This window comes from Mixophyes fleayi, chromosome 7 (genome assembly GCF_038048845.1).
Source record: "Mixophyes fleayi isolate aMixFle1 chromosome 7, aMixFle1.hap1, whole genome shotgun sequence".
In the NCBI taxonomy this organism is placed as follows: domain Eukaryota; kingdom Metazoa; phylum Chordata; class Amphibia; order Anura; family Limnodynastidae; genus Mixophyes; species Mixophyes fleayi.
The window spans coordinates 125,253,972-125,398,150 of NC_134408.1; the positions used below are offsets into that span (position 1 = coordinate 125,253,972).

General features: G+C 40.7%; 2 protein-coding genes across 8 annotated transcripts in view; one reads left to right on the forward strand and one right to left on the reverse strand.

Annotated features, from left to right (window-relative positions):
* Positions 1-13,266: 13,266 nt before the first annotated feature.
* On the forward strand, positions 13,267-112,651 carry SLC25A12 (solute carrier family 25 member 12). Its single transcript, XM_075180643.1, has 18 exons — positions 13,267-13,437; positions 14,172-14,219; positions 38,322-38,464; positions 41,278-41,393; positions 46,437-46,576; positions 50,201-50,347; positions 52,702-52,840; positions 53,083-53,176; positions 54,396-54,480; positions 71,652-71,736; positions 75,126-75,278; positions 90,333-90,385; positions 93,359-93,439; positions 103,824-103,964; positions 105,182-105,320; positions 107,623-107,781; positions 109,850-109,940; positions 111,982-112,651. The coding sequence occupies exons 1-18, from the start codon at positions 13,426-13,428 to the stop codon at positions 112,166-112,168; spliced, it is 2,013 nt and encodes a 670-aa protein (XP_075036744.1). The 5' UTR covers positions 13,267-13,425; the 3' UTR covers positions 112,169-112,651.
* A 22,931-nt stretch (positions 112,652-135,582) lies between these two features.
* Positions 135,583-144,179, reverse strand: part of DYNC1I2 (dynein cytoplasmic 1 intermediate chain 2) — a 64,531-nt gene continuing 55,934 nt past the window's right edge. For all 7 annotated transcript variants that reach the window (XM_075180646.1, XM_075180644.1, XM_075180648.1 and 4 more), the window contains 5 exons: positions 143,859-143,992; positions 142,745-142,889; positions 137,354-137,494; positions 136,607-136,732; positions 135,583-136,163 (listed from right to left, as the gene is read on the reverse strand). In XM_075180646.1, the coding sequence (XP_075036747.1) occupies positions 136,050-136,163; positions 136,607-136,732; positions 137,354-137,494; positions 142,745-142,889; positions 143,859-143,992 (660 nt within the window). In that variant the 3' untranslated portion in view covers positions 135,583-136,049. The remainder of the gene's footprint in view (positions 136,164-136,606; positions 136,733-137,353; positions 137,495-142,744; positions 142,890-143,858; positions 143,993-144,179) is intronic.

Genomic DNA, 144,179 nt, shown 5'->3' on the forward strand with positions numbered 1-144,179 from the left:
CCTCATCCATGTAAAACACAGAATTACACTATGTTTTTGCATCTGGCGTTTCCAATCTAGTGTAGATTAAACCCTCAAGGGCAACTTTCCATGAGAAAGTCATACTTACCAAATGTGACAGCTCAATGTTTTTAAAGATTTGTCCCTGGAAATGTCCTTATTTTTCAATACTAATAAATTGTACAATACAATTTCTCCATCTGCATGTTGGATGTCATTCTCACTATCTATTCCTCTTCCTTTCCTTTAGAAATGAATAACTACTTAAGAGGAGCATTTAAAATGCAAAATTGACATTATAGTCAAATTTAATATACATGTTGTTATGTGAATAGTAGTTCACCAAGGGTTCCCTAAACAATTATTGGGTAGCAGGGGCCTGCAGACAGCCAGCAGCACTTTCACTTGTGGTCCCACCTTCATATGCACTTGGCTTAGGTTAGTGGATCCCAAACTTTTTCAGTTCAAGGCACCCTTAGGGTCTCCATAATTTTTTGAAAGCACTCCTAAGTCACAATAATTACCAATTAATCCCCCACCTTGCTTACCACTGGCCATGGCCGAGGCACCCTTGTAAGATCACCAAGGCACCCCAGGGAGCCTTGGCACACAGTTTGGGAACCACTGGTTTAGGTAATGGTGCCAGTCATTACCATCATTAGTGTGCATTTGAACCAGCCCTGTAGCAGGTGTAAAAGATATGTCTCCTAACAGGTGTTTATGCATACGTGTCCGTGCTGGTCTCCGCCTATGTCAGACCACCTATTCCTACCCCCATTCTCCCTCTCCCGTCGTAGTGAGGTGCAAGTGCCAGATACACACAAGTCTGCATTGGTGCAGATGTGTGTGTTCTCTTTGAGGGCATGCACAGTGCAAATTTGTGCAATTTACACTAAGTTCAATTCAGTTTCTGGCCCACAATTTATAAATTGTGCACGAAACTTCTTTTCTCCACATACAGTATACAGGGGAGGGCTGGCAAGTTTCAGCCCAGAGGGCATGACCTGACACAGCAGCCTATTTTAATGGAAAAAAATGAAGATGGTCCAGTGACCCAGCCCAAGGTAGCCCACTATGGGACTGCCCTGGGGGGTAGATGCCCCCCAGCCCAGCCTGCCCTGTGGGGTAGATGCCCCCCAGCCCAGCCTGCCCCGGGGGGTAGATGCCCCCCAGCCCAGCCTGCCCCGGGGGTAGATGCCCCCCAGCCCAGCCTGCCCCGGGGGGTAGATGCCCCCCAGCCCAGCCTGCCCCGGGGGGTAGATGCCCCCCAGCCCAGCCTGCCCCGGGGGGTAGATGCCCCCCAGCCCAGCCTGCCCCTGACAGTGTAAGCACTTGTACTTGCTATATATTATATAAAAATATGTATTTTTCATACACTGCAAATTAATAGTGCCATCCAGTGATCAAATTATAATATACAATAGAACCATCCTTGTATTTCGAAGCAGAAGCCATAGAACCTAGCTCCAAGAGACTGAGTAACATGTTTCACTCTGCAAGCGGTATAAAACAACTTGTTTTCTAAATAATTATAGACAGAGTTTGCGTCAGAATGTTTGAGTACTATTGAGTGTTTTATATTTTATTTACACGTCTATGGAAAGTTCCTATAATTTCTTGAAGGTGAACCCTACATAAATCTTAAGAGTTTATTGTGCTGTGAGCAGGTTTTTTTTTCACACTCCATCTGTGGAGTACATTCCACTTGTTCAGTAAAGTTCTTATGATTAATGTAACTAACCTGATTGAAATAATATAGATTTGCAAGATTGGCTAAGACACATGTGGGGATCAGTACAAATTACGGAGATAGCTGTGAGTGACTAGGCCCTTTTAAGGACATGTTTTTCAAGTCTGCCAAGTAGATTGCATCTGCTGTAGTCATTAAGAGAATAATACAATCAGCAGTACAGAGCCTTACGCCTTTATTTTGCAATGAAAATGTTTCAGCAGAGTTCTGAATAAAATCAAAATACAATGAAGTGGTGATTGTTATATTTGTTTTTCATTAAACCTATGTGCTGTGGGGGGGGGAGAAAAATATTTTTTTTATTTTGCTACACTTTATTTTCTAGAGTTACATTAGCACACTGTGGCAAGGAAGGCTTAAAGTGGGTTTCTACTTTTAAATAAGCACAATACAAAATCCTCTGACCTTCTCAATATTAGTACTTAAGTGATGGTCCATCTCCCAGGACCCCATTATTTGCTGTATGTAGCAGGATTTCGGCACTCACATATATCCTATACCTCTGGTAATTAAATTGCTTCAGTGCCGACATTTATGCTTGGGCCTGCAAAGTCAGTTTGTGCTTAGTTTTGCAGATCAATCTAAAAAGAGCATGGTTCAAAGACTGAAAACATCTCCTCAAAGTTCAACCCAATAACAATGTAGGATCACCACCTTCATTTCAATGTTTATGTTTTTCTACTTAAATACTTTAGTTTATTCATGTCTTAATCATAGAGTGAGGGGACATTGTCTTAATTACTTGTGTATTTAATGTAATAAATGGGGCAGCACAGTGGCCTAGTGGTTAGCACTTCTGCCTCACAGCACTGGGGTCTTGAGTTCCATTCCCGACCATGGCCTTATCTGTGTGGAGTTTGTATGTTCTCCCTGTGTTTGCGTGGGTTTCCTCCCACACTCCAAAAACATACTGGTAGGTTAATTGGCTGCTATAAAAAAAAATTGACCCTAGTCTCTCCCTCTCTGTCTGTCTGTGTTTGAGTGTGTGTCTATATTAGGGAATTTAGACTGTAAGCTCCAATGGGGCAGGGACTGATGTGAACAAGTTCTCTGTACAGCGCTGCGGAATTAGTGCCGCTATATAAATAAATGATGATGATGATGATGATAATGATAATAAATATTTTCAATCAACATAAACCTAGAAATGTAACGGCACGGTCAAAATGTATCCCTTTGAAAGTATGGATGAAGCCAATCCCTACCACCTCAGAGATGGTGGAAAAACAAGTCCTTTGGCGAGGTGAAATAAAGGTGTGCACCTGCCAGCAGAGAACACCCCCTCTAAATGCACCTTCCACACACCTGTCAGGCGCCGTCTCCGCCCCTCCGATGGGTGCCGGAGATGGATGCCCTCTGGCCGCAGTTCACGTCCTTTTGCTAGGCAACGGGACACGGTCACATGATCGTGGCACACGCGCCGCCTGGTTGCCTAGGCAACGGAGATGCTACCCGGCGATCAGCTGAGTCTGATCGCCGGAAATCCTCCTCCTGCCCATTTCCTGCTGCTCTCTATTTAAACCACACTCTGGCACAATTAGGGTGCCAGAGTATTAGTTCTACCCTGCTCCAGCGTTATCCTTGTTCCTGATTGTCTCCTGTGTTCTGATTACCTTGGCTTGTCTGACTACTCTTACGGATCTCCCTTTGTACTTCGTTGCCCGTACTGATACTGACCCTTGGACCGTTCCTGATTACTCTTTGTCTTCTCTCCGTGGTACTGCGCTTCTCTGGTTTCAACTCGGCCTGACTATGCTCCATTCATTGCACTGGTGACTATCTGGGAGAACCGCAACCTGTGCATCACACGCAGCAAAGCCCATAGCTCCTTGCGGGGGTCCCTGGTGAACACCGGTGGTGCGTTAGACTCCGCGCCTCCCAGCTTAGTAGCGCCAATACCAGTCAGTGATATCTCTAGTGAAAGACGTGACAACACCTTTATCTCATTTCAGTAATCTCGTCCTGCAAGATGAAATCTCGTTTATGCATGTGGGTGCAAAAGAAGACGCATTCTTTCACCTAATCTGCACCTACAAAGAAATGTCCCCAATCCGCCCAACTCCTCTCATCAGACAGTGAAATCAGCAGATGTAACCATCTTGGCATGCAAATCCATGCGGTTATCTGTAATTAACCTGGGAAGGGTAATTAATTAGTGTCCATGTGACTGCCTTAAGTTTCAGCCATTGTTGGGAGGGGGGTGATTGCTAGGATGCCATTAGCATTTAAAGTACAGTTTTCTTTGAAGTGTACACTATTATGTAAGTTATATAAGAGTTGAAGAAGGGAGATGGGGAACATAGATTATATGACACATAAAAATGATGCATCAAAAGTACATTCGTGTTTGTGTGTTGCTTATAAATATGTGTTAAGATTTATACAGAGTAGTTACGAGTTATACAGGAGGTGAACAATCTAAATACTTGGAAACACTGCTACAAGAGGACAAAATCCAACAGTCTCCTGTGAATTCCTTGTCCTCATCTTGTTTTGTGTACCCCCTATTGGACTATTTGTTATCCATGCTTCCTAAAACTGCTTATTGAAAAATGTTCTTACTTTTATTTTATATGTTTTTTTGTGACCTCATGTTCATCCTATTATCAATCCCCGCTAATCATCCATGCTCCTCTTTCCACCCCCCAAAAATCTCCCTATCCTTTTTCTGTGCTCTCTTTAACACTAGAACTCACATCCATCTCTGATTCCTTCAGCTTCTTTGCCATTATTGAAACTTGTCTATCTATCTCTTATACTACTTCCCCCACAGCTCTCTCCTATGGAGGTCTCTCCTTCCTCGACCCAGTGTCCACCAAGGTGGTGGAGAAAGCTGTAGGCTTCCTACTCTTAGTCTAAGGGGATTTAGCTGTACACTAGGTTGTGGACAATCCTCGCTGGTCACAATAACAGATTTATGTGTCCAGTTCTGAGGGGGTGCTTCTCTTCAACATATACAAGTACATATATAAACAAAGAAAAAGGTTGAATAGCAAAGTACTCCTGTCCTTAGTCCAACAGATGTATACAGATTAAAACCAATATAACAGCAGAACAATGGGTCCAGTGGTGAAACTACCATTGATGCAGCAGGTGCCGTGCACTGGGGCCCATTGAGATAATGGGGCCCGCTGCATGGCAGATGCAGAGGGTCAAGGCCCCGGTTCCCTCCTCCCTGCGCCAGGGCCCACAGCTCACTAGTTCCGCTTTGTCGAAGTCGTATAATTGGATGAACGAAATATATTGGTTAATATTGTTTTATCGTGCGATTGCGATCAGTATGCCACGTAACACGTCGCGTAGCGCGATCGCACGGTAAAATGCACACGCACACACACGCACTCTAACATTTCATTATTTATATATTTCATATTTATATTGATTCCATTCCACAGTGATTTATGAGCAGATAGTATTTAGTTTATTATTAGTTTATATATTATGATTATATATACACTTTAGTGTTATTTAAGGTTCAGGTTATAGGAAATGTGTCATGTCTGGAATCATTTTAATCCACTATTCATCAGCAGTTGTCCGGTTTATTCGCCAAAGAGATCGCTCATTGCATACTCTAGTTAGTGATGTTAGGGAATAAATACTTAAAGCGATACTGACTATAAAATGCTAATACACTAGTTGAAACTTGAGTCTTGGCGGGAAAAGTCAGAGCACAACCCCTGGAGAGATGAACCCCACCTTTTGATGTTTTGGTTTGAACTGGCCTATGACCTGCAGCACTCTGGACCTTCCTGTTACCTGGACCAATAGAAGCAAGCCACACCATCTGCATTGTTCTCACTGTAACACTGAGTGTATATAATAACAGCTCTCATTGGCACTGGCCTCAGTCTACTCTGACCACAGTATTCTGGAGTGAAATACTGTCTGTTGGTACCAGTGGGAGCGCAGTATGTATTTATCTTTTGGTATTGGCTGTACTGTATTATAATCATGTATTGAATTGTTAAATTTTACATCTGCTAAAAATAAATTTAGGAAACACAATACAATCGCTTATGCAATGCTTATTTGAAAACAATATAATTACTTTAATAGCCTCTAAATGGTCAAAACTGTATATGCAAATCAACTTACAACAAAAACAGGCATGATGAAAGATAACTGGAACCATGTCAATGCAACAGGGACATTAAATTGACCAGTTTTTTTTTAAGGGGTACAAGCTAAAAATATATATAAAAAGCAAAAAAAGAGAGGGTGTGTGTGGAGTGAACGTGGAAAGAAGGATTATGCGGGAGGGGGTGATACAGGACTAGTTGTGAGGAAGCGATAACCGTAATGTTACCATTAAGGTGCTGGTAATAGATATGGTGTCTCATATTGCCAAGGCTGGAAACGTATAAGCTTCTTGGTGCCAGGGAGAAAGGCGTGGATATAGAGTCTTTTCTCCATTGCAGCTATCTGCCTAATCTGTCTTTGAGTGCTGAGAGGCATGAGGTTTACGCATGCCACGACCAACAGTGAATCACATCATTATGGCCCCCACCCTCTTCCCCAGTAAAGTAAGAGGGATGTGGGAGGGCGACCTTCCCTCCTGGCAGTCTGGGAGGACTCCCCGAAATTTGGGAGACTCACAGATCTTCCATAAGATTAGGCCACTATGCTCTAAACATGGCATATAAAATTTGGCATTGGTTAAAAAGTTAAAGCATCGTCAACATTTCTGGCTTCTCATTAAGTTTTCACTAAACAGCTTCTCCCCCTTAGTGGAGCCTCGGGAACTGTCTGCTGAAACAGTGTTTCCTGGGGCACCTCAGTTTCGGTAGTACAGCAGTGCAAAGCACGGCGCTTCAGCTTCTTACTGGTCCTCCAGCTCACATCCATCTCAGTATCCGCTGAGGGGGATGAAAATGTATTAACTGGAAAAGCTACTTTAAGTAATATGTCAAGCAAAGCAAAAAAGTTAGTTGCGGACTATGCTGGCACTATATATACACGTTGATAGTATTATAATTTAAAAAAAAACAATAACTGCAGCTCTGTATACTGGTTTCAGTTTGGTAAAAACCTGTTTTTTACATTTGCAACGAGTGCAAATCTCATCTGCCAATGGGCAAAGGCTAAGAATTCAGCAGCGAGTGTTTTTTATAAATGGATATAAAACCATGCAAAAAAATAATAACAGAAATAGTCCTATACGTATGGCATGCAGCAGAATGTGGCTAAGAGACAGAAATATTGCTAGTAAATCATGGCTAAGGCAGCTGGATTATCAAGGGAAGCATTTGAAGACCAGGGATGAGATGTAAGAAGGGGCAACATGATTAAATGATATATGTGTGACGGCAAGGATTTGGGATTTGATTTGGGAGGAAATGAGAAGCAGACGGGGATTTGGATAGTGAAGTACCAGGTGAAATGTGGAGACATAAGTGACTGAGTTTGGCAGTCGTGTTTGGTAAAAGATGAAGTGGATAATATCTGTCAAGGAAATACCACCTGGAGTTTGCAAAATCCATAGAATTCACCATGGGAAATATTCACTAGTTTCAGGAACTTGCAGCTAGTGCAGGCTGGAAACAACTATTACTACCCTGGGTCCTACCTTACACAAGAAGATAGCAAACGTTACTTTAATTTACCATACAGGTATAATTCCACATTTAGCTCTATATTACCTTTCACTCTGTACCCCGAGTAAAAAATGTTCTTGCCACATAGGAAATAACATTTGTAATCAGTGTATTTCCTGGTGGGCACTACATAGTCCATGCATTGTAACCTCTGTGACTAAATGCTACATAGCCCAACAATACTTTCTATATATAAAATAACATAAAACTATTTAAACCCTCTAATTTCAGTTGATATCTTTAAAAGTAGGCCACACGGTTGTACTTGGTTCAGGGGAAGGTTATAAGGGAAAGGAGGTTTCCAAGGTACTAAGGGGCCTATTGATGTAGCACCACATTTTATGAAAGATACTTTTCAATCTTCATCGCATAGATGAGGATTAAAAAGTATCTCATATTTATTAAAAAATCAACACAGGAACAGCCGTTCTGAAAAACGGCTGTTCCTGTGAAGTCTTACACTTACCTTTCACGGGCTCTTCGTTTACGGTCCTATGCGATGTGGCTTCCGGCTTGCTTTGAATCCCTGTGCGCATGACCCGACCGAAAAGCTGGGGCATGCGCACAGAGATCTGGACTGCAAGATAGTGGGTCATGTGACAGGGAGGGATCACATGATCCCTCACACATGCACTGTCCAGCTCTGCTCTTCAGCAGATTGAACATGATTGAAAAGTTAATTTCGTACATTGTTAAATAGCGATACTGAGCACTCCCCATGCACTGTTATGTAAAACGACAAGAGATGCAAAGCAGCAGATATCTGAGATATCTGCTGCGATGCTACAATCATAAATAGCAATTTAGAGGTTAATCCCTGAAAACTGTTGTCTTCGGGGATTTAACAGGAGGGAACGCTTTGATAAATAGGCCCCATAGAAACTAAAGTACAAATACTTAAGGACACGTATCAAGTGCAAAATAAACCTTATCCCCATTCCACCCACAAATGGACATATTTGGGCAAAATGACACCCACTTTCCGGTTAAGCCTCGTCTCTTTGTGATCCCCAAATCGGGACAGTTGGGAGGTATGTGAACCAAAATTTATAATCTACATCTTATCAATTGATTATGAACCAGTAACATCACTGAGGCACTTCTTCATGGCCAAATTATTCATGAGATTCCGCTGGTTCCTAGTGAAATGAAAAGCTGCATTGTCATAAATACTGGTCCAGCCCACAAACTGTCAGCCTTCACTGTGTGCGTGACAGTGGTACTTTTATCAGGAAATAAGTCTTAAAAGCATTGTAACCTTATTGCACAAATCCAATGTAATTGAAAACAAAGTGCAAATGTGTATGAAAGCCAGCAGATTAAATGGATTTAGAACTGACTATAAAGCGCAGAATTATTTGTCTGATTTCAAGGACAGCTCCTCCTGCAGTCTCCAACCTGTTTTGAAAACATTTTAGCATCCTTAACTAACTTATTTAAATCCTCAGCCAGGGGTGTGGCCACGTCACGAAGGGCTTGGGCGTGTCAAGTGCTAGGCTGCTCTCCAAAAACACCTTTTTTATTACCACACACACGTGTGCCCTGCACCCGCTTACCATGGTGAACAGAGACAAACATGCAACAACTTGAAAGCTTATTTGTACACTGAAATTTAAAGTTGATATTTGTGTGCTACATGAAAAAACAGTCAGTATTTAACTTGTTGCAGAACAGAAAACTAGTTTGCACCCCTTGCATTGTAACATGGTTTTGTCCAGGAGACTAAAATAAGATACCTCTTCATTTAAGATCCTTAATGAATCAGGCCCCTAGTTATCATTTATTTAGTACATTCTACACAATGACAGCTAGAATCTGATTGGTTGCTATAGGCAACATCTCCACTTTTTCAAACCTGCAGTTTAGTAAATATACCCCTAAAACTTAAAAGTGGAACTAAACTAAAAGGAATAAAAATGCCACACATGAAAGTGACAAATTGGTATTTTATTTTTACATGAATTCTTCAATCTCTGGACCTTATTTATAAAGCAAACTGGATGCACACAACAAAACACTTCTGCTGGTCATGTGTGCAGTCACTTACTTCTGGTGCCCTGTTATCATGTGGTATGCCATCTGCTGCTGTCCTCCTCTTCTGCTCCAGCTTTGGCGTGGCCTCCTCGAACAGAGGGTCCCCTGAATACTCAGTGTTCAAAACACAATTATCACGGGGTGGACACTAGCAGTGTGCAGTGCAACGTCAAAGAACTGTTCAACAACAGACCATCTCTTTGCAAAATAACACTTGTTTTATTACTAACGCCTTCTCCTCCCCGTCCAAGGGTTTCTCTCTCCATATATGCCTCACTTCCAAGCAGTCATCCAAAGGCTCTCCTTCTTTCTGAGTCTATTGCTGCTGGGGACTCTTCCCCATTTGTCCACTCTCATCCAGGTGCAACTCCAAGGCTGTCTTTCCCATTGGGCATGCAGGGCAACTGCCCGGGGGCCTCACAGGCAAGGGGGCCCCATAGGAAGGGCTCTGAAGTAATTTAGGAAAAAAAACAAAAAAAAGTACAATTTTGCGGTCACATGGTGGCGATCCGGCTCCCTCCCTGTTCCCCTCCTCCGCGCCGCACTCGCACTGTATGTCGGGTGTGACGTTTTCAGTGAGGAGTGCACCAAGAGGAGCTAGGACGTGACGGAGAAGCAAGCGAGGAGGAAAGAAAAAAGAAAAGAAGATACAAGAAGAGAAGAAGGTGGTAGAAAGGTAAGTGAAGGGGGAGAAATAGAAGAATAATAAAGGGCATAGTATCTGATACAGGGGGAGACCAGAAGCATGATGAACGGGGACAAATGCAGCTGATGTGGATGTATGGGTCATATGGAGAGATCTGATGGGCATTTAGTTAGGTTTGATGGCCATTTATGACTTCTTTTTATTCCCACTTCAACAGTTCTCACCACAGTGATTGTGAAGTACTGTGCAGAGACTATATGTAGCTCTTTGAAACCTCCTCCCCTGGATACAGCAACAAGGTAAGAATTGTACTGATTTGGTGATTATTGTGAACATTTTAGCATTGTTGGATATTTTGTTTTTCACTTAACAAGATATTGTAAATTATGTTATAGTTTCCTATATATCTGTGTATGGTATGTACGTATGTGTGTGTTTATACTGTGTATACACACATATATTATTATTATTATATAATGTTGTTTACAATAAAAAAGTTTATGTGGATTAATCTCTGTAGTACAGCTTGTTTTTTTAATGTTTAAACTTTTTTTGCAGGTAACAATAAATATTAACTTAATTTTATCAATAATTTACATTTTTATTCCTGTGAGAGGTTGTATAGGTAGGGGCCCCAGTGCATTGCTTTGCCTGAGGGCCCATAATGTTGTTAAGATGGCCCTGTGCAGCTCCCTGCACTCCTGAATCCACACCCTGTCACTGGTGACTCTTCTGGGGTACCCCTGAAGGTGGAGCTCCACCTCTGCAAGTCACTTCTCTTCATGGACTCTCATTAGCTTGGGGGCAGTATATTCCCCCATATGTGGTCATTTCTGGTGTCCTTGCAGCATCTACCGCGCACCCCCCTCAATAAGTTGGGGTCCCTCCTATTTCACTAAGGTCTTCAAAATGCGCCATGCAGCACCTGCCATGCACCATCCTCACCAGAGATCACCCTCCTCCTTCCTGGGTACTGGCTTCTAAAATAGCTGCCAACCTCAAGGGTAGGAAGCCAATGCCCTGACAATTTTGCACTGCCCAGTTGGCCATGACCCCACCTCAACCATCCACATCTCTGGTGTCCATCCGACGCTGTGAGGCACTCAACTCCCTCTAACTGAACAGCTGGCTATCTGGTGCTTTGATGATCCACACAGCAAGATACCCATCAATAGTCCACTCTTTGGAGACACCACCACAAATTAGAAGCGAACTTAGGTATATGGAGATATGACAAATCTGAAGAAGCGCACTGTACAAAAGAATAAGTGTTGCATCAACGTTCAACCTCCTACCAGTTAAGAACTACTCCTTTCATTGAATCAAACTTTATAGTTTTTTATAATAAACTCCTTATTAGTTCAGCCTCATTTATGGCTTAAATTAAACAATCGTGAGGGGATATTGGGACTGTTTTTGTAACATGTTGCACTTTTTGACTCCATCGGTTTACACAATAGTACTACACCCTTTCAAGTAAAAAATTGCAGGCTTGTGCAAAACTTTGAATATGTGACAAAATATGTATATACTTGGCAGTATACATATAGTCTTTTAATTGACATTTTCTTTAGAACAGAGTCATTGCTGGGACAGTCTATTGGATGCACTGTCATTGCTTCAATGATAGATGTTGCCTAACAGAGCAAAAATGTGAATAAATCATAAATAGGCCTCCATATGCATTATCCAGTATTGTTTCCATTACTTTTTTCCAAACTGTAAAGCGCTAATGCTATAATAAATAAATGTTGAGATACATATATATATATATATATATATATATATATATACATACATATATATATATGTGTGTGTTTAATATCCATTAGATTGTAAGCTCTCATGAGCAGGGCCCTCCTTCCCCATCTTCTTGTCTGTTCCCAACTCGTCCACCTGTGCATCCTTGTTTCTTGCATCCTGCATATTGTTTACTATACTTCCTATGTACCTTACTTATTATCTTATGCACGGGATTATGCTTCTTGAGTGTCCAGTACTTTGCCTTGTGGTCTAAGTCTTTGTTATATGCTCTACTTGCCCACTGTAAGCAGGGGCAAACGCAGGTTTAGTAGAGAGGGGTTTCTATGCCACACTGCCAGTGAGCGTGGCCAGCATGCTTTGGGGCGTGGCTATAATATTAGACAGTGCTTGGCTGCTCTCCACCTCTTCTTATCCCCATCATATAAACGGGCAATGCTGCGTGCACTGCTGTTAGGGGCACATAGCTCTCCCTTTTTGAGCAGAGCCGTGTGAAGCAGGACATACCTTCCAACTGTCCCTACAATCAGGACAGAGTCCTGACTGAGTGTGTCAGAACAGTTGACAGACTGTCCTGCTCTCTCCTACCTGTCCTTACTGCTTTCAATACTTGTTGGGGAGAGATGGCTGTGAACAGTGCAGACAGAAACAATCTGCACACAATCTGCAAAGTGGCTGGTCCTGGGGCAGGGTTCAGCTACCTCAAGCGTACAGTACCCCAGGCTGGGAGGGGGGTTTCCAGGCACTAGGAGACCTTCCCTCGGTATGCCTATGGTACGGTACTGTGGAATTTTATTGTGCCTTATAAAGGATAATAATAATATAGGCAAAATGCTCAATCAGCTGCTGACTACAATATTGCTCTATTTATCAAGCTCCGAAATTAGGAGCTTGACCCCCTGTAGCTAATGCCATCAGAAGATGGGGTTAAACGCTATAACCTATAGGGAGAGCATTGCAGGTGAGGGATTCTAGGTAGGTTTCGTGCTCCCCCATCCAAAATTCAGCCAGGCCTTTAAGAACTTAACTATACTTTACTAACTTTACTGCATTCACAATCACTTTACTATACATTATTTGCTGGGACAGGCTGCTATAGGAGTCGCTCTCCCAGCTAATCAATTTTAATATATTGGCAGGTTAATTCCTTTCTTATCATTCTGATAAGAAATTAATATTAAAGTGAGAAATTTGGGATTGGTCATCATAAATAGACCCCGAAATCTTTTTTAATTCAGAAACTTAAGTGACTACAGAGTCTAGTACTACCACTTAGTTCTAGAACGTTGCTGCAGTGCGTTTAACATCCTGTGACTGCAGTTTACAGAATATGAAACTCTAGACCTGAAGTTGTCTTATGTTTCCAAGTGACTCAATCAGTAGGCTCACTACTATAGGCAAATATAAATAAACTGCTTATTCTGGCTTGGCTATGAAGGGAGGGGAGAGTTTATAGACAACCCACCTTCCTGAGCCAAGCAAGCACTGTAGATGAGCCGGTGATGTGACGGTACCAGTTAGCAGGACAAGAGGAGGGAGAACCCACAGCCTCTCCTATCTCATTATCATACAACGCGCGTAACCGAGAGAGACAGAGAGCGCGTCTGCACCCAGCTCTGACATCATACAGCCTCAGCATGGCGGTCAAGGTGACTCTACTACCAGCGCCTGTTATTGCATAATACCTTCTCCATGCTTTGCATTTGCTTTCACTAACCCAGCTGCTCTCAGTTGGAGCCTCTCTCAGCTTGGAAGTGCAATGCATGCAGTGTCTTGTGTTGGAAAAAACTGGGGGGTGGAGTTGCTGGTTGCAGATTACTGCACTGCCTGCATTTTTCATACAGTGTGTGCATTACAAGGGGCCCTGCTACATTGCTGCTTTACTGCTGTCATGATCCAGTTGCCAAGATCAATTAATGAGACCATCCTTTACTGTTGTTGCCATGCCATAATTTGTGTCATGTTTGCCCTCACCATAATACCATCATGCACACAGTTCGTTTGCATAGGTGTGCGTTATCAGTGTGACAGCAGATAAATGACCATACTGATCGCTATGACAGGGTAAATATGTGATATCTGCTTAAAACGTGTGTGCACTATTTGTCCTCTTATCTGGAGCATGTATGTAATCTGGTATAAGTGTGAGTTATGCGATCTGTAAACATCTCTGAGTACATTAATTTGCTGTTCCCATTTAAAATCGCAGCCCTGCACTGCTTCTCTGATTACATCGGTGTCTACTGTATATAGTGCTATGTGGAAAAGCTGCCTGACAATTAAAGGAAGTGAAGGCTTTGTGGGCAGCATGACTAAACACCTGATTGTTCCCCTATTATTGTTTATTAATCCTAAAATTATTGTTTATTAATTTTTATTACAGCTCACGAAAAGAGCTGATCCTAATGAGTTGAAGGCTATATTTCTGCAGGTAAGGGAAAATACATGTTTGCTTGTTACCTGAGTGCAAATGGTAGATCACATTTGATACATTTTTCTTTTTAATAAGTTTTGCATTTCTTTTGTTCTTCGCTGTCATAATAAACTAAATATTTAAACTGGAGGATTTGTTCTAACTGAGGAAAAGTTTGGCACTAAACTTCAATAGACAAAAACATGTGGTTGTAAAATATGATTTTAGTGCCTTTTAATTGTTTTTGCAAATTTTATTTTATTGATGTGAAGCTTTATAAGTACATTTTAAAGGTAATCATTTAGTGTAATAAACTTTTCTAACACCATTGGCTGCAAAGATACAATGGATAATGTACATCAGCCTTCTATTTCCTCCAGGGTATTGGGATTATTTATGACTCTAACATTCATGCTGTATAACTTTATAATTCAAAACGAAAACTCCACAAAAAAAATTAAGAGCCTCCACTGCTTTTGTGTATTTTTTTCTGAATAGGTAACTATTGTTCCCCTAGTATCCCAATTTATTGTGACAAGGCTCTTTGTACTGGATTTCGAGAACTATAACCCCTACTATGCCAAGATAGTTCAAAACTCTAATACATTGGAGACCAAATGCTTTGTTTATAGTGTAAAAGCACCAGTTTGGTAGCATGATATTGGGTAAAACCGCATTTGTAAGAGACTTTACAGTGATTAATATATCCTCTTTCCTACACTCAGAATAGTCTCATGGAGTACTTTGTACAGTGTAGATATCACAATCCACCTGATATATTATTTTCAATTAGCAGCCACTGGTCATTATAGTGCGGTATTTGCTTAAGAGACAACTCCAAATTTTAGTCTTCATCAGACTTTCCTTACTGATTATAATTGCAATTTGGCTACATGAGTAACCAAAGGTATTGTGTTTACAGCTGTAACAAGTGAGACCGTTCTTTATGGCATTAGACTGATGGAAGCAACTATGAGTGGTTGCTATGGCAACATCACATTGTGCTATACCTTTAAGCCACCCATTTGGCTTCTGTGTTTAGTTGGCCATAATACCTTCTTGAAATATATTTTAGTGACTTAAGATAGAGTACAAACTTATTTAAAGAGAACCCAACACCTGCACACAATAGAGGCAGCCATTGTGTGGGTTGAACCAAGGCTAAGCTTGCCAATTCACTAGGAACTAGTGACAACAGTGAGGCATGTGGCACAGCCTACCTCATACCTTAGTGATTTCATTAGTTGATAGACTGCGTGCATACAGTTGACATAGTTGATTTCCACAGTGGTAACGTCCACCTTGTTTTCTACCCTAAGTGTGTGTGTGTGTGTATATGTATGTATGTATGCATGTGTGTGTGTGTGTGTGTATATATATATATATATATATATATATATATATATATATATATATATATATATATATATATATTTAATTAGAATTTCCTTGAATTTGTTTGATCATTTACATCTACATCAATAGTTAACTTCCAGTCATTTCTATTGCATCAGTCTCCAATGTATGTTACCGTGTACTCATGTTTTGCAACTGGTTTCACTACTTGTAGTATGATGCTGGCCCACATACGTTGGAGATCTTGAGCAACTTGACTCCCTTTTTCATTGATCTATTCACTCTCTTTGAAATTCTACCAGTATAAAAAAAGCTACTGCTGTATCGACCACATCAAACAAGGGATTATTTAGAGAAAACAATAGATTCCATATTATAATTTAAAATAGGTTAGATCTTGTTTCATACTTAAAATCATATCCATTTTTTTTTATTTTACTAATATCATTGACATCAGATGGAATATTACAATATCTGGCTTTGACCTTATAGTATACATATTGAGTATTTGCTCATATATTTCCATCTCAATCCTTTTCAACTTTGCAAAAATAAAAAAAACCCTCACAGAAAATGCTGGGAGTGCAGAGATAAATCCTTTATAATGTTTTTGGGCCACAACTCACCTTTGCACCCAGTATGCAAAGGAATGATCCAAAATCTATACATTTCCCTTCTTTTGTCCTGTAATGAAAATAGTCAAATTTAGTTGATGCTTAAATCAGGTCAAATGTCCAACTTGACTCTCTGAATCCAATCTCCGTAATCTGATAATTCTGAATTTGATATTAATTTAGCTGCTTCTGTTGCAGCTCTGATTCTAAAGAACTGTGATGACATTTTGTATCCTACTACTATGACTCAGAATTTTTAGTAATGCGATTAGGCCTCTGTGTAAAAGAAAAGGCCCGAGCCCAGTGGTTCTTAATAAGAAATAGTTTTTGACTTTCTCCACAAGGAAAATGACTGGACATACAAACTTGTTCAATCTAATTCAAGTCCCTTTTCCCAGTGCATCTGTTTTTAAGTTACACAGAATCCTCTCAGACTATTATCTGAAACACCAAGGGCTAGATTTACTAAACTGTGGGTTTGAAAAAGTGGAGATGTTGCCTATAGCAACCATTCAGATTCTAGCTTTCATTTATTTAGTGCAATCTACAAAATGAAAGCTAGAATCTGATTGGTTGCTATAGGCAACATTTCCACTTTTTCAAACCCGCAGTTTAGTAAATATACCCCCTAAGACCTGTTCGACACATTTTATTCTAAAAGACTAACTTGTTAATTCTAAATGCTGCAAAGCTTGGAGCCCTGAAAACAACACTAAATAGGTGCGGTCTGTGTGTGTGTGTGGGGGGGATTCAGTTAGTCGCGATATCCGGCTACGCACATTGCTGGCTAATCGGTACAGAAATCTCTGCTCATTTTCTCTCGAGTTCCATGGAGATGTAATTATCTCACCAAGAACACAACTTTTCAGAGCTGGCCTATTGTTCAACTTGAGAAAAAAATGAGCTTTCAGCTATCGGTCTCACATCAAGATCCCCCTATATTCCAGGCACCTAGGATGTGGTGATAAGTATCAAAATCTCCACTAAGATCTATAGGCAGCAGTGTTTTTCCTGCCAATATTCGTTTCCCTTATATAAATTTTTAGCTTTTTTGTAACCGCAAAGATAAAAACCTAAACCACTAAAACAGATCTAGTTATGTGAATGAATACTTGTCCTTTTGCTTTTAAAATGCAAGCCACAAATACTAATTGCCGCATCCACAGTAAAGTTTTATAGCGAAACAATATTTTTTACATCTTCACATTATTCTGGACTAAGGACTAATGCCAGTGACTGGTGCATTTGTTTATAAATATTCCCAAATCCCAGACATAAACAAACTATGCACTGGTGATCAAATATCACTGAAACTGTAAGCTGCGGGAAAAATATTTATATAAGCAATTTAATACAACTGACATATAAACCCTCATATGAGATTAAAATCACAAGCAATACAAAATAATATAAAATATGAATATTAAAAATAATATAAAAACAATAAATGAAATATCCAATCCCAAGTGGGGAGTATTAGATGGCATGCAAATGATCCGACCTTAGAGACGAAATAGACTCTCAGTAATAATTATCACAAATTGCAGAGTAAACTAGACTATCTCAATTCACGAGTATAAAAGGTGATGGTACAGATGCAAATATAATGTCTGAGAACTGGTGAAGCAGACACTGTAGCTAGCCAGGAAACTCACATATTATAATAAGTAGGAGCAATAATGTTTCATTCAAACCACAAGAAGTACTCGGGCAATAATGAATTCACGGGTCCTATGAAATATCCAGCTTCGTGGGAGAATGTTGAAAACGATCTTACCGGACCACTGTAGAATCCTACCCGAAATATCGTTCAGCTCCTTAAATTGTTGTATCGACTTGCAACAAAATCATATTGACAAATTGTATTACCATTAAATGTCTCTAAAACCTCATTCCATACCATTACATCCTCTTTTATGTGGCAGTAAGGAGATATCCTGCCTTAGGATGACATAGATGACGTTGAAAAATATGTTGCCACAGGCATACTATTATCAGTAAGCATGATTGGCTAAAAGTGACATCAGCTCACATAACATAGGTTATACTTTATGTAGCGTACTAAGATTCTTAGGAACTCATCTAAGTGTCGCCTAAACTCCATTCAAATAGTTTCAATCACAATGTGCAAAAATTCCATATAAGAGGCAGGTAAAAGTGTCACTAATTGAGATTAGCATACGGAGAGAACTATATAACTCTTGCTTGTCAATGTCACCAGAGGCGGAACAGCACATCACTGGAACTCATAGCAAGATTTGGGTAGGGGATCTGCTATGACACTCTAGGGTCCTGGGCGCATGTTTACAGGCAGCATTCGCTCTTTTGAGAACAGGTGCCGTCGCCACCCTCTCTGGATGTCATTATTATTGTCCTTTTATCAAAGGATAATAAAAAAAACAAAAAACAAAAAAAAAAAACATCTTCAAGGGGTCTGTACTTTTCAGAACGTACTATCTTGTAGCCGTTTTCTCTAGGCTCCTCTGGTTTTCATATGCCGTCCAGCCATGCATTATTTTTTATTGCATAATAAATGAAGCGTTGATTCACACTGTCGCTTCCCGCGCTATGAACACTCCTTGCTTTGTTTTTAATGCATTAAGCGTCTGGAAAACAGGACCTGATTCATTAAGGCACGAAAAATTAACTTCATGATCATGAACTCGGGAACCCGGTCTATGGAATGCGCAAAGATACATCTCTTAAAAGACATGCAAGACAAATAGGACACGTCTCTAAAGGTCGTGGTTGACTCGTGACTGTGCCCCCACTGTATTCAACTTGAACAACCTCTAGTAAGGGCAAGAAAAAGATACTCAATTCAGAGTACGGCTGCAAGTGTTGCACATATGCAATGAGACATATTTTTACACAACTTGAATTTTTATATGGTGCAAATAGACTTGCGTCTAAATCTGGCCCATTGCGCAATTAAGTAGCCAGTCAGCCATGTTTAGTATATGTCTCTATCTAAGACGCCTTGCCTAGCCAGAGGTTGCTCCATGCAGACATTTTTCCAGAGGATCCTCTTACACCCGCTCGAAAAAAAAATTGAGAAATTGCAGCTTATGATTGGTCCCCTTCGCCACTTGCAGTTGAGCGGCTTAATTGATTTGCTGGTTCTGTCTTGCAAGGCTGGAAGAGAGACAGGTAAACGTGTGGGCTCCTGCGAAGGGGAAGGTGCACCTTACTATAATCTTATTACCAAGCTAGTACAGTTTTAAATAAAGTCCTGCAATGAGTGAAAATAGTTGACATTTCAGTTAATGGTTGTTAAATTACATTACCTCCATACTTGCATTTTAGTGGTTTAAAGTCTTTACAGTTTTTATGCCATAGTTAATAATGTTTATAGAGCATACAACATTCCTGCTTACATCAGTGGCCTGCTTATCAGGTAAAGCAGTATCCGTTCCAAATAATGTCCATGCGATTTGGGTTAATTAGAAGAAATAAAATCAGGATATCAATAATGGGAACAGAGCTGCTTATTTTTAGCAATGACATTTTTTGAAAGCCCTACCCCCATGCAGCAGTTTGGTTTGCCCCCTCCCCCCCTATTGCCCCTCCCCCCGGGAGACAATGGCACCAGGACACGTTTTCTGCAGGGCAGGGGAACATTACTCTTCTGTTCTGGGACTGTGTCGTCTGGGAGACAACAGCGTCTATGGACAGGACATGTGTCAATGAATGTGACTCCAGATTTGATCACTGCTTCTCCTGTCCAATCAGTTTCCACCTGCATTTCCATGTTCCCGTCTAAAGAATACCTGCAATATCTTTATTTGTAGTAAACACTAGAATAGAAATGTTACATTAGAACTAAACAAAACATAAAACGCATCTGTTGGAGTTCTTGTAAGATAGATCTATAGTTGTCCCTTTAAATGTACACTGGAATGTACCACATTACATTCGTTCCACGGTGCCGTCCTTTGCTGCACGCACTTTGCCATCAGTAAACCTGCACAGTACTGTATATAAAGTTACATGTTTTCCTGAGCAAACAGCTGTTCAGACCAACGGACAAATTCACTGTCACCTTTAACAAATCTTTTTTACTTTAAACCATTCAGAATTTTCCTTTTTACTCCATAAACCAAAGTAAGGAAGGGTATTTATACAGAGGAAGAAGTATTTTTTGACACAAATGATATAGCAGTAGTTTTGATGCACTGACAACAATATTTTATGATGACTGTTGCAAATTTAGTTATATCCCTTTCTCATCAAAATTCGGGTCAGACACAGGATAATGAATACGGTTTCAACCCATGTTGCAGCCCTTCACACCGCCCTTTGGTCCCGGGTATATCCCAGGTCACCGCCTTTCACACTGGACCCGTGTCTGCCCTGTATTATCAAGTTGAGTCATTAAAAGGGGAGAACAGAGGTTCATATAGATGATGTAGCAGAGGCCAATGAGCTGCTTTTAACAGAACCCAGGTAGAATAACTTGGGAACACCTTTCACACCGCAGTGTATCTGGCTCCAATGTGGGAATAACCCTATTCGCTACCAGGGTCACTTTACCTGGGTTGACCCTTTCACACTGACACACTACCTGGGTTATTCCCAGGTCCATGCCTCGGTGTGAAAGGGGTAATACAGTGACATATTTTACTAGTGTGTTGGAATAAGTAAGAAGACAATATAATGCTTGCCCCACGGGGGCATTTGCCTGTTGGTATGCACATAACTCGTTTTGAAAATAATGAGTGTTGTTCAATTGAGGCAAAACACACCGAGATATGAGAAATTAAATCATGTAAACAATTTGTTATTATGTTTAAGATTGACTCTATGTACAACAAAATAATTATTATGTTCATTGTTACACCCTTCTTCCCAATGACTAGGGCTTGTATATTTTTAAAACCGAAAACTGGCACACCCCTGCAATATGAAGTTTGTTCGTCCTCTAAAAGACACCCAACTTATTTTTAGCTTCCAAATGTAGTCATACGGTTGAAAGAATAATGTGGAAATATACATCCCAAACTAATTTCCTTTTCAAAACAATTGGGAGCCCTACCTATAGCTTATATTATTGAGGATGTTTTATTCTTCAATGCAGGATATACATAATTATATAAATACTAAAAGTCACCTGAGGTTTTCCATGACCATGTAAAAGCACAAAGCTTGTAGGCCAAGGACTTCTATACGGGTCATGTAAATCTGCATGAAAATTACATCACATTTTGGTAACATTGTCACCGTTTTCTCAAACTTTCTTTGCATTTTCAAGGAACATTTTGCTTTGCATTTTCGTTAGTGTGTTATTTTGGATTAAATCCTATATGATTTGATAGACTGAGAATATGTGCCCTTGGCTGTGTGAACATTTTCAAAATGTTATTTCAAAGATTTATATTGTGCTATCTCCTGTCTGTGGTGTATATGTTAAGAAGCAGCTAAACCCCAAAAAATAATTTTTCATAGATGAGTTATGAGCATTATGCAAGCTAATTACTTGACATATAAAACTGCAAATATGTGTTTGTGAATTAATTTATAGTCATAGCTTGATGTGGCTCAGAGGACCTCTGTCCAGCCATGGGTTAAAACCTTAAATCCTGAATCTTAATTAGTGTATCGCTTTGATTGTTTATAAACTTTTTTGTTCTACCCAGGGGGTAGTTATGGATAGAAAACTCCCAAAACGCGGTCACAGACTTGTGTCCCTTACCAATTTATTCCACGGGTAATAAATTCTGAGGCCTTTGAAATCCCTTTTTAATGACAGTGATATGCAACAAACAGACCCCAACTGCGGGGACAGAGCAGCTGGGATAAGTGTGAATGAATTTAATAAAAAGACACAGGAAATGTCATATTAATAACTTACCAAATATCATACTTACAGGAGTCATTTAGGTATGCAAATTAAGGGAAACTTATGACCTGTTGTGTGGAGGTAAAATCATCTTTGTTAGACATTCTGGCAAGAAGTTGTGCTAGCGTAAAGAAAATGTGACAACAAAAGTTGTTTGAACAGAGGTCATAAATAACTAATTTGCATTTGCACAGACTTTTTAGTTCTAACATCACATGGGAAGGGGGCTGTGGGTACCTGCAACTTGTTAAAATGTCCTGTAACCCTGTCACTTTTTGGGAGGCAATTTCATATTGAGGAGTATCCTTTTAGTTCTGCTTCTCCCAGCAAAACAGAAAATGGATTATTCGTAAGTTTATAATATCTGTTGTTTTATCTCTTTTTATTTTACAAGTAACTATTGTATTATATCTTTGTATGTCACTTTGTTAATTGTTTTTATCTTAAGCATTGTGGATTTATTTTTCCCATATTAAATTACACTTAATACGTTCAGGTCTCTGTGTTCTTATGAATTCACATGTCGGACAGCTTGGTTTTAAAATGTTACATATTTCAAACAGAGGAGATCATTTGGTTTATGATAACTGTGGGTCAGGGGAGATCATTTGGTTTATGATAACTGTGAGTCAGGGGAGATCATTTGGTTTATGATAACTCTAATGAAAGTAAATTGTGATAGCTTAGTGTTAAGGAAGAACGGAAGGCTTCCTAAGTAAGTGTCAGCTCTTGGTGGTTGCATAATTGGCAAAGTTAGTGTGTGGCATAGATAGGGAAAGTCTTAATCATTTTATACAGAACAGGTGGCTGTGTTTGGTTAATCCTTTGTTACACACATGTCACACAGGCTCAGGTGAGTGCTGGGTCGTGACAAACATGAAATACCTTGGGCTCTGTAACATACACCTACACTCTGTGCTGCTGCAGGCCTCTGAGTTTGGTGGTGCTATTGTAAGAATTGATGTGGTAGAGGAAGTTGGCGCACAGAGAAGAGGAGGGAGTGGCACACACATGGCATGGTAATGATAAAACTGATTATCAATCTCATGCATACACGTATGCCCCAAACTGCTTCGATACACTCTCCCCTTCCCTTAGTGGAATCCAGCGCAATGTGAGGGAGAGGAGGCAAAGCATTAAAATGCACCAATCTTTCTGGACGGAACGTTTTTGTTACTTAGGAGGCTAGAAAGCCTCTGATGAAAGCTCTGGTTCCTTTCCGATTGCCTGCAAATAGCGATTCACACGCAAGTCCTGTTTTCTAGAGTGGGTCAACTTATAGCCTCCTAGTCCTCTATTTAAATACAGGCTTTCTATCATTTCTTTTTAAATATGTGACCAGATCTACAAATAATTAGTTTTAATCTACACGCAGCTTTTCCCATTAAAGACTTAAATGGCTCTGCTGTTGTCCTAAGTTCGGACAGCTTTGCTGTACATTAGTCACGTCATCGTATGTCACTGACTGCTTTCCAGGATCAACCTGGAATCTGAACAAAAGTAAAACTTTCTTGGTAACTGATGTCATCTGCTATGCTCATATTTGTAAGCTAACTAGAATGTAATCTGACTGTGTATTTTTGCATTCTAAAATGACACACTATTTATTCTTTTCTATTAATATTTCTCTGGAAGGTTCTTGATGTTGGTTTGTTGAGATCTATTGTTGTGTGTCCATAGTTGCACCCAGACAATTGTACTCAGTCGTCAGCAAGCGGACCTAAACCTACATATAAGAAAGAAAACACATGCAAAGTTGTGCACAAAAGAAAGCTGCAGCTGAAACTGTACATTTTGTACAATAAACCAGCAGCTGTTCTTTTACAGACAAAGGAAATTGTTTTAAACCCTGAGCAAGTTACTCTTTCAGTCCGCGCAGTCTGCTGGAACCTGAGGGTTCTCCAGTACGTTTCTGCTGCAAATATATAGCTGTATGTGTGTCTAAGGACAAAGGGCACATGAGAAAATTAACATTTGGCCAGACTGTTACAATTAAGCATTTACACCAATTATACCCTTATTTACATGCAGAATAAAACTGCCCACAGAAACTAAGAATCTGTTATTAAGCTAATGATGATCGTTCTATTCTTTCCTTTGTTTTAAAGGAATGTCATCATAAACATTCTGTGTAATGCATAGTGTAAGTTTAAATGATTTAAGATGAATATAGGTCTTCTTCTTTGTAGAGATAACATTATCCACAACTGAGTAACGTTTTACTGTTTTATTTGTAAATGTTAGAACTGCATTTATTACCTATGTAGCCGTTCACCTTTGTCTCTAGGCTACTTTAGTGATGACAGATTTCTATCAGGCCAGTCCTGTGGGCTGCAATTAAATGTCTCATAGAGGAGCAGCTACCATTGTGCCTGTAGGTCAGACTGTCCTCAGTCAGTGGATGCAGGTTATGTTGGTAATCCAGGCAGGCAACAAGTGTCGTATAGGAGGCCTTTCAATACAGACCATGGAACTGCTGTGATGCAATAGTGCTGTGCAATCATGGGGACCATAATCCTACAACATGTCATACATTTATTATTCTTCATTTCTTTGTTATGCTATGCTACACATACAATGGGGTATATTTACTAAACTGCGGGTTTGAAAAAGTGAAGATGTTGCCTATAGCAACCAATCAGATTCTAGCTGTCATTTTGTAGAATGTACTAAATAAATGATAGCTATAATCTGATTGGTTGCTATAGGCAACATCTCCACTCTGTATCTGTATTATATTCCTATGTAGCTGCTAGTACTCCCTATAACCTAGTGACTGGATAATAGAGTGATTTAATAGAGTGATCTTCTGGTGATTTAAATCACCAGAAGAGACCGGACTGTTATATATATATATATATATATATATATATATATATATATATATATATATATATATATATATATATATATATATAAAAAGACTCTTGTAGAGCACAGTAGTTCTACATACATCAATAAAACATTCCTACTGTGTATTTTACTATTCATTACATAGCAAAACAGTATGATTTAGATTATATTTTTTGTTGTTAAATAGACAGACTGTCTTCCTGTATCTATACAAGATCCATCCAAGTATCCATTTTTTCCCTCAGACCATCTGTTGTTTTGTTCAGTTCTAATAACCCTAGCAAAGCATCCAGGTTGTTGATTTAATTCTTCTAAATCCAATCTGAAATACCAGTTTAAATAAGAATTTCACCCACAATGTAGAATTATGTACATTAAGGTTAAAACCAGCTTTTTACTGACCTATGCCATCCGCTGATCTGCCATGAAGCCTGCCAACCTGTACGTTATTCCTGCTCACCTGATTTAAACTGTTTAAGTCATGGACCCAGTAGATTGGGCAGGATAAGCTTCCAAGGTAAGTAAATCGCTAGACTGATTGCTAACCTTGTGACATCTACCTTAGATTTCATTTTTGAGTGGAGTTCTTTAATACCTCTGTAACATTGTTAAATGTTTTTATTTCAGGCATATTGTAAAGTTTGTCCCATAGGTTGTAAGCTTGCGAGCAGGGCCCTCTTACCACTGTCTATCTGTATTATCCAGTATTGTTTTATTAACGGAATTTTCTAGCGCTATATAAAGGATGAGGATGATAAAAGGCTGTCTTTAGGCCACACAGGTTGAACGTTGACTACGCCTCTAAACAGATATATTACTGCTATGATATGACTACTGGTCATTTGCAAAATATATTTTTATTTATTTAATGCCTCTATTGAACATACAACATAGAGAAAAAGAACAGGTATAGGAAATTAGTGTACGGTTAGCATAACAGATAGGAAACCTCATACATCTAGATCTTTAAACTCTGGAAATGTCCTTGTAAATCAGCTTACTCCGTTTCCCATTTTTACAAATTACCTCCATTCAATGACTAACGGAGAAAAGACTCTAGTGGGAGAGGTCCAGTCCTCCAGGAATGTAGGTCAGAGGTCGGCACCTGGCAAAGGTCAATGATTCTGTGCTAAGTTTAGAAACACATCAGAATAACTGAACGTGGAAACTGTGTGTTCTGTTTCATTACTAGTTAGCAGTTGTGTAATCTAGGTCTGCGTGCTGCCTTTTATCTTCTGCAGAGACATGGCATAACATATATACATAACATATAAGAAGTACCACTTTTCGATATAGGGTTTATTTGTAAAAAAATATCTAGAAATTTGCTCCACATTTCAGTTTGTTCTTTGGTCTTGTTGTACATTTCGTTTAATGTAAATGTGCCTAATTGTCAGGGCACCCATAGAAAGCAGGACATTGGAGAAAGATGGCTAGAAGTTAGCTCAGGAACGACCTCCAAAACACACACACTCTGCCACCGGACGCTCATTCAAATTTTTCATCCCGCGACAACACATATTGTTTACAAATGAGTGCTGTACGTGGCATGAGTAACCCGCATCTAGATATGGACACCGCTATCTAACCTGCATCTAGATATGGACACCGCTATCTAACCCGCATCTAGATATGGACACCGCTATCGAACGTGCATCTAGATATGGACACCGCTATCGAACATGCATCTAGATATGGACACCGCTATCTAACCCACATCTAGCTATGGACAGCGCTATCTAACCCGCATCTAGCTATGGACAGCGCTATCTAACCTGCATCTAGATATGGACACCGCTATCTAACCTGCATCTAGATATGGACACCGCTATCTAACCTGCGTCTAGATATGGACACCGCTATCTAACCTGCGTCTAGATATGGACACCGCTATCTAACCTGCGTCTAGATATGGACACCGCTATCTAACCTGCGTCTAGATATGGACACCGCTATCTAACCTGCGTCTAGATATGGACACCGCTATCGAACGTGCGTCTAGATATGGACACCGCTATCGAACGTGCATCTAGATATGGACACCGCTATCTAACCTGCGTCTAGATATGGACACCGCTATCTAACCTGCATCTAGATATGGACACCGCTATCTAACCTGCATCTAGATATGGACACCTCTATCTAACCTGCATCTAGATATGGACACCTCTATCTAACCTGCATCTAGATATGGACACCTCTATCTAACCCGCATCTAGATATGGACACCTCTATCTAACCCGCATCTAGCTATGGACACCGCTGTCTAACCCGCATCTAGCTATGGACACCGCTGTCTAACCCGCATCTAGCTATGGACACCGCTGTCTAACCCGCATCTAGCTATGGACACCGCTGTCTAACCCGCATCTAGCTATGGACACCGCTGTCTAACCCGCATCTAGCTATGGACACCGCTGTCTAACCCGCATCTAGCTATGGACACCGCTGTCTAACCCGCATCTAGCTATGGACACCGCTGTCTAACCCGCATCTAGCTATGGACACCGCTGTCTAACCCGCGTCTAGCTATGGACACCGCTGTCTAACCCGCGTCTAGCTATGGACACCGCTGTCTAACCCGCGTCTAGCTATGGACACCGCTATCTAACCCGCGTCTAGATATGGACACCGCTATCTAACCCGCGTCTAGATATGGACACCGCTATCTAACCTGCATCTAGATATGGACACCGCTATCTAACCTGCGTCTAGATATGGACACCGCTATCTAACCTGCGTCTAGATATGGACACCGCTATCTAACCTGCGTCTAGATATGGACACCGCTATCTAACCCGCGTCTAGATATGGACACCGCTATCTAACCCGCATCTAGCTAGGGACACCGCTATCTAACCTGCGTCTAGATATGGACACCGCTATCTAACCTGCGTCTAGATATGGACACCGCTATCTAACCTGCGTCTAGATATGGACACCGCTATCTAACCTGCCTCTAGATATGGACACCTCTATATAACCTGCCTCTAGATATGGACACCTCTATATAACCTGCCTCTAGATATGGACACCTCTATATAACCTGCATCTAGATATGGACACCTCTATATAACCTGCATCTAGATATGGACACCTCTATATAACCTGCATCTAGATATGGACACTGCTGTCTAACCCGCATCTAGCTATGGACACTGCTGTCTTACCCGCATCTAGCTATGGACACTGCTGTCTAACCCGCATGTAGCTATGGACACTGCTGTCTAACCCGCATGTAGCTATGGACACTGCTGTCTAACCCGCATGTAGCTATGGACACCGCTGTCTAACCCGCATCTAGCTATGGACACCGCTGTCTTACCCGCATCTAGCTAGGGACACCGCTGTCTTACCCGCATCTAGCTAGGGACACCGCTGTCTAACCCGCATCTAGCTATGGACACCGCTGTGTAACCCGCATCTAGCTATGGACACCGCTGTGTAACCCGCATCTAGCTATGGACACCGCTGTGTAACCCGCATCTAGCTATGGACACCGCTGTGTAACCCGCATCTAGCTATGGACACCGCTGTGTAACCCGCATCTAGCTATGGACACCGATGTGTAACCCGCATCTAGCTATGGACACCGCTGTCTAACCCGCATCTAGCTATGGACACCGCTGTCTAACCCGCATCTAGATATGGACACCGCTATCTGCCCGTTTTCCATCAGCAGCAACTATTGCTACTTGTACTACTAATAATGCCAAGTCTCAATTTTGCTTTGTAAATAACCTTTTCGCCTTTCACTACTATTTTTTTTTTTTTGTATGAGTGAATTTAACACATAATTCAGACTAAGATACTTGCACATTAAGTATTTAAAGTGCCACAGACCTTATGAACCATAATTGAAACTACAGTGCTACTTGCGGAAAATCGCATTTGTGAATGAGCCTTCATATTCACCTAACACGTTATTTCATTTGACATGTATTGTATTTGCAGAAGAATTGATAATATCAGATCATATAATTATGATCCAGGAGCCGGCTGCAGAGAAGGTCACATGAGTCTGTGTGTCGGCATGTCATGTTCATACTCTTAAAGGCCACACATTCCGGACTAAATTTGGCTCCCCTTCTTGAAGGAGTTCTGTATAGAAAAGACATGCGTCCTCTGACTGGTACACTTTGTCCTTTTATATAGCTGGCATTCTTTTTTTAAAAAACAGATTTTTGCCTACGTCACTGTGACAAACCTACATATAAAAATATATTACAAAACACAAAACATCTTGTAAAAAATGATGCTAATGTCACAACATTCTCCTGCTTTAACTTTGTATGTTACCATGTCTATTGCTGCAGAAAACGGACAGAGCAGAGAGAACATACTGTATGTGTGGTTTTATTTAAACACAGGATATATGATAGCAAGGCCCTTGCAGATCTGTCCCTACTGACCTTGGTTTACAGGCAGATGGAAATCTCTGAGGCCTTTAGAGTCACTGACAGTTGACTTTCACGTATTGGTTTGTACAGGCCCCCATGCAACTTTTACTACTTACTTTGTTTTATCTCTTTGGCAAAGTGTTTTTTGTGGTTACCTGCTTTTCTCTCTGCATTGGTTATGGTTGAATCCAGGGAATAGCTTTCTCTTATATCCTATGGCAACTAAATAACTTGTGTGTGTATATATAAACACGCAAGGAAGATAAGAAAAAACAACACATATTTACAAATTCCTAATGGACTGATTAAAATCTGTGGTGGACAACATGATATTTTTTCTGGGCGCACATACATTTTTGGAGCTGTATTGCTTTTGTCAAGAACCGGCTACTGCAACAGTATTACACCTATCTACTCAAGTACACCGATTTTCAGATTAATCAATAACTGGATACTCATCTTGGTCAACATTCAATGGTACATGGTTTGTGTACCGACTTTGTGATCATACCATGCTCACTTTGTGACGCCTTAATGAATATAAAAGTTATTAGGGCGATATTTGAACGTTCTATGTGCATAAATCTCCATGCAGGCTATGAAGCTATGTAGTTGAAATGTTGACCGTGAAATTGTCTACACCATAATGTTGACAGTCATAAGGTCGACACAGTTATAATGTCGGCAGTCATAATGTGTACATGTTCATAATGTGGACAGTGAAAATATTGATATAAATGACTAGATTTAAAACGGCAATACATGTAAAAAAAAAAAATGTGCCCCCCTTCCTTCCCAAACAGCTTAAACAACCCTAGTGCTGCCAGCCTAAGCTGGTGCCAGCAAAATCGGGAGGACAAAAAAGTGTGGAGCACTCCCCCCCCTGATTTCACTATTACCAGCACTAGGCTGTTGATATTTTGGTGTACACATTTTAATGGTTGACTTTTCATACCCATTCCAACTTTGAGCTAACTGAGGGGGTTGTGATTGTTGCCTCTGTGCCTGCATTCTGTCTTTGTTTCAGTCCTTTTTGGACAAGACAATGCCCCCATTGACATGACAAATATTCCTTGTCGGTATACTATTGTTTTAGCAAAATATTATTATACCTCAAAACATTAAAAAGAGTCTTTACTCTCAGCTATCCCCTGCTATGCCTCAACAGAAGAATTAATTTGTAACTTACTCTCCAGAGATGATCTCCCTTAGCTCTCCTACCAAGTCCGTAGAACATCTTAAAAGCTACTGTAAATTTCCACAGATGAGAGAGCCCAAGTTATCGAAGACCAAATGTCAAGTGAATCCAAAGGCCCCAATAGTTTTTTCAGCAGTCTATTAAAAAACATTTATTTTCCTGATAGCCTACTTCTACTCCATATTTAATTCTGCACTTCAGGGAGATATCTTCTTGAAATACTGTCACGAATAGCGAATCAGATGGTGCCACTTGCTGGTATTAACACAATCGATCAAGGGGGCACAGAGTCTAACGCACCCCTGCGTATTCACAGAAACCCTGCAAGGGAATATGGGCTTAGCTCCAGAGGGTGTGCAGATTGCGGTTCTCCGAGACAGTTACCAGTGAAGTGACAGGTGAAGACAGGAGTAGTCATATGATCTGGGTCAGAACCAGCTGGGATGCGAGATACACAAGGATGGTCAGAGCAAGCCAGGAGTCAAAACCAGAACGATCGATTAGAAGGCTAAACGGAATTCAAAAGGAAGGTCTGGAGAACAAGTCTGGTCAGGATCCAATAACACAAGGAGTAGGGAACAGAAAGCAGATAAGTGAACACTAGCAGGGAGAACACTGGAGCAGGTAGTGGCCCAGTACTCTGGCACCCTAGTGGTGAGTGAGCATTCTATTTATGGAGCTGAGTGAGCCCTGATAGGGCAAGAGGAAATTCAGTGGTCAGAACGTCACTGACTGCTGATTATTGAGCTAGAGAGCATTCCGTTGCTTAGCATTGGGTTGCAGCTTCTAAGGCGCAATGCGCACACAGATCGTTGGTCGGAAGAATAGGAACCGCCTAGCAATGGGACGCGACCAAACTGAGGAGACAGGTAGCCATTCTCGGCACTCAGCCGAAGTGCGAGGACGGCACCTGATAAATACATGCTTGAATTCCAAATTATGTAACGCAGAAAGAAGGGACAGATATTCATCAGACCCATCGCACTTCTGAACCATTATATCATGCTTTATGCCAGAATTTTGGCAAATTGATTGAACCAGGTTCTCCCTGCACTTGTGTTCTATGATCAAGTGGGATTCATCCTGAGTCACCAAACCAGAGGCCACAAGAAGATGACTATTGTTCTGATCACAATTTCCAAGATTAGAAGGAGTCCAACAGCAATTCCTTCTCTTGAAGTGTTTTATTGGATAACCTGGCGATATATGGTCCAAACTTTGAATCTTTGGGGTTTGCTAGAGATTTCCCGACAGGCATACAAACTCTGTAGTCTTCCCCATCCGCTACAGTCCTGGTCAGCAGTCCCCCCTCAGAACTAGTTTGAATTGCAGGGGCACAAGGTAAGGATTCCCTTTGTTTCCTCCCTGATACTCACCCTTGTGATTGATCCCCTAGCATATATCATCAGGACCATTTATAGATGTTCATGGAGTCGAGGTGAGCGACACTAGCTTCAAGATATCACTATTCACCTACGACATCCTATTGACCCTTACACAGCCCCGAATACATCCCTCTTCAAAGTATATAAAGTTATGGAGGATTATGGTAGTATCTCCAGCTTTAAGATTATTTTTTTTCTAAATCAAAGTCCATGTTGTTATATTTGTCTCAAGAAAAGGAAGCTCTTAAGTATAGCTGCAAACTTAAGTAGCCAACTAGGATAATACTTAAGAACATTACAATTTTCTACATAATTCAATACCAAGAAATATGCACCCCATTTCTACCAAAGATTCAAATTGACCTCTCCTCCTGAATGCAGCTTATATTTCCGTGACTTGACAGGTTGATTGTGATAAAAAAGATCCTCAAACTGCTATACCACCTTCAGACTATTCCAAAACAGGTTCTATTCTCTGTCTTTTAACAGCATCCATAGTACTTTCTCTAAGTTTGTGGGAAATGGGAGGCCCTATATATATAAAAAGCAGTACTTATAAAGCCAACAAATATAGAAGGTTGAGGCTTCCCAAACTACTGGGCACCCTTCTTTGTTCAGGTGACCACAAGCTTTGTCCAAACCAGTTCTCATGGCTAGATATCACAACCAAATTCCTTGTACTAATCTCTCTCGTCAGTCTGGGGTCTCCCCAAGACTTGGAGACCAACACAATTGAATCTCCACTTGACTCTCAAATTCTCCTTGAAACAATGGGATTCATGCTCTAAAAGTTTTAGCCTCTCATGTATATAATCCCCAGTATTCCCTATGGGATTACCGAAGCTTCCCTACTGGCCTTACCTCCAAGTTCTCAGGACCCTAGTTCCAAGTTGAAATCCGATATGCTGAGGATGTTACAGAAGAGAAACACTGTACCACCCTGTCCTCATTCAGCAGGGCATTAGGGGGTATATGCAGATCAGATGTTTTCTCTTCTTGTTTAACACCCCCCCCCCATCCTGAAGCTCTCAGTGCTCCTTCCCCCTTTAAAATAATGTGCCTCAATTTTCCCTTTTGCGAGGTATGATTTTGACAATATGCAATATGACAATCTATTCCAAGGAAGGCACGAACGTGATTAGGAAGGAAAGAAACTTAGGTCCTCCCCTGGAAGAGGATTATTGGGAGGAGGTGACGGACAGATAAGCGTGCTGCTCAATACCTATTTTAATTAGAGATCGTTTACAGGCTGTTATTACAGGGGGTTCTATACAAAAGAAAAAAGAGCAGGGACCAAATATCTAACTCCAGATGCTGGAGGAACTGTGGCCATCGGGGACCACTTTATTACATACCCAAATATTTTCATCTTTTGGTATAAGATAGACAACCTCTTTGACTCCATCCTTAAAAATATCTTTCTCCTATGCAGCCTGCATCAGAACCTTAATAAATATAAAGTTGACACTCCATATTCTAAGATCTACGTAAAGCTTAATAGTTGGAATCCGGTAGGACCTTCCTTCGTTTTTTCACTTAAAAGTTTGTCGTGTTGCATGCAGACGTATTCACTTTAATTTGGTCCTTTTGGTTCTTAAGAGAAAGATGTAAATTTCTAAAAGGTTAATAAGCTCTCATTGATTTCTTTGACTTGGGCTAAACCCCCTCTACTTACATCATCCCACGATTATAAATTGCTTGCACAAACTAGCTTTCTTTCTGTACCTCTTGTCCCTCATTCCTTCCCCATTCTCTATTTTAATCCTTGTAGTTTGTATTACAGTTGATATACTGTTGCAAACAAATAAGTTATTGTGAACTACCAGTCAATCTGGGAATACATCTATATATACAGAGAGAGATGTTTGAATGACACAGTTTACCATAGTGTTAACCATAGTTCCCTATGCTGTGAAAGGACTTCTGTGACAGAAATCTCTGCTACTGGTTTTGTCACATTTTACGTTAGTCTGAAAATGAAAGATAAAATGTTTGTATTTGAAATAGCGTGTAACCTGAGTTTCCCCTGGTGTATTGTGAATTCACTAAAAAACGTCAATCCAAACGTGGAGAGGTTCGTCTACAGCTGCCTATTGCAATCACTGAGTTCCATTTCTAGAATCTTACAAAGATTCTGTTTTGAGAAGTGAGAAAGAGACGCTGTCCTTGGAGATATGAATTATTTATGCCCAGGTTGTACAGTGAGCTTTATATAAACCAAGAGCGGATCAGAACTTATCAGATTGCATTTCTCAACAATGCGAACCAATGACCCCTTGGAACAGAAGTTGTTTTACGTTTAGAATACAGCAAAGAAAATGCTTTATTTTGCTCATGCTTGTCACTCAGCGAGTCTTGTGACTTCTGTTCCACAGATCATGCTGCTGACATACATCAAACAGAACAGAAGGTGCTTTGAGAGAGGAAAAAGTTTGTTGTTTTGTGTTCCCCCTGGATGAATAGATATTGAAATATATGTTGTTCTTGTTCATAGAAAGGATAATCGCAAATCCTAACCTACAATCTAGACTAAGGAGCATATTTATTAATTAACAGGGTTTTGCCCCATTAATTGTCATCTATCGTTGCAACGATGACAGATGATTTTTTAGGCCTCACTTAGGGGCACATTTATCAATATTCATATAAAGTGAAAAATAGTTTTCAATCCTTATCGTAATGAAAAGGATTGAACTATTTCTCAAATTTATGTACAACCCAGCACAGAAACAGCAGTTCCGATAAACTGCTGTTTCTGTGATAAAAAAATCACACTTGCCCCCCTCTTCCGAACGCAATGTCCACGGATCTCCTCCTGGTCCTCTTCATTTTTGTTTACACTTCAATTGCGCATGTGCAGTTGCGCACAGACATATTCGCTGTCTCTGCAACTATAGTTGCAGAGAGCGAGCGGTGAGTGACAGGGAGGGATCATGTGATCCCTCCACACAAGCGCTGCCCAGCTCTGCTCTTCGGAACAGAGCTGGCAGCACTGAAATCCTTCAATTATGATAATGTACATCAGCTTCAGCTTGTGTACATTATCAAAACAAGTTACCGAAAAAAACTTTTTTTCGGAATTTGTTAGATTGCGGTTGTGAGCAGTCACCATACTGTAGAATGGTGACTGCTCCCAAAAACGAAAAGGAATACAAAGCAGCAGAGATGCACCCTTCTTAAATATGCGCAGGACACAGAGGGACCTGAATTTCACAGTAAGTGCACGATAGTTATTTGTTAAATATGCCCCTTAATAAAAACAAAATCATCCCGGGACAGCGCATCCGACTGGAGGCAATCTCAGCAATGATTTCACTTACCTTAAAGCTCCCAGTCTCTCCGGCCACTACAGCAACGTTCCTGTGGGCGTGCGCATGTTCAACTATTTGAATTCAGGATTTGCAAGAGCACTGACTCCCCTCATTGTGCTAGACAACGCGTGTGGGCTTGCAGATAATCTCTCCCTTATATGTTAAAAGTGAACGATTGCCAAATCACTGTGGAGGCAGCCATTTTGTGGGCTGAACCATTGTTTATTAGAATGCAGCCTATTAAATCACTAGGAACCAATGACATTGGAGGAATAAAGCACTTTGGGCCTCATGTCTCAGTAGTGTTGCCTGTGAATTGATTGAGGCTCCTCTGTGTGTAGATGACAGTTACACTTTAACTACCACGTCCTTTTAGGATGCAAATATTTACGATATTTTTAATATATGTCCTGACTGACTGAATGAAGGAAGAACATTGTGCAAGTAATTATTAACTGGTGTCCTGACTTGCCCTAGCATGTTCATGGGTACTGGTGAATGCAATGTGTAGCGTGTCTGAGCAGCAATGCTGAACATTGGCACAGCCAGCAGATTATCACAAAGCTCAGGCTCCCTTTGTTTATACAGAAGTATACAGATCCATAAGTCATTACATCCAAATTCCTGCTATTCAGAGGTGACCCTCCCCACTCTATGAGCAGTTAGAGAACAGGTGCATAACGTCTCTGCACAGGCCGGCAGCCGCATTACAGAAAACTGAGTCATGCTTACTGGGATCAAAACGTGTTCTGTCCGTGACACAGAAATCTTCTGACTGACATTGTGGCAGCAAATTGCAGTCTGTTATACATAACCCCGTATTTGATATCTCTGCCACGATTGTTGACCATCTTTTTATATGAAGCTATCACCTACACGCAGGGGGAGGAAGCCATTTTGTGGGCTGTACCAGTATGTCTACGAATATTGGTTCAGCACGTAAAATGGCTGCTTCCGCTGGGTGTAGATGATTTGCCCACTTTGTTGTTTTATTTTCATTTTTAAATGACCATTTTATTAAAGTTGGCTTTTAATATTTAACCAGACAATCAAAGGACATATTTACTTGGTGTAGTGCAGACAATGCTTGTGTTTGTCCTACAAATATATAAACTCCGCTTACTATAGAACAGTGTTTCTCATATTGGGCCTGATTCAGAGTGAGATGAACGTCCGTTTGCGTAGCGTATATTTGTGTTTTTCGCACTGCACATGCTGAGAAAATGAACGTACACAACTGCGACAACTCAGATTTGTTGCCACCTACGACTCCTTACGTCTGAAGAGACGTGACATGGGAGGTAAGTGGGGTTCTAGTGTAGACAGTGTAGAGTAAGGAGTGTTGGAGCAATTTGCGTACGGATTTAGACTGGGACGTAGTAGCAGATACAACTAAAAAACAAGTTTATTTACGGGTGGTCAGGGTACAGGTGTAAGTATAGTTGATGATGATGATGGCAAACTAGCTTGTAACTGCCTGTAATTAGAGGTTTGCTAATGATTTGAAGATGTTTATTGAGACTTCAGTAGTTGGTCAGCCATAGATTAGGATTTGTTGACCGTGTTGTAGCAAAGATAAAAACATTATTTTTATTTTAAGTCTGGAAGTTGGTCCCGTTGTTGTATTAACTAGGTTTTCCAAGTTTAAATGATGCTTCATAGCATTTGCGTTCGTAACATATAAATCATACTTGCCAACATAGGCATGAAGCTGTCCGGGAGGGGGCTCAGTCCTCTGTCAAAAGGTGTCAATTTCGGCCTATCACAGCAAGGGGCAAGGCCAGGATGGCACTTTAGCCCCACCCACTTCACCAACGAACAGGGCATGATCTGGGAGGTTGCCCGGCTCTCTCAGGAGTCCTGGAGAGCTCACAAAAACCCCGGACATTCCAGAAGAGTAGGCAACTGTGATATAAACTAAAAGGTTTTTGTACATGTTCGGAAGTTGGGCGGAAGTGTCTGAGGGGTGTGTCTGGTGTCAAGCGGGCGCATCTGCTACTCACTGAGACCTGAACACCTTACAGCACCTTACATAGGCACCTTACATAGGCACCTTACATAGGCACCTTACATAGGCATACACTTGCGTGCAAGTTTTTCATTTGCAAGTTACGCTTACACTTGGGTTTCACTGTGAATCAAGTCCATTATGTGAGTGAGAGAGTCCCAACACCTGGGGGAAAAGACCGTATAGTTCTCATACAGAATATGTTGTAGAGTGCTGCCAGTAGTGTAAACAAGTTATATGGCTATTTATTGTCCATGGCATTTATAATCTTCTTTTCAACAGCAAATACAAATGATTGAAAGAAACTTGTGTCTGTTAACTCTGTATAACCCAACCCTTGGCAGAGGATGCAAAACAGATATGTCGTCCTAAAGATGGACATTATGGAAGGGTTAGAAGCCAGTGAAATAAAACCATAAGCCAATTTGACCTATTCAGGAGCAGGGAAAGGGATGCATTCATCCTTGGAAATAAAGTTAGACATCGCAGCTACTTAGCCGTTGTGGTACCATTATGTTTCTTCTTAATGTCTGTAGACCTCTGTGCCTGAAGTCACCAGTGACAGTATGCATTGCATCGCTAGTGAAATAATGTGTTTATTTACCAGCATATTATATGTGCACTACATAGCTGCCAACAGTCCCAGGTGCTAAATGTTTGTACCTGCAAATGTCCCTTTTTTTAATATTGATAAACTTCACAATACAATTCCTATTTTACTGCATGTTAAATGCAATTCTTACCATCTGTTCATATTCCTTGGGCTTGGGAAGTTAACATTTATTGAAAATAAGTATTTTAAATTCAGAAAAGCACACTGTTATCACATTCAGCAAACACGGCATGATGGGTATTGTAGTGCCCCCAGGCCTGCGGAGAGTATTGCAATGCTGGGAACCTTAGTCTCAACGGCAAGGCTATGGAAAATATTGTAAAATGTTGGCAACCATGCTGCTAAATATTCATAATTATATTTATACAATGACCTTTTCTACAGATAATTGCATTTTTAATGTCCTAGTAAAATGTTTTTATTGACGTATTTCATCTCTTTAATGGCTGCACCGAGAAAGCTCATAATCTCCGTAATGTGTTCTTGTTTGGTGTTCTGTGGTTCTTCATACTGATTTCAGCTCTATCTTCCTGTTACTTTCAGTATGCCAGCACCGAGCAAGATGGGGAACAGTACATGACTCCATCTGACTTTGTGCAGAAATACCTCGGACTGCACAATGATGCACACTTCAATCCCAAGACTGTGGAGCTGCTAGGCGGAGTCGCTGACCAGACCAAAGATGGGTGAGATTAATACCTTGTTTCATTTTTTATTTATTTATTATTATTAAAAAAAATTTGGAGGGTAAAATAACAAACAAAACCGATATGCAGTGTCAGCAAGAAAAAAAAAACCACATCACATAAAACATGATATAAAATCAACAGAATATCCTTGTTTCTTTTTTAATGGTGATCATTCTGCCATAACATTTATATATATATATATAACTTTTGTACATTTTTTTTATTTTGCTTGCAAACAGTACTAAAGGGGTTGTCCACTTCATGGTGGGCAAGATAAGAAAAATATCAGTGTGGACACACTGCCTGATGCAGAGTGGGATGTTCTCCAGTTTTCACAGCGCCTCTTGCGTGAAGTCGCTGTGCGCTTGCTCAGAAAGCGGGTGCACAGATATGCTCCTATGTAGACATCAGACTTGCAGGGATTCTGGTACTTACGCCCCTCTGCGACTAGAGAGACAGCACCGAGGATAGGGTTGGCAACGCAGGCTGAGCATACTAAAGACGTGTACATACGAATGTGGCTCATGCATATGCGCTTAGGAGGCGTGTGTCGGGCAGGTGCAAATGCACACTGGTGATGATGATTTATGGCATCTCCACATGTGTACATCTCTACATGCTAGTGGGAATACGCTTCTTTACCGTGTTTCTCTCTTCTTTTCTTTTTTTTTTTTTTAATAATTTACTCCAGTTTTGCGTCCAACTCAGCCCCATATTGTAATCAGGTCTTTACCTGTCTTGTATAGCTTTTTGAAACCTAATAAACTGCATCTAAAGCCCTTCTCTGTAGACTTTAATGGAAATGAAAAGGCAAATTTGCTGAAACATATGTATTAAGATTTCCTTGTTTCTCTGTAACTCTAAAATCTAATCTATATATGATGACCTCTACGCCATTGCTCGCCGCTCCATTGTTGCTCATGTGAAGGCCATTGCTATATAAATTCTTCAATATTTATTTGGTTTAAACTTCCACCGCTTGTAACCCTTCTTCATCCCCTTTCCCTTGTCATTATCCATCCTGTTCCTTTTTCTGTTCCATTTAAAGACTGCTCTTGTTTACAAATGCCTTGCAAAAAATTCCATAAAATGTATTGGGGGAGATTCAGTTCGGCTTGAGGTGTGTCCACGGACGTTTCGGAGACACCTCGCACCAAATTAAAACCACCCCAATACATTTTTTTAAAATTTTTGGCAAAACATTTTTAAACCAGAGCAAATGTTATAGCTGGAACATTTTGTTTTTTCCTCACACCCCACTAAGCTGCGAGGAAAAAATTAGCAGAGATTCCTACCGTAATTGCCGGTAATGTGCACAGTCGGACATCGCAGTGATGTTCACGCTCCACATCACCGGCAACTGAATCTGCCCCGTTGAGTTAAAATTTCACCACTTGAGGGTGGGCTTGTTTCCATTCTTTAGAAATCATCATCATCTATTTATTTATATAGCGCCACTAATTCCGCAGCGCTGTACAGAGAACTTACTCACATCAGTCCCTGCCCCATTGGGGCTTACAATCTAAATCCCCTAAAATACACACACACACTGAGAGAGACTAAGGACAATTTGTTAGCAGCCAATTAACCTACCAGTATGTTTTTGGAGTGTGGGAGGAAACCGGAGCACCCGGAGGAAACCCACGCAAACATGGGGAGAACATACAAACTCCACACAGATAAGGCCATGGTCGGGAATTGAACTCATGACCCCAGTGCTGTGAGGCAGAAGTGCTAACCACTAAGCCACCATGCTGCCCAGAGCCAGAAATAAATACGTATGGGGTAGATGCAGTGAAGCACCACTTTCTGTCGGAAACTGGTATGATGAATCTCTGACGGATATTGGGGTACTAAAACATATAGAGGTGCGTGGAATGTTTTATGTGCCTTAATACACGGAAATGCTCATCACCCCAGCTCCAACTGTACCTTGCGCTTATTTGAATCTGCCACACAGCGTTTGGCTTTTGCTTCAATGTAAAATTTTTAGTACAGATTGCTACAGTACCAAAGATCCTCATGCAACGGTAGTAAAATAATGAAGCGTATAAAGAAGAAAAAAGTGTATGGGAAGATGAACGTAAAGAGCTATGTATAGTAATGTAGCTATCATGTCCTTTGTATAAAATAAGTTGTTTGTATTTAAACATAAAGAAAATATAAAAAGCCTCAGTGAAATTTGGCAGTGGTATTGAGAAAATTGTATTTGCTGTCAGAATGATCTTGACATGAATATATACATTTTTGCAACTATTCAAACAATGGCTGGTTTATGGAAATAATTGACATACAGTGACAACCTCTTTTTACTCATTGGCCTAAGAATTAAATCACCTCTGCTAAAATGTAGCCCAGTTACATGGATTTTACAGCTCCTGTTCTTACTTTCATATGGGTGAAATATTTCCAGGATCGACGCACCTGAAATCAGTCCACACTTTTGAAGCACAGTCACAAAGCCATCAATGTTTCAAGTTGCAATCCTCGCCATCAGTTAGACCTGCGAGCATAATGTAAACGGAAATAGGAAAACTATGTTATCTGAGCAGTACATTAGCCTTTCAGCCCCTCTGCTTCCCCTGCTCGCAACTCAATCTGCTTAAATCTCCGTCAACACATGCAGGGTTCGACACAAGATAACACACTACAGTATGCATTAAGCAAAATGTGAACAAGTACAGAGATTGCTGGCTAGATAATAACACAGTAAATGTTTACAGAATGTACCGTTTTGTTAACTCGAGACCTCTGCTGCCTATGCAATCTCCCGTTTCTCTGGCAAAGTGTATTTATTTTCTTATCCACAGGTTGATCTCCTTCCAAGAGTTCCTGGCATTCGAGTCAGTGTTGTGTGCCCCAGATGCTATGTTCATTGTGGCTTATCAGTTATTCGATAAGAGCGGCACTGCGGAGGTAACATTTGGTAAGTATTTAGGAATGGTTAAGTAATAAAGCAGAAGGAAACTGGCTTTTAAGTGTAGTGTGGAAAGTAGATTTCACGTAGCAGAGAAAATAGCTTTACAAAGTAGACAAACTCTCATTTTGTTAGTTGAAGGACCAGTATGGATAAATTGTTGACTGGCGTGCAGAGGGAGCGGAAGTGGAGGAGAAACATCTCTACGTGAGATCTGCTTCTACCAGGAACAGCGTGTGCAGCCAACTGGGTGCTGTGTAATAACAGAGCTGTAGGCAGCACAGAAATACCCATAGGCACATCACTGCCAAGCCAGTGATTTCACTCCGTATGTCGTTCTGCCAGTGCCACTTTCAATGCCACCTGGTGCCCACGTGGCAAATTGAAGTACCATTAACAGTGAGGGACCTTGTGTGCATTTTTTTTTTTTTCCCATTAATCGTTTTTATTGAGATTTGTTAGGTTAACGGGGGATACAAAAAGAAAGAAGGAGAGAGGGGGGGGAGGGGATATGAACACACCAATACAGCGTATGCAGGTTACAGACATTATACAGTATACATTCTACATTCTACTGTGGCTATTTCACCTAACCCACCAGACTTGGTCTAAGTCTTTGACGGCCCAATTTAAACACTCCATCCAGGCACACCTATTGGCGTAGGACCTCCATTAGTAGGGGGAAAGGAAGAAGGGTTATCAACCGGAGCACCACCTCCATCAGTCACATAGACGTGCCATTCAAACCATTTCCACTGTGGGGAGGATGGTCTTGTAGAGTAGGGTGCATTTTTTTTATATTTATTTTAACAGAGCTTTCTGCTTCCAGCTAAAGTGGCATATTGTGATTTTCAGAAATATTTGTTAAAGTTTTAGGAGCTTAATAGACTTCAAGTTATTTTCGGTAAGGGAGTTAATTGTGCCAGAAAGATTTCCTATATGAATATAACCGGATTGAAGAACAGAAAAGAGCCATTTTGAGTCTAACATGCCAAATGACATTATCTTACAGTAGCTTACCTTTAGCTAGATAGTGGGACTACGGGCAATTTTACTTAGGTCTGTTTGCGCAGTATATCTTGCATGAAATAGCTCTGCGTAGGCCCAGACACAGACATTAAACCAATGGACACAATTACATGGAATTCAGGTCCACACACAACTGACACTTAGGACTGTCTACGACTTGAGAGCTGGAACGGGGGAGGAAAGGTGCGGACTGTACAGTAAGCGCGTTTCAATAGAGATGCTATGTTTGTTGTAAGTTCGCTTGTTTCAGGAGTATCTTTTACATACACTCTGTGCCGGATTAACCCGAGGCCTAACTGGGCTACAGCCCAGGGGCCTCGGGCATCCAGGGGGCCCTTGAAAGTGCTCACCAGCATTATTGATCGGTGCGGCCCGATCAATGCTGCTGAGCACTGTCACTATAGTCCTTCCGCTGCGTCCAGTAATCCTTACTGAGGAGATCTCATGAGAGTCTCACGAGATCTCATCAGTAAGGAGCTTAGAGGCGTGCCGCGGAAGGACTATAGTGACAGGAGAAGGAGGTAAGCGCTTGGGGGGGGGAGGGGCGGCGGCCGGCTGATGGGGGACCTCACGGGGTTGCCGCTAACAGGGGGGACCTCGGGGGAGGGCTCACTGGGGAATGGCAGCCTCGTTAGCCCAGGGACCTCCATTCCCTTAATCCGGCCCTGCATACACTATAAGGCAGGTGTTAGTGATGACTGATGCGGCATAGTCTTTCAATTAAAAAGTATGTATGTGTACCACTAGATAGCACAGAACGACTGCATGCAACTAAGATATACTATTAAATCGCATTGTATGTACAGTACACATTGAAATCCTCTCCATGTAATTAATGTAAAAAAAAAATATTTAATTTGAAAATAAATATTTATATAAATGTTTATACTGTTAATCGTTATTTTAAATTTTTAGGAAATAAAAGTTTTATGCGTTCTGATGTGATTTTTTTTTTTTTATTGTACATATGTGTATGCTGCAGTCTGTTCTCTGTGTCTACGTACGGCTAGTACTCTATAGGTAGAGCGTGCTTACACCCAGATTCACATCGAAGCGTATCTCCACTACGCTCAGGTTGCTCTTTTTAAAAACGCAACTTACTACAAGCTGCGTTCAGACATGAATCGGGCCCCTGAGGTTTTGTCATACTGTGATTACTAAGAGTTGCCGCTCCTTGACAATATTTTAGTACAGATTAGCTGGCAGTAAGTAGTTTTACTGAGTGTTTAACTAAAGAGTTTACAACACTACCCAGTCTGAAAATCATTCTCGCTCTTGTGTGTATTGAACCAACAGGTTCTTAGTGATAGGTAAAATGTAAGTTTTTTGTTTTTTTTTCATATAATATAAGTAAATTTATGGACGGTCGACAATCCTCTGTGGGAGCTACAAGATGCCTCTTTTATATTGCTTACAGATTTTTTTTGTAGTTTAGAAGGCCTCTAGTCTCGTAGGTAAGCTTTTAATTGGTGCCAGATTTCTAACATTTTTTAACTTTTAAATTTAGGATTTACTTGCTTTATAAATTATGCCTTTTCTTTTTGTTATGTGTGTGTGTGTGCGCAGTTATTTTTAACACTTAATTTTTAAGTGGCGAAACACAAGGCCTCCAAACATTTTGTCACAACGGGGCTCACAAACCTTTTGGAGTTGTCTATACCCTTAAAGCACAATATGTTTATCGGTAAGTTGGCACAGATTGCAGTATGGATAACTGCACCCAGGTATCAGCAGGAAGTACTAGGACGCCATGCTGGCTCTTCTGTAGACAGATTTTGACTAATATAACGCACTGCAGAGATACACACCTACGTAGGTGTCTTCAGGTATGGCTGTATGCATTGACAAGTTCATGCTGCACAGTACTTCCAGACATCCACATACTCACTATAGGTGCCTAGGACCGTAATCCGAAACGATACACGTGAGCATGCAGTTATGTTGTATGTGTTATATGTTTTTATGTCCACTTAACTCCCTTTGTGTTTTGCTGCATTTCTGTATAATATCTCTATAACTGCACAGCATAGAACATAATGTGATAAATCTACTTTTCATATACGTAGACAGGTCTTTCTTTTTATTTGTAAGGTCAATAGTGACAGACAACAATATTTATTTCATTATTATTACTGTATTTTTGTTTTTTGTCTGTTTGGTTCAGAGCATCCGAACGGCACTTCCTGGCCTTGCACACTGCGACCGTTGCACTAATATATTTACCTGTGATTGTGAATGTGACCTTCACTGAGCGTGGTAGGCAAAGCGGCTCTTATACCTCCGGATATAAACATGATATGTAATGTCCTAATACATTCTACAGGGAAGACAGTTTTTCCATAACTTAATTAATACCTACAATTAAAAATGAAATCTGTTCTGCAGAATCATTCCATAATTAAATTTAAATTTACATTTCTGAACTAAAGAATCTGTTGTACTTTGTCTCCTATCTCTTTGCTAATTTATTCACAATCCTTTTTTTTTTTTTCTAAGCTAACATATGGAGAGTAACTTGGAATTCCCAATGACAAATTAAAAAAGCAAATCGATGAACTTGGCCAGTGTTACACAGTAATGCATTTTTACATGTCCGCAAATCTAAAGAAAAATAATGATATTTTTTTCTTCTTCTAAACATGCACTTAATTTAAGTGAACAATGCATGATTCAGTTGTCTTGCAAATAAACATTTTAGATTAAAAAAAAATATTGCTAATTAATAGCTTTCATTATACACACTGCATGACATTTTCAGTAGCACAGATACGTGATTTATAATTAACTCATTGGTCTATAGGTACTGAGATTCTGTTGGGAAGGTCAGAGGGCAGAATTCATCATCATCATCATCTATTTATATAGCACAACTAATTCCGCAGCGCTGTACAGAGAACTCATTCACATCAGTCCCTGCCCCATTGGAGCTTACAGTATAAATTTTCTAACATACATACATACACACACACACACACACACACACGACACCAGTGCTGTGAGTCAGAAGTGCTGACCACTAAGCTACTGTGCTGCCCCAATTTGTAAACCGTTGTTAGAAGTGATGGCTTAAATGGATGTTCCTAGACTGTAATACAGTACACTGTAATTTGTAGTTACTGCCCTTCATCATCGCTATCAGATGTCAGATGGTTTAGGGCTCTTTTGCCTTCAAAATAGTATCTAAAAACATTTATTTTAAAAACTATTATTCCATTAAAGTGCACCCTCTTTATACCACCCAATGTAATAACGCCATCCTCGAGCCCAACCACTTTTATTGTTGGCACAAAGGGAAAATGATATGAAGTAATGGGTAGAGGATATAAATAGGAATGAACTTTAGGACAGGGGGGGGGAAAAACTATGATATTTAAGTCCTCATTTTGGTTAATCAAGCTGTGTATCATTTCACGTCTGTTCTCTATTAGTCAGTGACTCCCAATATGTTCCAAAATCATAAGGTTGTTTTACGGGTTTCATATGATGACCTGGCTGAGAGGACTGAAACATATTCTGGCCATTCCCATGTTTACAAAATGCTTGGCATAATTTGTGCTATTACTATATGCACATATTAAGACATGCTGCTTTTTGACTTTGCATACAACCTACAAATCAGCCATAGGGGTATATTTACTAAACTGTGGGTTTGACAAAGTGGAGATGTGGTCTATAGCAACCAATCAGATTCTAGTTATCATTTATTTAGTACATTCTAGAAAATGACAGCTATAATCTGATTGGTTGCTATAGGCAACATCTCCACTTTTTCAATCCCGCAGTTTAGTAAATATAGTAAATATTCCCCTTAGTGTGAGACTAGACAGGGGAATCTGTATACTTAAAAACACAGATGCAAGACCTGAATCCGGCAGTGTTGATATAATGCAATGGAAATGGTGGAGTTTGGTTGTATAATTGCTGGAGATCATGTTTAATCTTTACATTGAGTATGTATTTGACAACCTTTCAGCTGAGAAGCCAAATTTTGATTTTGTGTATGATTTTATTTTTCCTTCTAAGAGAACGTTAAGGAAATATTCGGACAGACCATGATTCACCACCATATCCCTTTCAACTGGGATTGTGAATTTATCCGACTTCACTTTGGGCACAACCGGAAAAAACATCTTTCCTACCTGGAATTTACAGAGTTTTTACAGGTCAGATATGTGGTTGCTCATAAATAACTGGAAAGAGAAAATAAAATGGAAAAAAACATGCACAACCCTTTACAGTTACAGATGTGCAATGTTCTGTAAGAAAATTATCCTGTAAGAAAATTACCAGCTTATAGATGCCCCTTGCTGACAGCAGGTGTTAGTTTTGTTTTAAATTTCTGATCTATAGTTGTAAATTGCAGGAATACTACAATAGCTATTGCACTGCTTTGTCCTATCTCTAAATATATGTGCACTACAACAGGCTACACCAATTTACACGACTTATAGCTCTTTCATGCCTTTCCGCTTGTATTGTGATTTTCACATGTTAATAAATACAGTCATGGCCAAAAGTTTTGAGAATGACACAAATATTATTTTTCACAAAGTCTGCCGACTCAATTTTCACGATGGCAATTTGCATATACTCCAGAATGTCATGAAGAGTGATCAGATGAATTGCAATTAATTTCAAAGTCCCTCTTTGCCATGCATTTCAGCCCTGCCACAAAAGGACCGGCTGACATCAGGTCAGTAATTCTCTCGTTAACACAGGTGAGAGAGTTGACAAGGCTGGAGATCACTCAATCATGCGGATTGAGTTAGAATAACAGACTGGAAGCTTTAAAAGGACGGTGGTGTTTGAAATCATTGTTCTTCCTCTGTTAACTATGGTTATCTGCAAGGAAATCCGTGCAGCCATTATTGCTTTACACAAAAAGGGCTTCATAGGCAAGGATACTGCTGCTAGTAAGATTGCACCTAAATCAACCATTTATCAGCTCATCAAGAACTTCAAGGAGAGAGGTTCAATAGTTGTGAAGAAGGCTTCAGGGCACCCAAGAACGTTCAGCAATTGCCAGGACCTAAAGTTGATTCAGCTGTGGGATCGGGGCAACACCAGTGCAGAGCTTGCTCATGAATGGCAGCAGGCAGGTGTGAGGACTTTTGGAGGATGACCTGGTGTCAAAAAGGCTAGCAAAGAAGCCACTTCTCTCCAGGAAAAACATAAGGGACAGACTGACACTCTGCAAAAGGTACAGGGCTTGGACCGCTGAGGACTAGGGTAAAGTCATTTTCTCTGATGAATGCCTTTTCAGATTGTTTGGGACATCTGGAAAAATGCTTGTCCGGAGAAGGAAAGGTGAGCGCTACCATCAGTTCTGTGTCATGCCAACAGTAAAGCATTCTGAAACCATTCATGTGTGGGGTTGCTTCTCAGCCAAGGCAGTGGGCTCAGTCACAATTTTGCCTAAGAACACAGTCATGAATAAAGAATGGTGCCAAAACATCCTCCAAGAGCAACTTCTCCAACCATTCAAGAACAGTTTGCTTACACACAATGCCTTTTCCAGCATGATTGAGCACCTTGCACCTTGCGATAAGGCAAAAGTGATTTCAAAGTGGTAACTAACATCGAAATTTTGGGGTCCATGGCCAGGAAATTCCCCAGACCTTAATCCCATTGAGATCTTGTGGTCAATCCTCAAGAGGCAGATGGACAAGCAAAACCCACAAATTCTGACAAACTCCAAGCATTGATTAGGCAAGAATGGGCGAATTGCAGAGGTCTTCAATAATAATGGTCAACACTGCAAATATTGACTCTTTGCATAAACTTTAATGTAATTGTCAATAAAAGCCTTTGACACTTATGAAATGCTTGTAATTTTACTTCAGTATACCATAGTAACATCTGACAAAAAGGTCTAAAAACACTGAAGCAGCAACTTTGTGAAAACCAATATTTGTGTTACTCTCAAAACTTTTGGCCATGACTGTACATGAGAACTGCTCTAATATTGGGACAAGATTCACCCTGTCTAAAGTGTGTGTTTATTTTCATGTGTTTTTATCCAGTACTTATGTGTGAATGAGCCCTTAATAACTAATACAGATATATAAAGACTGTGTAAAGTCAAAATACAGTTGTCTTTCTATATTACCTCCATCAGCTTGTGATTATTTAATAACATAGTTGCACGGTGACACATTGGTTAGCATTGCTTCTCATGGCACTGGTGCCCTGGGTTTGATTCCGACTACAACACCATCCGTGCAGTGTGTATGTTTGCTTTCTGTACAGCTCTGAGTAATATGGGGGCACTTTATAAATAAACAATAATACTTTTGTTTACTTTTATAAATTATTTTTTTATAAATAAGTACATTCATTTTAAGTAAAAAAAAAATTAACTTCTATTATATAATCTGTTCTAGATGTATGAATTTACACCACAGTCATTATTTTAGGTGCTCGGGTTGGTTACATGTTGGCCTAGATCAGAGGTGTCCAAACCTGGTCCTCAAGGGCTACTAACAGGTCATGTTTTCAGGATTTATGTTTGTAGCAACAGGAGGGATAATTACTAACCCAGTCAAATAGATTACGTTACCTGTGTATGAGTAAAGTAATCCAGAAAACATGAACTGTTGGTAGCCTTTGAGGACTGAGTTTAAACACCTCTGTCTTAGATAAACCAAACTCAAATTTGCGTTCACGTGGAGAGGAAGAAGCTCGCTCAGTTAATATGTTCTTTGACTGCTGTGTGGGTGATGCTCTGATTGGTTACATGTTTTTCTAACCCCACCCACTTCTCCTGCTCATCTTTATTTTTCCTGAAGAACCGACCGTAGTTTAATGCACTTGAAAATGACAAAATGTGGTTAATATGTGTTACATTACATGTGTGCATGTTACCCAATTTCTTTTAAATACACCCCTTTAAAACACCCCTCCTTTCCCATTTATATGTAAATTCATTATTATGAAGCCTTAAGGTGCTTATACACTGCAATTTTGAAGTCCAGGAAGGATTTGTTAGATTTGATTGGCTGCAAATTTTACTGTTTATGGGCCCAAAAAGAGCTACTGATTCCAATCAACATCTTTTCTAGGTTGTGTAGATATCGAACTTGTAAATTTGATTATTTTGTGACTGCTTCTGACTGTATATATTCCATACTTCCCACTCTCCCGGAATGTCCGGGTAGGTCTCCCAGGAGACCAGGCTATTCTCCCTCATACTTCCCACTTCCTTAGTGTAAATACATTGTCAATAATAACCACGGACATCGGCTTTTATCACAGAACTGGTCCTTCCCGGTCCCTTTCCCCAGATTACTCAGCTGCTTATGACCACAGTTGGTTACTGCAGTGTTTCTTTATGGCAGTGCGAGGATTTCAATAGATATAAATATGTAGCGCCTCTCTCCTGTGACTTGTACTTCCACGTAGCTGGAGAGCCACGGGGACCGGAGCCACAAAGAGCTAAAGAAGGAAATAAAACAAAAAGTATATATAAAATAAAAAACACTGCATTATTTATTTATGTTTAAGTCTTTATTAGACCCAAAAAAGAACTTATCATTGTTCTATGAGTATTCTGGGGCCCTTCAGTAGAGGATTATGCTGGGGAGTCTGGGGCTCCAGTTCCATCCGCAGCCCCACCTGACCTGGTTTGGAGGCAAGGTTAACATGTATGTATGTCTTTTCTCCTTTCTTCCACATACTGCGGAGAGCATATACACACAAACAGCAGGGTAACTGTCTCATTGTGTGGAAGCATGTTGTGAAATATATGATACACGTGATAAATAATTCTACGTTACTGTGGATTTCAGGAGCTGCAGCAGGAACACGCTCGACAAGCGTTTGCTCAGAAGGACAAAAAGAAAACTGGGATGATTTCTGCCCTGGATTTCCATGACATTATGGTCACTATACGGTCGCACATGCTCACATCATTTGTAGAAGAAAATCTCGTCTCTGTAAGTAACAGCTGCAGTTAATATATGTGTGTATAAAAATGTCAAAACACCAGCACATAAAAAAACAGCTTCACTCCCATAACGATAAAGGATGATAAATAAAAAAGTGACACAAAACAAAAGAAAAGTTACTAACAAAAAATTATTTTTCATATTGCTGTTTGGTAGTCATCTGTAGGACAGACGTATAACATGGATTTCCTGTGTCTCTCATCCTAAACAGTTATGAGTCCCCCACCATGACCCATGGCTCTGACCCCATCCCACCTTGCTATAATTACCTGCCTCATATTCCTTCTCTACCTGCCCCCACCTCTCCTATCATTATTTCCACCCCTTCCTTCCTGGTTAAAAAAAAAATCAAATCTCCATATAAAATGTTTTTGTTGTTTTTCATTAAACGACTGATCTCCCCTCCCCACCAACTAGCATAACCGCTGTATGCCCTTCTATTGTCTGATGTACACAGCAAGTGTATCAAGGATGTGGATTGGACAGGCTATATAATTTATTCTTGTTCTTTGCTTAGTATGGCTCTAGCATGACCGCTCGCAGAGTTCCTAATTCAGTAGAGATACCATTGTTTCGCTTCTCTTCACCATAATGCCTTTTATCTGCTCTCAGAGCTCTCCTGTCAGTCTTATTGAGTGAGGTGTGACTATCTTCTCACAACACAATAGCTTAGAGGTGTGGTCTTTTGGAAAGGGATGTGTTTGTGACATCATTGGGGCAATGGTATGAAGTGACTGGGGGCATGGTCCGGCCTGGAATAGACTAAAAAATGCTAGCTCTTTGGCTGCTCAATTACACTATACCCCCAAGCTCATACTCTCATCCTCCTTGCCACCACCAATGGTTATCTTCAGTTCCATCCTGTTAAGCTCACCCCTAAGTATTAAGTGTACATTAGAGATGCTTGAACTGGCTGTGTAACGTTTCTTGAACGGGTTTGTCAAATTGGTACAATAATTTGAAAGGACATATTAAAGTCGGCTCAACCGTGATGGAGCCTGTCTGACCATGTGCTGGTTCACGGTATGATTCAAAAGAGTATTGCTGTACTGCTTACTTACAGTCCAGCTCTACTCTGCTAACCGGGTAGACAGAAGGTAACTTTATTGGCTTCTATATACTGGTTTAGATCTGAGGAAAATATAGATATGATATTTAGTTCCATTCATAATCATTTTAATTGCTGCAGTTATGTCAGTATGACAAGATTTTCATATCTCCTAACTAAATCACACCTAACATCATCTTGCCAAAAAACAAGGTATCACCGCACCAGGTATTCACCTCCCCGATTATTTGCCTTAATGTTAATTTATTATTATATCATTCATCTGGTGGTGCACCCTGAACATTAGAAAATGTAAATCATATGATCTGTGAGACACATAACATCTTCTGCCAGGACTTCTCATAATAACACCAGGGGGTAAATGTATCAAGCTGACAGTTTTTCGGCGGGTTTGAAAAACCAATCAGATCCTAGCTATCATTTATTTAGTATATTCTACAAAATGACAGCTAGAATTTGATTGGTTGCTATAGGCAACATCTCTACTTTTCAAACCCGCCGAAAAACTCTCAGCTTGATACATTTACCCCCAGATATGCTGCTGTTATACCTCTGTCATCATTAATACACCTATTTAGGAGAACGGAATACTTTTTCATAGAATTATATTTTTGAACCCCACTAGCATGCCTTTAGTCAGTATGTTAAAGGTATTTATTGATTTATTTCAGGGGTTAGTTGAATAACCTAATTTTATGCATCATTAATTTTAACCATCATCCTGAACATGACCATTTCAAGAAGATACCTCTTTCACATTGGTGTGAGGCAGGGGTCAGGATACAGGGAAAGACAGAGGAGTGGCCGTAAGATAGGTTTCAGTAGATATATATCTGTTTGTTTAGACACACAGACCTATGAAGCTGCACCACTACACAGTTCTTTAGTCATACACCCACAAAGTCTTTCAATAACACAAGTACAGAGTCCCAATGGTCCTATTTTCTTACAAATCTTGTGTGTAATGTGCACATATTGCTTTTACAGATAGCTGTATACCAGGACAGGTGCTATATACAATATACACCTGTGAGTGAATATTTTGGAATTTCATGTTCTGCAGAACACTGGAGAGTTTTGTAAACTATTATTCTTCATATAACTAAACATGTTCTGCAATAGATATGACTTCTTGGGTGATACACGTGTACAGGTTGATACACTAAGATAAGAAACATACTGTATTTATTGATGACATAGGTCCATGATTGTCCTAAGTAACCATAGTATTACTACCATACTCTCCATCACTAATGAGTCCCTTTTTGTGTAGGCTGCGGGGGGAACCATCTCCCACCAAGTGAGCTTCTCCTACTTCAATGCTTTTAACTCTCTGCTGAACAATATGGAGCTTGTACGGAAGATATACAGCACTTTAGCGGGCTCAAAAAGAGACTTGGAAGTCACCAAAGGTACCTAGTTATGTTTTATCTTTATTCTGGCTTCTGTAGTACGTCAGAATAAGATTTTTCTTCGCCTCCATACATCTGCCGATACCCATATTAAAATTGACGACCGTGCACTGACATCTTCAGAGCTTGCCCATATACTATAAGCGCAATTAGATTTGTGCACCAGATGAGGCTACTTGAAAAAAATGCTAACTTTCTTTTGGTTCTGTTGTGAACTCTGGGTTTCTGCTGTGTTTTTACAGAGGAATTTGCTAATTCTGCAAACAAATTTGGACAGATCACCCCACTGGAAATTGACATTCTGTTCCAGCTCTCAGATTTATACAATGCTACTGGGTAAGTATTACGTCTAGTTTTCTTTTCCAAAGACAAGGAACAATTATCTCTGTTTGTGGTTAATGGAGATCATTGCCCATTTAAGTCACATCAGTGTAATTTTGACAGTGTTCTGTGATGGAATGCACAGAAGACAGTGGAGACTTAATACACCTACATACAGGAATTGTGTCATACAACCAACTTCTCTATAAAGTGCGTTTGACTGGGGTTAGAGTATTCATCTCCCGCTTGTCTGTTATGTCCCCGGTTTTGAAATGGGCAGGAATAGAACAATGAGTAGCCAATCAGATGATCAGACTGGTCACGGCAGCAGGAGATGAAAGTGCTGATCTTGTGGGAGGAAGTGACTTCTCCACTGGTGTTATTATACTAGTGAGGGTAGGGCTGCATATGACAGGGGGCTGTGGTATGATATGGGAAGGAGAATGGATACGGCAAGCCGGAAGTGACAGAAAGAGTTAGATAGTGAAAAGAGCAGGTTCCCCCCAACAAAACAAAGTGAATTGAAGCTCCTGTCAAACTGACGTAATTGGGGTGTCAAACACAGCTCTATATGAAATAAACACCGTACATCCTTACTATTATACATGTTTTCACGCCATGCTTGTTTCGCTCTGTACAGTTTTGAAGTTAACGGGGATAGAACAACCTGTAGCCATTCACAGCAACACAGAGTATTTCAGATAGAGCGGGATGCATGTGAGGACAGGCACAGTATAAGGATACGTGGAAGGGATCTAGACAAGAGGGAGAATTAATGGAAGGAGCAGCGTCTCCAATGGCACAAAGTATAGATATGAGGCAACTGTTAAGTTGCTGCAAAAAGATTATGGTCTCAAAAGTACCTCCTACATGGTGGCATCCTGGTGTGTGTTGCCGTGATTGTGGTAAATGGAGATAACCAGTCTTTAGCATTTTAAATATTTTTTTTTTCCTTGCCTAGATACCTGTGTCTGTATTTTTCTATATATTTCATATTTTATTTTATATAGTTCACTAACTAAAGTGACAGCAGGCCTGCCATACTGATTGTCAGCCGAGATACAAATATCCATAACCTTCAGCAAAACACTGCCCCTAGAGGCCATGTTCTCCTGGACATTATGGTATTTTAATCCTTTGTCTTTTTTTTACTAGTGCATAATCTCTGCCATACATGTGTGGTTGACAAGTAAACCGATTTCCCTCTGACTTAGTGTCTTTCTATTGTTTGCAGACGTCTAACTTTGACAGATATTGAGCGAACAGCACCGCTAGAGGAAGGAGCGCTACCTTACAACTTGGCTGAGATCCAGAGACAGGTAGGTGGCCACTTATAAACACCAACCAAACTTCCTGAAAAAATAAAAAAAACTCTTCCTTTGTACAGAAAATGCTTTTTAAGAGCACAAACCATGTAATTGTTTTTTTTTATTAGTTACTAAGGTAAAATAATAACTCTGTAGTCAATTGTTTATATTTGTCAGTTTTCTGGGAAAAATTGCTGCTATGTTTTTACTACAATATGGAAAAAAATAAATTGCTTTTACTAATCGAAACTTCAATGTCGTAGAAGAAAAATGTATTTCTAGGTCTGTGGAATAGTTTCAATACTTTTTATTAAGATCATGAGCTTTGCTACATTCAAACATTGTAATATTTTATACTTTGCTTTAAATTGATTTAAACAGTTCATGTCCAGTGTCTTACTATCTTTTACTCTGTTAAATCATTATTTGAAGCATAGCAAGAAAATGTACAGCATAGCATTAAAGCTAATATCGTAGCAGTCGCTTTGAATACAGATCTCTTAGCCATCAATCGTGGTACATACCTGCCAAGCCTGCTCAGTGCCACAGAAGTGTAGTGAACAGATGTTCAGGAAGTGGAGTTCTTACTTATTTTGGAATTGCTCACAACCTGTCGCTCCGGGCTGGTGAATGTCACAACACTGAACTTCACTGGCCCACCAACAGAGACAAATGAGGCGAGAAAGGAATCTACTCTCCCGCTCTTTATTCCCTTCTATGCTCCAAACAGTCTTTATTGGGGAAGGCAAAAGTCATGCAAGTAAACCAGGTTGTAACATCAAGCAATGCTTCGTGTTAACTGTAAACAGAATAGTTATATCGTCTGGCTACACGGATATCTACTGTGACATGACCGTAAATAGGGAATCCTTCTACGGAACTTTTCCGTGTTTAGAAGTTCCAAATTGGATTAATGCAACATGTCAAGTTTGGTTGTTTTATAACAGGAAACTAACAAACAAAGTCAACTTCCTGAGGATGATTATTTCATTGGAACAATAATTAAACATATACATTGTGAGTCTTTTAACTCTTTCCAGAGCTTTTTTTTAAAATAGCTCTTGACATTGCTATGGTATGGGGAGCACAATCCCCAAGGGGGTCATTAAAAAAGAAACTCCTGCCAATCTCTTTCTACCATTCTTTTTTTTTTTCTTTTTAAATAACATGTATTGTCCACTGATGTGATTACGTTTCAAATCCTGCATATTACGGAGATAATTATTATGCCTTACATATTGGTACAGCCCGTACTGCAGTTATAACACAATACACCTGTAAGGTGAGCTGGTGGGCGGACTGAGCTATAGGAAGAGCCATAAACAGCTGGTTTCATTAGATATGAAGAATACAATGAAGCACAATAAAGAAAACTAATGTCTGAGCAGTTGCATAAAAGCACGTTCCCTTGTTAACCCAATTAGTGTAGTATTTTTGGTTAATTGGTCCTGTTCATAAGGTTGTATGGTTTGTATTGCTCTCCTTGCTTAATAAATAAAGGGAAGCATTGTGTCTTTGGAATACACTGTTGTGTAATTGTTTCTCAGTATAGGTAAGCCTAATATTCCTCCGTTTTATTTCATGATCTCTAGGCCACTAGAGGCACTGTTCCACTGTCGATGAAACCTAATATTTCATATAGCAAAGCCAGCATGTCCACAACTCCCATTGATGTTAATGAAAAAAGGATTAATTAGGTTCTCTATACAAACTGACTAGTGCACATATGATATACATTTATAGGAAAATAGAATGAAAATAAACCTTTCTTAAACTGAGCATATTTTCCCTTTAACATATGTTCCAGTATTATCATTCTGCACACTTAAATGTATATTAAATTCATTTTTATTAAAATGTCTTTGGTGCGTGGTAAGAAGGGAAGTAAGGATGGGAGGGGGGGATGACTGATTGTCCTGCAGGTTGGTCACATCGTTATACACTCACTCTTCTAATAAATAGATGCTCTGTTCCCACCACACCAAGGCCGTAACTAGGGCTGCGCGATAGAAGCGACCGCCCAGGGCACAATTCTGAAGGGGGACGCAGTTTATGAATAGTTTAGGTTCATTTGGTTTAAATTGAGGGCTGGGGGACAATATGTTTCTTTCTCTACCCAGGCGCTAAAAATTTTTTAGGTTACGGCTCTGCAACTCACAGACATTGTTTAGAATTGTTTTTCACCTTGTGAGTGGTGACGCTATAGGACTGTTGTAAAGATATCTTAATGAGTCCAGGTCTGACACAGTGGTTGTGAAGCAAGAGGTGGAGAGTTCTGTAACCACACATTCATAGGCCACGTCTTACTCCAACCAACACCAGAGTCCTTCAGAGTGTTCACACTACAAGTAAGTTTGTAGAAACAACTGCGTTGCGCAAATGTCGGGGATTCCAGATGAAGGACCCCCCTCAGTAGTGTACTACTCTTGGGGAAAGGAACTGTAAAATCTCTCCTCAAATGGTGAAAACCCCCTTTATAGTAATTTTTGGCACACACATTAACATTTGTTATATTAGTGGAACCATGATTTTTCACACATGCTTATAGGGAGCAAGTGACAAATGCTAGTTTATGCCACAGGAAAGAAGGCAGACATTTGTATGCCACGGCCGCCTACTCTTGTAGGATGTAAGATAAATCTCACAAATAATTACTCTCACACACTGTGCATTTCCACAGAACCTTTCTGTTCCTTTATTGTTTAAAATCATATATGTTCTGTTCTAGTTTGAATGTGTGCAGTAATTGCATTAGCTAGTGTATCAGTGTAGTTCACCATTGTTCCTTCCACCTACAGCAAGAGCGTTAGTGGGAAAGGTTTTCTCCTTGTGGCTGTTTATAAACATAGTTATTTTCACAAGGAGATTTTCGAATAACACTGAAGGCAGTCTCTGCTCCAGTAGAATACACAAGTAGCTGAAATAGCTCAAAACACAGCAATCAGAACCTGTCAGCACTGAATATTTTCACAGTAAGAAAACTTACGTTCTATATTGTTGATCATGTCACATGGATTGACAGTAGTTAAAGATGACCTCTTTAACTACAGTTAGATTTTTTTTTTAATTAAGACATTTTTTTTCCTCTCCTCCCTCGGGTAAAGGGGCCGTTAAGTAGCATACCAAACATGCTAATTGCTCATTGACCCTAGTCTGTCTCTGTCTGTGTGTGTTTGTGTTAGGGAATTTAGACTGTAAGCTCCAATGGGGCAGGGACTGATGTGAGCGAGTTCTCTGTACAATTAGTGGCACTATATAAATAACTGATGATGATGATCTTGGCATCACTCTGTCCCTGCTTTCTCCTCACTGCTTTACAGTAATGACATACACTGACGGACCAGCCGGATAGACCGCTAGTTGTATTCTGGCCCGAATTTAACATTTTGGCTACCCAACATTTTGGTCGTAGGGCTCCATGACCCCATTCTCTGTATAAAAGATGAGCCTTTTAAAATGCTCTCTGTTTGGTATGCTATCTGGTAAAATGTGACATGTAGACCTTAGAGGTAGTGGAAATATGAAGAAGGAAAAACAAGATTGTGTGTCTTCCACTGAGCAGGGAACGCCCTATAGATGTGCCCACTCTCTGCCTTTAGCTCACTTCACGACTAGTGCAGCGTAAAGTGGGACATTCCTCCCAACTGCAGTCAGGACAAGAGTTGACTGAGCCAGACAGTCACCCAAAATCGGGACTGCCCCAGCAAAATCAGGACAGTTGACAGACTGTCCTGCTCTCTTCTACCTGTTCTTGCAGCGTTCACTGCGGCTTTTTTGTTTTTATCTCCATCTTTTGTTCTTTTGTTATGCTCAGTTGCAACTTGTCTGGATCCTGGAATATTGTGGCCCTGTTTGGAAAGTATAGGTACATAATATATGGAAAGCCTAGCAGTGAGTGAACCTCTAAGCCTTTCCCTAACCAGCCCTGGCATTAAATAAAAAACACCCATGTTTAATAATTAGCATCCTCCCTGCAATGAGCCCTGACATAAAATTAATAGTATTCACATTTAATAAATATGTCTATATCCCCCAACATTAAATTATTAGTATTCACATTGAAACAATAAATCTATTTCCTCCAAACAATCCGGCATTTAAATAATTAGTCACATATAATAAATGTCCCTCCTTCTCTCCAACCTCAGACCCGTGTTTAATTAATACCCCTAAAACATCCAAGCTTTAAATTGTAGCCCGTATATTAAATTAATAGCTTCCACCACTATTAAATGATCAGCTCCCACCCTCACTCTACCATTAAATGAACACCTTCCCCTCCCCACCCACACTACATTAAATGCCACCACACTTACACTGCAAGTCTCTTCTCCTCACACTTACCTCTTGCCTTGCGGTGCTGTCAGTGGGCAGAGTTGGGTGAGTGTACACGTGTGTGAAGATGCTGGAGGACAGAACAATTGGTAGCTGGCAGCTGTAAGATGAGTGGTCCTGGGGGAGGGACCAGCCACCCGGAAGTATATTGCACCACATTCCTGGGTCTAAAAGGGGGGTTTCCGGGCAACCGGGCTCCCCCCAGTGCGAGCCTGAATCCACCCAAATCCAGTGGAGACATTTATTTTAGAGCCTGGTCCAATTAGATGATTGTGCAACCTATTAAACTGTGTCTCATGCCTCAGTGATATCAAGTTAAAATTGCATTCTGGATTGCAGAGGATGTCCTTTTCATTTCTCTTCATAACAAGTTTGAGCTAGTTTATCGGCTGTTGCACAAATGGATCTTATATGGTATGTTTGGTGAATCCCACTGGTCACTGACTGGATATAGCATGTTTGTCCTTATATTACCACATAGTTATATTTGCTTCTGCCATGCAGTGTAACTCGTAGCCAGCAGTTTTAACAAACCCTTTTGTGTGATTTATCTAAGCATTATATATAAATGTGAAACGAGGACAAGACAAAATATTCCTGCACAAATTAGCTGCTATTGTAATTACACTCTTTTCACCTAATAAAGTTTACATGTGTGATTGCCATCTCTTCATCCCGGCTGTGGCAGGGCACACGTAGATGTGCTGTTTTGACATGTTAAGAGGAACTGACAGAATGACATTGTTGTTGACAGTCTGAGGCGTTCTATATATTGCTGCTCTGAAAGCCGTTTATGAGACACCTGTTGGGGCAGCAAAATTAGGTGTCTGCGCAAAGCCTGAGAGAGAATTCAGACTGATTAATGTCACAGCGGTGATTAATCAAACCTAATTACTGTATTCAAGCAGCAGAATCCTACCCCCCCCCCCCCTCATACTGTTGAGTCTGAGAGGTGAGAGGGAGATCCGCTGTGGGCATATTCAGCTGGCTGATAATGGTCTAGTGTAGGTAACCGTTATCTCCCATAGGAAAGGCTGGAAATGGTGTCTCTGGACTTGCAGCCAGTGGTTATCTTTGGTATTATAGCTGCTGCCGAATCTACAGAACTCCCAGAATCCTTAGTTGTACTTAAGCAGCTGGAGCGACGTTTGCCTAGGCCCTAAGGCTAGGCAGTGTGTGTGAGATTTTGAAGAGTTTACAGACATGCTCACAGGTGTTTAAGCTCCCACACATGCAGCAATTTGGTTGCTCAGCATGGACAGTTTACCTAATTACAGTAATCTTCATGTGACATGCAGAATAGCCAAATTACAGTGCAGAGCATATTCTTACCCTTCACTGCAGGTTCACATGCTGACCCCACGCTTATGGCGACGAGGGTCATTGTTTGACAAGGTTATCCATCATACCACATCATATTTGATTCTATATGATCAATTTTGACTTGGAATCAGTGGTTGAAGTGCAAATTTAGAAGTGGCGGTATGACAAATGTAATGGGAATGTAAGTGAATGGAATTTAATGGTTGTACAATGAAGGCAGTGGCGGTATGGCATACCACTGTATATACCCCCACTTCCACCACTGCCTGGAATGATAAGGACTTACAAAAGCTTCGCTGGTGGCATGGGTATTGCTTGTGGCCATCAATGGAATCACTTGTGGCTCCTTAGACCAGGGTAATTTCCTCTTTTATAATGTTTCAAAGTATCACAGGGTAAGCATCGTGCTTTCCTTCAGTAGGCTAATGTATGATTGGATGATGTCTTCTTACCAGCATGACTAACCAGTTATAGGTTCACTTAATGCATTGACTGTTGGTTGCTATGGCTACCATCTTCATGGTTTGTTTTTGGAAGGTTTGACCCATCTTGATACAACTACCCCATCTACCCCTTAATTTTGATGCTCTGATATCATAATGTCAAAGCTGTGAGAACTATTATGTTTCCCACTATTGCTTTACACTGTACAGTGCTTGGACTGTTTGAGCGAACCAACCAAAATCTACCATGCATGGCCGTTTCTACACCACACTGGTCATGTCTGTCTTCAGGAAAACCTCCATTTAGCAATTTCTCCTTTGATGACGTAAGCTCCACAATCATTTATCTTCTTCTACAAAACCCCTGCAGATGCTTTCCATTAATATCCCTGTGCCTCTGTAAGACCTCCGTGATCCCTGATATAGAGCAAAATTCAAGTAACTAGAAATTGTGTGTTATCTGCTACTATTTAATTGGGCAAGAGAGACATATCCTTCAAAGAAAATTACAGTCTTTAACGACATAGAAGTTTTAGCCAAGAAAGTGATTTCTTCCAATACGCACTGTAATCCTCTAGTTTCTGTGTGACTGGGGAAGCTTACAAGGAAAGGAATTGTCTTTTGAAAGGGATAAAGATAAACAGGTGTTCTTAAGACAGGGAATCCTCCTCAGAGATGAAGGAACCTACGTGTCTGCCTTTTCAGATCATCTCTTACCACTGCGAGGCAGCCATAACTCAAACTTCAAGAGACAGTCTTACTTATTGTGGGATGTTTGGCTACAGTCAGTCTGCACTTTTTAATCCGCATTGGTTTTTAATCCACAACAACCGCTATTAGCGAGGAATGCAGTAGACCAAACACGAAACATCACAAACACTGACTGCTGCTGGGAGGAATGTTCAGTAATATTGTTAAAACTTATCATTTTACTGAGAGAGTAGTAGATGTACAGAGCAAACTACCAGCAGATGCATTTGGAAAAATTAGTCCTGGGGGGAAATGTATCAAGCTGAGAGTTTTCCAGAGAGTTTGAAAAGTGGAGATGTTGCCTATAGCAACCAATCAGATTCTAACTGTCATTTTGTAGAATGTACTAAATAAATGATAACTAGAATATGATTGGTTTTTCAAACCCGCAGGAAAACTCTCAGCTTGATACATTTACCCCCTGGAATTAAAACATACTTAGTACTAACAAGGATGTATACTGAAAATTAATAAAGGAATTGTAACCTAAACAATATTTTTATATTCTTTATTTTTCATACTTATTGGGCCTGATTTATTAAGGATAGTCAAGCAAGAAAAGGGGGTATATTTACTAAACTGCGGGTTTGAAAAGTGGTGATGTTGCCTATAGCAACCAACCAGAGTCTAGCTGTCATTTTGTAGAATGTACTAAATAAATAACTAGCATCTGATTGGTTGCTATAGGCAATGTCTCCACTTTTTCAAACCCGCAGTTTAGTAAATATACCCCCAGGGAGTAAGTTTTCTCCTGGACAAAACCATGTTATAATGCAAGGGGGTGTAAGTTAGTTTATTATTTTGCACATACCATAAATACTGGCTGTTTTTTTCATGTAGCACACAAATACTTGATGGCTTTATTTTTACACTGAAATTTAAAGTTGACCTAGGAAATGCCCTATCCCAACTAGAAATCTGTCATGTTAAATTTTTCTCCCCCTTCAATGAAACATGGTTATGTCAAGGTGCAAATATACTCCTTTTTTTGCTTTACTTTTCTTAATAAATCAGGCCCATTGTATTTAATTGTACTTGGTGTAGGAGAAGGTGCATACTAGACCACTATTCCCAAACCAGGGGCGGACTGACCTTAGACCTCACCGGGAAGTTTCCTGATAGGCCGATGGCCTAGCAAGACCGCCCAGAGGCCACATCGTTTCTCAGGGGAAGGGGGGGGGGGTGGGGGGTGCGATCGGCCGTACTATACTAAGGGGGGGGGGCTGCCACTACTATACTATACTAAGGGGGGGGGCTATAGGAAGGGGGGGTGCCTATACTAAACTATAGGGAGTATGATATGAAGGACAGGGAGGGCTACTATAATATGTGAAGGAAAGGGGGCTATGTTGCTATAATGTGTGATATGAGGGAATGGAGGGGGGCTGTCTTAATAACACATTGGTGGACGGTAGGCTATTAATTTAATGGTGGCGTTTAGGTGGGGGGCTAATTTTTTAATGTTTGCTATTTTATTTGTGGGGTGATGGTGGGGCAATTTAATTTATTTGTAGTCTATTTCATAAAATAGTGGGGCGTATTAAATTAAGATGGGGTGGCGGGACCTTTAATTTAAAGCTAGTTTGATATGGGGCTATTCATTGAATGAGGGGCTGAGTTTGGGGAGGAGACGTCATTTGGAAGTGTCACGATGTCCTGTCATCGGATTTCCTCTGTGTCTCTTTACTGGTAAGTAGTTATTTTTTCTATGTCGCTCTGTTCGCTATCGGAATAATTATGTAGGAGTAAACAGTGTCGGTGTTTACAGCACCGATAACTCGATTACCACCGCTGTGTGTAAAGTCATCACATCTAGGTTTTCCTAAATGTTACTACAACCAAATTCCAGTAGTTCTAAGTCCCGCCTACTTTTGTGTTGGCCCTGCCTACAGTTATTTTGGCCCCGCCCACATGAGGCCACTTCAATAATTTTTCCAGGGCCACTTTAAGTTCCCAATCCGCCCCTGTTCCAAACCCAGTCCTCAGGGACCCCTAGCAGTGTATGTTTTCCAGGTCAAATAATTAGTACAACCTGTGGATCTTTAAAAATGTGTCAGTAAGTAATGAATACACCTGTGCTCTTGCAAAGAGATATGGAAAACAAGGACTGTTAGCAGGGAGGACTGGCATATTTTAGCGAATCGGCAGCCTATTAGGAACATTGTAAAGGGGGGAAAAAAAGCAGGTGGCCCAGATACCCCCCCAGCCGAGCCAGCCCCTGACTGTTAGAGGTACCTGAGGACTGGGTTTGGGAAACACTGTACCAGACACATAGTTCTCTAATTTTATTTATGGTTCTATTTGCTCTCTGTGTCCGGGGTAGTATCTGCTACCACTGTGCTTGCTCACTGTCATATTTTTGTTTTTTCCAGACCTGGCCACTCCCACAAGTACTTCTTATCCCTCTCTGTGAGGCCACATATAGCCCTTGCCAATACTTAATGCTCCCAAGCTACTGCATTCGTGAGAGGATTATCACCCCTCAGTTAGACTGATAGGAGAGTTCTGTTTAAAGATAAGGGGATTATGGTGAAAGGAAAATAAACAATGACACCTCTACTGAATGATGGTCTTCACAAGCAGATTTACCACCATCATACAAACTAGGTAATTAATGAGACTATTTTATACATTCATCCCTTAATATTTACATAAGAGAGATCTGAACCTAATAATATAATGATAGGCAGGCTAGGTAGTCATTATCTGCTCTCTGCAACTCCTATGCTTAGCTTTTATTGGAGTTTTTAAGGAAGGAACAATGAATAGTATACAGGGCCGGATTAAGGGAATGGAGGCCCCTGGGCTAAGGGCGCCTCCATTCTCCCATGAGACCCCCAATGTGAGCCACCTGCCGCCCCCCCGTACCCCGTGAGGCCCCCCCCCTTTCTCCCCCCCCCCCGTACCCAGTGAGGGCCCCTTCCCCTTTCTCCCCCCCAAGCGATTACCTGTCACTGTAGTCCTCCGTCCCTGGCGCGCTGTAAGCTCCTTACTGAGGAGATCTCGCAAGAGTTCACTCGCAAGATCTCCTCAGTAAGCAGATTACTGAGCGCCGGGGACGGAGGACTATAGTGACAGTGCTCAGCAGCATTGATCGGGCTGGGGGCGCCCCCGCCCCCGGACCGATCAATAATGCTGCTGAGGACTTTGAAGGGCCCCCTGGATGCCCGAGGCCCCTGGGCTATAGCCCAGTTAGACCTCGGGTTAATCCGGCCCTGATAGTATACAATATGCACATACAAATATATAAAAGTACATAAACATAATGATACACATGTAAATCTGAAAACAGATTTCAGCTACATTTGCAATCTATAAATCCATCAATTGAATATGGGAAAAGAAAAAGGTTAGATGGCCACATAAATATCTGCTTGGCCCTAGCAACTTGGATGACTTGTCTATGTCTCTATACCTGTGATTTTTGCTGCGTTTTTGCATTTAGCAAATATACTGTACACACAAGTACATACGAAGCACAAAATACAGTGTTAGGAAAATGTAGCTGTAGTCTGTTTTCAGAGGTTCATATATAATGTTTGAATTATATGTAAATCCAGAATCTCTCTAATTTTAGAGTCCTAGGAGTATAAAAGCTCAGTCTGTAAAGTCCAGTTGTTCTACCAGATTTATGTATTATTTCATACATTAGAGGGCTTGGTTTTACATTAACTGGGTATACTGGGTACCTTGTACATTGGTAGCTGGGTGTCTTGTACATTGGTAGCTGAGTGTCTTGTACATTGGTAGCTGAGTGTCTTGTACATTGGCAGCTGAGTGTCTTGTACATTGGCAGCTGAGTGTCTTGTACATTGGCAGCTGAGTGTCTTGTACATTGGTAGCTGGGTGTCTTTTAAATTGGTAGCTGAGTGTCTTTTAAATTGGTAGCTGAGTGTCTTTTAAATTGGTAGCGTGGTGTCTTGTACATTGGTAGCTGGGTGTCTTGTAAATTGGTAGCTGAGTGTTTTGTATACATTGGTAGCTGAGTGTCTTGTATACATTGGTAGCTGGGTGTCTTGTACATTGATAGCTGGGTGTCTTGTACATTGGTAGCTGGGTGTCTTGTACATTGGTAGCCGAGTGTATTGTACATTGGTAGCTAAGTGCCTTGTACATTGGTAGCTAAGTGCCTTGTACGTTGGTAGCCGGGTGCCTTGTACGTTGGTAGCCGGGTGCCTTGTACGTTGGTAGCCGGGTGCCTTGTACGTTGGTAGCCGGGTGCCTTGTACGTTGGTAGCCGGGTGCCTTGTACGTTGGTAGCCGGGTGCCTTGTACGTTGGTAGCCGGGTGCCTTGTACTTTGGTAGCTGGGTGCCTTGTACGTTGGTAGCTGGGTGCCTTGTACATTGGTAGCTAACTACAAAGTAGCATGTGTGTCCTAAGAATAAGTACAACAAAGGTAATACAATTGAGAAATGTTTATTTACATTTTTCCTGAATTGGTGTTTATGGGAGGTATTGCCTACATCCTATCATGTGGTTTGGTTCATCGACCTGCAGTTGAAGGTTATAACCCCAATGCTAAAGAAAACAAACTAAATAATTCCCATGGGCTGACATTGTCGAGTCTCATGTAACTTCTTACCACTCACTTTTTTGTTGTTCTTTTGTTTTATTTGTTTGCTTTTGTTGCTGATCATACCCAAGATGCTCCATAGACCATTTTGTTAGACATAATTTTGAAACCTCTTGACGTCTAGAGGTGTTTTACGCTTGCGTGACTGGAAATGTTTTCTCCCTGATGCCATGCATTGATTACACAGCGAAAAATACTTTATTACTTAATGTGAATACATTTTACAGTGTTTTTTAGGTAGCTTGGGACTCCTTTATTAGAAAAAATATATTTGCATTTTATATAGGCAAAAGCAGTAAAATGTAGTAATGAATACATTTTAACCATGATTCTGCCATTTATTAATTTTACGTAGGTGGTGCCAGCCCGCAAAATACCCCATTCATTTATTCTAAGACTTATAATAATTATAGTGACATAGGCAAACCGAGGTAGGGTTTTCAAGTGCATGGAAACCCCCCTCCCAGCCTGGGGTACTGTATGCTTGAGGTGGCTGGACCCTGCCCTGGGACCAGCCACTTTGCAGCTTGTGTGCAGATCGTTTCTGTCTGCACTGTTCACAGCCATCTCTTCCCAACAAGTATTGAAAGCAGCAAGAACAGGTAGGAGAGAGCAGGACAGTCTGTCATCTGTTCTGACACACTCAGTCAGGACTTTGTCCTGATTGTAGGGACAGTTGGGAGGTATGTCCCACTTCACACGGCTCTGCTCGAAAAGGGAGAGCCGTGTGCCCCTAACAATAGTGCAGGCAGCATTGCCCATGTATATGATGGGGATAGGAAGAATGGGAGAGCAGCCAAGCACTGTCTAAAATTATATTCACGCCCAGAATCATGCTGCCCACACCCACTGTCTGTGTGGCATGGAAACCCCTCTCTACAAATCCTGTGTTTGCCCCTGAGTGATACCTGATATGTGAATTTAAATCTATTATCATACCCACAAGGGAGTGTGTGCCTATATTGTTTCTCCATCTTTTATTCTATTTTATTTTTTTACATTAATATTTCTCTTTTCTCCTGCTAGGAGAGCTACAGATTTTTGTTTTTTTGTTTTTTCTAATTTAATTTTTCACCATAAGAACATGCTCTGATAGATGACCGTGGCATCTAGCTAGTGTTAACACATGCTCTAACACAAGGGCAACTGTGAGGAGAACTGACACAAGACCCAGAGGCGCTCCCTCCTACAATGATGTCACTAGAATGTGACGAAAATAGGTCCACCCCCAGAAATACACAGCGATGTTTGCACAATACGATTTGCTAAAAGATTGATTACAGGAAAATCAAGCTGCTGCTCCCTTTCTTATATGTAAAATTCTTAGGTCTCCTTTGCAAAGTGGTTGTAGCCATTTTATGCAGTGAGCCAATGTGTCAGAGAATGTAGGCTCAAGGGCAGCACAGTGGCTTAGTGGTTAGCACTTCTGCCTCACAGCACTGGGGTCATGAGTTCGATTCTCGACCATGGCCTTATCTGTGTGGAGTTTGTATGTTCTCCCCGTGTTTGCGTAGGTTTCCTCCCGCTCCGGTTTCCTCCCGCTCCGGTTTCCTCCCACACTCCAAAAACATACTGGTAGGTTAATTGGCTGCTATTAAATTGACCTTAGTCTCTCTCGCTCTGTCTCTGTCTGTCTGTCTGTGTGTATTAGGGAATTTAGACTGTAAGCTCCAATGGGGCAGGGACTGATGTGAATGAGTTCTCTGTACAGCGCTGTGGAATTAGTGGCGCTATATAAATAGATGATGATGATGCATCAGTGACATCACCAGTTCTTAGTAAACCGATAGGCTGCATTCTCAAGACATAAGATGGCTGCCTCCACTAGCCAAGTGGGGTAGAAGAATGTAAATGGGAGGCCTTCAGCTCTATCTCCATATAGCTAGAAACTAGCTTGTAGTCAAAAAAAATATAATTTATAAGTGGCCTCTTTCCCCTCACAAAAGTAGAAAATACTCCTCATCATTTATTATACTAAATATATCTGTCTTTAATATTGATAGTGGAATCGAAGATTCATGAATGAAACACAGATAAAGATTCTGGTGGCATTTCTGGCGGGTGTTCCTGTCCATATTCTGGAGAGGTTAAACATACTGAGAGAAAACGTGCAACAAAGGGCTAGTGACATTGCAACTCTGCAGCTATCATCAGGAGAGCGAGTTTTAATCCCTCTCTGAAAACATAATTATAGGTGGCCTTTTGAACTTTTGCAATTATCTTTGTTAGTTAGCAAGTGCTTGAGCAGGCTTTGCTGGGGCAGAGCTGCGCTGATGGCAGTCTGTCCGTATTGAGTGAATTCCCTTACAGCTGAACTTCTCAAGCTTGACTCGGCCTGATAAAACTAGTGGTGCATATGCAGCCATGCTGTCATCGTCCAGATCACATTGATTTAAAGAGCAGCCAGTGTGAGCAGCCATGTAACCCTTAGTCTCCTGATCTCCTGTGCTAAATGTGTGTGTTAACAGCATGGTATCAATAAAGTTATTCTGAAATGCTGAGAAAAAGATTCCTCATAACAGCTCTTGCAATACAGACTTATCCTAAAAACAATGAATATTTATATTGACAGCTTATGTTTAAAAGAAGTTTCAAGACATTTACTAAAACAGGGCAAAAAAGTGCTGTAACCCATAGCAACCAATCAGAGAGTTGCTTTTGTTGTCTAATTGTTCTAAATCGTACTTGCCGACTTTTCCTCGTTGGCTTCAGGGAGATCCCGGGGGAGATGTCCGTGCAGGGCCGGGACTTGATGAATCGCATCATTTTGGCCCCACCCCCTAAACAATTGTCACAATTTTGGCCAATTACAGCAGGGTACGTGGCTAAGATGACGCAATATTTGTGTCATTAACCCCCCGCCACATATCTATTGCGGGGGCGAGAACCGGGAGGTTGCCCTGCTCTTCGGGGAGCCCGGGAGGTCTCCCAGAAATGCGGGAGTCTCCTGGACATTCCGGGACAGTAGGCAACTATGCGTTAAAGAAAAGCAACTAATGAATCTCCAGAGACTGAAGTGTCTTTTACATTTCTTTCTCCATTACTGAAGTCATGTTGTCTTACCTGTCAGTCTTTGATTAAATCTTGGTCTTCATGAAAATGGCCACCTCCATAGGCATCAATGCATGAACATTGGACACAATTTCTGAACTGTGTCATCATGCCACAGATGGCGAAGCCAACCACGTCTTGTCCTGGCTCAGCATCAGGGAGAATGCCAGACTCTTCAGGGAGTCGCCCTGTCATTCAGGGAGTGTTGGCAAGTATGTTCTAAATACATAAATTTACAGGATCTGGTTGCTATGGGTTACAATATACTTATTTGACGTAATTAGGTGTGCAACAGTGTCCCCAATGTATTTCATAGAGCTATTGTGGATAGTACACATGGGAAATCCCATGCCTGAGAGATACTTTGTCCAAATATAGTGATTTTTTTTTCAGTGTAAATCGGCCTATCAAAGCACTAAAGTCTATACAATAATCGTGTTAATACAGACAAATAAGAATGTCTGTGCATTATATGCTATGTATTTGTGGGGTTTGAACATTTATATAAGTAAAGTGGCATAAGCACTATATAATGTATGTTGTCTTCTTTTCATATTGATAAATGGAAGGACAGTAATTGTCACAGAACATCCACACTCTGCTTATTATAATCTAAACCAAGATTGTTCAATCTTCTTACATTGGATGGTAATGCCGTGGTTGGAGACATACCTAGGATATGCAACTCAACATAACTTATTCATTTTATCCAGTTCCATGAAACGCCACTAATTTGCATTATAAATTTTATATGCCAAGATTGGAGAAAAGTTGCAAATCCAAATTAAGCCACAACTACAGGAAAGGTTTATTCTGCGGTGCTGCACTCTTTTTTTGGGGAGGTGGGGGGGATGTGGCTTCCTTGTGTGTGCATGGCATGTTCTACTTGGCATCATCCACACACAGAAGACTATCCATATCCATGTACATATGTTCCTGTATATGTTGCCAACCCCCCCCCCCCACCCTTTCCAGATGAACTGAATTGTGCCGTCACCTCATATATGCCGCATAATGTGATGCAAAATCACATCTATTGGGTCGAATTAAAGATAGCTTAACAATTACAGGACATTTTTAAACATTAAATATATATTAGATATGTTTTTGTAAGTTTGATTTCAAGATCTGAAATTCATTATCTATTTGCCACCCACCCACTGACTATATAATGTTCAGTCAGCAACTTAATTTCTATGACAGGATTTATATAGATATCTTGCCATGATGGCCGCCTAAGTAAATATCTTATCATGATACCGCTGGAGCCCAGCTGTCAGCGACAGCCGCTGCTTTCAGAGCTGTGATTGGGACATGAACAAGCCGCCATTCTTTACATACATCGCCTTCAGTGTGCATGCTATGTATCCCAATAAGGAAACTGTGTCAACTAGAATTAGATTACTGTTAATATTATTTATTGCTGCACAGATTCATCCTCCCCTGACATGACCTCCAAAATTATGTAAGTCATTCCCTGTGACGCATATTACCACACATTAAAATGCATGACAGTCACGCAGAATGTATATGGTTCCAAATCTACAAAAAAGGAGCCAACACCCCAAACTTTTCTTTGCAGACCAGTTTGCTTCTAGTGTTGACCATCTACTTTGCTATTTCTATATTTTTAGAATTGTTAGAACTACACACTTGTAGTTTTCATTGATTTAGAAAACAGGGGAGATGACAATATTTTTTTGATATTACATATCCAATGACAATGCAGTCTGTGAATTCACTAGTAACCAGTAACAAATGCCCCAGTGATACCACTAATTCTAAGATAAACGTCTACGTTCTCAGGGATGTCGTGGGTCCCTGTCCCTAGTGAATTTATAGGCTACATAGTTCTAAGTATTTTTCTGTCTCACAAAATGGCTGCCCCCACTAGGGCTGTATTTACAATAGAGGCCACCTAACCACATGCCTGGGGCTGTGCTGTTCAGAGGGGAGCATACACATTCTTTTATGTTAATTTCTTTATCATCATCATTTATTTATATAGCGCCACTGATTCCGCAGCGCTGTACAGAGAACTCACTCACATCAGTAATTTCATTGTATTCATTGCTCTTCCGTTTTCTGTCTTTCTTCTTGGTGTTTACCAGCTACTTATTTTAGCAGCACAAATGATGGAGATGGGGAGCTTAGATAGAGAGGAATGAATATGTGAGGGGACAATTATTTATTTAGGCCATGTTTGCTCATAACAATTCACCTGATTGTAAATGTGGCTGCGATCTCCACTGTGTGTTATCAGCAGGTGTACTATCAAATAAAATATACAGTATTTTAACAACCCTTGGGCTAGATGTTGCCTATAGCAACCAATCAGATTCTAGCTGTCATTTTGTAGAATGTACTAAATAAATGAGAGCTAGAATCTGATTGGTTGCTATAGGCAACATCCCCACTTTTTCAAACCTGCAGCTTAGTAAATCTAGCCAATTGTTTATTATGTCTATATTATTTATCACTTTATTCTTTTCATTATTTAAAAAAAAAAAAAAAAAATGGGAAAAGTTGGTTTTCCAAAATGTTTTTGTTTTTGTTTCACACAGACAGCTATGAATGGTACTGTTTAATCTGCCAAAACTCTGCTGGTAATGGAACCTGCAATTTCCATGATTATATATACCAGAAACTCTTGTACTTTCTGCCTTTCTTTAGTTCCCACTAACTTTCCCATGTTTCCTTCCATAGCAATCCTACAGTGACGTAGGTAGACCTATCTGGCTCCAGGTTGCTGAGTCTGCCTACAGATTCACGTTGGGTTCAATTGCTGGAGGTGAGTGATATGCCTGTGTGCTTGGGTTAATGTAATATTATCTCTGCAAAGGTGCACTGCATTGTTCAATAGAGCAGGAACTGGAGGCCTATTTTTTGGCGGTGATCACAAGGCACCGCCGGTACGGCAGTGCCACCTCTGGCTCCAGACAGTCTTGAGTGTAGGAATTCCATAATAACACACTACTTCCGGATACAGTACTCTACTCCAATTATCTATGGTGGCAATGGTAAAATGAAAGAAGAGAGAAAAAAAAACAGATTTTTCAAAATTAAAATGTAGGTGAAATCAGTGTAGTATAAAATATGTTTAATTGGGTACTTTTGTGGCTTGCCCATTCTTCCAGTCAATGACTGCCAGTGCATGTGGGAATATGTAGTTTTACATTACATGCAGTTTTCCAGTATAATGAACAATGTTCTGCCCATTATACAAATCAATAAAAACAAGAATATATTTTCAAATATGCTCCCATTGAATAGATCACCACTTTAAAATAAAAGAAACATTTATTTCTTCTTTGCATTGTTGCTCAATGGCAAATTCTTCTTTATTTATAGTCTAATGGGAAGGAAAACTAAAACGTAACATGTGACGTTGGATTGCTTGTCAAGAGCCCTGGAGCTGAATGACTGTGACCTGAATTTATCATTAACTGCTCAGCCAATCACAAACGTTTTCCCATACTGGACACAACGTGATTTACTGGTGTGTGAGAAAACACTTCTGATTGGCTGAGCAGTTAATGACACTCCTGGTGCTGCTCCCCTCCCAGAAACTACAAACCCATTTTATACATCTGAGCAAAGTTAAATGACTTTTGTCATTTTCTTATAAATTAAATCAGTGGTTTATGTTTTCCATTGTAGTTTATTATAAGAATAAAAATCTGATTATTTTTCACTTGTATCTAAATTCAAATGATGTTATATTAAGATAAATTTTACTCTTGCTCATTGAGTTCTGCCATATTTCATAAATTAATTAGAATCTCTCCTGTTAACAGCAAAGTATTCCGAGATTCAGAGATTTGTTGTGAAATTTGTAGAAATAATATTTAGAAAACAAGTTTATTATTAGGTATGTTGATAAATGCAGTGCGGAGATTACCACTATTGGTCCGTTTGCCCAGGGCCATCTTAACAACATTATGGGCCCCCGGGCAAAGCAGTGCACCGGGGCCCCTAGATATAGATATATAGATTTATACAGATACAGATATAGAGATAGATAGATGTACTTGCTCAGTGACCCTTGAAGGTTTTTTTTGCAGGTTTTTTTCTTTTGCAGGATTATTTATTCTCATTGAGAGCCGTGCCTATGGGGCCCCCTTGCCCGTGGGGACCCTGGGCAGCTGCCCATCGTGCCCAATGTAAAAAGATGGCCCTGCGTTTGCCCCAGTGTCCACCGGCTTGTCCTAATCTTGTCCATTTCAGCCACCTAGGACACGGTTCGCAGGATGAGCCCATGTGTCACGGGGCTACAAATATTCACAATTCTATACAAGTTTCAGGAACGTATGAGATTTGGGGGTAAATGTATGGAGTTTCCTGCAGGCTAGAAAGTGGAGATGTTGCCTATAGCAACCAATCAAATTCTGCCTATCATTTTGTAGAATGTACTAAATAAGTGATGACTAGAATCTGATTGGTTGCTATAGGCAACATATCCACTTTTTAAACCTGCCGGGAACTCGCAGCTTGATACATTTACCCCTTGGTCATATCTGAGATAAGGTTGAGATCGCTGAGGGAGAATTTTCAACATGCGACATATTTCCTGTTAGGTCACATTGAAGGACACACGCAACATTCAGCCTACCTGAGCCTAAGATAACTGATAACAGAAGACAATAGCGGTGATGCTTCTTTGCCCGGTGGGGACAGCATATTGAAAGTCCTAGCTCAACACAAGACCTGCCATTCTAGTGAAGGGTGGGCCGGCATGGCGTCTTGTGTATGCCAGGTGGGGGTGTTTATGACATGTCACTCAGGCCTGGCACTGCCCTGCTACTGTACATGCCAAGTGCTAGCCCTGAATCAAAGGTTTCATTAACATGCCCAGTGCAGCAACAGAACATGGTACATTTTAGGGCAAATGCATAACCTACATGTCTTATATACAGGAGAGGAGGGAGAAGGATGGTTATAGAGATCACATAGTCTGAAATTTTGATTGACAGCTGTATGGACCCCCTACATACTGTGTTACCAAACGGCATAGGAAAAAAATCAAGTAGACATTTACCCTTAACCTCCTAAGTACGAGAAGTTTCTCTGCCTCTGTCCTCCGTATTTTTCACTTTGTTAATAAAGTATCTGCTGCAATATTTGAAATCCATAATGTCTATGGATATTTCAATACACCTTCTGCTTTCAGGTATTGTTATTATTAAATGTATGATTTTTGTGAACTGAAACAGTTAAGAGTGAAGTTACTATCTAATAATGATAACCAGACATATAGCTTTGATGTCGAGCTGCAAGATGTGAGGGATTACTCAGGTGTATGCTTGTATGATGTCATCACCTGTCACTGTTACGCATTCAAAGGCACTTAACATCGTGCATTGGCTCTGTGTTGATAATATAACTACTTGTAAATATTCTGATCACTGCTCCGTTCCAACAGTCTGTGTTACTCCTGAGCTGCTACTTGCATTTCTATGTCACAAGACTGGTAAAACATTTTATTGCCATTGTTATAACTAAGATTGCATAAAGAGTAAGGAGGACTTCCACAAGTGTTTAGGAATAAGACTGTAGAATGATCAGCATGACGAGTATGATTAGGGTTAATTGTTCTGTGTTTGGGTAATAGTATTACTGGGGTTAATTCCTTCAAACCCCTGGCTGGACTCATTGTATCTGTCCCGCCAGCCCCGATGTCCAGGCCCGGCGCTCCCATTAGGCAAGGTTAGGCACTTGCCTAGGGCGCCGGGCTCTGGAGGGCGCCTGGAGGGCGCCACAGAATGGTAAATGACTTTAAAACTGTGCGGCGACTGCTGACCATACCTGTCGCGGCCGCCGCACAGCATTCAGATGCACGGGGAGGGGGGAAGAGGCTATTGCTCACCACCGCCGCCTCTCTGCTCCGTCTCCTCCCCTCCACTCACTAGTGTCAGTGAGTGGAGGGGAGGAGACGGAGCAGAGAGGCGGCGGTGGTGAGACAAGGTAAGGAAAGACGGGGTGAGGGGGGAGGAAGGAGGAGGAGGGAGGAGGGCGCCGATTTTTGCGGGGGGGGGGCGCCGATTTTTTAAAAATGCCTAGGGCGCCATGGACCCTAGCACCGGCCCTGCCGATGTCTGTGTCTTTCTCTCTCTCTATATTGGAATGTAAAACGACTACATAACACAATAATATTGCATTTTCCTTCATATTTTTTTCCAGCTGTGGGAGCTACTGCCGTATATCCTATAGATCTTGTGAAGACTCGGATGCAGAACCAGCGGTCCTCATTTGTTGGAGAGCTGATGTACAAAAACAGTTTTGACTGTTTTAAGAAAGTAGTGCGCTATGAGGGCTTCTTTGGACTTTACAGAGGTAGGTTGTTGTAGTGATTATTGCAACTATATCCTGATGATTATTGTAACACTATATCCTGGTGATTATTTTATTTCACTATTTAGTGTTTATATAAGTAATGGCAGAGTCTGATATACTTGTCCCACATCTAATGGATTGTACAGGAATGTGATACTTCCTAGGGGCAATTGCTTTTAAACTCACAATTTGCTTATTCAAGTTTGTTTGTGGGATTGAAATAAAACCACTAGTTTTCTTATCTTGCGGTAATATTTAGGACTGGAAAGAAACTTTTCAGCTGTTTCCCTGGTTTAACATGGCCTCCACCTTAGATATAATGACAGCATACTCTCTTTTCTAAGCCAAGCTTCTACCCGTATCCCACTCTCTCATCATTTACAGTCATGAGGTCTGCGACTTCCTGGTATCTGGCGTTCCCCTCCTCCATATATACCTGCTTCAATCCACCTTACATGCCATAGCAAGACTGATCTTCTCTTGTTGCTCCACATCTCCCACTTTGCATATCCCTACACTGGCTCCCCAGTTACTCACCCTCATCTACAAAGCCCTCAACAACACCACCCCTTGATACTTCTCCAATCTCGTCTAAATGCTCTCCCTACCTCCCTCTTCAGTCCTCCTGCGACGTGTGCCCTGCCTCATCTCTGGTAAAGGCCTCTCACTCCTACCTACAATACATCTGTGCAGCTACCCACTTCTGGAATGTTCTACCACGACCTGGTCAGACTCTCTCACATCCTTCAGATCTTTACACTTCTCTTAATTAGAGAGTACCCTACTCCCGCCTATATTACCCACACGGATGCACCCTCACATCTGTCCCAGTCTCCACTCTGAGCCACACCTCTTGTCTCAGATGTGCCCTCTTCCAATTATAATATAACCTCTCATAGGAGCAGGGCACTCTGTGCCCTTTGTTTACATATCTAAATGTATTTTGTCTGCTTTGTATGTCCCTGTTTTATGTATGTCCTATTTTCCTATTTTATTTTATTATTCCTATTTTACACTGTGGCCCCTTGCAAATCTATGATAATAATAATACTGTGCATGGCAGTGGCTTTGAGCTCATGAAAGGATTTTACTTTAAGCCTACATCACAAATGTAGTTAACACTACTTTTGACAAAATGGTACACAAGATAATAATAATAATAATAACAATATTGTTTATTTGTATAGCACAATCATTTTACACAGCGCATTCGAAAGCATGCCCCATAGGAGCTTACAGTCAGTTCCTTAGCACACAAACATTCACACACAGGGGCCATTTTATCAGCCACCAATTAACCTACATGTATATTTTTGGAATTTGAGAGGAAAATCACAACACCCCGAGGAAACACACACAAACATACAAACTCCACATAGGTAGTGCCCTGGTCAGAATTTAACCCATGGCCTCAGCACTGTGAGGTGGCAATGCTAACCACTATGCCACCATGCTTGAGATGAACCAACAATATAGTGAAGTAAAAAAATGGCATAGATGACACCAATACTACATTGCATTTACGGAAAGGGGTTCAAAGGGATGTAGGCAGTGCTTTTAACAGATCTGTTTTGGGATTACGCAGAACACAAGATGCAGCAGGGATGTAAATGGTTCTGAGGAGACGAGCAGTTTGTTTGCATTTACAGGCATGAATCTATTTTTACACCCGGTATCATCATCACCAATAATTTATATAGCGCTACTAATTCTGCAGCGCTGTACAGAGAACTCTCTCACATCACTACATGCCCCTTTGGAGCTTTCAGTCTAAATTCCCTAACACACACACATACATCAATTTGATAGCAGCTAATTAACCTACCATTATCTTTTTGAATTGCGGGAGGAAACCAGAGCACCCAGAGGAAACCCATGTAAACATGGGGAGGACGTAGAAAATCCACACAGATAAGGCCATGGTCAGGAATCGATCTCATGACCCCAGTGCTGTGAGACAGAAATGCTAACCACTAAGCCACCGTGCTGCCCGGTAGAAAATAAATTGTAACTGATGCAACACTATCAGTGCTAACTCGCTTTGGACAGTATGGTTTAAATACCTTCCCTATCTATACTAAGAAGGACAGTAATGATTTCTCTGAATGTGAGCACAGTTGCCAGTATATAGTGACAGGCAGGTAAGATAGAAGACACTGAGCACCATATAACATAGCTAATATCTGATTGAAACACACTTTCTCACACACATTGATAACCTTCTCAGTTGCACTAGAATATTAGTTCCTGAATTAGCAGAGCTGCGTTGACAGCCAAAGAACACACAAGTTCCTTATGTAAAATACCTACGTTTGTGAGATGCCTGTTGCCTTTTTTAAGGTCAATGTTCTTCACAAATAACTTTTTTTTTTTATTGCAAATAATGTTGAGCCATATTAGAATATTCAGTATTTTTAGAAATGAGATGTTTGTACTGGCTATCTTTTAAAGTGCATTTTGGAAACGAAACGTTCATTGTTATGCCCTGCGTCTTTGGCTGTTGTGATGATGACAATAGAATGTACACTACACCGGCTGTGTTCCGCATTGTAATATTAATGGATGGCGTGGGAGTACGTGAAAAGCCTCAGAGCTGTATGTACCATGTGTAACACCTCCAGAAGTGATTAAGATTGAGTGGTAGTACTGATGATAATGAATAGAAAGTCTTATTTTGTTTGGTAAGCCGTGTGCTATAAATATGCTAAGAACTTAAATATACATTTTGCAAATTTCATGCGTTCTTAAAGGGGAACTGTATTTCGAATGCCGTTTGTATTATTACTATTAGAGGCACACTAACCCCATTTTGAAAACTTTATTAGATTTATTTAATATACTTAAATAAATAGGACTAATGATGTCACTGTGGTAGACAGATTGAACGTAAAAATATGAGCGTGTTTACAAAACCTTCCGGTTAGTGTCCCTTTAAAGAACAATTGCCTCATTTTAACAAGATTGTGCGTCAAAGTTTCCATGTGTTGACAAATTATGGGATCATTTTTGTTTTTACACATTGTACTGCATATGAAGACTTGTCAGTTGTTCGTTAATTCAATAGTATTGCAGCTCCAATTACCATCTGCACATATAGGTATAAAGACCAAAGAATGGACAATGTCACCTGGTGATGGTTCAAAGACTTGCCTGGACTCTAGCATACTTGCCTATTCTCCCGGAATTCCCGGGAGGCTCCTGAATTTTGGGAAGTCCTCCCGGACTACCGTAAGAGTAGGCAAAGCTCCCGCATTCGCCAAAATTCACGGCATTGAATGGAGGGGGCAGGACTTAGTCGCGTCATTAAGCCCCTCCCCCACTATCCCATGCCGTGAATGTCAGCATTTCATAGTGGGGGCGGGGCTATGGTGACGCCCTCCTCCTACCCCTTGTCACATGACTTCTCCCACCCTGGATCTCCTGGGGAAGAAATCTTAAAAGTTGGCAAGTATGCTCTCTAGCCTGATGCTACCACTGTTGGTGGTACCAGTTGTTGGTGGCAGCATGCTTGGATGAAAGGTGGATTGTGGGCCTCGAAATGAACTAGGTATAGAATAAAATGCATAGTAATAGGACAGTTTAACAATATGCTCTTACTAACGTTTTTTAATGCCAGTAAAAGCAAGCAAACAGTTATGGGGATGGAACATACTGACTCCACTGCATACCCGCTTCCACTTGCACCTGGGTTCACAGCTGCCCGCTAGCGTCTTTTGGGCGTAGCAGCGGAGTGTCCTCCATTTGCAAACTCCTCCCTACCCCTCTTCTCCAACCACAGGTATACGCACTGAGAGAGCAATTGTGATGACATTTTCTGAAATGCAATGGGTAACTGGCCATATGTTTAAAAAAATATATCATTGCACTTTAAAAATATATGTTGTCATCATCAACATTTTTTACATATAGCGCCAGCAAATTCCCTAGTGCTTTACAATTGGGGACAAACAGAATAATAAACAATACTGGGTAAAATAAACAAAGAGGTAAGAGGTCATGTTATGGTACAAAAACAAGTTTTGTAATTAATGCAACAGTAGATTAGAAACAAAGTTCTCAGGACCTTTGTTAAAAATCGTTTTAGTTGGGTATTAAGTTTATCCTGATCCTCAGATTTAATTTTTATTGGGTAATTAAGAGAAAACTGATAAAATGTAGAGTGTTGTGTGTATATATATTTCTAGTAATGAAGCTGGCACAGAAGGGGTCTGTTGTCATACAGCAGATGAGAAGGGTGTTATAGCACCTTGTGACATCGCATTCAGTGGGTGTTCTCTTACATGGTTCATAGACCATGGAGGGAGGATCGCTTTCTTTGTATTCTCTTCAACTCCCCTTGCAACTAATAACTACCTTTCTGCAACTCAGAAGCCTTTTAAATTACTGACATGGGGATGAAATCAAGGCAGTTTCATTATCTATTGGCTGGTTTCCTTTTGGTAAATGTTAAAAGAAAAGGTTCATCCTTCTCCGGTTTTGTCCTTTGTACACCAGTGGTTTGTTATTTTTATTCTCTATAAGGGGTGTGGGGATGAGGACATTGTTGTTCAGCATTAAATAATCAATTTCACTTCTTCATTGTGGAATCCTGATTTTATGGATCCAGTGGATAAATGGATCCCTGTATGGTTGCTGTTAAAACAATCTATACCTATATGTTTATCGGCAAAGACATAATGCTGTTGATCATTGGGTTCTTGTCTCTATTTTTTAGCACAAAATGAATCCAAATACTTTGTACACTTCCTGATCTTTCCCAGATTTATGCAGGAATATTAAACCTAAAACACATTAATATCATACTTGCCAACTCTCCCTGAATGTCAGGGAGACTCCCTGAAATAGGGGTGATCTCCCTCACTCCCTGAAGAATCTGGCATTCTCCCTGATGCTGAGCCAGTACAAGACGTGGTTGGCTTCACCATCTGTGGCTTGATGACACTGTTCAGAAATTGTGTTCTAAGTCCATGTATTGATGCCTATGGAGGTGGCCATTTTCATGGAGACCAAGATTTAATCAAAGACTGATAGGTTAGACAACACGTTAAATTAGCATGCATGGCAGCAGTTACATCCACAAACCTTGCCAATAGTTATCTATTTCTGAATAATATTCAGGAGCACGGATTGGTCAAGGAAGAAGTGTTATGAGGCCGTTGTGTTTTATCAATGGAGTGGGCCTGTGTGCAAGAGGGCTGGGAATGTGCAAGAGCAGAGCCAGAGTGGTGGCCAGCAAAGAGCGATTGTAACTAACCCAACTTCTGTGCCTGCCTGGGCCTGTCAGTCTGGGTGCAAGGGGCCCATAAGCCATTGAATGCCCTACACCTTTCATAGATATAACAGTGAATGGTCATTTTAAATACCTGTTCTGATGCCAGGGTTGGGGTGTTTTGATACAACATACCCTCCTGTCTGTGGGTGCAATCAGGTGTTTTGATTGAGTGGTAAACTGTATCCAAAACTATTCTTATCTTTTTGTTTTCTTTCTGTTCCTGCCCCGCCTCTTTGATTTTTTTTAAACCGAGGAAAATCAAATTTGTTTAGGGGAAAAAAGTTATTCTGGATAAACGATGCATTGAAACAGATATAGGCTAATCTGCTATTCTGGGATCTGTTTAGGGAATGACTCCCAAGTTACAGAGTTTGAGATCCAGTGCCTTAGATCAACTCTGAGAATGATAAACTGAAGTCCAGGGACCAAAAACACGAGGGAGATATAGGTTCTTCTATCGGGTTGTATTAGTGTATTGTCTTCATTATGTTTGCTTTACATTTCAATCTGCACTTGTAACTAAAGCCAGTGGATCCAGCCTGATACATGAGAGGTACATCTGGACTCTAGTGAGCTAAACACACCTTAAAATAAACGCCAGTCAAGTGGCACCTTATTCCCATCAGCAGTGTCACATCAGGTGAGTTTGTCTTTTAAAGTTAAATCTTTTAACTCCAATAAAATACAATTTTGAACTTTTTTTTCTAAGCTCCACGAATAAGTGCTATAAAATTCCTAGCAGAACCCTGTAACGTTTGCTTCTACTTAAAAGTAATCCGGCTTATGCGTTTCCTCCTAAAATGACAAAATGTAACCTCGTACTTACGCCCTGTCCATCATTTATTAACCTGCGGGTTGGGAGGGAGGTTTAGATCATAGGGGAGTCAGACAGTCCTCCGACACATAATCCATAATCTATATTACGGATATTGTTGGCAAACTCATCCAGTATACATAATTCTTTTAAGACTCTTGGTAATAATGGGGAAGCTTATGGGCTATTGTTACACAGGTACGCACAACAATGCTCTGTTGTGCTGGAAATGGGGCATTGTTTGTGTAGTCTGTTCAAACCTTCATAACGTCTATAGTTCTCTTGTTTTCTAAAGGGAGAGTACACTCTATTTATACTGTGAGTGATTAAATATATAGGTTTTCTGTGTTTAGAATATTCAGTGTCTGTTTGGATTTGCTTTACTGACCACAAATTATGTGATTGATATAATTCCTGTATTCCCTACTTAATCTATACTGCTGTCCTGGAGATGTTTGTTTCTTTGTCCATTATTGGTGTTATTATATATAGTAAAAATGACCCATTGGATCAGTGACGGGCAGCCGGCGGCCCTCCGAGTCTCCCAGCTCCTGACAACTTTATTGTCAGATTTGTTAATTACAGCTTTTAACATTTTTTTAAAATACCCACTGATATGTTATTACAGATATGTGTTTTCTATTTTTGATTTAAATGTATTGTTTTAGCTTACTAAGGGTACTGTGAGGGCCTTTTGAAGATTAGAGGGCCGCACCATGCTTCATTTTAGTCTCAGAATGAGTTGCAGATATAGGGGGAATACAATTGAGCCGCGTTATACTACAAATAACGCGGCCCGGACAGTATTATGTTACTATGGTAATTTTAATCCAGATCTTTGCTCTCGGCTCACAGGGCTGCGAGCAAAACTGCACGTTGTTACCGTAGTAACGGTAATACTGCACACCGTTACCGTAGGAACAGTAATATTGCACGATGCTACTGTAGTAACGGTAATACCGCAGGTTGTTACCGTAATAATGGTAATACTGCACACTGCTAGCGTAGTAACGGTAATACTGCACACTGTTAGCGTAGTAACGGTAATACTGCACACTGTTAGCGTAGTAACGGTAATACTGCACACTGTTACCGTAGTAACGGTAATACTGCACACTGTTACCGTAGTAACGGTAATACTGCACACTGTTAGCGTAGTAACGGTAATACTGCACATCGTTACCGTAGGAACAGTAATATTGCACGTTGCTACTGTAGTAACGGTAATACCGCAGGTTGTTACCGTAATAATGGTAATACTGCACACTGCTAGCGTAGTAACGGTAATACTGCACACTGCTAGCGTAGTAACGGTAATACTGCACACTGTTAGCGTAGTAACGGTAATACTGCACAATGTTAGCGTCGTAATGATAATACTGCACACTGTTAGCGTAGTAACGGTAATACTGCACACCGTTACCGTTGTAACGGTAATACTGCACACTGTTACCGTAGTAACGGTAATACTGCACACTGTTAGCGTAGTAACGGTAATACTGCACACTGTTAGCGTAGTAACGGTAATACTGCACACTGTTACCGTAGTAATGATAATAGTGTGCAGGCCGCGTTATTCCTAGAATAACGCGGCCAATTGAATTGGGCCCATAGACTGAGAATGATCTTTATCTAATATGATATGACTTTTGTGTTATTATTCACCCTACAAATAACCCTCACCTTCCCTGCTTTGTAGTGTACTACAGCAGATTTTGGGTTTATGTATCATTAAATTATATACAGAACAAAATACATTGTTGAAATAATCTTCACTTTAACTATGGAAACTATGGCACACCTATTTGTATGGCAATATATAAGCCCAAAACCTCCGAATGCTGGGAATAGTCTCGCCAGCGGACAACTGCCCACACGTTGGGATATTCTCAGATATCAGAGTCTGCACTATGTAATAAGTGGGCTGTATAGGTTGTGCCACTGGTGTACATACCTGATAATTGAGCAGTTAAAAGAGTTGTCTGGCTGCAGCTTAATTTATTGACTTGTATAGGTCCTCCTGTATCTTTTGTTATATACCTTGCTTTATCTTTTGTAGCTTTCTTTTGTTTTGTTTTTTATAGTGTATTTATAATTTTATTATAATCACCCTGGTGTATAATACAGCTCTGCTGTGCTCTCTGCAGTGGACACTGTCGCACAGTGGGGAGGACCATGAAAAAGGTGAAGGGCTACAAGTACGGCCCTCCAGCCTTCAAAGGGGCCGCACAGAGGAAGGCGAGAGATTGCTATGTAGAGGAGGTCATGTGACGTGGAAGTCGGCTGCTTGCGATCTGATAAGATCGGGATCAGCCAGTTGGGAGGCCGCAGGTGAAGGCTCTGGGGGTCACAGGTGATGGCTCGGTAGGCCGCCACTACTATTGCATCTAGAGATCAGGATTTGTGTTGTATTCCAGGACAACGAAAATAAGCAACATTCCCTGATTATAGAAATGTTTGGCTGAAAAGCAGAGAAGGCAGTTAAAAGATACAGCAGTGCATTTAGTAAATGGTGTTTGTACAAGCCAATACATTAATGTCATTTGCAGATTGAAAAACCCTTTAACACTGAGGCATTATGAACGCTGCGACCCATTTAAGTCGCTAGTTCCTAGTGCAGTGCTAGGCGGAGTACTGGATTAGCCCACAAACTGGTCGCCCCCACTGTGTGTAGGCGACATGTGCACATTAAGTTCTTTTTAGATTTGTATTTGCATGAAAAGAATTCTTTCAATTCCCTTAACAAAGGTTTTAGGTGACTTTTGAATGACTGGAAATTATTGTGTGGTTCTTAATGTGTGAATGATTTATTGTATGCTGGTTAAACTACATCTGCAGTACAGCTGATACTGATCAACTTTTTTTTGTTTTGATTTAATTTATGGTGTTTAAATATTATTACAACGATGGCAAAATCAGCATCTTGCATTGTAACGAGACTACTGTCTCTACCACTGCAAAGGAAGCAGAATGACAGAACTATCATTGTGGTTGGGGAAAAAAACAGAAATTCAGGAATTCTAGCATTGTCTGGGGCAGATAATAGGATATGCAATACTTGATGTGCCATGACTCATCTGATGTCATGTCTGAAGGATTTAAAGCTTATACAAACCCTATCGCTTGTACTGTTGTACAGCCGCAGTTCCTTCAATGAGCCCCTCCAGGTTTCCATAAAATGTAAGCTGTATCTGTGTTAGGTAAAAGATTATAGATCTTGTACAAGTCCTGATAATTAGGTACACCTGCCCACATGTACATGTTTGGTGGAGAGCTCCCCTACCCAAACCCTACTGAGCTTACAGCGCTAGACTCTCGCTGTATTACCTGTTCAAACACAGCTCCTGAATGGATTAGCCCTGAGTCCTGTCACTCTTTACTTACTGAGCGGTAGTTTGGATCAGGATCCTGTTGTTCGTTCTATCCTGACTCTCAGGGCTGGTAGTGACTAGCTGCAAGTTAGTAACGGTGGGGGGAGAGTATCTAGGGGTGGTGTGCCAAACCAGCGAGGATTGTACAAAAGTTACTGCCTCAAAACAATGGTTAACCAATCATCACGGGCACACCACACAGTCGTTAACCAAGGCTTATAGCAGCTACACTGATCTGTTCTGCTGGGTACTTGGATGTCCACAGACGTGTGCCAGCGACGCCCTCTTGCATCATTTGGAATTTCTTGTATTTGATGTCATCTGACCAATATCACCCAAAGTTTTTAATATTTTATCCAAAGTGCAGTCTTGAGATCAAAAACCAGACTGGCTTGGCCTTGACCTCTGTTTGTGACCTTGACCTAAAACGTACCACCTGACTGAACCTTACCACGCCATCTAACCTGGTCTTTGCAAGTATCTTAATAATACCTCCTACCTCTCTCATGTCCGTCATAATGCCTCCTACCTCTCTCATGTCCGTCATAATGCCACCTACCTCTCTCATGTCCGTCATAATGCCACCTACCTCTCTCATGTCCGTCATAATGCCTCCTACCTCTCTCATGTCCGTCATAATGCCTCCTACCTCTCTCATGTCCGCCATAATGCCTCCTACCTCTCTCATGTCCGTCATAATGCCTCCTACCTCTCTCATGTCCGTCATAATGCCTCCTACCTCTCTCATGTCCGTCATAATGCCTCCTACCTCTCTCATGTCCGTCATAATGCCTCCTACCTCTCTCATGTCCGTCATAATACCTCCAACCTCTCTCATGTCCTTCATAATACCTCCTACCTCTCTCATGTCCATCATAATACCTCCAACCTCTCTCATGTCCATCATAATACCTCCAACCTCTCCGATGTCCATTTTCTTACTGAACTAACCAAATGTTTGTGAGCTAATTAGAACTTTCTTCACAACACAAACCCAATTGACTTAAACTGAAAGTCCAACCTTCAATGGAAACTAGATACAGATAAACACCAAACCAATGCCATCCCGAGTTCTCTTAGTGTGCATACTCTGTGTGACTCATGCCATCTGAAAGAATATATCATTATCAATAACAATATGCTACCTGTAAAGAATAGAAATGTTAGCGTTAAGGTGTTACTAATTAATACTAATTAATATATCCTATATAACATAAAAATATTCACTAATGACTGAACAGAATTTGCTTGGGAAATAAAGCACCTTTGGTTTTTCAAGACATTCAACAGCGCTCTTTCCTATTTTGCAGCCCACAAATCAGGAATATATTATATGTTAATTTTTTTGTTTGTTTGTTTTTAATGAACTAAAACAAACTGTATGTACAGACTCTTTGCGTTAGGGACACCATGATCCTTACTTCATGTTCAGTTTGCACTCGTCTCTCCGCATTGTGAAAAGAATGCAACTTGGTGATGGGCGCCTGTCTGTTACTACCTCTAAAATATGTTTTCTTTATATATGTGCCCTTTAAATAAAACCTTCATATTTCAAGACAATCAGCAATCAGGATAGCTCTCTGGACAGAATATAGCTGCTTTCCATGTGGTAAGACGTCAGAAACTTTTTTATTTAGCAAACATCTGCAACGGGGTTCAGGCCAGGGTTAGAACACACATGCTATGGAATTGGTTGGGTCCCTAAGCACTCCGTCCTGACCCTATTTTTCAAATTTGATAAAACTGTTTTGAACTTTTTTTTCCCTCCATATGTTCCTCTGATGGTGATGTTCATAAATTATGTGCATTTTTAATCAATAAATGAATGTATATCATTGAGTAATTTATAAGCATGCACATTGTTTCACTTTGCATAACATATGTGAGGAATAAATATATATATATATATATATATATATATATATATATATATATATATATATATATATATATATATATGTATGTATATATATATATGTGTTATTTAATATATTAAAAGTAAACTTTAAGGGCCTGATTCATTAAGGATCTTAACTTGAGAAACTTCTTATTTCAGTCTCCTGGACAAAACCATGTTAGAATGCAAGGGGTGCAAATTAGTGTTCTGTTTTGCACATAAGTTAAATACTGACTGTTTTTCATGTAGCACACAAATACTTGATAGCTTATTTGTATACTGAAATTTAAAGTTGATATTTGTGTGCTGCATGAAAAAACAGTCAGTATTTAACTTATGTGCAAAACAGAATACTAATTTGCACCCCTTGCATTCTAACATGGTTTTGTCCAGGAGACTGAAATAAGAAGTTTCTCAAGTTAAGATCCTTAATGAATCAGGCCCTAAATTTGAGCATGATGAATCCATTTCATATAGTGATTATAATCTAGCAATAAGATGGTACCGGCTGGTCAAGATCTGTTTGTGGATTGTAAATAGGATGCAACTTTTTCTCCCTGTGCAAAATTCCCTAAATTTTACCCTGCAAATTAATCCAAAATTGTTAAAATTCATACCTGTAATTTTGCCTAATAGGTTTAGTGATTACAGGTTTAGAACCAAAATTGTTTGTGTGATTCCACCGTTGTGCAGTGTTAAATGATGTGAAAAAAGCCCACTTATGTCCCTTTATTAATCTTGAAATAAATAATATTATTGAGTTATGATTGAATATTATTCCAGCTTGTTGATGCATATAGGGCTGTTGTCTTCTGCAGAATGCACCATTCAGAAACTTGTTTTCCTGCTGTTTGAATGAACCTTTTTCTTCTTAATTGCTTTTTCTTTTCTCTTGGGGGTAAATGACTATACAGTGTTTATGAATTTCAATACCTACATTTTATGAGAATGCAACATTATTCAATTGGGTTAATTATCTCTGTACCAGCACAACCACAATTACTACATTAGCTAGAAACTGGGAGGCTCTTGCTTTCTGTTTATCCTATACTAAATCTAAACACTACTTGCCCCAACATCTCTAATGGGCAAAGATGGAGACTTAAAGGTGTTTCCCTATCAATGGGAGTTGCCCCAACCCCACCACCCCCTACCTGAACTTAGACCAATTCATCTGATGATTCCCTTCCCCTTGGACCCCATCGGTTTGCATGGAGCAGCCGCCAGTCCCCAGTATTCATTTGTCCCAATGACAGCGGCTGGAGACTGAGCGTAACACTGTAGACCCGCTATATGAGAGGAGGCATACAACACTTGGGGTACAGCGGGTAACCAGCTTTACTGAGGCATATAAATCAGTATCTGTCATGTTGGCACCAAGAATCAGAACCCCAACCAGCCCCCCTTCCCTGTCATGGTGGAAAATCCCCCTGGGATTTGCATAAAATTAAACACTTTTTATGGCCTTTGACGAAAGATCGACCATTGAGAGCAATACTATGACATATACTATTACAATATTACAATACTATTACATATACTATTGCAATATATACAATACTATTACATATAATATGACAATACTATTACAATATAACATATACTATTTCAATATATACTATACTATTGCATATATTATTACTATATTACATATACTATTACAATCTATACAATACTATTACATATACTATTTCAATATATACAATACTATTACATATACTAATACAATATATACAATACTTTTACATATACTATTACAATATATACAATACTATTACAATATATACAATACTGTTACATATACTACTATAATCTATACAATACTATTACATATACTATTACAATATATACAATATTGTTACATATACTATTACAATATATACAATACTATTACAATATATACAATACTATTACATATACTATTACAATATATACAATACTATTACATATACTATTACAATATATACAATACTGTTACATATACTATTACAATATTACAATACTGTTACATATACTATTACAATACTGTTACATATACTATTACAATATTACAATACAATACTATTACATATACTATTACAATACTGTTACATATACTATTACAATACTGTTACATATACTATCACAATATTACAATACAATACTGTTACATATACTATTACAATACTGTTACATATACTATTACAATATTACAATACTGTTACATATACTATTACAATATTACAATACAATACTATTACATATACTATTACAATACTGTTACATATACTATTACAATATTACAATACTGTTACATATACTATTACAATACAATACTATTACATATACTATTACAATATTACAATACTATTACATATACTATTAAAATATTACAATACTATTACATATACTATTACAATATTACAATACTGTTACATATACTATTACAATAGATACAATACTGTTACATATACTATTACAATACTATTACATATACTATTACATATACTACAATACTGTTACATATACTATTACAATATTACAATACTATTACATATACTATTACAATATATACAATACTATTACATATACCAGGGTTTCCCAAACCCAGTCCTCAGAGCTCCCCAACAGTGCAGGTTTTAGCGGATCACATGTGACATAATTAGGACCACCTGTGGATCTGTTACAATGTGTCAGTCAGTAATGAATACACCTGTGCTCCAGCAAGGAGATATGTAAAACATGCACTGTTGGGGAGCCCTGAGTATTGTATATATTATCTACTATATAAAAGCCTAGTGGCGTGTGTCTGTGTGTGAAGAAAAAAAACCCAAGCTGCAGCGCCACCTGCTGGGTGAAGTTATATACTGACCTACTAAATTCTTAGTGTGTGTGGGGAAAAAACCTCAGAAAGGGCTGAAATTTGCTGCAGCGCCACCTGCTGGGCGGAGTTATACACTCGCCTACTAAATTCTTAGTGTGTGGGAAAAAACTCAGAAAGGGCTGAAATTTGGTATACTAAGATGTTTTTAATTTGTTAATTGTTAAAAGTGTTTATAAAGATTTTAAAAAAATATATATATATTTTTTGAAGAAGAAGTGACAGTTAGGAGTGGTTGGTGGTTGCCGGGGGTGACAGTGGGGAGTGGTTGGTGGTTGCCGGGGGTGACAGAGCGAGAGGAGTGTGATACTCAGGACCGCTGAGAGAGATCCCTGTGTCTGGATAGACATCTGGATAAATGTGGCGATAAAGATGAAGGATGAGGTGATGGAGAAAAATGATGAGGTGGTGACATGTGAACAAAACCACGTTAAAAAAGGGTGCTTGCGTCGGGAAGTAACGCTCTTCCCCTGAGGAGGCCTGGCCTAGCACCAAATGCATGACAAGAACCTTAAGTAGCTTGATTTGACTAGAATGCATGAGTATCATGCACGGGTTAACTTGGGTTAACTTGTAATTGTATATGTAATAGTATTGTATATATTATAATAGTATATGTCATATACTATTATAATATATACAATACTGTTACATATACTATTACAATATATACAATAATATTACATATTCTATTACAATATATACAATACTATTACATATATTAATATATAGTATATTTCGACAAACGCTTGAGTTGGTCGAAGTTGAATGGAGTTCACTCTATATTATATTAACACTCATTATTTTTTGTAACTGGTTCCTTTTGTATCTTCTATGCAGGTCTGCTACCACAGCTTGTAGGAGTTGCACCTGAAAAGGCTATTAAACTGACGGTAAGTGAACTGACACAAGCTGCAATGTTTAATCAGAAAGTGTACCAGGAAAATTGCAACTTCAAAATAAGTAGAATGCAACAAACATTTTATATGTTCTAATGTAAGAGCAGACTTTCATTATAGAACAGAGAACTTATCTACATCAAACCGCTCTTCTGTTAATAAACATTTTCCCCATAGTCCTCTCTTTTTGCACCCACTCCTAATTACCATGCCCTACATTATGCTCCACAGACTGGTACAATTTATATATGACCTCTTATTTCCTTGAATGTTAGGGTATCCATACACATTACAATTTGGTGATACAGGACCTGATTCATTAGGGCATTTTTTTTTTATTCAATTTTGATTGGATGTCATAAAAGTTCAGTGTACCAAGTGTGAGAAAATTGAAAAACAATTGATACAATTAAAATAGTTTATAGCTTGAACCTGACCACACACAGTCCAATCCTGCCTCTGGCCTAAGCACCAAGATCAATGTGCAGTTGGGCCTTATTATATACCAATATTTCAATATCGCTGCCAATATTGCACCGAGTAATATCAAATATGTTACTTGCCACTCAGCTGCCTTTCTCAGCTGTTCCTGTGATCCACAGACTCTGCTGGTCTCAGGCCTCCCTACAAGGTGCTGCCCAGTCTGTCTCCACTCCAGATATCCCTCCAAAACCAGTGTCTGGGTGCCGACATCTTGGATTCTGTCACATGCTCCCTCTGAGCCAATCAGAGTGCTGCTTCAGCTCAGCTGACCGCAGCCTCCAATCAGGGGATAGCAGTTCCTATAAAAGGATTTCCTGGAGGTCTAACCCATTGCCAGTGCAACATTGATACCTCAGACACCAACTTGGTTTCTAGTAGTCTATTTAGTTAATTCTGCCCAGACAATGCGGGTAGCAACCCAGTTTCCGTCTGGTCTCCCCTGACGAATCTGATCACAGTCTTCTTGCCAGTTTCCAGTGCCATCCATATTTAGTAGTCTACTGAACTCTCAGCAACTACCATCTGTACCAATTCTTTCTCTCCCACATGAAGGAACCTAATAAAGACACCCAGCTTTCTGCATGTAGCCATTAGTTCTGTTCCAGAGATACAACCCTGTCCGGGGACAGTCAAATCCTTAGGCGTAATAAAATAATTGCAAATAATACCATATGAAAATGCCAGTCTGGTCCGTTTTATAACTTGTTCCCTGAAGCCCAGTACTAAAATCTCACCCTGTGGACTTTTCCAATGCAATACAGGGAGTAATAAAACAATTGCACACTTAATAATAATAATAATATTTTGCAAAAGTTTCTAAGCACGCAAAAATGACCAAGACATTATATTGTGGGACAGGGATGTTGTCATGGATAGGTTAATATAAATAGATTGGTTACAGTGCAAATAAACCATTTTATTTTTAATTATGTTATATAAACTTGACAAGATCTCCAGGATACTTAAATGATTGGTTAATGGAAATACAAAAGTGACTCTTGACACATTTGAAAGCCTCGCAGTAACAACGTGGCAACTCAATCACTATTCATTATTATTGCCACAATAGTATTTGCTCATCACAAAATTGAAGAACGATATTACAATAAAGTAATGTTGGATACACATGTGCAATAACAGCCTGTGTAGTCCTAAAACTAGCACTATGCCTTAATAAACAGATTGATGAGATCATTAGCGGGCATGTTGGTAAACAAAGATGACCACTTTCGGCCTGTGTGGGTACAGTAAGTGGCAGAAGTGATTCGGACGCTAAACTTAATTGTCTAGTTCTTGTCATTGGTCCTGTCCGATTATTCCCCGACTACCTTAACACAGAAAATCAAAAAGTGCATATACCTGTTACCTGAATAGATAGTAAAGTATATAAAAGTGCCAATATTTAGCTATAAGATTCTAACAACTTTGTTGCTAGTTAATGTCTCATTTTGCTGATTCCAAAGATGATATTTTGTGAATCAGTAACCACAATACTGATATTCCATCATTTCTATTAACTTCTTATACACAGTATTTCCTCATCCCCTTCTCATTAGTGTATCGGGACAGTTTTAATCCTTTGTGTATATTTGAAACTAACAAAAAGGAAAACCCTCAATGTGAATCAATACAAGATAACTCGATAAAAACTTGTATTGTTTGATGGATTTTGTATTTGAAATGCATCAACATTATAACCACACGGCACAAGATATGTGTTTTACGCACATTTACCAAGTCTCTCAACAGAATACCTGGCTAGACTCTACTCTTATTAATAAATAAAATAATTTTATCAAATGCGACCTCAAAAATGAATTGTCTGATAGGCGTTAACACAGTTGAAAACTTACGTTCATCTCAGGATCACATTGTACTCGCAGTAGTTCATGCAGTCACATGTTTCTGTATGTTTTTTGCTTGGACAAAACTACGTCCTGTTCTGTCACTGATGCGTGTTTAAAGAATGCAGATTAAATGCACTTGGAAGCTCATCTGAATGCATATCTGATATTAAATGTGTACATAATGCAATGTGGTTTATGTGCCTTTTGTACATGCCTTCTAACATGCAGACAATCGCACATGTGTGCATAGCCTAAGGATGACAATACCAGTCATATGTTTATAATATGCAAGTTTGGTGTCCCGTAGATTTTAATGTCCGATAACCATGTCTATTTTTATAGGCACTGTGGCTTATTGGCTTTCATTTGTTATACAAAGTTATAAAAGAAAATCAACCGTATTTTTGGGCAGAATTTTGGCTACAAGATAGGCCTGCAGGGTCCATTATGTAGGGCTCCAAGGTAGATCACATCAAGCAGCGTATCTTGTTTATAGATAGCATTATAAATTATTATCTCTGTTTTTATAAAATAATGGGAGATGCCAGTAATTTGGAATAAGAAAGCACAGTGTGGATGAGAGTCTGTAAGTGTAATCATTTTGTTTACTTGTGTCCCAATTTCCTTTGTTATGTAGGTTAATGATTTTGTGCGAGACAAGTTTACTCAGCGAGACGGCTCGATTCCGTTACTGGCTGAAGTGATGGCTGGCAGCTGTGTAAGTATCTTGTGCAGTCAGAGAATGGCATGAAGAATATAGTGATGCTTTGATGACAGGCCCAATTTAATTTACTTTTACCAGGCGCTTTGCCGAAGAGCTTTCTGTTGGGTTTTTGAAAGCTGAAAATAAATCTTGTTGGCACAATGAGAGTGATATACATTAAATATTGCTCCCACAGCCAACTTTCACAAATATTGTTTTATTATTAAGTTCACCTACGCAAGGCAGCAAAAAGAAAATTGAAACATCTCTCCAAACTCCCAACTGTGCTAGTGGTGATCTGTAGTTTAGGTGCAAAATACTCTCCCCCTTGCCAAGGGCAGACACAAGTACAGGCTAGTCCCTATTTTTTTCAGCATCAGTACCAAAACATCCCACACACAGGAACAGCTTAGACCGCTAAATTATGTAAATATCTCTATAACTTCAAAATAGTAGCGTAATGCAGTTAGGGAGCCTGACACATTTTGGATTTTGTAGTGTTTAGCAATAGGGGTCTATGAGAATGGAGAAACTACTATCATGCCCTACATATGATTTGCAGCTAGAAGGTCTATGGCAGAAGTTGCATTGTTATACAGTGTGTGTAAATGATAGAACATCTTAATAAAGCTGTAAAAAATGTAGACATGACCCATATTCAGTTGTGTAGAGGCCAGACAGAATCCCAAGGGGTAAATGTATCAAGCTGAGAGTTTTCCGGCGGGTTTGAAAAACCAATCAGATAGTAGCTATCATTTATTTAGTACATTCTGCAAAATGATAGCTAGAATAAGATTGGTTGCTATAGGCAACATCTCCACTTTTCAAATCCGCCGGAAAACTCTCAGCTTGATACATTTACCCCCAAGTCTCCTTGATGAATTCCAGAAAGGATGTATGGAACAAGCCTTCAGCATAAAGTCTTATAAGATTTGTCCAGAAGCTGCTTCTTAATTTGAGTGATTGGTTGTTCTTGGGCTAATTTGTACACTTCTCCCCCAGCATCCACAATGGTAGCCATACACATGTCAGTGAATCCGATAGATCTATAAGCTCCATAGGCTCAGGAATAATTAGTGCAATCCGATGAGGAACATGCAAACACTCAATCATGGCCATCTTCCAACCGCATTTCCCTGTAACCCTGATTTACGGCATCTCACTGCTTCTCCTTAGACTGTAATGGAGTCTGTAGATAAGTAAATGGAGAACTCTGGATTGACACAAGAGAAATGGAATCTCCAACAAATCAAGTATTGTTTTTGACACATGAAGAAAATGTGGATTGAGCACTCGCAATAGCAGTGAAAATTTCACAGTATTAGGGCAGTTCCCTCATTTACACATCTCCGTATTTATCACCTTGTCTGGTTTCTGTTCCTGGATTCCCTCAGCTGCTGTGCAGCATATACATTTGTGTTGCTGCCGGATGGATTTATCACACATATGGTATAGCCCCCTGTAGATTTTTTTACCAACTTTAGTTATGCAAAGTTCAGTATGTTACAATCTCAAACAGAAAAAGATTTGAAATATATAAGCACTCATGAAAAAATAGATACCTAAACAGTATGTGTTGCAAAAATGAGTGCAAGGACATCCAAGATGTGATCTGACAATTGTTTAAGAGACTGAGGATATATAAAGAAAAGGCTGTAGTGGTTTTTCTATTTATTAAAAGAGAAGAAGGTAGGAAATATAAGATCAGGAAAGGAGGCGGTGTGGCCCGCCGCCAGGGGGGAAGAGTGAGCAGAGGAAGAGGGAAGGAGAAAGACAATGGGGGGGGGGAGGGATAGGGGAAAGGGAGGTAGGGACCAGGTAGACCGAGTCTAAGAAATTGTCAGATTATTCCGAGAGGGGCATGTAAAAATGGAAGTAGGAAGCCCACAAATCCCACACTTTGAGGAATGATTTAGAAGTGTTTTGAAGAATGCTGGTCATGTATTCCATTTTATACATGTGCCAGAGTCTGCCGATAATCACTTGAAGCATTGGAGCACTCGGTTGTTTCCATCAGTATTCCCCTTTTCAAGCTGGCCTATCCTACCACCTCCTAACCATTCTATCCATCACCTCCTCTTCCTCCTCTGCCATCTACATTTTTCTCCCAGTGGGTCCTACTGTCTCTCACCACCCCTCCCTTTAGAATGTAAGCCCTCGCGGGCAGGGTCCTCTCTACCTATTGTCCCACGTCTGTCTCCTGTCCCTCGTACGTCCTGTCACGTCTTTCGTTGCACTCTGTGTGAGTCCCCATAGCATTACTCACACTCATCTGAGCTACTGACATGTATTACCTCATCTATTTGTTACTTGCTTCTGTATCCGACGCTACGGAATCTGTGGCGCCTTATAAATAAATAATAATAATAATCAGTAGCTATTTAGCACACGGCAGTTGTAAATATGTCTAAACAGTTTGTTCTGGTGAGCAGTGGGAGGAGGAAGAACCTGGGGGAGAGGGGGACATCGAGATGTAGTAAGAGGGACACAAAGTTCTTAAGCTCCAGCCAATACGGCATTAGTTTGGGGGCAGTGCCACCATATGTGAATGAAGGAGCCGTTAGTTGGGCAACCCCTCCAGCCTCTGCTGGGTGAGTCTGGGAAAATTCCTATAGATTTGTACTAGGATCAGAAATATTATGGGAAGAACTCTGATTGTATAGGTTTACTTTACTGAAAGTTTATATTGGGTACCTTACCATTAGCATATGGTAAGGACATATCCATGATAGCACATACAGGACAACGTCTCTAGCAGAAGGACCACTGTTCTTGAGTTGAAAGTAGCCAAACATTGATAAATCAGGACAAAAACACTCCCAATTTATCCTGGTGGTAAAGTACATCACCAGTTCATTGCACTTTCTATCTCCTGCTCAACGTTCAATTACCTAAAGATGTACACCAAAGATTTAATTAATCATGAATGACTTTCTGATGCACGGCTTACTACACACACACATACACATCACCAAACATGTAGTGATATACAGGTGTTGTTGTACTTATAGAGGTTAAACAGACACTTTTTGGAGACAGTGGAAGATGTACTAGGAAACATCTACAGGGGGATTTAGATTTTACAGAGACTGCTATGAGATCTGTCCCTGTACAGAACAGACATTGGCTGTTGAATCTGCTGCATATATAACATACAGACACTTATAATCATATGGTCATTTAATCTTTGACGTGTTCCTGCATCTATCTTTAAGCTTTGGACTACGGATTCAGAAAGTGACAAGCCGGTGTCAGTTGTGCGCCTAATGCATGCATGCATTACTGTTTCTTCTGTGTAGATATTTTTGCTGGGGGAATACTAGAGATGTGTCCTTTTTAACATACAATCTTTATTGACTTCCAGTTGAGTGAAGCTGACAAGCTGGGATAAGAAAAAAACCCTCCTCACTTGGCACAGGGCTCAGGGCAGTGAGGTTAATGACCTTGCTGGTTTTTAATTCAGAGACAAATCCCCAGAGGGCCTCGGAAGGAGGCTGCGTTTAGTCTTCCGTGATTGGATCTGGCAGGCTAGTGCATACCTAGGCCTTCACCTGTCACCACACAGAGTTTGCTTTCAGTGCTCTGTGAGAGAGACACTGTTGTGGAGCATATGAGAGCAATCAATAAGAATAACATGTACCATTGACATGTACAGCAAGGACTGTGTTCTTCCCGGTAGCTTAGTGCATCTCTGCAGTCTTTGCACAGGTCTATCTAGATACAGTATAACAAGAAATGCATGAGCTGAATATATCATCCAATTGGCTCCATTCTATGATATTTACCATTATTCCTACTTATATGGATTAATAGTAAGTAGAAAGTCATAGTATGAAAGGTGAATTACACCTTACTCTTTTTTTTTTTTTTTTTTTTTGCAAATTAACTTTATTAGCTGTCTCTCTCTAATGCAATGCATTGTGTGAGGATGACTAAATATTTGCTGCAGGAAGCCTTTGGCAAAGCAGCCAGCTTGGGCATCTGATGACTAGGGGGGTATATTTACTAAACTGCGGGTTTAAAAAAAGTGGAGATGTTGCCTATAGCAACCAATCAGATTCTAGCTGTCATGTTGTAGAATGCACTAAATAAATGAAAGCTAGAATCTGATTGGTTGCTAGAGGCAACATCTCCACTTTTCCAAACCCACAGTTTAGTAAATCTAGCCCTATGACTGGGTACACACTATACAAAATTTCTCCCGTTGTGATATCCTTAACTATTTTACCAATGATTAAAAAAGTGATGATCAGCATGCTACAATTTATCTTCAGATCTGTGCTCTTCATCTGTCATAACCATTGGCTGAAAACATGGGGACTCTGCACTCTCCATAGAAATCTATAGACACTGCTTGTAGTGAGTGCATACACACTGCAGAATTGAAACAACATTGTTGACTGAGATTTTTCGTTCGGTTTAAAATCAAATGAAATGATACGATGAGCTTAGGAATGAAAACCGCTCATCTTTGCAGCGTAAACACTGATGTGATATTGAGCAAACGGTCGTTTATCATTTGATTGGCCCGATAATCATCTGAAAACACTAGTGTGCACCCAGCCTAAGTATATGGTGGATTTTATGGCCTGAGCAACCGTCTGCTACTGTGTGATGAAGCAATATCAAAGGCTGCTAGAGGTATGGTTACTTCTTTATGCCCATCAGAGATATAAGATCAGGAAATAATGTTTGTCTACCTGTGTATAATCTCATGCTTTCACTCTGTGTTTTTCTAACATGGTTTTATTGAGCAACAGATATAACTAGTGTAGCTTTAACCTTACATGTGCTGTGTAAGGTGACAGAGCTGTTTACTTCCTTGCCCCGGCTTACACAGAGCTCATGTGTTCCAGCGCTTGGTTTTATGACATTATCCCGAAAACAGTGCTGTCCAAACTCTGAACCTGAAGCTGTTTATATATTAGAGGCACAGGTAGGGGGTCTGTTATCCGGAATCAAATTACATAGAAATTCACAAACCCTATAGAGGTCACAGTGATGTACATTGGTGCTGGCCGGTGATAATGTCACACACACAGACATGATGACAGTCACAGACACTGTAAGGAGCACTGCTAAACCATTTTGTGAGGAGGTGAATGTTATGAGCAGTGTGGGGAAAGATAGGGGTGTTTTTAAATATAATTTATTATATTTTAGCTAATTAGTGGAAAAACCCTTATACTGAAAAGTCTCAAGCATTCCAGATAATATATCCCATACCTGTACATGTTTGTGGGCTGGAATATATCGGACAAAGATAAAAGTTTACAGATAAGCTGATAAGATTGTCGTTGGCACTTCTGTCTCACTTGACCTCCCAGCTGTAGGGTGCTGAATAGCATTGTATACTGATTGTATACTTATTTCTTTCCCTCCCTATTCCATACTTGCCAACATTGGAGACCATCCCCCATGAAAAACTATAACGTTGCCCATGTTTTTGGCCCGTGGCCAAATTAATTGCGTCATTAGCCCCCTGCTACACAATACCAATTTTTGCCTATCATAGCAGGGGGTGGGGCCAGGATGCCACAATTAGCCCCGCCCATTTCACCAATGAAACGGGCAGGATTTGAGAGGTTGTCCCGCTCTCCTGGGAGTCCAGGACAGCTCCCAAATATTCGTGAGTCTCCCAGACATTCCGGGAGAGTAGGTAACTATGCCCTATTCCTGTCTCCTCTAGAGGCTGTTATACAATTCACTTTTGGAGAAATCTTGATGGAATAAGACCAAGTATAATATGCTTTTAGGTAAATTATTATTATTGTTTATATAGCGTCAATCATATTACGCAGTGCTGTAGAGGATACGTAATCACTCGCATCAGTCACTGCCCCATTGCAGCTTACAGTCTAAATTCACACACACAAACTAGAACGCATTTCATCAGATGCCAATTACCCTACCAGTATGTCTTTGGACCATGGGAGGAAACCTACACAAACACAGGGAGAACATACAGTCACCACATAGATAAGGGCCATGGTTAGAATCTAACTCATGAGCTGCGAGGCAGCAATGCTAACCACTGCGCAACCATGCTGCCCATACATATTAGATCATTGCCAGTAAAAAACACATATACAATTGTTGGCAACTTTGCTGTACTGTAGCATTATCCCAGTGTAGTGTTTTCTTTAGCACACTTTATCCTATCTAGGTTACCTGAATTGAAGACTGAAAACCTGACCGTAAACTGATGCATCAGAACAGCCTAGTAATAAAATGATGAAGGATCCAGGAGTGCAGACACTTTATCTTCTCCTGACAAAGTCCCATCACCTACACAGAACATACTAATTCATTGCTGGAAGTGATGGTGATTGAGTTCTACAGATTTGATCAACCCTTTGTTCTTGAGATCATCACTGTGACATCTGTCCTGGTATTATTAGCAGAGAATATATATGAAATAAATGGCTCCCTGTAATCTGATTTCTTGTGCTTGGGAACAAGATGCAATTAAATTATCAGATGGGAACACTGCACAGACATACTCCATAAGTAATATACATGTTATGTTCTGTAATATAGCTCAGCAGTATCTCCCTGTCGTGGTTCATTTCTGTTGGTTTCCATGTGAAATTTTGGCTACAATTTAGAGGATTATTCTGGCACCTTGCAATAAATTCTGTAAGATATGTCTCCGGAAATCGTGGGGCATCTATCAGGGGGAAATATGAATCTTTATTTTTTTTTTTTTCTTCTTCTAAACTCTGCATGTTTTGGGACCTTTAAACCTAGTTAAGAGAGCCGTAGGGAACTAGTTAAGGCATTTCCTAAAATTACAGGTTCTAGATGAAGAGAGCCTAATCTCGGATAACATACATGAGTAGATAGAAGTTGAAGCGTCATGGAGGGTGACATAACCTAAATACATTTTTACAATAGCCAGTAAGAGAAGTACAGGGGGCCTCGCCCTGGGACCACACAATACTCACCCTCACTATTGTTGTAGCAGACTCTCTTTTCTCTGGCTGACAGCTGGGAGAAATTTGTAAATAAACTCAGGGCAAAGTGTCCGCACCTCCACGTAACGTTATAACGGCGCCCTAGAATCTGCTGTTTTATTTTCCGCCTTCTGTTTTCATGTGTGAATGTAACCTAATGGTTAAACGGGGCAATTGGGTACATTAGATCCAGAAAACTAAAAGTATTGTTTGAATGCTTCATAGAAAGGAGTAGGATGGGATAAACCTGCCTTATACCACCTTACTGCACGTGGCCAGTTGTAAACATCGCTCTTTTTGGCGTGTACACCATGAAAAGACGCCTACTTTATTGATGCTGCTGATTAGGCGCTACGTGTGACGTGTGCTCATATTGGGGCACACACCCATAGTGTCGATTGAGTGTCCATTTAATCCGCTGTACCCTTTGCTTAGTATTTGAGCAATAGGTTTTGTACCTACCGTTGTCCGAGCTTCTTTTTAATCCGACGTAATTGTTGGGCACCGACCCTCTTGCTTTGACCATATCGGTGGCTTGTGATCCTGGCCTAGCTTATTTATCCGTTGTTTTGTGAATCTAATATTCAACTTTTAACCTTCCCAGACCTCGGCCCTGTACTGATTATTGCCCTTCCCTGCAGCAACTGCCTAGCGGGATGAGCTTGAGGACCACCCAACAGTAAAGTCCATCACTGTCCTGCAGGGGTCCTTGGTGGAAACTGGGGTTCCTATAGGACTTGTCTCCCCAGATTAACCTGCGCCAATCACTGGCTCAGTGGGTCCACGTCTGGGACGTTTTGTAGCACAAGGGTACAGAAGCTGCTGTTACGGAATATACTGATATTCGTTCGGATTCTTTTACTTCATGACCCTAGAAAATAATATTTACAGTAAATATAAATAACACTGGACAGGACAAGGTACTATATATATTATATATATGTTGCACATTGAGTACAGTTTAGTTTATTTCAGTGTTTGCAAACAATATTAAGCTTAGTGTTGCATACAAAACTTCCTGTCAATAGTGTACAACCATAATAGATATATATTGTTTAATATTCAATATTAATTGTGCTGCCTGGGATGTGTCTTACTTCCAGAATGTGTAGTAATGCTGCCCCTACAGGCTGGAACAAAAATGACAGCTCTCCTGCTATAGACAATAAAATCTTAACTAGGGGAGGTTGTAAGTAGGAAGTTCAGATTGAGCCTTTCATTAGGGCATCCTAATGTTTGGAGGATTTGCCTTGGGTGGAATTGAAAAGGGCAAAAGGTCTTGTGTGTGGGGTCAGATGTTTACACCCTGCAGCAGTAGAATGGCACAGGGTTCTGTCTGCCGGATATCAGACTGCGTATTTGTTCTGTGCCCAGTTCTGTCACTTTTTCCTTTGCTTAATTGTTCATTGTGGGCTCCCCCTTCCCCCCCCGTTTACTTGACACAGAGATTTAAACAGATGACTTCCAGTATTCACATTAATGCACCGGATAATTGAGTATTTACAGTGTAATCTGTTAACAAATCTGTAGGTGTCCGTTACCAAAAGCAGCTTTCCAGAAACCGCTGTTATATGGTACACATAATAAAGGAACCTGTTAGTACAATAAAATGCCTATCGGATTCCTCCTGAGTTTTACTGTACTCAGAATAAAGCTATTTACTTTTTAATTATAAGTACCATTGTCCAACGTGTGTGTGTGTGTGTATATATATATATATATATATGTAACTTTATGTAAAATTTAAATTGGATTACAATATTTTAACTGCAATAATGCAAGGTTGAATCCAAGGCAGTTTATTGATCGCAAAGTAATTGTAGTCAATTTGTCTAAGGCTGATGAATTTATCTCAATAAATATGTAGAACTAATTCCAAGAATTGACTATTACTCACAATTTAATTTACGATCCACTGTCACCATAAACTTGCTGTAGCTTGATAATGTTTTGTTTTTTTCTGCAAAACCTGCTGCTATATATCTTTCTATTTAAATTGGAAATGAAAGCCATGTGTTTGTACAGTTTTTAATGTTGACACAAAGATACTAGAGGTCACTGGGCTATTGTTAAGCCATAATTGCACGTTTTCTCTGATGATTGCATCACCCATAATTCCTGATAATTGAGATGATGTCATAGAAATACATACCTGATGTAGGGATACAGAATACAACCCGTCTCAGTGCTTCAATCTTCTGAAACCTGGAGACTCTGGAGAATTAGGTGGATAGCAGATAGGAAAATTGCTGCGAAAAGAAGGTCTTTTCCATTGGTAGTGAAAGTTCTTTTGTCAGATGTTATTGAATTTCTAATAACACCCTGAAAAGTGCTGCTGTGATTGAATCCAGCACTTTTGTCCAGAAAGGAGACTGCCAGGCAATTTTTAACATACGTTGTGGTACATGTAAAATGTACATAGACAAACACAGAACAAAAGTCGATTTGTATATAGAAGTAACTTGCGGACAATACGGTGACCTCGGGGGGTCAGAAGTCACAACATGTCTACTCATTTTCTTAGTGCAGGGCTGATGACTGACAAATTGACTATTGTGCGTTTTATCAGCCTGGGAGGAATTGATTCATTCCTCTCTTTTTTTTTTTTTTATATATATTTATCTGTAACTGCAGTCCATTGGGGTTAGCTATAATCTTTGCTTTTCTGTGAAGTCTTGGAACCAGGCCTGGAAAGAAGACACATCAAATAAACTTCAAAAAGCAGAAAGTCATTAATTTCATTTAGTTCTCTCTCTGTAGTAATGACTGCCGCATCCAAAGGTCCTCCACATTAATTGAACTTTTGAACTGTACTGATTTGTAAAACTAATTTTCAATCCTCGTGTGTAACAATGTCGTTCATGTAAGTAGAGATATCATTCTGTGAAGGGGTATAGGGGGGTCAGCTGAATCTGAAATAGTATACTTTGGACTATTCCTTTAGTTTGCGATCACTGTATATCTCCCCAGCATTCCAGGGGGGCAACTGGACAAAAAATGATTACCCCTGAACTACCCAGCACTTTTTTTTTTTTTAAACAACTGAAAATTGAATTTGTCCTACAAAAATCTTTTAGGGGATATGATAGTGATTTTGGTCTGTAGTTAGCCATAGTGAACATATATGCCCCCCTCCCTACTGCAAGATGACAATTATTCTTGTCCGTAAGATGCCTCAATGAGATTTAGGGCATTAGTACTTCATCTATAAAACAACCATGGACATCACTGGGACTTTTTAACTTTAATCCTACAATCTGTCGATTTGAGATATAGTAACATAGATTTATGACCAAAGTGTAATGAATTGGCTCATTTACAAAGAACAGTTACTGAAGATCTGAATCCTCCCATGCTGCCTCTGCATTCACCTTTCACCAATTAAATCTCTGCTCCCAGAACGTCTGATAAAAGATCTGATGGTATTTTCTGTTTGTGCGCAGGCAGGAGGCTCCCAAGTCATCTTCACAAACCCACTGGAAATCGTCAAGATTCGCTTGCAGGTTGCTGGAGAAATTTCCACAGGTCCCAAAGTCCGGGCTCTCACCGTGCTCAGGGAGTTGGGCTTCTTTGGGCTTTATAAGGTCAGTGTTGCATAAATGATACTTCTCTATTGGTTTCGCTGATGTCACCAATCGTTCTATCACTTTGTCTGGACAAAACACCCACACACATCGCTAGCATTAATTCACTACCCCGGTCCAAAATAAATTATGCATAGTACAATCTAACTATAAGTACACTGGCAGGGCTTGTACCACTGTAGTGTAATTGGTGATGTACAGATGTAGCAACTGTTAAACCGACATTTGCCATGACGTGGCTTAATGCAGCACATTTTTAAGGAAATCACAGTTTGTTAATTGGGTTTCCCAAAGCTTAATATTGAAATTCCTGCTATACATCTTTCTACCACCAGACAGTGGTTTGAGAGAATCATAGTACACATGTCAGATGAATGAAAACTACACGGCACACAGTGGCGGAACTACCATTGGTGCAGCAGATGTGGTGCACCAGTCCGGGGCCCATGGAGATATTGGGGCCCACTGTATGGGGGAACTAGCGAGCTGCGGGTTTGGTTCCCTCCTCCTCACTTCCCTGCACCAGGGCCCACAGCTCGCTGGTTCTGCCTCTGACGGTGTATGTGTACTGTGCTTTATGATTTAAACAACTATGTTCGCATCCAGGCCTAAATGATTGAATCGGCAGCATCTGAGGTCTGAGTAGAGGTCACCTCTATGGTGTGCGAGGACAGCGGAGATTCCAGCCATAAGACCGGCACAAGGTGTATCCATGGACGTTCTGGAGACACTTGCTGACAAATTGAATCTCTCCCTGTATGTGGAAAAATCATATTGATGTCAAATCAAGTTATGGCATCAGAATCACCCAGTGTTAACACAATTTGACACTTGTTACATCTGTTCCTCTCACACCGGCATGAGCCCAGTCAGTATTATTAAAACGGCAATGTCTTTACAGGCTAAACTTACCTATAAAGACATTGCCGTTTGAAACCTGCCCTGCAAAGGCGCCGAATATCAGTGACTTGCAGAATGTGCAGATTGATACATTTACCCCCTGATCTCTTTCATGTATCCCTGGGAGACTGCAAACCTTATTTTATTATTTCAGCTGCTACTGCCAAGACCATCTCACTTATGTCATATACATCTCTTTACTTGAAAACAAACACATAACTTTAGCACAGTTTTTATATATAAGTAGCTTCTTGTATTATCTGTGCTACAAACTCGCCCAGAAGTCTTTATGTAAGTTGTGTGTCTGGTCGTTGCAGGGTGCCAAGGCTTGCTTTCTACGTGACATCCCCTTCTCTGGCATCTACTTCCCCGTCTACGCGCACTGTAAGGCTCAGTTTGCTGATGAGCACGGACACATAGGGGCCCTGCAGCTCCTGACAGCTGGCGCTATCGCAGGTAAGACCCTATTTTTAGATTTATTTTTCCCCCCTAAGTAAGATAACTCTGTTTTTCCTAATAGAGAAAATTGTCCTCATCAGCCCATTTATACAAAAGCAGTATCAGTCACCACCAAGGAGCTGTAAATATATGCTCACGGTGGGTGATGTCGTTGTTTTAATGAGTGCTAATTGCATTAGCATAACTGCTGTAAACAGCTTAATGTCGTTCTGCAACTTGGTGCAATATTATAGGTGTCCATCTGTGAAAGGGCTTCTGTCAAAAGCTAGTTCTGAGATCTCGAGGTCGGTGGAGAATATTTTGGTAGAGAAAACAAGTCTGCTGATTAACTGAAATGTATATAATGTTCAATTCTTAACTTTTCTCTGTTAAGGTGACTTTTGAACTTCATGGAATTATGTAGTTTAATCTGTTGAATAACATTTTGCCCAAAAATGATGAGATAACGGTTTACTATGCTTTGGAAAAGTCTTCTGTGTGTTTTTTACAAAATTAAAAATGGAACGTGAATGTACAAAGCACTCCCCATGTTGTCTCAACCCCCACTTAGCTATAAAGTGGTGTTAAAAGTGTGCTCAATGCTGCCCACAATTGAAGTAGCTATGTTGTCTCAGCCATTGTTAATGACAATACAACCTATTCATTTAGTAGGAAGTGATGACAATACTGAGGCATTGTCTAATGTCACTAATTGATCATGAATTAATGGGCGGCATCATCGTCATGAATATTGGTTCCCTCCCTCAAAATACAGCTTAGACTGAAACCTTGTAAAAACTACTTAATAGTAGGAGCACACGTAGATTGCCCCCAAAACGGATGTTATTTAATGTGTTAGATTGTGCCTATGATATGAGATTTCTGGTTCACAGGGAAAATAATAGATGGGTTCTATGGGCAACATCAATCACATTTTCTTTAATTTTGTAAACTGTACTATAAAAATGACAGCTTGCTATGGGCAACACCATATTTTTCCTTTGCACTGATCTTCCTAAAAATCCCTCCATAATGAGTTTACAAAGATACAGGTTGAGACAAACCTTACAGTGTTGTTTAAAAAGGGAAGCGGCGTGAGAATTTGTTATTTACGCAACATCAGTATAATAAAAATACATCAATGTTCAAGTCAAATGTACACGGTTTTATACAGATTCATGTGATGCTTAGAAGGACGTGATGCCAAATTGAATTTTTTTTCCGGGTTTACAGTTTAATAACACAAACACTGTGCAGCACATTGGAACAGTCGCATACAATGCAAGGCTTTGATTATATATGGAGTACATTAAATGTATCAGTTTCCTCTTCCTCTCTGATCAAAAAAATAAACCCCTTCATTCCAGCACTTGGAAAATGAAATGATTGTATCCTCCTTCCATATGTCACGTTCTGTTTCCCAGGAGTCTAAGTGACATGTTTGAAGACACTCGGGGGAAATAGGTGGTGCAGACTAGAGTCTGTCCTCTCTTATATAAACCACATTGTGTTCAAGTACTGGAACATCCTGACTCGCAGGCATGGCAGGGCAAAAGCCACCTCATCCTCGGGGCCAAGCCTTGGGCAGGATGCAGCCGCTCTACTTCCTGCTGACCAGTCATAGAGGTGGCATTGTAAATCTTCTCTGCAAAGCAATCTATTCATCTGCCCGTTAGCAATCCGAGCTGCAGCGATCTCTAGCCCAGTGTCACTAAATAACACAACCCCTGTAGATATGTGTACAGCCAGAGTATGCCGACCATACTTCATGAAAGAAAATTATTCAGGTAACAAGAGACCCCGGCATTATAGCTAGATCCATCGTCAGGATTCTCTCCTTACGGATTTACCATAGATAAGCCATTCACAGCTCCTCCGAGTGTGACACAAGCGTGGTAATCAATTTGTGTAGTCATTAAACACACTTTGTTTAATGCCTGGTGTGTGTAGCAGTCCTAACAAGCATGTAATTCAGTATCCAAGAACTCCGTCTGGAGACACATGGATTGTGTCACTGAAGAGCGTGCTAGATTGGTAGACTTGTCAATGGTTCTGCGTTAATCTGTTCACACGGACATTTGTATAAATCATCCTATTTCTTCCACAACTGGTAAACCACAGCATGTCCGTGTCATACGTTTATAAATAAATGCTTGGCCTTCGATTACATAGAATACACCTACATTTATTACATACTTATATATAGCTTTCGATCCGAGATTGACAGCGTAAAATAAATCTGAACAGTTATCTGATGCACTGTGGATTGTCTTGGTATTCAGTAAAGTTCTTTATGTGAATTACTCCTGTGTTTCTGTAGGTGTACCCGCAGCTTCCCTGGTCACACCTGCTGATGTCATCAAGACAAGGCTGCAAGTGGCGGCTCGAGCTGGCCAAACCACCTACAACGGAGTCATCGACTGCTTTAGAAAAATCCTCAAGGAAGAAGGATCAAGGGCATTTTGGAAAGGAGCTGGAGGTTATTATTTTTATTATTATTATTATGCGTATAAATTGCATTGGTTTATATAGCACAAAAGAGGCAAATTCAAGATAAACGTAAGCAGTGTTAGGAGTCGGAGCCTGATGGACTGCAGGGTAGGGAGAAAGGCGGTGGATACATTATGATACAAGATGTGATATAACCTCTACTTGCTTGGTTCCACTTTATTTTCTATAATATATAGCACATTATAGAATATAAATGAGGCAGGATGATGTGGGCCTGCAGACCCATCAAACTATTTCCATACAGTGTCATATAGTGGAGTGGTGTGTAGTGTCTGTATCATACTTGCCAACCTTTTCAAGTTGGCCTTTTGGGAGGTGGGCGGGTCTTGGTGAATATTGTAACCCCCCCATCCACTGTGACGCTTCATTTTACTGCGGGGGGGGTGGACCAAAATGATGCAGTTCCCCGAGAATCACATCATGAAGGCTCCAAATCCTGCCCACGTCACTAAGAAGTGGGAGATGCAGGAGAATGCCCTGCTCTCCCGGGAGTCCGGGAGACCTACTCGGAATTCAGGAGTCTCCCAGACGTTCTGGGAGAAATGGCAAGTGTGGTCTGTATGCTGCACAACACTGGAATTGGCAGGGTAGCGTAAATAAAAATGAAAACAAATACAATTATTAGTTAGTATAACATAGATATATAATATTTACATGTCTTGTTAAATAATCATGGTTATGCTTATGAGATATTGTTACTTTGAAGTCTATGACAATATGTAATTTTACTCTTTTGTTAAAAATGGACATGTAAATATACAGAGAAATAGCCTAGGCCAGTGGTTACCAAACTTTTGCAGTCCGCGGCACCCTTAGAGTCTCCAAATTTTTTCAAGGCACCCCTCCAAAATAATTACTGAGCAGTCCTGTTTTAGAAGTAGTTGGGTCAAAAAATTTTAATAAGTATTTAGGTCACAACAGAAACACTTATTTAGTTGTATGCAAAAATGCCCCCTCTGCATCCAGGCGCACTGCCCCCCTCTGCATCCAGGCGCACTGCCCCCCTCTGCATCCAGGCGCACTGCCCCCCTCTGCATCCAGGCACACTGCCCCCCTCTGCATCCAGGCGCACTGCCCCTCTCTGCATCCAGGCGCACCGCCCCCCTCTGCATCCAGGCGCACCGCCCCCCTCTGCATCCAGGCGCACCGCCCCCCTCTGCAACCAGGCGCACTGCCCCCCTCTGCAACCAGGCGCACTGCCCCCCTCTGCAACCAGGCGCACTGCTCCCCCTCTGCATCCAGGCGCACTGCCCCCCTCTGCATCCAGGCGCACCGCCCCCCTCTGCAACCAGGCGCACTGTCCCCCTCTGCAACCAGGCGCACTGCCCCCCTCTGCAACCAGGCGCTCTGTCCCCCCTTCCTCTGCCATCGCGTCCCCCTTTCCTCTGCCATCGGGTCCCCCTTTCCTCTGCCATCGGGTCCCCCCTTTTCTCTGCCATCGGGTCCCCCCTTCCTCTGCCCCGCGCCAGGCGCCAGCCCTAGAAAAAAGCAAGAAAACAGAAACTTACCAATCCGCTGGGCTCCGGAACCCAGCAGCCTCCTCTCTCCCAGCAGCTTGTTACTGACGTCGATATTCAGTGACAGATGCGGGAGAGAGGAGGCTGCTGGGTCCCGGCGCCCGGCGGATTGGTAAGTTTCTGTTTTCTTGCTTTTTTTCTAGGGCTGGCCCGCGGCACCCCAGTGACAGCGCCGCGGCGCACAGTTTGGGAACCGCCGGCCTAGGGACTAGATTTACTAATTGGCGGATTTGAAAGAGTGGATGTGTTGCCTATAGCAACCAATCAGATTCTAGTTATCGTTTATATAGTACATTCTACAAATTGACAGCTAGAATCTGATTGGTTGCTATAGGCAACACCTCCACTTTTTCAAACCCGCAGCTTTGTAAATATACCCCTAGGTCTTACTGACCTATTGTAGAAAACGAAAAGAGAAAATTTACCCGGCTTCTAAATACAATATAGTTCTCCTTTAAGACCAAGCTGAGTCCCTTCCTTGGTAAATGCATTAAAGGATGACATTTAATATTTCTACAGCTCGAGTTTTTCGATCGTCCCCTCAGTTTGGCGTCACGCTGGTAACCTATGAACTCCTGCAGAGATGGCTGTGTGTTGACTTTGGAGGAATGTAAGTATTATAGTGCGTTATTATGCATAGGATGTTTTTATGTATAGCTGTGTGTGAATCTGATTTCTGAGATACTTCTACAGCCCGTCTGTGTTAATAATAGAACAAATATTCTTTTTCCGGTCCCTGGGTGAGTTCACTCAGACATTTGACATAAGAGTCATGTCTCTGAAAGTCTGGATTCCTCTGCAGAATGATATCAATTCACAGGCTGAAAAAAATATATAATTTAGCTGAACACATCTCAAATTGAAACTCAGTCCTTTAACTAAACCCATCTTCCTTTCCCCGCATCTGCTCCATACAAATGAAAGTCTGAGAACTTACACTGGTTATAAGAGAGAACCCAGTTTATAGACAAAGATTGTCATTACAAAAAAGATCCATATAGTGGGTTAAATGTGTAAACTTTCAGGCATTTTATAGTGTACTGTTTATAAAGATATAAAACAGACCATAAATGTTTGATAAATGGCAAAATGAACTAAATTGTTTAATTGTTCTGCTGCTGCATCAAACCTATGGAGAATTACACCCCAACTCTTTTACTTTTAACTCTTTAAAGAATTTATTAAGGAGTTGTTATCCCAAACTGTACATAGTATTAGTATTTCTTAATGTACACAGAGGGACATGTTATAATAAGAAGAAATTTAAAAATATTGGAAAGCACCGTTAAGGAAATAATAGCGAAAGACATTCATTAAATTATAACTTTGTTATTCTATTGAATGCACTGACTTATAACACACCTTATTGATGTTGTCAGCTGTAATGGTTTACACAGTATTTGCATGAAGACACTACTAAGAGTGAGGCTGACTTAGTTGTGTTGTATCCCCCATCCGTGCTTTGCTGTGCTCACTGAGTGGAAGGCAAATGCACAGGTAACACAATAAATGAACAGAGGGTGACAAAGGGATTTTAGTTCCCTAATCCAAAATGCTAAATTTGTGTTACTTTTTGTTTATTTGTACGAAGCAGATGACTGAGCAGAAATTAAAAACTATTAATACGACCTGTGTCTAGACTGTGCTTATTCAATATAGATGGATGATCCCTTTATCATCTGAGCGAGTATAACTGAGCTTAAGGAGGACACGACAATATTGTGATCTCACCATTAGAAGGGGTTTCTGTACCTTAATATTTTAAATGAGCTATTTCTTTGCAATTACCCTGGGGTGGGGTTAGGAGGAAGAAAGTGAGTCTGCAGCGCACTATTCGTGGTTATTCCTATGGATTGATGCCCCCCTGGCTTCGTATGTCCTCGGTTTTGTGATCTAAAGTCATCTACACACAGATTTTGGCCATTTGGTAACCAGGGGTGGAACGACAGCAAGAAGACCAGGCCCGTTATGGTTAATCAAAAGACCTCTTCAAATAGGCCTCCTAGGGCTAAATTTACTAAACTGCGGGTTTGAAATAGCTAGAATCTGATTGGTTGCTATAGGAAACATCTCCACTGTAATTTATTTAGCACAGTCTACAAAATGACAGCTAGAATCTGATTGGTTGCTTTAGGCAACATCTCCACTTTTTCAAACCCACAGTTTAGTAAATATACCCCTTAGACTCATTCCAGATATAGCAGGGATAAAAGATGGGGACACGTTTCTGCTAAACAGAAAACTTTTTTTTCCTTAGTACTAAATTTCAGTTATCCATGAAGGAATCCGGCTTTCCCACATGTTATATAGGTTTTTCTCAGTATCTCCTTCGTTCTGAATGTAAATACTCCTGGCACTGTGTGTACGAGAAGCTGTGGATGAATAGTGTATTCTTTTGCTGTTAAATATAGTGACAGCAGCCTCACAATAGCCTTGAGAACTGTCTGAGCCAATCAGCGAGACTTATGTCTAAATGTTCCATACACAAGCCGCTCTGAGAGTCACATAATAAGGTCTGTGAGCTTAGCCCTTCAATAAAATAAACAGTTTGACATAAACCCGCCAGGAAGCTATGCATTACCAGAGTCCTGTGCTGTAATCAGATGGCATAGTACTAGCTTGTTCATGGTGTGTTCTTCTTCTCTGTGCAGCAAACCTGCGGGTTCAGAGCCTGCTCCAAAGACCAGAATCTCCGACCTTCCTCCTGCACATCCTGACCATATAGGTGGCTACAGATTGGCCACGGCAACGTTTGCTGGAATAGAAAACAAATTTGGTCTTTATCTGCCAAAGTTTAGGCCTTCCGATGCGGCTTCACCTCAAGCCAAGGCCGTATAATGCAGACACCCCGGTCTTATGTAAGGGTGCAATACAGATAGTATTTACAGACACGGTACAGTATCTCTACGGGCAATTGCATGTGGGTTTATCCAAGCTGCTTGTCCCATTCTATATAATATAATCCTTTGTTGAGAGGCGAATCACCCGTTTGCACAGAAGAGGTTAAACTGCTTAGCTCGGCACATAGAATGTATCTTTGTTTCCTAAAGAGAGCATGTGTTTTGTTTTTGTTTTTTATTTACTAGGCTGCTTTACACAGCGTTGCACTTACTGTTACTGTACATATTGTACATCTGTACAGAAACATCTTGGCACATAGGATACCTGCTACTCTTTTACAAGCGGTGGCAGAAAATGTACAGGACCCATTGGAGGCGTTTTACTAAGAAAAGTGGGATAATATAATGTATTAATTATAATTTCAGTTGGACATTTACTCATTTTGATGTATTTTATGGAAAATAAACCATTAATGTTTGACTCTTGGCTCTTCATTGTGTATATTGGGCATGGAAACTTGTCCGCCCTCCTGAAGTAACTGAATCAGCAGAGCTAAATTTAGGGAAAGGCACCTTAGGCTGTGACCTAGGGCAGCAGATCCCAAACCTTGTGCTACTGCGACCCCCCTGCTTAATTATTTCTCTTCAGGACACTTCCGTGTAATAAATAAAATTAAAATCATTAATTAATACACATTTGCTTGAAAAACAAAGTGAAAAAGTCCAAAATACGGATGAAACGCGTTGGATTCTTTAGTCACTTTCCAGCCACCGTAGTTTGTATTTCAAAGGTCACTTCTGCGTTCCAGACACGGTGAAAACTCCGGTTACACCAAGCGTGGATGCCGAACATTGGCAAACAGAAGGAGCCACAACCAGGATCGTTTGTAGGGATTTCTAGGCTAAGAGTTCCGGGTCCAAGCAAACTATGTGCACTATTTGATTCATTATGCTGGGTGCAACGCTACTTTTCTCCCAAAAAGAGCTATAATCATTCAGCCTGTGATGTGAGTCGGTGTTCATTGATTTATATACTCCACATTTTTTTGCAACCGTATATATCTTCATTTATATATAATAATACATATAGCCTTATTACCCTCTTATGTGTATTACAAAGTGAATTACAACCAATTTTGTTGAGTGGACAATTAAATTAGGATTTATATATAGTCATCGCTTATTTAGATTTACAGTGAATTTCATACTTTAAAACAACCATACATTAGGAAGGGCCAGAAGCTTGTACTATAAGCAGTCGTCTATACGTTTCTAGTTGTCCGTAACTGGGTTGTAGCACTAATCAGGTTCCCCACATGCCCATGTTTTGCTAGACATTCAGAGAGAAAAACAGAATTGCCAATCTTTATACATCCTTTTTACCAATAGCATTTTTATTATTGTTTTATGTTAGAACAAAATTTTAACAAATGTGAACATAATATCGGAATCTATTCCAGAAAGTGGAGATCATTAAGTTTAAACTCTTTATTTCCCCATTAGAGTTGTTTAATGGAAATATGAATAAGTGAATGTGGATTCTATGATGGTACTAGTAAGTTTATTGTAAAACACATCGTTTAGCACAGTTCCATTGTTATCATTCTCTTTCCCAGAATCAATTTATTTTTCCCATAGGTCTCCTGTCTATTTTATTGGGGTATAATAAACACTTTACAACAAAGTATATGAATCGCAGCTATCGAAGTTCACCTAACAGATTTTATTGCATGAATCCTCTCTTACAAAACAACTTTATTAACCGAATAAATCTGTATCAAAGCTTTCAAGTTATTTACTGCTCTCATGTCCTGCTACAAAATTGTTGCAGAATTCCAAGTTTTGAGTTTCTATTCGTCTTTTGAAGGTTGTCACACTTGTTCCTGTCTGAAAGTGGAGAAACTCATATTTATAGATGACAAACTCCAGTTCAACTATTTTATTCAATTATTATTTTTTTTTGCAAAATTGCAAAGTCTTCATGCGCTACAGTGACACTGTGCACTAGACCTCCTACCGGTGACTGCTGCTCTGCTAACTGCTTTAGCCTACTCATTGTGTTTGCAGGGCTTTCCTGCTAGTAATATTGTGCTACTGTATACAGCTACCAGTTGGGGAATAATTCTGTATACACTGTGCAGTTAGGCAGCAGCAGGGAATGTATGTAGAAGAGGCCTGTCACACACATTAGCCCTTGTTATCCGAGAACTGGCGAATGCAGCCAGTCTGTTCATTAGGAGCCACCACTCTGCGCTGGTAACAGGTGTGCTTTAGTATAAATTTTTATAAATTTGCCGCGAAGTGCCATCGGACGTCCCGGCTGCGCACATAGACGGCCAGTACGGTACAGCATCTTCGCTCATTTTCCCTTGCATTTCTATAGGACACAAGGTAAAATCTCCAACACGATGTCGTCTCTCAGCTGGTGGCCAATTAACTTCCTCCCTTAATGGGCAGCACGGTGGCTCAGTGGTTAGCACTTTTGCCTGACAGCACTGGGGTCATGAGTTCAGTTCCCGACCATGGCCTTATCTGTTTGTATTTTCTCCCCATGTTTGCATGGGTTTCCTCTGGGTGCTCCGGTTTCCTCCCACACTCCAAAAACATACTGGTAGGTTAATTGGCTGCTAACCAAAAAATGTCAGTCAGTCAGTCTGTCTGTCTGTCTGTCTGTCTGTCTGTCCCTTTAAATTGTGCAGTTTCCAGCTTTTATATATATATATATATATATATATATATATATATATATATATATATATACTTTTTATATAGTCTGCATGTAAATCTGTATGTCCTTTGAATATTAACATTTTATCATCTACAATTAACATTCTAGGAGTTAAGCAATGATGAACAGTTAAAGTTAGCAGAATGTAGACGACAACTGGACCACACTCTATATAGTGTTACAGGATAATGTGCCCCCTACTGTACACTAAGGCACATTACAACTCCGAGACACTAAGCACTCTTAATGCTGATGTATACAGAACAAAGAACTAGTGACTCGTTTTATATCTACAACCTACCATTCTTTATAATAAGTGTTACTAATTGATGATGTCAGAATTGTACAATTATAACTGATAACATCACTATTTTCCAATAACAGCAATATAATTTAAAGCAACTTTCACGGTAGAAACAATACTCATGTATTATGGTGATATTATTCTCCATTTAGCAAATTAAGGGTTTTTACAAGGCAATAACAGAGATGTCCAATCTATTATATGAGCTCCATTTGCCCTGAACAATATCATGCTGGGCTCTGTAGCCGAAAGTAATTATTTTTTACATGATGTTTAAATGTAATCGCTACAGCGACCTATGGTCTGTAAATCTCAGACATAACCATTTCTAAAAGTTTTGTTTTTTGTTTTTTTTACATTTTCCCACACCTAATAACACATCAGGATGTTAATCCAGTTTTGCAAGACTCATTCAACAGTTGACAGGCAGTTCGGGAATTCTGAGATTGTCAGGGTTAAGGTTGAGGCTTCCAGTGACCAATTTGATCTAGCTAGTGTGATGTTACAGCATTGTGCGCCTTGTCAACACAAGCAACAAATGAATTCCTGCTGGGATGCCAGTACTAGCAGAAGTAATATAATAACTTCTCTCTCTCTGTAGCGCCTTTCAATTCCAAAGTACATTATATTTCTGCTTTAGAGGAATTCGCTCAGCTATCTGTGGGCTGGAACGCTGCACGATCTCCTTCATGAAATTGGAGAACTCAATCTCCAGGTAACTACTGGGCCACTCACAGACGCTCCATCATCTGGGAAACTAAGGATTAGGGGTAATTGAACCATAATTGCCAACTGTCCCTAATTTCCAGAGCCAGTCGCAGGTTTTAATGGTTTGTCAGTGGAAATGTTTGGCTCCTATTGTTCAATATTGAGCAAATGCACAGTATAATTCCTATTATTATTTATGTTGTATGCCATTCTCACAAAATGTTTTTATGCTCTTGGCCATATAAGCTAATGGTGAACAAATTAGAGCATTTAAAATGTAAAAGCAATATAACCAAAGTTCAGTATAAATATCATGACATCCTTTTGTACTGTGCTTAGGTCCAGTCTGAGGACCACTGGCATTTTTCTATCATGGTAAAGCAAATCATCATCATCACCATTTATTTATATAGCGCCACTAATTCCACAGCGCTGTACAGAGAACTCACTCACATCAGTCTCTGCCCCATTGGAGCTTACAGTCTAAATTCACACACACACACACACACGTCAATTTGTTAACAGCCAATTAACCTACCAGTATGTTTTTGGAGTGTGGGAGGAAACCGGAGCACCTGGAGGAAACCCACGCAACACGGGGAGAACATACAAACGCCACACAGATAAGGCCATGGTCGGGAATTGAACTCATGACCCCAGTGCTGTGAGGCAGAAGTGCTAACCACTTAGCCACCATGCTGCCCATAAACTGATGCCTGATTGGTTGCTGTGGGTTAGAAAACACTTGTGCCCGGAGCACCATATTGTTGAATAAGCGTCACACAGCCTCTTTTACCTAGTATATGTTTGCAGGGCCAGCGCTACCATATGAACCTGGGCAGCTGCCTAGGGCGCTAATAGATAGAGGACGCCTGAAACACCTAATGAGTGATATAATGTCATTCAACCAGTGTTTGGAGTGACGGCCACTGACATGGAGGAGAAGCAGCTGGAAGCTTCTTACCTGTGAAGCAGTCGTCGCGGCTCCTCAATGTCTGTGATGGCGCTGGGCTATGATGTCACTGCTCAGCGTCACACTCCCAGGCTGAAGGAGCAGGTGTCGTTTCCACCTCCTGCCAGCTAAGGTAAGAAACAGTGGGGACACTGCTTCCATGGTGGGCATGGGCTCTGTTTATGGTGCCACCACAGTTCTGCCATCCCTGTATGTTTGTAACCCCAGGACCCAGTCATCACCAGTCCTGAATCCTGAGAGTGTAGAGAGGAGAGGAGGAGCAGCTGGCTGGGGTTAGTCCGAGCTTCCTCAGAGGCTCAGCATGACCCCTTTCTTTACTCACTATCGCCCCCTTCCAGTTTACAGGCCATTTAATAAACCTGCCAGCTGGGGTTTTCCTACCTGGTTGGTGTGTGTGTTGTCACCAGTCATATACTGAGTCGAAACTACACAATATACCCAAAAGGATATTACTAGGCACTGATTAAATTAACTACTGTTAGAATTAGGTCAGAGTTATAACAGTTTATATATCATCAGCAGCAGCTATTTATATAGCGCCACTAATTCCGCAGCGCTGTAGAGAGAACTCACATCAGTCCCTGCCCCATTGGAGCTTACAGTCTAAATTCACTGACATACATAGACAGAGAGAGAGAGACTAGGGTCAATTTTGATAGCAGCCAATTAACCTATCAGTATGTTTTTGGAGTGTGGGAGGAAACCGGAGCACCCGGAGGAAACCCATGCAAACACAGGGAGAACATACAAACTGCACAGAGATAATACCATGGTTGGGAATCAAACTGATGACCCCAGTGCTGTGAGGCAGAAGTGCTAACCACTAAGCCGCCATATATATATCTCAATAACACACAAACCACAAAGAAGTGTGGAGAAAGGAGGTTAAGCCTAACCGCTGGGAGAATTTAACTTGCCAAGTAACACAGACTTGAAGTGCAGCTGCAGCCGGCGGCGTTAGAAGCCACCGTGTCAGACCTGACAAGTCGGGCTCAGTTTCCCCGATTCGTCCATATTTTAGCGTACTTTATATATACAACCTTTGCCTACTGGATGCAATTATAAAATTGCCTACTGTCTATAAGGATCTCTGACTCTGAATATATCATTGATTTCATAATCTTGAGTCAAAATATGGAATATCATTTATTGGAAAACTTTCCTTATATGTGCACTGTAGGAGGAATGTGATTTCATTATAAGGACTATACTGGGTCTAAATATTGGTTTATTAAGTGAGCTTGTAACTAATTAATTGATTGATGTGATGCAATGTGTTTGACTTTTTTTTACATTTTGTTTTTACTAAACATTGTTTTTAATAAATCATGTTTTAAAATAAACAACATGGTTTATGGTGGTATCTATACTAGGGTGAAGACTCTTTGCGCTTCTATTTTCTCTTTTGTTTTGTTAATATACGGAGTCGGAAAGTGGCTTCCCGAGTCCACCCCTGGTAGAACTTGTCAGGATTTGCAACCCAAGATGAGAACACAACTTTGTTTGAAGCACAGTGTCTGAGAAGAGGAGGAGTATCTGTGAAACTATACCACCTCCACCCCCTCCAAGTACCATGGGGCAAGGGGGCTACATGTCTTACTTTTTGCACTTTAACGCTTGCTTATACATGTATTGAGAAATAGGATACAGATATGATAAAGCGTATGCTGGATTGGGGCATATACATACTTTTTTAAATAAAAGATGTAGCGCAGGCTTGGGAAGGACTGGCTCTCAGGTTGTGGTAGAACTACAAGTCCCAGCATAGCCTGCCAGCCTTTTTGTTACACCGCTGCTGAAGCTAAAGAAAAAAAACCACAAAGGTATACCACAGAAAACAACCAAATTACAATGAAATCCCATAGTGATTTGGATGTTTACCATGGTACTTTCTTTCTTTTGTGAGGTCCACCACAGGCTGCTTAAGTCTTTGCTTCAGAAATAGCATTATACATTCACTCACAAACAGCAATAAGGGGACAGGCTCACAGGAATCAAACATAACAATATCCAATTGGAAGTTTTGTTACCGCTTAGCTCAGTAAAGGGTTAATTCGATCCTCTGCTGGATGGCAATTAAATGCAAATTACGGGGTCAAAGGAGACATGAAACCGGCCTGTCTCTATCATGTGACGGACCAGACTTTCAGAACTGCTAAAATAGGAAGAAAAAAAAAAGAGGGAAAGGTGATGAAAACACACAGGGCAAATGTCACATTGAACAGCGGTGGATTTGGATTGGAAATAGAGGGGATGGTTATGATGAGGTAACCTGTTGGAAAGCCTGGGGCTAGGCCTCTTCAGACCTATTCAGCGAGGCTAACCACCTGAAGGCTCAGCTCTGATTACTGGAGCAGGACACCGCATGAGCTTCCTCTAATGGAATTTTACAGAGTTGTTTTTTTTGTTGTTTTTTTTTTTTTTTTTAAAAGAGTTTAGTTTATTTTTTCTCCTCACAGGATATTTTCACCTAATATGTTGGTGGCCAGAACATCATTTGTTACTTATGGACGCGTCGCTTTCAATGGTTCTGGGTGATGGTTGTAATATAATTATCTAAAAGAAAGTAGTTTTATTTTTATTTGCTCTTAACTAACCTGTTAAAGATGAAAGATGTTTGATTCAAAATATATAAAGTGCCCTTCTCTTTGCAGATCCCCCCCCCCCTTTATTGCTGGAAGGGTATGCTGGGATTTGTAGTTTCACACCACCTGGAGTGTCACAGGTTAGCCAACACTGTTATAGTATAGTGTGTACGTGTTATCCGATGGTGTGTAACCTGTATGGTAGTACTTATGTGTAATGTGTATATAATATGTATGCCACGCTCCGCGCTGGGAAATATGGAAGAGAGCTCTGCACAGTTGGGTGGGTGTGGCCTAATGACGAAATTCACTGCAGTGGGCGGGGTCTAATAAAGCCACACCTTCTGGCATCAGTGAGATGGACAGACTCTCTCCTGAGGCTGGGAGATCCCCCACTAATTTAGGAACTCTCATTGACATTATTTTGAATGGCATTAATATATAATGTATGGATAGGGGTGTAGGAAACATGAGATCTAGCAATTTGAATTTATAGCACATACCATAACCAAGCAGTGACTATATATTTCAAAATACTCAAAGTCAAATTAGATTATGCGGTCAATGAAATCTGAATAAAAACTATCTTAAGGACTATGAAAAATGTAAATATTTAAGATGAACAATTTAATTTATTTATCTTTCTAACAGCTATTATAATAATTGGTAGTAAATAAATACATGTTTATAGTAAATTAAACAATGAAACTGTGACAAAAATTAACATAGGATTGGGAGTCTTTGTATATCTACAGTCACTGTTACAACTGTCATAAAACGAGATACCAAGGGGTAAATGTATCATAGTCTGGTTTTTTCAACTCGCCGGAAATCGGCGAGTTGACAGCTAAAATTTAAAGCGGCGCTGGCTTGTAAAGGCAAATTCAAATCCTAGCTGTCAACTCGCCGATTTCCGGCGAGTTGAAAAAAAAAATGGACTAGGATACATTTACCCCCAAATGTGAGAATAAGGGACTCCAAGCCCTATAGCAGTCCTTGGCCTTTTACTGCCATGAAAATCTTTGTTCCTATGCCCTTTGTATGGACGTCTATAGGGCGTAGTGGTTAGCACTTCTGCTTTACAGCACTGGGGTCATGAGTTCAATTACCGACCATGGCCTTATCTGTGAAGAGTTTGTATGTTCTCCCCGTGTTTGCGTGGGTTTCCTCCAGGTGCTCCGGTTTCCTCCCACACTCCAAAAACATACTGGTAGGTAAATTGGCTGCTATCAAATTGACCCTAGTCTCTTTCTCTCTCTCTGTCTGTGTGTGTTATCGAATTTAGACTGTAAGCTCCAATGGGGCAGGGACTGATGTGAGTGAGTTCTCTGTACAGCGCTGCGGAATTAGGGGCGCTATATAAACAAATGATGATGATGATAGCATGTGAGCATGTATGTAATGGGAATAGGGGTCAACACAGGTGGAACCAATGCAACCAGGGTTTGTGTAGAATTTCCATGTGCTCCGTGTTTCCACCGGCATCTCATAAACATGCAGGTAGATTATTTGGCTTCTAGCAAACATCTAATGACTTAGCAGCTGTCACTTCAGTTTGCAGCAATAAAATAATGTGTTGTGATTAGTATCCCTACCAACTCTCTCTTTGTCGTCTTTACCCAGTTATTGCCATAACTCGGACTGAGCTAGTGATATGATGTTATAAAATGTCTTAAACTTAAGATGATGACTTTAACCCATGTTAATATTAAGTGGAGCACACAATCAGTTTGTTTTCCTTTAATCTGCACACCCAAATTTGTCAAATGTATGAAAAGGTGCCGAGTAGATACTAAAGACAGGGTCGGACTGGCCCAGCGGGCTACCGGTAAAATCACCGGATACCTTACGGCCACACCCCCTTTTCAAAGTGGGCGGAACTGCCCCTGGGGACCCGTTGTCCGCACTAGGCAGCTCGCTGTCCTCCCCGGCGTCACCGCTACTTCAAATGCGATCCCAGCAGCGATCGCATTTGAAAGATGACTGGCTGTCGCTGACAGCCAGTCATCTTTCAAATGCGATCACAGCTGCGATCATGTGACCCGCCCCCTCACCCTGTCAGCTGATTGCCTGGAGCATCAGAAGGAGAGAGGCTGCCAAAATCAACTTATGGTAAGTAGCTTCCAGCCACTTGTCTGTCTGTCTATATGTATGTATGTATATATATGTGTATGTGTGTGTAAATATATATATATATATATATATATATATATATATATATATATATATATATATATATATGTGTGTGTGTGTGTATGTATATATATATATATATATATATATATATATATATATATATATATATATATATATACATATATATACACACACATTATTAATGTTTTTACACAATAATTTTGTATTGCTATTTGTTTATAATAACAATAAATGATAGTGATTAAAAGGAAATACATTGTTAATTAAAGTTGAACTTGTGATTCACAGGCATTATTTGTTGCTACCTTGGCAAAAAAAAAACGATTAAGCACCCCCTATCATAGGTAACCAGCACTTTTAAATGTAAATGTAAAGATTGAGATTAAACACACTCAGAAACTGTCATATAATAAACCTGTGCCTTGGGCTAACAAATCTGCTGTACTAGAAGGTTCAGCTTTGAAATAAACATCTAGAAATGCAAATAGAGAATATGTAACGCCCCCTGCGGGGAAAGACAGGGACAGACGCAACACAAAAGAACTCACCTTGAAAACGATGGTCACCTCCAGTCCGCTTCCGATTTCCCAGCTGCGATCCAATCCCAGCAGATCCGCAGCCGCAGTCACCTCCAATCACGTCCCTCTAAGATAGAGGCAGAGATTACGGCCGTGCCTACCAGGTAAGGGCTGTCCGAGACTACGGCAAAGGACAAGGACACGGTCAGTCCAAGCTCCTTGCCGCCTCCTCACTTTGTTCTTGCCAAGACGCGGGGGACTACAGGCACTGAAGGCCAAGACTAATCCGAGGACTAATCCCGCCTCAAGTGCCTCACACACCTGCCGGTGAGGGCCTAACCGAAAGGGGGAATCGAGCGTGATACTCACCGGGACACTCCCACTTCCGATCCGGTTCTCCTGCACCTTCCCGACTCCTGCGGATGACAAGAACACACAGCCTCCCTCTACGCTCTCCGTGAACTAAGATGGCACCCACAAAACTGGACTAACTACAACGGCGACCCGACCCTAACAACGTTCTAATGGTCGGCAACGCAACTAAGTCAAACACTAGGACTAACTAAATGTGGTGCACTAACGGAACTACTAGTTACACGCTACGGGGAACACCAGCCGGTGTTCACAGCCTAAACCGGAGGGCGGTTCCTAACCCCCTCACCCAGGTCGTACCAAGAAGCTGCCTTCTTGCTATGGAGTCACACACAGGCCCTAAGTACGGGTTCTTTAAGCCCGGCTGAGGCTCGGTAAAACAGCACACTAACCCGCGGGCCGACTGCCGCACGGAACAGCCGATCGAACTGAACCGCCCGACTGCCTGTACTCGGGTATCTCACACGTGTCCCTACGTCCGGAACCACAGGTCCACCTGCACGGAACCGGCCTTGAGGACCCTTGATCAGAACCACGGCCGCCCCTGGAACTGCCTCAAGGTGTGCTGTACTGCCACCAACTCACTCAGCCACCCCCTCTGGGTACCAGTGTGACCCCGGGGACCTAAGGGACAGGGAAACTACATGTGTTCTCCCCTGACTATGTGTATGCTGGTACTTACACTTGTCCCCCACAGCACGGGTTAGCACAGGAAAACCACAGGAAACAAGAGCCTACCTTTAATGGGGGCCTGACGTCTTGCCCCTGGACACAGTTAGAAAGCACACCAAAATACTGTAATGTAAACTACACTCGCCACACAGACAGAATAAATAGATACAGTATACAGTACCTTGCCCGCTACTTACCCGAACACACCGCTGCTAGCCAACCAGCAGGTTGCTACAGCACCACAGGAGCCTACGCTCGACCGTACCTCCTAACCACGTGTGCTCACCTCACACAGGACCGCGCCTACTCTCACGAGGCTCCCACGCCTCTACCTCACACCACCAGGGCCTTATGCCCTATACACCATGGGTCTCTGCCCAGCTACACACAGAGCCTTCTGCTCTGTTTCCTGGGCCTCAGCCCCCTCTCTACCTCAGGGCTCTGAGCCCACTCACTAGGGCCTTATGCCCTACTACCTAGGGGTCCTAGCCCCTGCCTGAGGCCTGTGGCCTCCCTAACTAACTGAGGGCCTTGTGCCCTTAATAACCTACAGGCTACCAGCCTCTAACCAGGCCCTCTGGCCTTCCTATGGCCTCTAGGCCCCTAACTACCTAAGGGCCTTGTGCCCTTGTACCTGGGCTCTCACGCCCCTGTCTGTCTAATAGGGGCTTGTCCCCTTTATATATATATACTAATGGCCTACTGGCCCACTAACACGTTGGGGCCTAGTGCCCAGGTCCCTGGGCCTTGTGCCCCTACTTTATTGTGCCACGGGCCTAGTGCCCGACGTTATTGTTGAGTCTACTTACCTGCTCTGCGCAGGATACTCAACTTGACACGCCGTCTTCTGTTTCTTTCTTCTCCGGGTCTTCCAGACCCTCCAGCCGGCGGCGCCTCTTCTCCGCTTCGGCGCTGTTGAAGGCTGCTTGGCGGGGGCGCTCTCAGCCCTGACAAGGGCTCCCCGCCGACGATCTCCGCTCCGGCGGCTTGCTTGAAGTCTTCTGGCGGCAGGGTAGCTCACGGCCCTTACAAGGGCCCCCTGCCGCCGCTGCTGCTGCCTCAGTTGCTGGACGTCTGGACGAGACGTCCTCTCTCTTCCCCGCCGACGGACTTCTGCCAAAATGGCGCCACCCGGCGACTTATATAGTCGCCGGCGTGACGTCATTAGCCGGCGCGAGCGCTGATTGGCTCGCGTCGGCGCCAATCTTTTGAATGGCCGGGCGCGAGCCGCGATTGGCTCGCGCATCCGGCCGCTGATTGGCCAGCGGGGAAAGATGAGCCCTGATTGGCTCATCCTTCCCCCGCGCACAGGACCTGCAAGAAAGAAGTTATACTCACCGCCGCTGGATCGATGGACGGGTAAGTTCCTCTTCTCTTCTTTCTTCCTGCTGGGCACCATCAGGGACCTCTTCAGCCCCTCCAGGGGCACAGCGCTGCCGGATATCTTCGCCCTCTTCACGGGCACCGGCTCTGACATCTTCTGTCCCTCCAGGGACACATCGCTGGCGGGGGTCTCCACCAGAGACATCCCCACAAATATGCAATATGTTTCACTTGTAAGTTCCTTACACGAATCTGCACATTGAGATCGCGCTACAGCTGAACAGAAAAAAAAAAAAGTAATACTTCCAAGAAAGGGCCCCACGGATGCCCGAGGCCCCTGGGCTGTAGCCCAGTTAGACCTCGGGTTAATCCGGCCCTGTATATGAATTGGGCGGCACTATTGCAGGCATAATTTGAATTGGGGACACTATAGCGTGGCATTTGTGAATTTTTGGTACAACTGTGTGGCATAACATGGCACTCCTGTGTGGCATAATATTGTTTGGGGGCACTCCTGTGTTGCATAGGGGGGCTGACTATACTAAACTATAGGGAGGAGGGCTGCACAGAAAACATTATAGGGAGGGGGTGATGGGACCTTTAATTTAATGCTAAGGTGTTTTGGGTCTATAATTGAATGTGGGGCTGAGTGTGTGGAGGAGAGCTATCTATTAAATGTGAATATTATTTAATGCTGGGAATGGTTGTAGGAAATGGATGTATTAAATGAAAAGGCTATTAATTTATTGCAGGCGCTGTTTGGAGGGAGGGTATCAGGGTTATTTATTAAATGGGAATACTATTTTATGTTGGGGCTGGAGGAAGGCCTATGTATTAATTGTGGGTCCTATTTATTTAATGCCGGGGCTGGTTGGAATTTTCTAAATGTACCCATTATTTTTTCCAAATAGGGCCCTCAACATTCCAGGATCCAGACAAGCCGCAACTAAAGAAACCAGCAGCCACAGGTGGTAAAAGTCACAAGAACAGGTAGGACAGTCTGTCAAATGATCTGAGTCTAGTGCAGGCTTGGCTAACTTGTGGTACTCCAGGTGTTGTGAAACCCAGCATAATTTTCCAGCAATATGCTGCTATATATTGGCAAAGCATGCTGAGGCTTGTAGTTTCACAACACCTGGAGTGCCACAGGTTAGCCAATCCTGGTCTAGTGGGACAATCCTGATGTTTGGTGACTGTTCTGCCCAATCTAAGGGGCAGGTCAAGACTGTGTATTCTTTATACACACACTGCATTCTTTATATACTGCACTAAGGTGCTAGCTGTCCTTCGTGGACTGACCACTCCCCCTCTAGTGTCTGGTCCCGCCTCTATGATCGCTGACCACACCCCCTTTGGTGGGCCCCTAGTGTTGCATTCCCCGGTGGGCCCTTCATGCCCCGGTCCGACACTGACTAAAGACATACTAATCACAATACATTTGTGTATACGACTCTAATACCAATATAATATATAACATCTGAAATAAACATGAGGCACATTTCAAATCATGAATGCTCATCTATGTCAAGTTTATTACAGATATTATAGAGCAAAATTATAGTCTAATAGAGTATTTTTTTGTTTATTGTGATGAGTATGTCTATTGCATAACGTACTTCTGTATTCTTGTCCTGTGTTATATAATATTTCTTGCATCTTGTATTATTTAATAATACAGTAAACTAATCTATCTGAGGTACCCAGTGCAATCAAATCAAGTGCCTGTTAAGCTATTATGGGTTACACATAACGATAATAAGAACTCCTATGCACGTTCATGCTAAACTCAGGAATTTTTCAATTACGACAACTACAATCCAAATCTAAGGGAAAAAAAAAAATATCAGCAAAGCCCTAGGATTTAATTATGTGCTTAATGCAGAGCTATTGTTGTGAACATACGTTAAGAAAGATTTTAATAAATCATCAATTTTGTTTGTTGAATCAAAAATCAGTTGTACGAACACAAATGTTGGCGAATTTATTCATTCTCATAATTCAGAGTAATTGCCGATTCACTGGCTGAGAATTCCTATCAGCAAGTGGTATTCTAAAAGCGCTTTAATTATTCTCAAGTTTATTAGTCTTCTTACGTTTTACAGGAGATTTTAGACTGATTAAAGGGCACCTATAGTTTACACACACTGTAGGCGACACAATATTAATGGAAAAGCAGAATATTTATTCACTAGTGATCAGAAACACTGAGGTATTCTCAGGTTTAGCTAACAAGAAAGCTGCCCCCGCTGTGTGTAAATATTAAAGGCAGTTCTCCAGAATATTCTTTATAGTTACAATACACAGGTTTTGAAGACGCTCTACAGATTTTTTTATTATTGAAAACCCGGGAACAGTGCTGTCATCATGCCCAAATGTGCAAAAAAAAAAGTGCAAATAATGAATAAAGTGCACTAGAGGGTGCGGAACTGGCGCTGTACAGATTCTACAATAGACCGTACAAGTAACGAAAAACGAGATTTTTTTTTATGAACTTTTGCTGCATTTTGTTCTAGGAACACTCAATATGTTTCTAAAGGGTTTTTTTTTTTGTTTTTTTTATAGTTTTTTATTTTCAATGGTCAGTCAAGAAAATACAGCTAGCAAAACGATAATACTGTGTAACATACACAATGAAATCAAAACAGTTATTGTGGTATGTCGCATGCTAGGGAACCATTAGACAAAACTGACCAGTTTTTACCGTTTTAAGAGTAGAAACAAAAGGGATTGTGGCGGGGGCGAGGGGGAGGGGACCACGAAGATAGGAACTGTGAGTATTCAGAGGGTAATTAGGGTGTGTTGAGCCCAGAGCAGAGGGAGGGATGCATGTCGGAAGGGGTTATGCTCATCGCACATGGATCAGGTCGGAGAAAGCAGTGGGTTGGGGGGGAAAGGTGTGTTCTGCGCCTAGCCATGGACCCCATACTTGATTAAAGACATGGCCTCTATCATGGAGGTAGTATGTAATCTCCTCCATGGCGGACACATGCCAAATCTGCCCTTTGAGAGCCAAAAGGGACGGGAGGGGGGATTTTTTTTTTAACTTGTGATTCTGTTGAAAATGAACCCACCAAAAATAGATGGGGATGGATATCGCTGATCACTGCGGAGAACAAAGCATTGGCATGGCTGTAAGATTTGTGGGAGACATGCAACCTTGCATGGGGTCCTGTGAATAACATAGCAAAATTATTGTGGGTGTGACTATGTAAAACATGTTCCAAGAGTTGTTTCTGTATTAACACAGATATCCATTTCAGAGTATGAATACATGGAGTACTAATCTTCACAATGGAAAGGTTACTATGGCAGACAAATAAACAATACATGCCTGGTAGAGCAAACCATTACTGTAGAGCAAAATGGTATCTATGTAGTAGGCCATGCATGATATAGAGGACAGTACTATGAAATATTTCCAATATTCATGTGATATTATGTCAACCAAGTCATAACATGCTAAGTAATATGCACAGACAGTATACAATACAAAACAACATGTAATATGCCCAGCAAGGTGTCTTAGATGTGTCCAACAGAATGCCCTCTGTACCCAGCTGTCACTCACCTCCGCTCTGAGTCTGATGCCTCATTATATCTCCCCTTCAGGTACTGCCACCGCGAAGCAACTAAGCTGTTCCATACAAGGCCTCCGCCAGTGATTTGTCCTTGAGTGGTGAGCAGACCCCCTCTTCTGATGCTAGTGTACAGCAGATGGTATGTGCAGAGCAGTCCCACAAATCTAGTGGGTAGTGTTGAGCCGACCTCCTTCCCACAATCTTGTGGCATGCATCGAGCAGTCCTCCCCAAACTGGTGGCTTGTGTATAGCAGAGCCCAAAATTATTTCCTGGGGTGACAAAATAAATAACCCCCCTCGATTGTTGGGACCTCCACCCGGAATTCTTAAAACGATAGCCGTCCCGAGACCATTAATGTGAATTAGCAGAACAAGATCCCACTAATCACATCAACCAGCACCTGGGCTGCTCAGTGCAGGGTACAATTCCTCTAGCAGAGAAGAAAAGATATTGGGGTGAATCCCTCTCTCTAGAGAAAAAAAATGTGTGAAAAGCGCTGTACATGATTCAAACTGACCATTCCATAGACTGCACTGTGATTGGGTTTAAGACCCAACCATTGAGGCAATTAAGAAACAGTGAAAATATGTTCCCATTATCTCCTCAAGTACCTTATTTGCACACACTACCAACCAATAAGATAACTGGGGAAAACCGTATGAGTTAGGGGATTATGGCTTATTTGTAAGGTACTATATCTGAGCAGGCGCAGAATATGAAGACTGTGGATGAAGGATAAGAGTCTGATCAAGATTCATTTTTTTTTTCTAACAAGAATGTCTATATTGATTTTACTTTATTTTCTTTGCAATAACTTTTTATTAAGGAAAAATATTCAAAATATACAAACATGTATATAAAGGGCAATCAAATAAACTGTCAATGCTAACTCCCTTCAAGAATCTCCGCATCTGGATAAATCAGAGAAGTTTCCAGTGTTTTGGAATTCCAGCTAATAAATCCATGTTGCACAATAGTCATTGAACCTATCAGAAGAGCAGCGGATCAGATCATCCATATATCCATAAAATTGAATGCAGGCGAACCGTTCCTTCAGAGTTGGAGGAAAGAAGGATCTCTAATGTACAGGAATCACTGCCTTTGCGGCACTATTCAGGTGTTTTAACAGGGACATTTTATATAGCGACATTGGGAGCTTTGTCAAATTCAATAGTCAAAAACCTGGATCTTCTTGTACCTCATATTTCATAATTTCTTATGAAGTAGCAATGACTCCATCCCAAAAATGATCTTAAAGATGGACATTCCCACCAAATGTGTAATGGTGTCCCAATAATCAGATTACATCTCCAAAAAGTGTTCGAGGTACCAGGGTACATTTTAGCAAGGACATTAGGACATTGATACCATCTGGAAAGGATCTTACTGTGTTTCAAGCACCGAAATGCTAAGTGAGCTAACTTGGATGACATTATTCCAGTGCTTCTCTTTTGTAAACTTCGGCAAAGAGGCAAAACGATTTTGAATCAGGAGTTTGTAAATACCAGAAAGGACATGCGAAGAGCATATGGAAGCAACACACAGTCTCAAACAATGTCAATTCCCTACTAGCACTTTTGCGCAACTCCTCTGTACTTAAGTGTTTAAGTTTTAAGTTCGGAGCTGGGTAAACTCCACTTGGCCTGGATATATTGAAACGGATGCCCTTCTGCTCCATGGGAGGTTTCTGTCCTCCCTGAGCTCACCTTAGGCCCATCAGCTGGCCAGCGAGGACGACCCCTGCCCAAGACCACTTTTTTAAACTCCTTTTCACGGATTCCAGGAGGAAGGACTGGTTTGTAAACAGTGGGGTCAAGGGAGAAAAAAATCAAAGAGATGTATTTATGCTCTTGATGTTTGGTCCAGCAAACCACAATAGGTTTTATTATGGGATGCTGAATAATTGGCAAACTCACAAGCCTAGGAACAACACTAGAATGTTTTTTAAGAGACCACTCTTCTATTGCCACCCATGGCTTGTCCGCTCTTGCCCTTGTCCAATCTAGTATTCTGCCATGATGGCGCCATAATAAGTATCGCAGTGATAGAGCTGGAGACCACCCAAGTGTCTACGTCTGAATAAGATGTCATGCTTAAAGCAAGGTTTTCTTCCACACCACACAAAAAGTCTCTAATCTGTCAGTTCAAATTTGAGAACCACTTGCTAGGAATGTAAATCAGTAGAGTTTGCAAAAGATACAAAACAAGGGGGAGAATATTCATTTTGATAATATTAGCTCTACCTATCCAAGAGAAATTCTTCCCTCGCCGCTCTCTCTGTTCCTTTTGTAGCTTGTTGTAAATGATTTGAAAATATGCATCAAAGAGTTGGGAAAGGTCCTTAGTGATAAAGACCCCCAAATACTTCACATGTTTTGGGTGCCATGTAAAAGCAATGGCGTGTTGCCGCCCCCCTTTTGGAGGAGTGGCGAGATTAAGTGCTACAGATTTTATTTTAAAATTAAGAATTCCGAATTTGTGAAACTGAAACCAAATTTGGGACAGAGATTACAAGATTTGTAATTATCACTAATAAATTAGCAGCAAAAAGCACAAATTTGTTCGTTGCTTTACCCACTTGAATCCCGGAGCTGTCAGAGTTCTTTCTGAATAACCTCGCCAATGCCTCAATTTATAAAACAAAAATAAGTGGCGATACAGGACATTCTTGTCTAGTGCCACTGAAAGCTGGCACTGACTCCGAGAGATCACCATTTATTTTTATCCTAGCTGTAGGACGGTGGTATAATGTGTATTCCTTGTAGACTAGTTTGGCCCAGGAACAAATGGGTCAGTACACCCCTCAGAAATGCCCAGTCTATTCTATTAAACACCTTTTTGGCATCAGTTGACAACAACATAAGACTGAGTGGAAGAATCAGATGTCGAGTGTAGAAGATCCAGACCTTTTGTAGTATCCTCCTTTGTTTGGCGGTCAGGAACAAAAGCCACTTGACCAGAATATATGATTCTCAGTAATATGGATTTCAATCTATTGTTGGAGGCTTCTTTAAATTCAGTTTAATCCACTCAGGCTAGAATTTGGGTTGGTTCTATGTGTTTTTGGAATATGAACAGGGGTATTTGTTTAATACACAGAAATTATATATAAAGCAAGATTAGGTCAATCTACCATAGGCATCTTATCCAGGGGATGTTCTGCTCTGTGATCTAGTTCTTCTTAGTATCCTCTTTTATAAATAAAAATATTATTAGATTACCCACATCTATATAGGTTTACCAACCTCCTCTATATATTTAGAAATGTAAACCAAGAATCCTCAGGGCTTAAAAGATTTACCACGTGAGCCTTCATATCTCTATATGCATTCGCCCCTTTATGCCTGTTTATAAATTACCCTTTATTGCAGTGGATTCCAAACTTTTTCAGTTCAAGGCACCCTTAGGTTCTCCAAAATTTTTTCAAGGCACCCCTAACTCAAAATAATTACCAAGTAGTCACCCGCCTTGCTTACCACAGGCACTGGCTGAGGCACCCCAGTGAGAACTCCAAGGCACCCCAGGGAGGCTAGGCGCACAGTTTGGGAACCACTGCTTTATTCTATATGTAACACCATCAGGAACATTTAGGCCACACCCCCCCCAGTGACAGCAGGCAGAGATCCTGGAAGGGAAAAGACGTAGCTTCCGCATGGGAGGAGTTTATCACCGAAGGGGAGGAACCACCATGACAGGAGTATGTTTTGTGTAGTTGGTGGGTCCTGTCCCTGATGAATGTGAAGTACCCACAAGCTAGCTAAGGCAGAGAGGAGCGCAGGAGAGGTAATGCATTAGCTACCCATGCATACTTCATACCGCACACAGTGACAGGGGGTTACAAGTATATATGTGAACATCTTGTATGCTGGGGCAAGGGGGATTTCAGATGCCTGAGATCTTAGAAAAGTCTACAAAAAAACAAACAAAAACCCCACATAATATAAGAGCTATCACAACCATCAAGTAGTGATTCAGAACCCTTCCACTCACACCGTTCATTGCTGCAATATAATTTGTAGGAAAGCATTTATATACCATAATGCTGCAAATGTGATGTGGCAGAGGTTGGAATGGCATTCATGATATTGTTACATAGGGAACCCCTTCAAAAATCCTACACTTGTCCCATCCCTCCTATTTCTACCATATAACTAGTCCTTTCACAAAGGCAGGTTTTAATCAGTTGCTTTTTAAATGTCAATCTGACACTTATAATTATAAAAAGAAATGTTAATCATGTGAGCAATGTGCTGCTATGGCATCTGTTAGAGCACAGCAGCCCGTGGTCTGAATGCTGAAACAGTGCACGTTCTATGAAGAGCAGTCTAACAGAATACATATCACATGGGACGCTGGTTGTGCTCAGTGTAGTGGTCAAGGGGTCTGCATTAAGTGTTTGTACAGTTCTGGATTAATACCACGACTGACAGACGTTCTACCTCTCTGCAGGAGCTCTGGGAGAATTGTAGGAACAATTTCTTCAATCTAATTTTTCCAGCAATTTTCACTTAATACACTTCAGTCAATCTTGGAGGGTGATTCTCACGATTTGTACTAATCACCAGCGATATGTGGAGAAGAGTGATGGACACAGAGTGGATGTGCTGGAGACCTGCAAATCTCTTCATAAACCATTCATTAGAGCAGACGTTTTATCTTCCTTCCACGAGATGGCAGCGGGAAGAGAGAGATACTTAGAAAGTTATAGCTATATTAATGGCTGCAAATGAAATCTCATAAATTCCTGCTGATCACTATAGAAAAGTTGACAGGAGTTTGATGAATACTTGGTCCTCACCCAACAATGGATCCTGGCACCGTATCTGCTAACAAGACGACAGAATAAACAAACTACATGTGTGACAATAACAGATGTTTTTGTTTCATGGGAAGGGTTTCTGATTTATTTAAAGGTTTTGTTTTTTATTAAAACAGATCATGGTTCTATTGAATGGATGGAAAATTCAGCAACTAACACATGTACAGCAAGAACAGTGCATTCTAGTGGCATGATCTATATATGAATACTTACAAATCTGGGCTTAAACTTGCAGTGTTCCTTATTCATACAGTTTGTATGGTAGAACAAATTTATTGGATGACCAAAATCTGTATTGTGAATGGACGCCGCCAAACTGCGTGATGCAACCAAAGTCGGCATGGAGATGTGTCACATGGCACCTAAGCTGGCTCCACCCACTCTGTGTGCGCAAGTGCAACACACCTGCTGCGTGATACTCGCGCCTTCTGTCCATAAAACAGCCGTTTTAGGTGCCTATAAATAGCCACCCAAGAAAAATAAACTCTCGGTAACGTAATCAGTATTAAAAGGTATTAACGACGACCAGAGAAGCGGTCCTTTCTGCCTGAAAGCATATTGATAGATGTCATACAATCATCTGGAGTCTAAAATGTCTGAGGATTTCTTTTCCCATTCAAATAGCAATGTTACAATGTCCGAGGCCAAGTTCTATCATAATATGGAAACTTTCAACCCATAATTAGGAATAATACCATATGCATTTTCATAAAGCCTATATTTGCCTGGCCTTGAGCAAAGAGGATACCCCAGCAAAAAAAATGGCCTAAGTTGTCCCATCTGCCTATAAGAAGCTGGTAATGGGCCTCATGGATTCAACCTTCTTGGACCAGTGACCTATTATGTTTAACAGCTGAATACTTTGGTGCTTTGTTGATTTATGTACTACATTAAACACAAACATAATTGCACAACAGAAAATAACCTATAGGTCTGGCTAGTCTGCCTTGTGTTGTACATTTTTTTATTATTTTTTTTTGTCAATAGCAACTTCTGTGTTGTGGACCCATGCATTAAATCCCCCCCAATATTTTATTCCAGCTTATTTCAAATCTATCATCAGGTACTACAGGTCCTGTTATTACACAAGACCTTGTGCACAATGTATTTAGCACGCACCATATAGGCTCTTAGACGTAGGGCTGAGCTATTAGATCGTAGAGAGCCTAAGTGCACTTTCTCCTGGGCCAGGATCTTCCATACTCTACTGTGAGGTTTGGAGAAAAGGGTCCTAGACCAGTCACATTATAATACCTGTTCTTTTCCAGGGAAACCGGTGACAGTGGAACCCTGTGCTTTGTATAAAGATTAACATAGAACCTAAATTTGGTCTATGGTACATCAAAGCTAGTCTTCAATTTTATAACACTTGTTTTCGAGACAACTGTAATATTTGTCGATATAAATTATGGTTAATCTTTACATGGTTTGATATATATGGCAACTGTAAAAGTACTGAAATTACATACCAAGGCTTAGTTTTGTTAACTCAAGTTTCTACCCATATCGGAGACTGTTCAGCAGTCACAAATAAATGTTTTGTGAATTCAGAACACAATTGTCCTTTAATAAAATGTCCTTTGACAAAATGTGTCTTTTAAAGCAAAAAAAAAATACCAATCTGAATAAATCACAAAAATTATTTTTAAAATAACTTTTCTTTCACAAGTCATGAATCAAATCACCAAAAATAAAATGAATGACCCAAAAGCACAAACGCAACACTGCGAGTTTCAATCACCTCTACTTGGAGGACAATGTGTGGTTTTGTTTTTGTAGGTCTTTATTCACTGATCAGCAGTCCTCTACATATATAATTGTAAAGGATCATTATATTTAGCAGGTAGATCACTGATCAGCAGTCCTCTACATATATAATTGGAAAGGATCACTATAATTAGCAGGTAGATCACTAAACAGCAGTCCTCTACATATATAATTGTAAAGGATCATTATATTTAGCAGGTAGATCACTGATCAGCAGTCCTCTACATATATAATTGGAAAGGATCACTATAATTAGCAGGTAGATCACTGATCAGCAGTCTTCTACATATATAATTGTAAAGGATCACTATATTTAGCAGGTGGATTTTCTGTACTCACCCTGGAAAAAATAAGCTTGTTATTGTGTTATTTTTTTATCTGGTGCCTTCTGTACTGTTACCTATCCATAGCACATGGTATATCTATTCATGCTCCTTTTAGTGAGGGCTTCATACAGTCTATTCGTCTTATTACACCTGGCTACTTAGCTCCGAGTCCTACATATTAAAATACATATTTGTGCAAAAATATTAGGAACTCCACCCAATACGTAAAATTAGTTTTGGGTCGCCTACACCAAGGAATCAGGGGGACACTGTACCCTAGGGTAAGTAAAACTCCTTTATTTTAATTTAACAGAGGAAACGGATTCCAAATCTTAATTTTGTAACCTAAGTCTTCTGGCAGAGAAGTTGTTTCAGGTTAGCTTATCTGCTTTACAATGCTACCTATGGCAACAACATTCCTGTCAGTATGTACTGGCATACATCATACTCTGTCACAGGATTACCATCTACATGTAATCTACAACACACAGTACAGACAAACAATATGTCCACATTTTGCGAACACTGAAATGTTTACAGAAATCTATTTCTCTTTACTAAATGACAACACAAGGCAATCATTGGAAATACCAAGTTAGAAACATTTTCTTTTAATAAAATGTCAGACTAAATAACTGTATTAACATAGACGTGTCCACTGCATGCGTGTGCTGGGACTGTAGGCATCCTTTCCACGGCTCTAATAGTGCTATCCTGAGGCGTTAGGGGTTCCGTTTAAAAAGAGGATTTGTATGAGTGAGTTAGAGGGTTCTTAAAAAGTGGAAAGAAACTGAGCAGCTTTCTCAACATCTGGTAGAGCAGAAGGAAGCTGGTTAATGTTACACATAACCGGAGGAGTATGTACGGACAGATACAAATAAAAAGGTACACTGCAATTGGTTGCGATGGAAGTTTATAAAACATTGTAGTCCACAGATCCTATCCACATAATTCTTCTTAAATTATCTTTTGAACAGATACATGCTAGAGCGCTTCAGGGTAAGTTAGGTCAGTGCCGATCTCCTGGCATCAGACAAATGCTGAGCGTTTAGCCCGGGATGCGGTTGGCAGCTTCCTCCTCTGCGTCAGCCCTGTTGGCATTGATTTCTGCAAGCGTCCTGGCAAAGCGGGTCCATTCGTCGTTACGTGGCACTGCGATCTGCTGTAGAGTACAGATGAGGGACAGCCAACATTACATACTACACAGCGTTAATACCACCAATCTTAAGTGCAAACACAGACAGACACAGGCCGTTCCACAAAAATGAAAGAGTAAAACCTCTAGCTTATAATACCCATCTGTACTGTTATACACTGCATCTAACTGTACACACGAGTAGCCTGCTCACGATTATCAGGTTTTAAAAGGCAATTTAATACACAAACAAGATTTATATTGGCCAATAAATATTTCACATTATCTGCCATTTATTCGTAAAAGTCAATAAATATGGTTTGGAGAACATTGTACTTTGTGTTGGTTGGCTGAACGTCAGTGGCAGGCCGGGCTATGTACTGTATGAGAAATAAACATAGCAACACAAAAACACCGCTAATTAGATATCACTGTAGAAAGGAGCAGAGTGCTGTAAGTACACGACCTACCTCTCCCACATCATATATAAAGATCTGGCCCTCTGAATCTCCCACAGCGATCTCCTTCCCAGAATGAGTCCACCTCACACGATTGAGAGCAGGGTTTCCATCCACTGTAATGCTGGCTGTAGGTACCTGTTCACAAGACAAGTTACACTTCAATACAAGAAAATGACAGGTCTGAAAGCTTAGAGCTGGCTCCAATTGTCAGTAATGCCAATACCTGTTATTTACACATGGTGAATGCATACAATCCGCACAGCGTGGAAACACACTCCGACAGCGCGACAGGGAGCGAGAGAGAGCGCACTGTAAGTGACTTTCATTATCCCCATATCTGTATATGTAAATAAGCTGGAGTGGTCTCTGCTTTGTTGCTTTCCTAGTCAGAAGACTGTCCACAGACCACTGCAATTGTGCACCCATTACAAGGCCCTGCAGCTGATGTCTTGTATTTATTCTCACTTTTGTTTCAACATATAATAATTGCTATATTTAATACTATATGTAACTAAAGACACTAATCTTTAGCAGCCGGTGCCCGAGAACTAAATCAAATTGTTCCCAAGCGCAGTGCGGTAACTAGAAGGTATCGGATGGGCGTCTACCTACGTATATTATAACTGTACTATATCTAATAGTGGGTGGGAAATGGTTAATGTAACCAAACATAACTACTAATTTACTGCCTGAGAATCTGTCCTCAGACCGCAGTCTGGAGCACTGGAATAAACAGCCTTAGTAATCTCTGCTCACCTCCGTATCGTTGTTGAGGTTCCACAAATCCAGTCGCCCTACACCGTCCACACAGGCAAACAGGGCTGGATGAGTGGGAGACCACATAACGTCATAAACATAGTCTGCATTGTCTTCAAATGAATACAAAGGTTTGTTGTTCTGGAAAAGAAGAAAACAGAACATCAGTGCGCATCAAGATAACCGTAAAATAAGTGGAACTGCTGCTAGGTGAACTCTACATACAGATAACTTATTTATCACACTAACCCTCAGAGACATGTATACTTCCTACGTATTTACATCGCTCTCCTCCCTAACAGTACATGGGGAATTCTATGCACAAGACAGAAGGAGACAGATTCATCAGAGGTTCTAGCAGAATAAATATGGTGCCTGCCACTGTAGAGTTAGAGTGAGAAATGAAATCAGAATGACAAAAACACATCTACATGTAAAGTTACAAACAGAAATCAATGTGGTTGTGGGTGCATAAAATATTCCCTTTTCATAATGACATTAATTATGGACATAGCTGTGATGTCACTAAACAAGTCTCCCTTTACGCCATCCCATCCGCGGAGTTTAAAGTGGACCCGTGACCAACACCGCACGACGCAAAGCATTTTGTGGGCCAAATTATTACCCTATCAATTCACTAAGAACCAGCTCTTCATGAAGGGTCAGTCCTCATGAACAGTAATCAGACAGAGCCTCAGGGGTGTCGCTGGTGCTTAGCAAATGGATAGCTTGTAAAATGGTTCATAATGGATGCATCCACTGTGCACAGGCCACTGTAAAAGGTGCTCACCTTAAAATAGGAAAGATTTTCTATGTAATTAACGCAAGTACTATAACGCAAGGACGTGGAAGTAATACTCTCTCCCGCTGCTGGTTCAGGCGTCTGTGTGTCAATGTGGTGCTGCAGATCTTAAGCTGGAGCCCAACACGTACCGGCTTTGTACTGGATCAGAGGGAAGTAGAAGGTGAATGCTACTATTGACAATGGTATTATCTTTCATTTATGAGGTGCCACAAAGGGTCCGTAGCGCCGTACATAGGGGCATATTCAATTGTTTTCGCCGCGGAAAAACTATTACCGGTATTACGGTAATAGTAAGCCGGATTTCAGCTCGCAGCTCCCTGAGCCGCGAGCTGAAGTCCAGCGAGAAAAGTACCGTAATACCGGTATTTACGAGCACTATTACCGTAATGACGACAATAGTGCGCTGGGCGCATTACTTTTGGCTGGAACGCCAACAATTGAATATGCCCCATAGAGCGTAGGATAACAGTACAGGGTAACAATACATGGAGTACAGGGTTGTATGAAAACAGTGCAGTAAAAAAAACAAAAAAAACGGCAATAAGTATAGACAAAGAGCCATAGGTATATACCAAAAAGGAGAGAAGAAAGCAGGTGACTGAGGGGCACTCAGAACAATGGATGAGTATTGAATATTTAAAATTAAATTTTATTGATATACCTTAAAAATATTAATAATAATTCATCCTAATAATTTGGGTTTAGGATGAATTATTATTAATATTTTTAAGGTATATCAATAAAATTTAATTTTAAATATTCAATACTCATCCATTGTTCTGAGTGCCCCTCAGTCACCTGCTTTCTTCTCTCCTTTTTGGTATATACTGTGTTTCCGGTGTATGGGTGCACCGTTCAGAATGTTCTTTGTTATATCATGAACATCCTGGTTAATAGGCTATACTAAGAGCTTATTAACAGACTTTGTTATGAGATTCACCTAGTGCGGATACCTTTTCTTTTCTACTGACTAAAGAGCCATAGGTATAAGTCGAATTACCAACGAAGCAGAGAAAGGTGCACAGGGTGTAAAGTGAGTTTCAGTGTACAGATAGTGGGAAGAGAAAGAGGGAGGAGGGAGTGAGCTAGGGGTTCAGCCTTTGCCCAGTAGGGAGGGCATCACATACAGGATCTGGGCAGAGATGAAGAAGCGGAGGCATGGGAGGAGAGGAGATTTGGAGATAGGTGGAGTCAAGTGATGAATGAAGATGAGGTGGAGAGTCGAAGGCAAAGGTCACCAAGAGGAAAAGGACACCAGGAAAAAGGGCCCTGTTCAAGGGAGCTTACAATCTAAGGGTGAGGCGAGACTGACAGGTGACACAGAGTAGCAAGGTGGGGATTTAAATTCTAAAGAGAATCTGAAATACTCTCAGACTGATATTTTAGATGGCTAGGAGACCTTGCGTTACCAATTTGCAAAACAAACACATAATGTGTGTTCTGAAGTGGAGAAAAGCAGTTCTGAACTGCTGCTGGCCAAGGGCTACGGGAGGCGATCACAGGCCGGAAGGATAGGTTGTGTGCGGGACAAGTGAAACTGCCCACTGTCGGCACAAAGTACTGTAAGTGCTTCCAGACACAAAGCTGCTCCTTGGGAAGGGTTATCCAGGAAGTTAGTCAGACAGTTGTCTTTGCTATAAGATAGGAGGAGGAGGACTCCATAATAAATAGTTCTCTTTGAGCGGCGCCTTAGAAACACAAAGATAACTACTAGAAAGGTGTTTTGTTTGGGTGTTCTAGTAAAATCGCATCTTGTCTGCGCTGTTACATATATACAGCAAGATGATTTCTGGTTCCTCAGTCGTGGAGCGCAGGAACGGTGGTTACAGCAGTATGCACGCAAGGTTTATTTTACTATCTAATACTTACATTTGAAGATTGCTACCTTCCCCATTTTTCTGCCTAATTACCTCCCTTACAAAGTACTGATATCGCTACACTTAAAAACAATTTATTGACAGAAAGGCAGCAATGAGTGACGGCTGAGCACGAGAAGGGAGCTGCCTGAAGTGTTATTTTGTCTAAAATGCACTTTTTTTTCCCATAATGATTACAGATAAATATCTTTTATGCACACACTAAACATTTTTGAATGTCATCTTTTGGTAAAAATCATTTTCTCAAACACTTGGCAGGAAAGCGAGAGGTAAAATATTGTGGGCTTTCAATCATGACCTCGTCAGCAGTAGAGGAGGATTCATATGTAACAAATAAAACAGACGATTCTCACTTACCAGTAACATTCCAAATGACAACAACATTTTATCTAAAATGTGTATCTAAAACCCCCATCTAGACATACTTCAGGTATACATGCAGTCTGCTCAGAAACACAAAGCCTGTTTCTGGGATGAAATCTGCTGTATTTAGGGCTCATACACCAGTGTGTCGCTAGTTTAGACAAAACCTTTTATATTGTTCTCCTTTTACCAGAGCATTGATTAACCCATCTAAAAGCTTCCCTGCACCATATACAGTGTTAAGTACTTAATGAGATCCTGAACGCTGCAGCCAACGTCGAAATTGAGCAAAGGTTCGTCAGAAAGTGTAAGTAACAGGTCCATTCCGTGCCGTTATTTTTGGACTGTTAGGATCAAAGTACGTGTCAAAAGGCTTTAAAAACGCTATACAACCCCTGTGTGGATGAAGTCTTACAGCAAATTTATTTTAATGATAACCACCGCTTGAGTTATCAACAATTCATTTATTTGTGACGACAAACAATGGTGCTGTATAATGACATATCTTACCAACAAGAGAATCTGACTCTACATATTAAAGGATACATAAAATAAAACGTATCCAGGAGACGTACTTGATTGCAATACCATAGTGAGGACTATCCACCCGTTTCCATATAACGCAGTGCAGCCATATATTTTGACAACTGAAATTTTGTACAGTGTATCCGAGTAATTCACTAGGAACCAGTGACGTCACAGAGGCACTTCATGATCAGTATTCATGAGGTGCTGGGTCCTAGAGAATTAATTGGCTGCATTGTCCTGAATGGGTGACAGCCGTTCTATAAAGTGTTCCTTTCCTCAACACGCAGGGGAGGCAGCCATCTTGTTGGAGACCACAGGGGAGGCAGCCATCTTGTTGGAGACCGCAGCCTGACAGTCTAATGAACTAGTGCCTCAGTCATGTCACTGCTTCCTAGTCAAATGTTTAAAGCTGCATGTAAACAGCTGCCTTGTGCACTACGTAGGTGATGAGAAGAACCCAGTCCACAACTCACAACTGCTTCCTCTTCCCCGGAGAAAGTATCTTATGTGTCCCAATGCTTTATGCAAACGCTGAATGCTGAATGTAGCATACGCGTGAAGTCAGGGAGGAGGACACCCAGGAACAAGGAGAAGTCCGTCTCGGCAGCAGACATTACCATAGAGCGTGCAGAGATATTTCATGCTCCTTCCTTGGCAGAGAGATTATAGGGGAACTTCATCAGGACACTACGTAAAATGTCCTTTAGCTGAAACATGACCAGTCCTCTCTAATAGCAGAGTCCTCGTTATCCTGAAACTTGTAGCTTGGAAATATAGTTAAGGAGCTGAGATATGAGACATGAGGGTAGAAAGTGGTAACACAAGGGGCTTCTCAAATGTACATCATCAGCATATAAGGACGGATAGGCAGTGGGGGAAGGTAGCAATACTAATAAATCGGGTAAGCACAACACACGACATGTGTAAGGCATTAACCCCTTCAGTGCTATGGATGAATGGGACTGGTGGGAATACCCATCACTACAGAAAGTGTTTAAAAAAAATCCTAAGGGGGCGGGGGTTGTCATGCCCATATATCCTCCATCCTGGCTTCAATGACCTCAGAGGTACCCTCATGTGATGCAGTAGGTGGTCTAGTTTTCAAAATGGTCAGCCTTGTTGGGCTACTCATATTGTTCCTACACATTTTATGTATCTCATTCAAGACTGTGTAAACTAGCAAACAAAAAACGTAAAAAATGTCAAGTGCAGATTTAATTATGAAAACCTATGTGCAGAATCCTGGAAAGGTGAACTGATGCCACAGCAAGAACCACAAAGGATTTCTTGGTGGTGTTTAGAGAAAAAAATAAAAATAAACGCAATTTCAATTCAAACATACTTTTTTTTGGCTATTTTGCCTAGATTTATTTTTGTAGTGACAGGAGGTACAAGTAAACCAATGGTATTTCCTAATAATTCAGTGTCTTCTGAAAGACAATCCCAAGATATAATTTGTGTGGGTACCGACAAACAAATGACTGATACTGATGCTGGAATGCCACCAGCCCACAGAGTAATAATATAGGTTCAGCAGCAGAGGGGTTAAAATAACTAAGACATGATAAGAGGAGAGGACCTAGTGACAAAAACATGATATAAAGATATGTTCTACAAAAAGACAGGCACAGATAAGTAGATGGTGACAAGAGGGAACATAAACTCTTAAACAGTGTTGTACAAAAAAATATATTGCATAAATGTGATTCCAGACCCCCCTTTAGCACAACCATTAGCAGCATTACACGGACCAGCTGAGCTGGCCAGGGCTGAGAATTCCTCTCTTTATTGATTTACCATAAACACATCTGTATCTACCTTTGTTGTCCACAGTTTCACTGTCCAATCGAAGGAGGAAGTGATGAACAGGTGGGACACGTCCACGGCTCCCACAGCAGAGTGGCAGTGGATTCCTGTAATTGGTCCTTGGTGGCCTTCAAACATTTCACTTATACCAGCTTTACTACAAGAGTGATACAACACACACACAATGTTAGACCGATGCTAAAAAAAACAAAGAATCAGATTGTCTGGATTTTTATTACATAACAAATAAAGTACATTTGTGGACAGAGATTAGTTCTCCTTATACCCAGTGTTGATATGGCTACATTTGTTAGATACACTCTGCTTGAGATTTTATCTATCTACTAACACTGCAGAAATGTGCAAATCAGCACTAAAACCACAGCCACCAATCAAACATTAGCTTTTATCTACCAAGTGCAAGTTAGACAAAGCAAACATGCGATTCGTTGCTATGGTTTTGCACTTTTCAGCAATGTTCGTAAATAACCCTTAAAATCTGCACTTTCAAAAGTGTGTATCGTCCAGAAGGTGAGCTCATATGTGTAGATGCGTGACGACCTTCGCCCTAAAATAGTTCTGTATATTTAATATAATCACTGTAGACCACACTGGAGACAACACATCCCAAAGTAGCGGAGGAGAAGGTTCTCCATGGAATCTCTGGACTGTGCCTGAAGTGAAGAGTAATCTTCCTGCAAGCTCACAGAATGCTACCTCTACTACTCCATAGTGTTGTGCGCTTAAAGTGCACAAGAACACAACGTGCAATTACTGAGAAACTATTGTCATCACCAGAACATAGGAACGGCTGCTAGAAACTCTGATGGGTTCTCCAATATATTTATGTTTAGTTCCCAACATTTACCGGGGTACAAGGGTAAGAAAACAAAAATGCAGGAAAAATAAAGACAGACAAACATATTATAGGAGCAGTTCATACAGGAGACTTATGATATTTAAATAAAAAAAAATAAAAAAAGTATTTTTGTCTGACCTAAACGAGGGGATTTCCATTAAATATTTAAAGATCTTGCCAGTGTGTCTCACTAAGTGCCATTAGAAAGGCTTCATCCTTGTCAGCTCTCTGGATTACACAAAGAAAGGACGGACGTTGTTATTCTACCTTCCATGGCGACATGCTGTGTACACAGATCCTTCCTCACTTCCCACCACAAAGTTGTTGACATCTCCCACTGGGAAGGACATGCAGGTGACAGCTACGGCCTTGGACTGCTTGTGAACTAGCTCCATGCTGTCCTGGAAAGTAGTAGGGAAGAAATGTATTCAGAGGTCTCCTATTATTTACACCAGGGGTGTCCAACCTTTTAGCTTCCCTGGGCCACATTGGAAGACGACGAGTTGGTTTGGGCCGCACATAAAATACACTAACACTAACGATAGCTGATCATCCAAAAAAACATAGAAAACAGTTAACATATTAAAC

What these genes read in the sequence shown, in the direction of transcription:
- SLC25A12 (XM_075180643.1), top strand. An exon ending in TAGAAGAAAATCTCGTCTCT is followed by an intron (nt 50,348 to 52,701) that starts GTAAGTAACAGC and finishes CTTTTTGTGTAG; the next exon opens with GCTGCGGGGGGAACCATCTC. An exon ending in GATTTATACAATGCTACTGG is followed by an intron (nt 53,177 to 54,395) that starts GTAAGTATTACG and finishes TATTGTTTGCAG; the next exon opens with ACGTCTAACTTTGACAGATA.